General features: G+C 44.4%; 1 protein-coding gene and 1 long non-coding RNA gene across 5 annotated transcripts; one reads left to right on the forward strand and one right to left on the reverse strand.

The window, feature by feature from the left end:
* The first annotated feature begins 4973 nt into the window (after window positions 1–4973).
* On the forward strand, window positions 4974–31549 carry LOC128114785 (uncharacterized). Of its 2 annotated transcripts, XR_008219905.1 has the most exons (4): window positions 4974–5086; window positions 6755–6882; window positions 30089–30359; window positions 31052–31549. It is a non-coding gene; the product is annotated as an uncharacterized LOC128114785 (long non-coding RNA). The 2 variants fall into 2 exon arrangements; XR_008219904.1 differs by having other exon boundaries at window positions 30089–31549.
* Window positions 9780–79453, reverse strand: Il1r1 (interleukin 1 receptor type 1). Of its 3 annotated transcripts, none has more exons than XM_052745013.1 (12): window positions 79312–79453; window positions 37118–37193; window positions 31558–31621; window positions 24922–25156; window positions 24622–24811; window positions 23423–23591; window positions 20535–20600; window positions 18022–18133; window positions 17081–17232; window positions 15768–15911; window positions 13589–13756; window positions 9780–13099 (listed from the first exon to the last, which is right to left on the reverse strand). In XM_052745013.1, the coding sequence occupies exons 3-12, from the start codon at window positions 31613–31615 to the stop codon at window positions 12693–12695; spliced, it is 1701 nt and encodes a 566-aa protein (XP_052600973.1). In that variant the 5' UTR covers window positions 31616–31621; window positions 37118–37193; window positions 79312–79453; the 3' UTR covers window positions 9780–12692. The 3 variants fall into 3 exon arrangements, with proteins under 3 accessions (XP_052600973.1, XP_052600972.1, XP_052600974.1); XM_052745012.1 differs by lacking the exon at window positions 79312–79453 and adding an exon at window positions 46963–47225; XM_052745014.1 differs by lacking the exons at window positions 37118–37193; window positions 79312–79453 and adding an exon at window positions 46963–47225.
* Between the last annotated feature and the right edge of the window lie 64726 nt (window positions 79454–144179).

Consider the following 144179-nt stretch of genomic DNA (forward strand, 5'->3'; position numbering starts at 1 on the left):
GCTACAGGTTCGGCCAGTATGGAATTTAAATAAACAGAAAACTCAAATGTGGAAGAAACCGGTACGGGGAGGCCAGATTTGATCAGTATAAAACGAACGCCAGTCATGTAAGCAATTAACACAGAACTGATTAAAGTTTTAAAAATGAAAATGAGAAACTGTAACATGTTTGCCTGCAGAATCTCCCAGAACAGCAGGTAGGAAGGAAATGAATGCGTGCTTGCAGAGGTCCAAAGAACAACTTTAGCTTTGTTTATGACCGCCAGAAGAAAGTCTGCTTTGGGAGAACTTTCTGAATTCAGTCTCTTCCCTTGTACGCTCTGCTCTTCATTTTCATGTCTTTCCAGTTAAGTGTGTGCCGTGCAGTTGTTAAGGGCAACGTAATTCCAAGCAAGTCGTGTCATGTAAGCAGCGAACGAGGAAGGAATCTTCTCTGGGCTTCCTGTAACTATCCTCCATGCCCAAACTCTCTTCTTAAATTAGGTGCTTATTCTCTCTTCCTCCCCACTGTGTGTGTGTGTGTGTGTGTGTGTGTGTGTGTGTGTGTGTGAGAGAGAGAGAGAGAAAAGAGAGAGAGAGAGAGAGAGAGAGAGAGAGAGAGAGAGAGAGAGAGAGAGAGAGAGAGAATTCCTTAAGCAATATAAGGTATTCTTATTTGGCTTCCTTAGTCATTGTATAAAATTGTCTACATTGCATGCCTATATAATCTACTTCTTCATAGATAGAAGCATTATAGTTGTGGGATTTAAACATTCGAGGTGTCGTCCTTCTTCATACAGGCATGCTGTTACATAGCATACAATTGTATGAGCGTGTGCAACCTGCACATCCCTCTCCTTCGGCCGTTGTGGTTGTTCCAACTTTCCATTTTGCTACTCATCGTAAAGAGTGTTGCTGTGTCAGCCTGGCAATGTCCTCTTGCATGTTTGAGAGCAGTTCCCAGATTACTAAACGAGTGTGTCTTCATCGGCATTGGCAGACCTCTAAATTGTTTCCATGGTAGCATCCTCCAGAGAAGGATTCCATTGCCCGGTGTTCTTGCCAAACATTAAACGCATTCCCAATGTGCCCGATGACACAAACAGGGCTTAGAGAGACGGACCCTTCCAAAGCGTGCAGTCATTGTTTTCTGGCAAATCCAGTTCTAAAGGATCGTCAACAGGTAAGAAGCACATAAGATAGCAATTCCATTGAGAAGACAGGAAAGGTGTCACAGTCACAGCCTCGCTCCTGAGCAGTGGCCTGGAGCCCAGCAGGGACACAGCTGGGAGAAGGGCTCTCCTTTTCTTTTTTAAGGTTTGTTTTTATTATTTTTAATCGTGCAGGTGAGTGCAGGTAATCATGGGTCCAGAAGAGGATGCCGGATCCCTTGGGGTTGGGATTACAGGGGGTAGTAAGCTACCTGATAGAGGTTCTGGGAACCAAACTGGTCTTCTGCGGCAGCTGAGCTGTCTCCCCTGCCTGGGAGAGCTCTCCTGGAGAATGGAAAATCAGGGCAGAGTTTGGAGAATTCCAACAAAACTGAAATGAATGCGATGTGGTCACCCCAGCAAAGAAGGGGAGAGTTAGGTAAACAAAGGAGTGGAAGGAGATGGGGGCAAGATCACATGGGGCCAGAGAAGAGCAGTAGAATGGCTGAGTTTACTATAGGTAAAATTAAAAGATGTTAGAATACTTACATCAGGAAAGTGTAATCTCAAACTCATTGTTTCAATGTTATCTTTACCACTGAAGACCACCAAAAGAGACCACTAAGTGGACTCCGTGGGTCTTAAAAACAAAGAGCACTTGAAGTTGGGAAGGAATGGTATGGTGTGGGGTAGGGGACAATCTGAGGAAGGAAAGAGGTAGACATCATATTCAAAACCAGGTAAAGTCGGTATATGCTACTGAACATCAGGATAGTGTGTTTGTTCCCTTGGGACACTGGTGGTGGGGGTTGGGACCTCGACCAGCAGGTCGTTCTTCAGTAACAAGGTCCTGAGAGAGAGGACCAGGAGATCAGAAGTTAAAGCGGATAGAAGATAAGAAAGTTTGGCATTAGGAAGTCTTGTACAAGCTACGCCTTATGCCACACAAGCTTATTAAAAAGTGCAGCATCTTATATACTTTTCCAGGGGAGAAATGGGGTGGTCAGAAGGAGCTACCATACACTGGGACGAGGTCAGCAGGAAGCTAATCAAACAATGTTGCACAAGGGGAACTCGGGGTATCTCAAGAACATTACAGACCAAGCTCACAGTGGCCTTGAGACTGATAAGCAATAGCCCCATACAGTGGGAGGAGTTGGGTTCTCAGGATCTGAAGCCACAGCTCCCCCAGGGCACTGGCTCCAGGCCACTTGGTTAATATCAACCAAGTAGATTCCTGGCTTAGAGAAGGAGCTATGTTCTTTCCCCATGCATCAGGGCCTCCAGGAAAGCCTCGGTTGATCAGTCAGACAAACTATCAACAGATGCCCAAGGAAGATGCTCCCTTATTGGGGTCTTTTTTTGACCTATATGCTTGTGACATTGGTTTGCTCACTTACAGAGTGCGTTTTCCAAACCTGCATCCCGATAAATCAAGAAAATCCCTTGGGAAAAACTCTTAGGAGGTAGGGTTACAAGGCCCCAGTCAGGTGGCCCCTAAACAGTCTATGAAATAGGTGACGTGGCTGGGGTTTACCCATGACAGTGGAGATTATTATCTGGAGACACAGTTTGGGTCTGTACCCATGTCTCAGCTGTCTAACTTATATGAAATTTAGAGAGCAGCAAACCACACAACGGAGTAGAACCTAAAGCCTGGACATCTGTTGGGTAGAGTGGCAAATACCTGATTCTAGATGGGGCACTGCCTGGTATAATAACCAGCACCATAGAGCTTAATGGATTCTGTGTTACCTTTACACTCATGCCCATGCAGGCACACATTCACAAAGTTCTTCAGCTTGTGCTTGAAGGAATCCACTGCCTCCAAGACATCCCACTCCAAAGTAGAGTCCTGTAAGCAAATCACTTCCCCCTGCAGAAAAAGGAAGCCTGACTGTGCGGCTTTCAGTTGGGAACTCTTGTTCGGTACTCTAGGTCTGTAGAAAGAGGAACCTAGTTTGTCTGAGAGCTGTGTATCTAACTTTGCTGTGATTCCTCGATGACCCTCCTTTCCAGAACAAGAAACCAAAGTCAGAGGTGCTGACAAGTCTTCAGAACCCTCACCTTTAGCTGATGGCTCCTGGTCCTTCAAGCCTGGACAGCAGGGAGCCATCTTTCCTAGCACTTTGCAGGTGAGGCTCATAGTCACAGGACCCACAAGCTGATGGCATATTTTGGTTCCACCCAGCACTACTATTAACACCCCAGATCCTTTCTTACTCTGGCTGTTCCTGGGCCGTGTTTTCAAACCAGCTGTGACATATTTCCATATCAAAAATGAAAGGGCTCATATCTATCCCGCATCAATGCCATCTGGAGAAAGTGGGTGGTTAGAGTACCTGCCTCCTGTCTCAGCATGATTGCTCACTGATGAGGGCTGGCGTGAACTGGGAGCAAAGGCTGTCCCAAAGGCCAGGTACTTCTAAATACAGTTTTTAGACACATTAATACTTAAGAAATACTCATTTCAAAGGATATTGATTTTGACCACCAAATTTGCAATGATGTCCAGATGAATACTTAATTCCACTGCTGCCTTGCATGTGAAAGTGTTGTGCAAAGTCTCTGGGGAGTGTTGTCAGCCAAGAACCTGAAATACCCATGTCCTGTGCAGTCACGCCAAGTAAATCACCAGGGAGGGGACCAAAGTTATTTTCGGAAGGATGTTTTGTCATTTAGGCTGTGTATATTTAAAAGCGGGGAAGGGAGGGAATCTAGATAGCCAACAAAAACAGAAAAGCCATTCATTCGGCAGCCCTTAATAACAACTTAGAGAGCATTCTTCAAATATATTAGCATGAACAAAGATTTGGGCTAAGTTTTTGTATGTATGTGAATGTGGATGTGTGGGTATGTATAGGGGTGGTGTGTGTGTGTGTGTGTGTGTGTGTGTGTGTGTGTGTGTGTGTGTGCAGGTGTGCAAATGACATGGCACACATTTAGAAGTCAGAGGATAACTTTTAGTCCTTGACTTTCAACCTTTCATTTTTAACTTTATTTTATTTAGTTAGTTACTTAATTATTCTTATCTTCGTCATCTCTGGTGGACTGGAGACAGGTGGGGATGAGAAGAGAAGGGATCGGAGTCAGGGGAGGGATGGAGGAAGAGAGCACTGGGAGAGACAACTGGAAATGGGGCAGCAGACACTTGGGGGATGAAGTAGAAACCTAGTGCAATGGAAACTCCCTGGAATCTACGAGGGTGACCCTAGAGCAAATTTCTAGTAATGGGGGACACAGAGCCTGAATGAACTGGCCATCTTCTGTAACCAGGCAAGGCTTCCACTTGAAGACTGGGATACCAACCCAGCCACAAAGCCTTCTACCTACAATTTGTCCTGCCTGCAAGATGTGCTGGAGTCAAGGTGGCGCAGAACTTATGAGAGTGGCCAAACAATGATCTAACTTGAGAGGGAGTCTACACCTGATACTGCCTGGATGGCCAGCAACCAGATGCTGAATAGCCCAGAGAGCTAGGGTAGAAACAAACATGACTTGCCAAAAAAAGAAAAAAAGTCAATGACATGATTCCTAATGATATTCTGCTAAACTCATAACTCATAGATTGGAGCCTAGCATAATTGTCATCAGAGAGGCTTCATCTAGCAACTGATGGGAGCATATGCAAAGACCCACAGTTAAACATTAGGCTGAGCTCAGGAAATCCCGTGGAAGAGGGATAGGAAGAATTGTAGGAGACAGAGGGGTCAAGGACACCAGGAGAACAAGGCCCACAGAATAATCAGGGCTCATAGGAGCTCACAGAAACTGAACTGACAATCGGGGAGCCTATATGGGTCTGACCTAGATCCTCTGCATATATGTTATAGTTGTCCAGCTTGAAGTTCCTGTGGGACTCCTAACAGTGGGAATGGAAGCTGTCTCTGTCTCTTTTGCCTGCTCTGGGGACCCTTTTCCTCCTACTGGGTCTCTTCGTCCAGCCTTGATGTGAGGTATGTGCCTAATCTTATTGCAACTTGCTATGCCATATTTGGTTGATATCCCTGGGAGGCTGGCTCATCTCTGAAGGGAAAAGGAGGAGAAGTGCATCTGGGGGAGAAGGGAGGTTTCCAGGAAGGGGCTGAGAGGAGAGGAGGGAAAGGAAACTGGTCAGGATGTAATAATGAGAGAAGGAAAAACAAATGAATTACCATGGCCACTGCCTTGTGGCTTTTCCCTCTCAGCTTTTGATGTCTTGGTTGGGAAAGAAGAGAGTGCATGCTAGACAAGCATTCTAGGATGGAGCCTTCTCCTTCCACTCACAATAATGCCACCTAATTTCTCTATGCCTATAATGAGCACTTAACCAATAACCTCTGAGAAAACTTACTTCAAAGGTTACAGTCAAAATAAGTAAGTGAAGAATATAAGATATTTTATCATGCAGAGATGGGTAAGGGGAGCCCACTGCTCACTTTGGCACTGGGCAGGTGTTAAATATTGTTAAAGCGCCATTGAAATACATTAAAAATTGCTGTTGGTGTTAATGCTGGATTCCTTAAGATCTTATTGTAAGCATTGTAAGCACTCCTGGTGAGTTTCCTGTAGATGAGCAATGATACTTAGGAAGAGGCGATCTGACGACCTAATTTGCTACAGCTAATCTTGCTGCTCTGGTTGCCTTCAGGAAATGGACTGTCAGTCATATAGCCAGCCTGACTATACTTGGGACAACACTGGCCATTTTGAACTCTCCGTGGATGCCTTGAGAAGGCAAGCACCCCAAGATCTCCACTGAGTGTGCTGGCTCCTGAAGGTGTAGCCTCAGCCAGGCAGTTTCAAATCACTGTACTAGATTTATTGCTACTTTGGACCTTAGTGAACGCCAAAGGCTGTTGCATCCTCTTCCACCCAGACCAGAGAGGGAGCACATGCCCTGGTGGCCTAGTAGAAGGATTGCCGTGGCATGTGTATATCATGTGATATCAATGTCTGTAGAACCCTTCATTTGCATGTGATGTGCTGAGATGGCTACAAACCCCCTCGTCTATCTACCTAAGCATTCTGTTCAGACTCACTTGGTGTATTGGCTGAGACACCGTCCTAACTCCCTTCGGTTGTAATACTCACTCAGTGAAAGAGTTCTCCTGCATGGTCTCTTCCTGCCAACTTTAAGAAGGGGCTGAGCTGGTTGCCTGAAGAAAAAACGCAGAGACAGCTGAGCAGTAAGCAAGTTGAGCACTGAAAGGGACAGGGCAGCCAGCTGCCTGACAGAAAGAGGCCAAGCTGTAGAAGAGGAAAGGTGTCTGGCTGTCTAACTGCTGAAGAAGAGGAGAAAGATGACATTTCCTGTAATTTTCCCCTTCCGTAAAACTTGTTTGGGCACATGCACATGAGTGCAAACACACACACACACACACACACACACCCCTATTCATTTCCTGTGACTTCATTTTTCTTTAGAGCTGAGTAGGATTGTTTTTTTTTAAAATATGAACTACATATTTATTATCCATCCATCTGTTGATGGACAACTAGGTTGTTCCATTTCCTTGCTATAGTGAATACAGCAGCAATAAACACTGGGTTGTAAATACCTCTGTGGAAGGTTATGAAGTCCTCTGGGCCAGGAATGAAATAGCTGGTTCCTATAGAAAGAGTTCTATTTTTTTAAATTTTAGGAACCTCCAAACTGATTTCCATAATGACTGTATCAACTCGCATTCCCGCCAGCGGTGAATAAGATTCTCCTTCAGGTTCTTTCCAACGTGTGTTGCCAGATTTGTTGATGACGGCTGTTCTGACTGAGGTGAGATCCTATCTCAAAGTAGTTTTTCATTTGCCTTTTCCTGATGACTGGATGTTGAGCACTTAAAGAAATATTTACTGCCCATTTTGTGTTTCCTTTTTGGAAATCTATCTATTCAATTAGTAGCCATTTTGTTTCCTTGGCATTTGGTTTTTGCAATTCATTTTAGAGTCTGGAGATTAGCCCATGGATCTAATTGCAAGGGAAATTCGAGGCTTCCGAAGCAACCAAGCAGAACAGGGAATTCTGTTTAACTATCAAAAGTGTTCAAGAGTTCGAGGCCAGCCTGGTCTCCAAAGCGAGTTCCAGGAAAGGCGCAAAGCTACACAGAGAAACCCTGTCTCGAAAAACCAAAAAAAAAAAAAAAAGTGTTCAAGAGAAACAGCCACTGTCCACAGCCCTCAAGGTAAACAGGGTGCTGCATCTGACTCAGGCTCAGCCAACAAGTAAGTAAGATGGCTGGAAGTTTAAAAAAAAAAAAAAAAGGGTAGTGGGGGAGAGCAGGAGCCAGGCAGAAATAAGAAACAAGCACAGAACAAAAGCAGAGGTTGAGTCCCAAGTGAGTTGGAAACAGGCCATCCCTGTCATCAGCGAAGTCTGAGGGGTCCTTCTCAAGATGTACGAGTGACAGAAAACCGATAAGCCCCCAAACACGTCCTCGACCAGGAAACAAAACCCAAATAATACTCACAACCACTTCTAGGTAAAAGGTCCTTAAAAAGGTTGAGTAAACATGGCTCCCAGCAGGCTGAGCTCAGAGCGGAGTCAACAGGATCCTTCCTGCCCAGAGTCTAGTAATTCAGGCCCAACTGGTCTAACAGCTTCCCAACTCAGAGAGACAGTTAGTGTTTCACCTTCAGATTTAAGATGAATCAATGTACAGGAATTAGACGCTTCAATCTGCCAAGCTTTCCTCAGCAGACCCCCTGAGCAGCCTGGAGAAAGACTAGTGCTCACTTTAAATAGCGTCATCCATTTCCTGTAATGTTTTCCTCCTCTAAAACTTACTTGGGCACATATGCAAATGCCCACCTCGCTCCTACACGCAGAGAGGCCTTAATTCTGTTTATAAAATGATATAATTATGTCCCCAAGTCCCTCATCCCCATCTTGCATGCTGTTTCTTTGTTTATGATTTCCTCTCCCGCGTGATCTTGTTGCTGTAGTGGTTCATTTCTGCATTTTATTTTAGTGAACGTGAAAACCCTTTTCAATGTACCATTCACTAGGTGCTAAAACTAAGAAGGTATATTTGGAGATTCTGTCCCAGAGACTGGATGGAGGTGCTCCATGTGTGACCTAGGTACATATGGATTCTGGACGGAGGTGCTCACGTGACCTAGACGCATATGAAGTCTTACCACAGAGAGCAAAGCTGAGGTTCAAGGCAGCTGGTGCTCTGCTCTCATTCAGAATTATGCCTGGTCAGGAATTCATAACTCAGGTCTTTTTAAGCAGGTGGCACTTTTATGGAGAAATAATTCCAGAGACCTCTACCTCCAAGAGAAGCTAGTTTAAGACAAGCAGGGAATGTTATTTTATGGAGAGGGGCTACAATGACTTATTTATAGTTTTAGATCTGACCTAACACATTGCTAAAACAAATATTGTCAAAGAACAGAAGTACGCTGGAACATGGGTTTCGTTTGATGAGAAATTTAGAGAAGGCAAGTTTTCTAGATACCAGACTGCAAACTTTTGTGTTCCTACATTTTAATTTTTTTATTGAGTGGTGTACTCAACGAAACTACAATCTCTGATCATTGAAGTCAAGCAGCTTTACTGCATTTGATTTAGTTCATAGATGTTTGCATGAAGCATGAGGGTAAAGGGGCAATAATAACAATAGTGGTAACAGTAACAGGATATAAGATTTATATATGTTTACTGACCAATTTAGTGCTGTGTTGAGGATCAAACTCCCACATGCTAGACAACTGGTCTACCACTGAGCAACAGCCTAGACCTTAATCCAATCCACAAACAAAGGAACAGATGGGGCTACATAAGGGAAATCAGGGATTATGGGACTGTTTGACCAGTGACCTCAGACCCTGTCTTAGAGTTATCATTGTTATGATAAACACAGTGACCAAAGCCACCTTGGAAGGGAAGGGTTTATTTGGTTTACCTTCCACATCACTGTTCATCATTAAAGAAATCAGGACAAGAACTCAAACAGATCAAGAACCTGAAGGCAGGAGCTGATGCAAAGGCCATGGAGGGTTGTTGTTTACTGGCTTGCTCCTCATGGTTTGCTCAGTCTGCTTTCTTATAGCACCCAGGACCACCAGCCCAGGGGTAGATACATCCACAATGGGCTGAGCCCTTCTCCATTAATCACTAATTAAGAAAATGCTTTACAGGGTTGCCTACAGCCTGATGTTATGGATGCATTTTTTCAAATGAGGCTTCCTCCTTGCCTATGACTCTAGCTTGTGTCAAGTCGACATAAAACTAAGCAGCACAGACCTCTACTCCCACTACCCAAGAAGAACACTCTGCAAAAGGCATAGTCCTTTATATCAGGCCTTGGAACATGTGTAAGCTGAAGAATGGACAGATAGGTTTTCAATGATACTCAATAGAATGTAGCCAGAAGTTTTCCTGTGTCCTGCCTGGCCTGTGGTCAGGACAAATCACTCTCACCCGCCAGTCCTACAGCTGCTCAGACCCAAATAAACATACAGAAGCTTATATTATTTACAAATGATATGGCCTAATGGCTCAGGCTTCTCACCAGCTAGCTGTTATATCTTAAATTAACCCATTTCTATAAATCTATAATTTGCCACATGGCTTTTGGCTTACCAGTACTTTACATCTTGCTTCTCCTGGTGGCAGCTAGCAGCATCTCCTCTGTTCTCCATTCTCCTTCCTCCTCTCTAGCTAGAAAGTCCCACCTAACCTTATTCTGCCTCACCATTGGCCAAACAGCTTTATTTATCAACCAATCAGAACAACACATATTCACAGCATACAGAAAGATATCCACAGCATTAGAGGGTTTAACAATTTATTGGAAAACAAGTCGAGTCTATTGATTCATAATACACACTATACATAAATTTGGGGGTTTGTGATACATAATATTTAGCATCTGCTGTAGAATTATAAAACCGAGGTTTTTTTTAATAAAAAACACCCTTCATTATCGATCAGTATAAATATAATTTATAAAAAAAGTCATTAAAATGGCTCAATATTTTTTCTATCATTATAAGTAAAATTCAAAAGGCAGGAGAGAGAAAAATATACATTCTGCTAAACCAGTTTTAAACACTGGTAATTAAATACATCGTTGCATGTGCAAACTTCTGCGACACTTGCTTGGTCTTTTAAAAACACCATCAGAAAGCACAGTGAAATCCGAGTCATGGGGAAAGCATGAAAGATAGCTTAAGCCAGATACTTCTGGGGAGGAGGGGGCTAAGTCAAAGGAAGCCCCCACTGCTGGATGTGAAGTTTCATCCTCTTCACCCTCCCCAGGGGACCAGGAATGACACCACCTTCCTGTTCAGGGTCTTTCTTGGCACAGGTTTATCCCTTGCCTCTGCCCCCCACCCCACCCCCAGTTCTTGGTGTCACACTATTTGTGGTTCTCTGCTGTTGCTCGCTCATACTTTCTGGCCAAGTTTCCCATTAGCTCTCATTCACTCATACTATACACGTATGCCAATGCATTTTCTGGATGACAGGCAAAAAAATTTATCGGCAAAATTAAACTTTTAAAGAAAGCATCATGGGTTAGGCGCAGACTTCTGGTTGCCACCTGGGACAGCCTTGCTTTCTCTGACTCAGCAATCCAGTGACCCATCCACTCAGTGCTCGCAGGTTGGATCCAGGAGAAAAGAGGTCGAAAGTGAGAGTCAGAATCTCAAAGTGTGTGTTTTTCTCTACCTCTATGTAGGTGAGCAGATGCCTTTTAAATAATGTTTGTGCTCACCCATAGCAGATGTTCAAAACATGAAAAACAGAAGGGTACCCATATTCATACAACCCTTAAAACCGTAGGTTTCTTCTTGGCATGTGAACCTGGCTTTGCAATCTTCCACAACTATTAGGATTATTCTGAAGACAGTCATCAAGTTAAAAACAAACAAACAGAAAACTTCTGTACCACAAAAACCAATTGGCTTTCATTTGCAGTTAGAGAAGAAACGTTGACCTTCAGGGGGAAAGTATTGGGAAATAAAAACATCATGCTGAAAATTCTAAAGTTAGTTTTTATAAATTCCGTCACTGAAAAGAACTGTGTTTGTTCCTTCAGTAAAAACATTCCTGGACTCAACTGCTTCCTATAAAACACTCACATCTTCTCCCATGAAGATTGAGGTAAGGGTAAGCAGACAGTGATGGACCTGAAATCAAAAAGTTGGAGCACAGGGACAGAAGCCAGAAAGTTCAAGTTCAAGGTCTAGTTACAGTAGAGTTAAAAGAGTAATTCTGTAAATAGGTCAGTTTCTCTGACCTATGTATAAAATTAGAATAACTGCAAAATTTATCCAAGAACATTTTAAAATAAAGGTCTTGGCAAATCTATATCACATGTTCACATTGCAGAAAGCAATAAAGGACGGAGACACCCCCACTAGCTCTCCGTGCTGGCAAAGAAACCACCTTCTAAAGTGACCACGGGCAGGCGGCATGGTTGGCATGACAGACGGGCTTGGCAGCTTGAGTGGCCAAGATTTAGAGTAAGGAGAGATCAGGAGCTTGAGGATTCTAGCATTGAAATCAACTTGGAACTTTAGCAAATTCCTTGTCAGGTGAAGAAAATGAAGAGTGGATCCTAGTCACAGGAAGTGGGGAGCAAGGCAAAGACGGAAGGTGTGCTGAGAGCCAGCCGACATAAAGGCTCCACAGGCTGCTCTGTGGTCACACAGCAGGAAGGTGACCAGCAGGCTGACGGGAGAGGCCTGGGACAGGGAACAAGACAGGGAGGACTGCTGTGCAGACTTCAGCTTCTGCACATGAAGAGCCTGCAGACGTGCTGTAGCACCAGGGCGTGAGGTAAGAGCAGTCTCATGCATAAGGGTGAATCCTCGGGCTATGCTTATGGCAGAGTGGAGGGAGGCGGCACTGCAGAGCTACAGGTCCAGAGAAGCAATAAGTAAAATGCACAAGAATAAGGACGAGGCAACAGTCCTTCCAGAGCGGACGTGTGAACAGAAGAAACTTGTGGGTGGCTTCCTTCTACCGTTAACTTTAAAAACCCACTCTCTTTTGCAAGAAAGATAAGGTGGCTGCAGTGGAGGGAACCCTAGAGAATCCTTCTTCATTGAAATGACAGTTTTCGAGGTCTATAAAATAAAGTTTAGTCTTTGAAAACTAAGTTTGGTGGTCAAAGGGTCTGGAAAGTACAAGGAAGTTATGCCTTCTACTGTGGGGTGTCAGTAAACCTCACCTGCATTGAGGCTTAGGAGAGCCACTTCTTTGCCAATGACCCCCAAAGTGTCCTCAGACAGCCACAATCCCACTGTAAGGCTGCAGAGAATTGATTAAACCACCCACAGATGTGGCCATTTCCTGAAATCCTCCCAGTTCACTGCCTCAACAGCGAGTAAGCCTCCAGAGCCGCATCCCTGAGCATCCATTGCCCTGGGGCTTCCCAAACTCTCGATCCGAACTGTCCTAGCCCACTATTGTCACCAAGTCCTATTCCCTTAACATTCTGATTCCAGGTGACCCAGGGATAAGGGACTATGGAGGTGCATGTTCATGACAGTACACATAACTGGGAGGCGCAGCCCAGCTGCAGCATCCTATGACAGAAGGCATCCCAAAGTTCTTGGTCCACGTCTGTCATGCTAGCCGAGAGGTAAGTGAGTCTCTGCCTGCATTTTCTCCTTGGTGTCCAGGCCTAGTAAATGGTGTCTGGACATCGGAGACTGACGTTGGGCCGGCATGTGGTATCTCACGTTCTTCCAGAACCTGGTCTTTGCAGACTGTGGCCTCGCCTTAAAGTCCCCTGACCAGCGAATAGCTCCTTGTTTCCGCTTAATGAATTGAATAGATTCCGGCATTTTCTCATAGTCTTGGATGTTCTCCAACTCAAGCAGGACAATTTTAATTCCTTCCCGGGTGAGAGCATTGTAGAGTGCTATTTGCTCTTCAGATGAGTGACCCAGCCAGCTGAAGTCACCCATATATCTCATTAAAATGATAATCAGCCTCCTGCTTTTCTTTACATTTTCATTAGTAACCTCGATGGTATCTGCAAGACACAGAGCACAATGTGGTCAGTCAAGCTGCCACCTAGACATTCTTTCCTGAACTCAACACTCGGAACGTTCTTTGCAATCTCTGTTCTAAGGCTCCTGTTACTTTCCCCCGGCCTTACTTGAGGTCCAAAGACATTTTCATTTTACAGACCAGCTTAAGAACCAGCCCACAAGAGATGGACTTTGCTCTTGGAGCTCAGAAAATCCTCAGTCAAAACTTTTAAAACATCTTGCTAAATCATTTGATCTATAATACTCCTGGCTTAGTAAAACAGTTGCAGGGTAACTATTACCTATAACTAACTGTCATTAAATTTTCCAAAAGGATAAAAATCAATTAGACATTGACCCAACAAACTAAGAGAAAAATGTAACATTATACACCATTGAAGAAATTCTTTAAAGTCTTCAAATATGTCTGATGGTACCAACCCTCTAGAACTGGAGCTCAGCAGCTAACTTCACAAGAAGCATTTCCATACCTTCACCAGCATAGTCGTCCCTTCCACAAATGAACAGCTTATATCCAAACTGTCCCTCCAAGACCTCAGGCAACAGTTTAAACACAAAAGTATCTAAGTTTGAGGAGGATCCTTCTCCGAAAGTCTTGGGATAGAGAATATAGGCATCATAGGCCTTTCCGTCGGAAGCTAAAGCGAAAATGAGATGTATTTAGAACCATGCGGGGGTGGGGGGGGGGGGGAGTGGGAGATCTGATAAAGTCAACACTACAAACATTTGATTGAGCTTGATATACTCACCTGGCTGAAAGAACAATACCTTACATCTAATGCCACTTTAAAATTCAATGTGGTAGCAACTTGTAATTTTTGTTCCTATACTCCTAACATTTTAAAGAGTGGTATGCCTTCTCACACATTTTTATGTGCGCATTTGATTTTTCCCTCAGATATTTAAATAGTGTCCAGATTAATTGTTCTTATCAACTGGACACAAGCTAATCAACTGAGAAGATGGAGCCTCAGCTGAGAACACTTAGTAGGCTAGTTTGTGGGCATGCCTGGAAGGCATTTTCTTGATTGATGACTGATGTGGGAGGGCCCAGCCCACTGTAGGTGGTGCCACCCCTGGGCAGGTGGTCCTGAACGGTATAAGAGAGCAGGCTGAGCAAACCTTGGAGAGCAAGCCAGTAAGCAGCACTCCTCCCTGGTCTCTCCCTCCCTTCAGTTCCTGCCTCCACGGTCCTGCTTGAATTCCTGCCCTGGCTTCCTGACTATAAGGTGTAAGGTCAAATACACCCTTTCCTCACCAAGTTGTTTTTGGTGATGGCATTTTCTCACAGTAACAGAAACCCTAACTAAGACCAATAGTCACAAAGCCTGAAATCAGACTATAACCCTTGACTACTAAAAAAAACTATCGTATCACTCTTTTGAATATATAAAATATAATCTACATAATAGACTATTTTCTATACACTGACATTAACTTTAAAAGCAATTTACTCCTCATGAGTTTCACACATGTGCAGAGTGTATTTTGATCGTATCTACCACTCACTGATCCTCTTCAACTCCTCCTAGATCCCCCCTCTGAGCATTTCCCCTTCTTAACTTCAGGTCCTTTACTCATATCCCACTGAACCTGATTAGTGCTTTTTGTACTGGCATCAGCATAGAGCCGTCTTCCGAGCATGAGACGCCTACCAGGGGCCATAACATCACAGAAAACTGACTGTCCCCAGCAGCTAGCAGCTACAAATCGCTCCTCAGCTATGGGTGGGGTGGAATGGATGGGGTAGGGTGGGGTGAGGTGAGATCCTCATCCCCCATGCTGAGATGCTGATTGGCTGGATCTTGTGCAGGCAGCCACAGCTTCTTTTCTAACATTAGCAACTTGCAAACTGCTCCTATTGCCTTTGAACATGCACATTTGACTTTACCTACAGAATATTGTTAGTTACACTTGAAAGCTTTTTACTTTTCTGCAACAAAAATTGCATGTTGAGATTTTTTTTAACATCCGCATCAGTTTTCATTAATATACATTAACTTTAAAAAAATTATGAGTTTCATTGGGACATTTCCACCGATGTGCATAGGGTACCCAGATCACACTTACCCTCATGACCCTTTCTTTACTCCCCTCCCTCACAGCACCATCTAAAATTCTTGTGTCTTATGTGCTTTCTATTTATTGTGTTTTACAACAAAATGGTCCTCACACAGCATTTAATGCTACCCTATATACTTTCAATATGACCATACCTTTATCACCCTTTCCTTACCCAATTCTCTAAACATCTCAAGCCTACATTCTACTTTCTGTATTCCTTCTGTATGATGCTGTGATATTAAAGAGAAAGAGGGACTCTTCCTAGAGTGTGGAAATTTCTTTCTTTCATTTGAATGTGGATCATGGATCCATAGGGCACATGCAGCACAGAACATGTCCTAACAGTGGATTCTGGGTAACTAATTTACAGACAGATGTTCTAAACACCTGTATATCATGCCAATATGGAAGCTAGGGTGGTAACTTAGAAATGGATGACATCAAGGCTTATCAGTTATGAAACTAAATAAGAATAAATGTTCTTCTTGTCTAAGCCAATATTATCATTAAAAGCCTTCAGTAAAAATACTATGAATCATCTTTGAACTGTCTAGAGGAAACATTTAATGGAATATAAAAGTATACCTTTTGAGGGGAGGAAATCAGAGCAAGAATCCCTGTACCAAAGCACAATGTCAACCTTGAAGATTTTATAGATGAAAACACACCATACAATTGTAGCTGTTAAGATGACAAAGGTCCCAATGATGTAATTCTTGAAATCAGGGACTACAAAAAAAAAAAAAGAGGAGAAAATTATTAGAGCCAAGGAGAATGAAAACTCCAGTCCCATGGCAATTTTAATATATTTACTGCAAAGAAAGCTTATTTGGGAACCACTGTGCACCCAGATTCATGTCTCTTCATTCCCTGTCATTATATCAATGGACACTAACGAGCTGGGCAATGTAGCTTAAGTCCATAGAAAACGAAGGTGCATTCCTTTACATTTCCACCTAAAGCATAATGTACACTCCTAGAAAACCTGTTGGGGACCAGACAGAGTTCACTGTAGCACAACAGAAGAAGTCAAAGTCACCCAAAGCCTGAGTGACTCCCTGAGGGAGGGGAGTCTGTCAGGAAAAAACTAAAAAGGAAGTGATGTTTCCCATTTCCACAGTCTTTTGGTCCCTCCTCATAATTCACCCAAAGAAGAGGAGTGTGGGGGAAAGGGAGGAGAGAAGCAGCAGGTAAAGAGGAAGGAGGGTGGAGCAGAACCCAGAAGAGGAAAGACAAAGAAAGTGCCTCCTTTTTGCTGTCAAGACATGGGTAGCATCCAGAAACTATCTAAATACTCAACGGCTTTATCTGTTTTATTTATTGAAATTATGTTTGTACACATGCCCTGATTCTTAAGCCCTGTTTTAAATACTATGGAGTATTTAAACAATATTCACAATTATTTTCAGCACTGGTTTTTGACGATACCAGTTCTTGAAAAACCAATGGCTTCAGACATGCTTCTTATAAACAGGACATTTAGGCTTTCCCTGTATAGCCATCTTGTTTGGTTATGTGCTTTAAAATATTCATGAAGTCATGAATCCAAAGCAAATACTGGTAGTTACTGGTCCTGGGGAAAGAATAATTTGTAAAAGAAATGGTTGGCATGATTATGGACCTTTTACTAAAAAAAAAAAAAACTAAGAAGAGTTCCTTCCTGTGCCCGGAATACACGATGCCTCCAGAGCGACACCCAAACAGAGGCAGGGAGGTAGGCTGAGACCAGGCAATGGGGTGGGAAAGTTTCCTAACAGAAGAGAGAATTCAGGCCAAGAAGCAAAAACGATAAGAAGTTGCAGCTGAAGAGGGACAAGGAATGTTCCAGGTGAAGGAAATTACATGGGAATCCACCAGGCTATGCAATATGTTAGGTTAAGTAAACGTTCGTTACTTACCTGGATATATTAATTTGACATGTGCTGACTCTAGAATATTTGTGTTCTTGACAAAACAGATAAATGGATACCGATAAAAACGACTTTGGACTACTGAAATATTAAGTGTTGTAATGAGCGTATACTTTCTTTTGGATGACGGATGTTTCATGCTGTTCGAGAGAGAGAGAGAGAGAGAGAGAGAGAGAGAGAGAGAGAGAGAAATTAGAGTAGGTAAGATGCATCAATAAGGAACAATACCTACGGGCCCAGTTTATTGCTTTATTTGTAACATAAATTATAGCTCAAATAATCACCTCCGCCCAATCATGTGCAAATAGTCTATTGACAAGATAAATGTGAAATTGTATAACCTCAAAGTCAGGAACACCCAGTAGCAAAGAATCAGGTTAAAATTATGAGCTTGTGAGGAAAAAAATACACACACACACACACACACACACACACACACACACACACACACACACACACATACACACAGCCTTACATATTCTGGCCTCCATGGGTATACAGAATTGGGACAGATGACCAAGGGCATGGCACAGAAGGGGCGGGGAGGAGGAGTTAATAGAAACCCTGGAGATCTTTATCCAACCCATCACAATGGAGGTGAAGTGACAAATTCTTGATTCCTTCCATGTGTCTTTCCAAAGGACTTAACACACAGGAAGAGCACCTCATTGCAATGCTGTAGCAGCACAAATCGGAATGTAAGATAAGGGCTTTTAGCTGGTGTGGAATTTGTCCAGTGATATGTATTTTTAACAACAACAACAACAAAATACTGGTCCTCACAAAGTCATCTAGATTACTTAGCAAAGTTCAGAGTGGGCAGCATAGGGCTAGGAATAGTCAACCACCAGCTAGCTTGCAGTATTAGATTCAAAAACTAGAACAGGTGTGGCACAGAATTTAAAACTGAAATTGACTGGCAAACTCACGGATGGAAGTCTTCAGCTAGGACTGGATCATCAATTTCTGATCCATTCCACTTCCAGTAGACAAGATCCGATAACTGGCCTGTGACATTGCAGATGAGTTGTATCATGGATCCTGAAAGGTAGTGTATTTTTAGTCCAAAGACCAATTGGCCTTTATTACTATATTTATCTATAGTAATATATCTATATTTATATCTATATTTATAAATGGCTATTGAATAAACATTTTAAAGTATAGAAAAGTAAAATGAAAGAGGAAAATTTCCCTAATCCTCATCACCCAGAGAACACCATTGTTTGTTACTTTATATCTCTCCTCCATCTTGGTCTTTCTCTTCACACATCAGCAATAAGGTGGATGGGATTTTACTGTCTATTACTTCATCATTGTGTGGCCTGGGAACTTCAGCCTCTGTGATCAGTCCTCATGTGGATCTGAGACTACTTAGTATTTCATAACTACAAACTAACAATATTGTTATTGCTGGACAGAATTTCTGAAGTTGCATTATTATGATTAGTATTTAAGGAATGTTCTGCTTATATCCCTGTTTTCATATATCTCCAAGTATTACCTGGAATGAAAACCTGGGGGTAGAATGTCCTTACAGTGTTGAGACTGAAACCCACAGACTTGTTGCATCGCCGGTCCTCCCACGAAGATAAGAGTTTCAAAGCCAAACTCCAATCAAGTGAGGCTGCACCAGACCACTCACCCTCCAGCAGCATATGCAGCCATTATTTCACACAAACCCCCAGTACATAAGGGATAATCACTAAGCATTGTTCACTGAGAGAAGAAAAATCAAACTCAGTTTTCACTTGATCTATTTTTCATCCATGAGTGGCTCCAGAGCAGGGCTTAGAGTACCCTAGATGTATACTTCATCACAGCCCAGCCCACCTACATTTTCTTCTTTAGATTTCTTTATTTTGCATACATTCATGTTTTGTCTGCTTATATATCTGTGTGCCTGTGTGCCTGGTGCTCACAGAGGCCAGAAGAGGGTATTGGATCCCCTGGAACTAGAGATCATTGTGAGCCACCATGCTGGGAACTGAACCCAGGTCCTCTGGAAGAGTAACCAGCACTCTTAACCACTGAGCCATCTCTGCAGCACCCTACACTTCTTGGAATATTGTTGAATTAACACATTTTTCGTACCTTAGTATTCACCAGACCTCACTGCTCCTCACATGTAGGATCCATTAATTAGCCTCTTTCTCAGAATAAGCTCACAGGAGTCTAGCTGTTCTTCATTAATCAAAGACACTCACTCTTCACAGACACAAAAACTTCCCAGAAAACTTTCCAGGCTAGCTGTCTTTATTTTTGTTCATGAAAATTCTTTGACATAGATCTTTTGTTTTTTCATGATCAAAATTTGTAAGAAGTACTTCTTCTTATATCTATATTCACTTTTTTCTAAAAACCCTCTCTACTACCAACCAAATCAGGACAGAATCGAGGTCCATATCTGGGGTATTTGCTGTGTTCATTTCCTTTTGACACTATCTAGGAGGTAGTGCTCGATCTTCTGGGCTACCTTGAATAAAATGTTTTAATCCAAGTAGTTGATTTTAATTCCAGACCATTGGTTGATGTGAAGTTTCTTCTCTAATTTATGTTACCATTACCATAGGATAAGTTCTCATTTATTTTTTACTTCAGTAAAAATAAGTATGTATACTTATACTCATCCTCCTTCCCAGTTTTGGGGTGTGTGTGTGTGAGAGAGAGGGTGGGGGGCGGGATGGAGCAGATGTATCTATGTATGCATGTTGTGTGTACCTGTGTATATACGTGTTTGTGCATGTCAGGGTGCAGGTGTGTGTCCACCCAGCATCCAGCGACAGGTCTGTACCTGTCGCTGCCTCCCCAGCACCGGGATTACAAATGTGCATGACCACACCCAGCTCTTTACATGGATGCTGCACACCGACCTCAGGCCCTCTCAGGCTCTTTACTGACTGAGTCATCCCCATCGTCTTTTTGTTTTTGTTTTTGTAAGACAGAACCCATCTGTAGTCGAGGCTAACCTCAAGCTCACCATCCTTCCGCACACACCACCACACCTAGCTGAACATGGCTCGCTCCCCAGGAGGAGTGAAAAGATTGGTTCTATACATGACAGGAAGGGGTATTCAGTACTGGAGTGATCAAGATGGATCTTTATTCTTGATATTTTAAAAAATTGACTAATTTGGAAAATTATTTTTTAACTATCGCCTGTGGCTACTGTTTGCAGAGATAGTCAGACTCCACTGGAAAGCAAGGTAGGAAAATTGGATATGGCTAGATTTTTGACAAAAGAGGCAAAAACTTAAAAAATAAATTTAAGAAATGAATTCAAAACATTTTAAAAAATCATTTAAATATATGATTCGTGCCACTGTCCCTCGATAGGTGTACACGGTAGGTGGTTTATGCTGTGTGTGTTGTGAGGGTCGTGTTATCTTCATCTTGAATTCAGAATAATGGTTTCACCACACCCTGCCTGAAGCCCGCTTACCTGGGTCTGCCTCCATGGTCTCATTCCGTGGGCTCACTATCACAGGCCTGTCGCTCTTGCTCTCACCTGCAAGGAGAAAATCAACCCACAGAGCTCTTCAGCCTTTCACCAGACAGAATCCCGAGGGGTGCCAGCACTCAGCCAACACTGAACTCGATCTGGCCAGGCAGATCAAGTACAGCAGGAGACAGAGGGGACAGAAGAGGAACAGAGCCTCCAGAAACCGGCAAGGTTGGACCACACACACCATACATACAGGTGGACCATACAGGTGTCCTCCTGTCTCCACACACATGCATACACAGGTACACCTGCACTCTTACATACATGTAAATACACAACACACACACACACACACACACACACACACACACACACACACACACACACACACGCATGCACGCACGCACGCACGCACATGCGCGCACTCAAAAAGAGAAGGAGAAATAAGTATAATTACATACATCTCTACTAAGAGAGTACACACATGAATAAGAAATGTCCTATGTGGACAGGACCCTGGGAGTTGAAAGGCTCCCCTCTCCCTGCCAAGCAGGAAAGGCAGTAGCTGGCCCAAAAGCACCTCCTTGAGCGGAGGGGCCAGTGCTGGACCTGATGTGCTGGGTTACTGAGGTACCAAGTCAACAGCTACTGGCGCGTGACAAGCAACTTGGCATAATTTATTTAAATAGAAAAATTTCAAAAAGCCTCTAAGAATGCATCTCTTGCTTCCCTACACGATCGGTTCCCTGCGCTGATCTGTGGCTGAGAAGGAAGAATTAGAAACAGGCTGGAATGCCAGTAATCCTCCATCAGCACGTAAACAAAGAAAGCACGGGAAGACAGGAGGTTGGATTTCCTATAGATAGGGCAGTACATGTTCAATAAAGTTAGACATAGCTGATGTTTGTAGGGCCAAGAAAGGGATAAATTTTTATTCAATGAAATTAGTCTTTGAAAAAGAAATGACTCTAACATTGGGAAAATACAGCTATATGTATGTTTGGTCCTATTCTGGGTTTGCCTGGGATAGTTGCGACTGTGTCTCAGCATAATTACTCAAAGCTGATCCTCCTCCCTCCTCCCCACCAAAAAAAAAAAAAAAGTCCTGGTTAGGTTAACTTCTTATTACTGAAAGCTACCATTTACAGAAAGGCCAAGTAGTCTGCCCATTCCCAGGTAACCTGTGAAAGTGCAATAGTTTTTAATATGACATACGGATACGACAAGATTGGAAGCCCTGGAAACATTAAGAGCAGTCATTATGCACCTGTTTCGTAGCAAGGCAGGCCTGCTTTACATCAGGCACATGACCACAAGCTGAGCCTACCTTATCTCTCTCTAATCTCCTTAAAGCCTTACAGGCCACACTATCTTCTTATAGAAGAGGAAACATTCTCAGAGATCAAGAGATTGACCTAACAAAAAAGTGCGTTCTGGACACCTAACATCTCCAAACTCACGGGGATCTACCCCCTTCACGCCAGTGACTGTTCTGCTGTACTTCCGGGTTTGTCTCTTGCAGAACTGGGAGTTGAACCTAAAGCTTCACACACGCTATGCAAACGCCCCACCACTGAGCTTTTCCCCCAATGTCCGTGACTCCTGTTGAGTCAGACTCCCCCAGGGCAGGCTCTCAAGTGGTCACATATACCTGTTAAGGGGAGTCCTAGAGCTCTCAGGAGGAACTATCTTCTATGATGTCTAAGACTTGTCCCAGACCCCTCAGAAAGCATAACTCATAACATGTTGGCCTTGCTAGCACTGCATCTGAAGCAGGAATGAAGGATATTCATGCAATGTTTACTAACAAAAATGAACTTAAAACCATAGGATGCTGTGTCAGAGTTTGAAGATAAAATGTCCCCCACGGGCTCATGTGTCTGAAAACTTGGTCTCCAGCTGGTACTGATATTCGGGAAGGTTCCAGAAGATGAGGCAAATCTGGAGAAAGGACATCACTGGGAGTGGGTCTTAAGGTTTTTATAGCCTGACCCACTTATGGTTCTCAAATTTGTAACTCAAATTGCTAAGTGGTCTTTTTAAATAACAATAATAATAAAAAACAAAACCTGGAGACAGATGTTGGGGTAAAATGCTGAAAGATCAGAGAGACAAAGGAACAAGCCACAGCTACTTCTCACCTCACCAACTCCACAAATCCTGACTGAATATCTCTGAGTCCTCAGCCGAAAGAGATCCAGCCGAAAAGGCTTCAGCAGAAAAGGGCTCTAGTTCCTGTCTCCTCACACCTTATACATCTTTCTCCGCCCAGACATATTACTTCCTTCCTAGTGCTAGGATTAAAGCCATGTGATTCCTAAGTACTGGGATTAAAGGTGTATGCCACCACTACCTGGCTCTGTTTCTCTCCAAGACTGAGTCAATCTCATGTAGTCCAGGATGGCTTTGAACTCACAGAGATCCAAATGGATCCCTGCTTCCCGAGTGCTAGGATGAAAGGTGTGTGCCACCACTACCTGGCATCTATGTTTAATCTAGTGGCTTGTTCTGTTCTCTGATTTTCAGGCAAATTTTATTAGGATACACAATCTCTCTCTCTCTCTCTCTCTCTCTCTCTCTCTCTCTCTCTCTCTCTCTCTCTCCTCCCAGTGTGCACACGAAATATCATTCTGCTTCCTAACTGCTGGGCTAGCCTCACGCTCCAGGTACCATGCCTTCCCCACCATGACCAGCCTGTATTCTCCACAGAACTGCAAGCCAAAACAAACCCTTTCTTCCCTAACTTGGTTTTTGTGACTAATCAGTCTTGTGAGTCACTGGCTGGTTCTTCTATTTAGTTCCTTTGTGAACAATGAAGTAATACCAAAATGAAGGTCTTGAGGCTGTCCCACATGCAAACTCCCGGGGTCAGAGCTACAACTCACCTATTGTGACAAACTGTATCACTCGGGTGACTGGATATTGCTTCCCCAGGTATGTGTAGGACACATAGCAAGTATAGTTCCCTCCATGCTCTTCAGTCACATTCTTCACCATCAGTTTATTTTTGCTTCCAATGAAGTTTATGTTGTCAAGAAGCAGTGGTTCACAATTCTAGACAAGAAGACAGAAACAGAAGCATTGGAAAAGTCGGTAACTCACTATGTAACCAGAACAGGAGCCCCAGTTTTTCACCTCAGCAAATTCCTAAATGAAAAAAATGACTGTTGGGGTTTTTTAGGGGGGCAGGGGGGAGCGGGGAGGCAGGGAAGAAGGATAATTGCATTTCAAAATCTCAAGCCCAGAGGTTTATGCCATAAAGACGAGTGAGGACAAATTGATTTCACAGAAGACACAACTGAAGCAATAATGTTGACATTTGTCAACACCATGATCCATTCCTGTGCTGATATTATTTATTTTGTGTTCTTTAATTTCTAAAAGATGATGTTCCTGTAAATGTTCCACCAGACCACCTAAACTGAAGGCACCAAAATATGCTGTGTCCCACCCTAATATTTAAATAGCTACAGACACAATCATGTTATGTGTGAAGCACTGAACTCCTCATTAGGCTTCTAGGATTTATTTTTGCTTTATCTTTAATTATGAGTATGTGTATGTGCCATTATGGGTTTGTGCACATGAGAGCAGGTGCCCATGTAAGCCAGAAGGGGGCGTCAGAGTCCCTGGAGCTGTAGTTACAGGCAATTGGGAACCTTCTTTGTGGATGCTGAGACACAAACTCCAGTCCTCTGCAAGAGCAATTTGCTCTCTTAATCACTGAGCCATCCCTGTAGCCCCAGCACATAAATGTTTTTAATAAAACACAAAATAATATCTGCTATAAAAAGCTATCTCTTAAATGGCTTAAATATCTAACCCATCTTCTCAAACATGTTTGATTTCTATTACTTTCCCTGAAACTATGTCTTACTAAGTTAAGTAGAGACAACCGTAAGATTTTACAGAAGTTGTAAGAATCAACAAACACAGGCTTCACTTTTTTCCTTTTTGTTCTCTTTGGAGTTGCACCACTACAGAACAAACTGTAAACAAACTGCCAAAGATTTTTGTGGATGTATTTTACTGTTCGATCCAGAAAACTGTGTAAAAGTAAAGTACCATACTTAAAACGAATTACCTTATACCACTGAACTTTGGGCAACTCATTCTTTTCATCTTTAAAAAAATCCAAGTAAGGGCACACAAGACTTCCATCCCCTGCAATGTGGAGACGCTGGGGGAAGGTAGCTTGTGTGTTATAACACAGGCCAGGCTCATTCTCCAAAACCTCCACATTTATTTTAGTTTTGAGGCAGTGAGTTGAGTTTCTAAAATAAAATAAAATATGGAAATTAATCATTAGTAAAGTGATTTTTCTGTCCTTAACTATCATAGAAGCTTTGGACATATGTCTGTGATGAATTGATTCCTTCCTTACCTTACTATACAATAGTAATGTCCCGAGTCCTCAATCTTGGCAGGAACAAACCAAAGCCGTTCATTTCGCTGATGAATCCTGGAGTCCTGGTCCACTGATATGGGTGTCTTGCCGTCATTTTTATACCAGATTATGGTGCCATGCTTTTCATTCGGAGTAAGAGGACAATCACGAATATCAATTTCATTTACAGATGAAAATAAAATGATCTGATTTGGATATTCTTTACATTCATCTTTAAAAGAGAGAAAGGGGGAGTCATTTCCATAAGAAAAACTTCCAGTGTTTCTAAAAGTAATGTCAGCATTTGAACTCATTGGTTAGCTACAGTTTATGGCTGTGTGGTTAAGAGCGAAGTCTTCAGGGTTTGAACTCTTTACACTCAGTTCCAGCCCTGCCACATGTCCCCTGGTGGACTGTACTCTGGGCAGGTTACTTACCCCCTCTTACTTTCCACTTATTCATCTAAAGGTGGGAATAATGGAGGAGAGACATTCACTTCTGAACAGTGGAGAATAGTAAAGACTGAAAATACCCTCCCACTTGACCAGCTAACACATGGACAAGCATAGGAAATAACACTGTTCAAGGCATGACATAATACTATCTCCTATTTACTCAAGATGCTGGAAGAGACATAAGACAGGGAACAGAGACATAAGACAACAAAGAAAAAACTTCTAGTAATAAAAACAGGCACTGTCAAGTTGAAAATATACTGGAGAAAGAATTAAGAAAACCTGAAGACACAACATTAGAAAGCATCCAAGATTAAGCAAAGGGAGAGGGGAAAGGTGAGCAAGCAGGGCATCAGATAGCTTAGGGCAACTGGAAAACGTCTAATATGAATTGCTTCATGAGTGGAGAACACAGAAAACATACTTGAAATACAGGCTGAAATTTCTTAAGATTTGATAAAATGATTCTGGGCCCCAAAGACACAATGAACTCTAAAAAGAAAAAAAAGGAAAGATGGCTGGAAAGATGGCTTAGAGGTTAAGAGCACTGGTTGTTCTTACAGAGGTCCTAAGTTCAATTTCTAGCAACCACATGGTGGCTCACAACCATCTCTAATGGGATCTGATGCCCTCTTCTGGCCTGCAGATGTACATGCAGCTAGAGCACTCATATACATAAAATACATAAATAAATAAATGTTTGAACTAGGTGGTAGTGATACATGCCTTTAATCCCAGCATTCAGGAAGCAGAGGCAGGTGGATCTGAGTTCGAGGCCAGCCTGGTCTACAGAGTGAGTTCCAGGACAGTCAAGGCTACACAGGGAAACCTTGTCTGTCCCAAAACAAACAACAAAAAAGATGAAGAAAATCACACTACCTGCCAAGTAATCGGATTAACACCAATGACCAAAAGAAAATCTTACATAGCCAGAGAGCCTTTTTTTAAAAAGTTACAGCTATTACAATAAAAACAAAAGGGTTACAACCTTCCTTCTAGAGAAGAAAAATAGTATCCACCTGCAATTCCAGTAAAATATCTTTTAAAGTTACAGAAAAGGTTTGAAAAGCTCTAAAAAGCAATCATCAGAAGACCTGTACTCTCAAGAAATAGTCAAAGACGTCCTTCACAAAGAAGAAAATAATATCAAATAAAAATGCTATGGTAAATACTTTATTCCTATGTGAAACTGTATAGTTTCAGGTGCTTAACACATGAGCTTATGGGGTAAATTTAATCTTCAAACATTCAAGCCCCAGCCCTCAAAGGATCACGACTGGTTACAATGAAAACTGCTTTTAGCCCATCTCTAAGAATCCACAAGAATTAAAGAACTCTTTAGAGTTCAAACACTGCTCAGAACTCGGTTCCATCTCTTACTTACAAGCACCTGCACAATCACAGAGTTACATCACTCACCATGGGCTCGGCCCTCACACATCAAGTACTAACTAGGAAGGTGTACCACAGGCTAAGCTTCACCCTCTGACCTCTTGTGGCTGCATCCAGGGCTTTCAACTTGTTACAACCTTCCTTTGTGGAAGATTGTTTAAATGAGTTTATGCTTTCGTTACCTTGAGACTACTATGTAAAATATTTAATTTCTTTTCAAAGGCACCAATATCTTAAGAAACCACATCTTCTTAGCTTCAACTTTACTCTGGCTTTTCTGACCAAATGGCAAGGTTTTAACTCTTACTCTGCTCTGAGATCTTGAATCTCCCTACAAACCTGACTAAACACAGCCAGGAGTAACCACACTATAGTCTGAATGCTGGGCTGTTTTGAAATTAACCACTATAATTAATTAAGTCAATCACCTTTAAACTCAGCGCATACATAGTTTGCAGACACAGACATTAGACAAGTTCTTTGTTAGAAGGTGGTATAAATGGCCTCTGAATCAACTGAGTACATTCTTACTGTCCACAGTCCTACTGGCATTCTGTTCAGAGCTACCACTAAAACCATGCATGAAGTTCTGATTACAAAATCCCAGAGTGTCCTAACTGACCTGTCTGTAAATTATTCATTCATAAAAGCAGGAAAAGGACTAGATTTTTTTTTCTAAATCAAAGGCTTCTAACATACAGAGAAGCATTCATTAGAAAGAGGAGGAAGGCTGGGCGGTGGTGGTGCACACCTTTAATCCCAGCACTTGGGAGGCAGAGGCAGGCAGATCTCCATGAGTTCGAGGCCAGCCTGGGGTACAGAGTGAGTTCCAGGAAAGGCACAAAGCTACATAGAGAAACGCTGTCTCAAAAAGCAAAAGAAAAAGAAAGAAGGAGGAGGAGGAGGAGGAGGAGGAGGAAGAGGAGGAGGAGGAGGAGGAGGAGGAGGAGGAGGAGGAGGAGGAGGAGGGAAGGAACAGAAGACGGAGGAAGAATCAGAAAGTTGCTGATAAAAATGGAGCAGCATGCTTTATCGCTTCACGAATTAGCTACCACCCCTCTCCCCTCAGATCCCTAATATGAAAACTAGGACCTGTGCATACATAGTAGCTCTGAAACCCGGAAGCCTTGCAAGAGCAGAGCAGATCTGGAGTCTCAAATGTCTCAGGTCATTGACCTGACCCAGAGATCCTCAACAAGAGTCCTATCCCTGGGGCATTTGGTGAACAGAATCGGTGTCGACTATTTAATAAGGCAGCAACTATTTAATAAAAGCTACAACATAGGCTAGAACACAAGAGCCATAGCCTAAAGGGAGATGGGAATGCTCTGGCATTTTCCTGCAGAATGAGAAGCATACATATGTATGCATAGCTGCCCAACAGGTCCAGAAAAGGTTTCAGACTCACACCTGAATAACTCTGGGGTCATACACAGGCAGGAAGTGAAGGCTAAGGTGAGCTGTAAACACCCTATGCTGTCCCGCAGCAAAGGGTAGAGAATATATAGACCACAGATCATCCAATCATTAGCCAATCACTGAATTTAATGACTTCAGGGGCCATACAATACAGACTTTTTTTTACAAGGCTGGTTCAGAAAATCCATCAAACAAATGAACACAAACAGCAACTATTTTTAAAAATGTAAAAACTGGTAACAATGGACTGGAACAATAGCTCACTGGTGAAGAGAACTTACTGTCCTATCAGAGAGCCAGAGTTCAGATCCCAGCACCAGCACCAGACATCATAAATGCCTGTGACTCCAGCTCCAAGGGATCCAGCATTCCCTTATGGACTCCATGGGCATCTGTGCATGTGTACACACACACACACACACACACACACACACACACACACACACACACAGAGGGAGGCAGAAAGAATTAATCTCTTTTTAAAAAAAAACTCAGTCATAACAACAAGCTATAGGTACATATAACAGAGACATGTGAATTCCAGAATTATACATTACGCTATCAAAAATGTCCAATTTCCAAAAAAGAAATGGGAAAGTAGGGTCCATTCACAGGGTGAACAAAGCTTCCAATGGAAAATGTTTCAGGGGAGTTGGGGTGTAATATTTAGTCTACAAAGACTCCCAATATCTTTAAAATTATATACAACACTACTGAAAACCCACTTCTAAAATATAAAAAAGAACTATATGACAGCAATGTCTTACCAAGGAGAGTATTAATTAAGAAGAGGAAGAGGAGAGGGAGGAGGAGGAGGGGGAGGAGGAAGAAGAGGAGGGGAGCGGAGGAGGAGGAGGAAAGGAAAGGGGAGGAAGAAGGAGGAGGAGAAGAAGAGGAGGAGGAGGAGGAGGAGGAGGAGGAGGAGGAGGAGGAGGAGGAGGAAGAAGAAGAAGAAGAAGAAGAAGAAGAAGAAGAAGAAGAAGAAGAAGAAGAAGAAGAAGAAGAAGAAGAAGAAGAAGAAGAAGAAGAAGCAACCATGAAGAGAACTAACTGGAATTCCGTGGTGGAAAAATCCCCTAAGATGAAGAAGAAGACTGTTTCACTACAAAGGGCTGAACAATGCATGTGCATCGACAGCAAAAGAAACTTGCAAAGGACATTAAATCAACTGAGTGTCTTTTGTGGCTCCTAGAGCAAACTGACATGTACATAATGGGAATCCCAGGATGAAAGGAAGGGTCGGTAAAAATACATGAAGAAATAATGTCTCCCCCCCAAAAACCCACATTAATCTACACAGCCAATGAGCTTAAAAAACTACCACAAGAATAAAGTAAAAGACACATCTACCTAGGTACTTCAGAGTCTAATCATAGAAAGGAAGGGAACCTTGGATGCAGTAAGAAACGGCTATCTTGTTACGCTCAGGAGTTCTTCATTAAGTGTAATTGTTTCTCAGAACCCACCAGGGCCAGGAGGAAGTGAGATGACATTTCAAAATGAAGGAGAAATGAAGACATTTACAGATAAACTAAAGACTAGGACAATTCATCAAAAACATGACTCCTCTATTAAAATGTTTTAATTAAAAAAAAAACACTTCAGAGAGGGTCATTCAGGTTGAGATAGCCTAACCTAGACAGCAACTCACATCCACACCAAGAAATAAGGAATGCCAGTAAAGCAAACAAATCAGAAATCAACACTCTGGTTTCCTAATTGTGCAAATAGGTAATTTAAATAGATTTGTTTTTAAGCACACAAGTAGTTTTTGGCTTGTCACTTCTCTCTTTTTTCATCATTGGTTGCAAAATTACATAAAATGACGAGTATAAAGCCACTTTGCTAGAGCAGCATAATTCCTAACTACATTCTAATTCATTTGCGTATACTGACAGGTACGTGTCTCTGCCACACCCCTTATCAAAGAAGCCTCTTTACAGCAAACGGAGACCATCACAGAAAAATCACAACAATGTAGAGATCCATGGATTGTGATGAGGAGCCCAGCCCCAAAAGACACATCTACACCACAGCTTCTGCATCTATATGGCACGGGGAGGAAGAGTGGGCGAAAAGATTCTAAGAGCCAGCACACCAGGAAGCCTGCTATGAAACTGTCTCCCCTAGAAATGGCTGCATAAACCAGAACAATGGCAACATCAGTGGGTATATTAACTTGGACGGAGAACATTTCCCGGGGTCCTATCCCTATCCCTAGACCTATAGCTAACTAATGACTGCCGTGAGGAGGGGGATTTGGCCTCACCCAAGGCTGAGCCCCATTATTGGTTATCCAATGCAGAGTGATTATCCCTGAAACGACACATGCACAAACTTTTAAGTTGCAGCATTTAATAACTCACAGATACCATCTCACTGGGCACATCTGCCCTGGACATGTTCCTACTATAGTCTCTTATCCTGAAACATTTTCTCTACTTCACTCTCCAAATTTCTGGGCAGACTTTTACTAGTTCTCTGACCACTGAAAGCTTGACCGCTAATCACCCTCGAGGAAGCCAGGCCTCCGTTCTTGATACTATCATTCCTTACCACACTCAGTGACCTCATTTGGTCTCTCTGCTCTCACACTAGCTGCTGTTAACCTTTGGGCCTTTGCACATGCTGCCAATGACACTTTCCTCCCTTAGCCTGGAATCTACATAGCTTCTTTTCTTCCCTACTTTAGGGTCTACTCAAAATCAACCTTTCAATTGAGATATTTTTGTGGCCAGATACAGTATGGAAAACTTCTGTTTATTCCCATCTGCCAAATATTCCTTGTTTTCCTAGTGTTTCTGACTACTTTATCTACACTACTACATGACTTATGCAATGTGTCCTGTCTCTCCCAATAGGGATGTCACCTGTAAGCAGCTGCTTCTCTACGGATTAGTCACTGCTACCGTTTTAGCATCTACCAACCGACACATTGTAAAGGCAGGAAATGAAGAAGAGAAACAGAATTTGAAGGAACTGGAAGAAAATACAAATAAGTAGCTATGGGTCCGTGGATAGTGCTTGACACCTATTCCAGGATAAGCAGGCCTTACACAGTCCCGTGAGCACTGAGGTGATAGGAGGCCTGGACTAGACCGGGAGCCCTACACGGGACCTCTTATTCCAAATCTAGAGACAAGACCCTGGGCTCTTAACCTCACTGGCCTCAGTTTCCCCAAATACCAGGCATAGAGAGGTGAAGATGCAGAAAAGGACATTCATATGGACAGTTCTGGGGCCAGGAGAGTCCACGTCCTAGCTGTAACTGCAAACGGAAAAGAAAATGACTCTGCTAGATGACCAGTCATGTGTTCTCCCTCAGCTCTGCCTGCAGATGACAGAGTAGAGGAAACATCGGACTCACCGGTCTCCAGTGAAAGTAGAGGGACAATGGAGCAAAGGAGCCCAAGTAGCACTCTCATATTCTCCTGGAGAAACAGAAGAAGGGAAGGAAGACAGAGCGTTAGTGACCTAGCAAATCTCTAGGTTTCCTGACCCTCACCTGTCCTCACCCATAACCCCCCAGGTCACATGGAAGAGCCTTCCCCACCATTCCAAGTTATGTTAGGCTTCTAGTTAGAAAGTCAGGGTGTGTGTGTGACAGAATTGGGGACAAGTTAAGATTTAAAGCATTTCCAACATCTTTCCCCAAAGACATTTCTAGTCTTATATTCTGCTTGAATCCCCTTAGAACACATTTTACAATCAACATAGTCTATGGCCAGATCTCTCCACCCATGGGCGCTACATCTACAGATCCAACCAACTGCCATGCTAAATAATTTGGAAGACTGTACTTCTGTGCTCAAGATGCATGGCTTTTAGGACAGTCCCTAGGACACAGAAGAACAACTGTGGCCATGACACTGACATTTCATTAGCTATTGTAACTAACCCAAGGACGATAAAAGTACATAGGCAGATGTGGAGGGGGTTTGAGCACCTACATACTTCAATATCTACAGCAGTTGTGGAGCCAATCTCCCTTGGGGACAGATGTAAGTGGACTCACTAAACCCAAGGTAACCATCTCTACCTTTGTACATCCGTCTCTACCCAGAGGTATTTCCCACACCCAAGTCACGCCTTCCTTGAAAAACCCAATATTCAATTGCCTGTACAACATAATACACATGGAGATGTGCCCCAAAATGACTAAAATAAATCATATCAATATATTAAAGCTGCGTTTATTCTTGTGGTTTGGGTGGATTTCCCCTTCGCTGGGGATTTTTATTCTTTCCAGAAGATCTATGATGAACATGTGTGAATCTTTTCACAAAGGAAATAAAAACACCATTGCTTCTATATATCTGAAGGCCTCACCAGCATGTCCTTAGAGGGTGGTTAGCATTGGGGCTCCATATTAAATGGAGGTCCTGATGACTTACTCTCCTCTTAAAATTCTTATCTTTATGTATTCGTTTTATGAAGTGTTGAGTTTCATGACATTTTTGTCAAGTGTGTCATGTACATTGACCCTATGTAGCCTTCATTACCCCCACCTGGCTCCTTCCCACTCTATCTTCCCTCTAACCCTACCCCCCTTCTCCTGTCATGCCATATATGGGTCTTTGCTAGGGTCCACATATGGAATAAAACACATTTGCATTTGCCTTTCTTTCTAATAATATGATCTTCTCCTGTTCCATCCATTTTTCTGCAGATGATTATAACTTGGTTCTTTTTCATGACTGAATAATGTTCTTTTGTGTATATGTACCACATGTGTGTCACCCATGTTGATAGATACCTTGGCTATTTTAATTACATGGGCCTTAGGCTATCTATATGGCAGTGAATGTCACCAGATTAACTACCTGCCTAACCTTCTTCAGGACATGCCCAGCACCTCATCCACAAAACAAAGTCCTTAAAACAATATCAGATTAATGCAAAGAAGAACACCAGACTCACAGTTTGCCTAAACCTCTCAAGTCCCAAATGAGGTAAACTTGCATATCGTCTCCTTTCTCTACTTATTTCATTCTCCTGAACAGGTGCCTCATGATGATGTTCAGTTAAGACATGAGACTTCACCTCATGTCTCCAGCAAGCTTTTATACAAATCCACTCAGGGGCCCCTGAGAACCCCAATCCCAATAATACAGCAAGTAAGTATTCTTGCCCCACCAAATTGCCCTCCCCTGGGACTCCCCATCTAGTTAAGAGCCACACAGGGCTCCAGATCTACTAAGCATGCACTTAAAAGAGACCTGGGCTTCCATCCTGAAGCAGCTACCCCAGGACTCTCTCCCTAGAGGTAACAGTTGGTGTTCTATATCACGGACATCCCCCTCCTCCAGTTTATAAAAAACTCCTGTAATGCTGCTCTCACTCAAGCCCCTGCTTGGACTCATTGCAACACCAGGCTCCTTATTTGTCTCTCTGCCTGTGGATTTCTATATGCCAATCAAATCAACTACTCAACACCTTCCCTAGGCTCCCAGTGCATGTAGAAGAATCCTGCTCCCTTGCCAAGCATAGGGCTGCTCTGTTCTGGGCTCTCTTAGCTCTACTGAATGTCCCTCCCTCCCCCAGCTCACTCCACAGCAGTCTTCACCATGTGCTCCAGTCTCTTAGATTTGTACTTAACTGTTTCCTCTACCCTTTCATTCACTGGCTCCTAGTCCATCAGAGCTCAGCAGCCTAGGACTAGAGGCCTCCCAGAGCTCCTGCCTGGCTTCATTCTCTGGGCCTTCCCAGCAACGTATGTCTGCTATGCCCTAAGCATAATCTTCCACTTAACCCAGGATGGAAAGTAGCATGTAACACTGTGCTTGAAACCCAGAAGTCCTTAATAAAGCCTCAAGGAATGAAGGAGAAAAAAATGAGCAAAATAAACAGCTGAATCCTCAGTGCAATTCTGGGCAATGTCCAGAGCAGACTATGAAACTCACTGCTGGGAAAAAAACAAAACAAAACAACACAATAACATCAACATCAACAATATAAAATTGCCTTTCATTTTATGAGACACTAAATGTGTCTATATTTTTACCTGTAGCTGTAAGTGTGAAACCTAAAGTCCTTTAACTAAGATAACACTCCTGGAAACTAAATGTCTGAAGGACTTGAAGATTAGCTGGAAAATGTTCTACTCGAGAAATTGCATTAGAAAGTATACAAATGTTACAACACACTTTTGAAATGAAGATTGATGGAGGACAGGTTTTATCTGAACCTTTAAGACACACCCATTCAGTTCTTGTGGCTGTAACTCCAGCATCAGGATGTTGATTCTTAAGCCTGGCTTAAGCCTTGTTGGGAGCTACCCTAAAGTAGTAAGACTGCATTCCTTACATATCCTGTAACTCTGATCCCTCACCATAAAAATCGGTCATCGACCACAATGTAGGTTAATAGTACTATTGCTGTATTTACTCTAAACGAGATTCAGATTATGAAATATGATAGGAGGTTTGGAAGCTTGTGTCCCGGCTTCTTACCTCCTTCTGTGAGCATATGGCAGTGTGTATCAAGTCTTAGAAAAGACTCCTCAGTATGCTCCTCAGTATCAAGTCCTGGCTATTCACTCAGTCATCTTAGTATCAACAAGGGTGTTTTTAAATAAATCACATGGATGCTGCTGGTTGCCAGTTCACTCAGGTACAAGATCGGGCTTGTTTGTTTATTAGGCAGAAGAAGGAAAATATGCCAGGCTGCCCTTTTACAGTGTATGGCTCTCAAGCTGGAATTCTAGGTTAACTATTTCAAGTCCATGGCCAATGACCTAAGACCAGTTTCTAACCTCGTGGTTGACTAAGTGGTGGAGGGGCAGGGAGACAAGTTTTCCATCTACCCCTACCCTGCTCTAGGGAAAAAATAAAAACCAAAGCAGGATGTGAGGAAACCCTTTGCAGGGTTTTTGAGTCCTTATCTGGCAACAGGACCTGGGGGTTAAGGTTCCACACCAAGCAGGGTGGGGTATTAAATGAGTGAGGAGATCAGAAGGGGGTGGGGGCTGAAAAACACACCCTTGAGATGACACCCACTGCACTCCCAAGAAAAACCAACCAATGCTAGGTATGGTGGCACACACCTGTAATCCCACCACTGGGCAAGCGAGGCAGGGGAGTCATGAGATTGAGGTCAACCTGAATGACACAGAGCAACTGCACCTCTAAAACAAATGGGCGAAACAAAAGGCCAAACAAGCAAACAGATGCCACCCAAAATCAGCACCAATCCCTTATGCCCATCAGCAATAATGTTAAGACCCAAGGTAGAGACGACCTAGGCTAGACATTTCAGGACCAGCAGTTAAAAGACTGTCCAAGTGTGGACATGGGCTTCAATATACTTGGAGATTTTAACCACTGTGTGGAAAATAAGCTGGAGACAAGAGGAAAGATGTGGAGAACAGACCTCTTGGAGGCCCAGATGAGCAGCAGGAGGGGATGGGCAGGGAAGAGAGACTGAGGGTAGCTGAAGGTCAGATTCTCTTGAGGGTTGGGATGCTGGATAAGCTCAGCTTCTGTGCCTCAGTTCCTCTATGTGACAACTGGAGCTGAGAATGGTATCTGTCACTGAGTGCTGTGATGATGGTGAAATGAGTTGCCACACGGAAACCATGTGTAGCAAAGTCCCCACCACCACCACTGCCGTTATCACCACCACCCACACTGTGATGACAGGTTTGGATAGAAGATTTTCAGCTTCCATTCGTGTCTTTTTCTACCCACTGCCCTGCTCAGCGGCTGTATATTGAAGCCCATGTCCACACTTGGTTCTGGGCAAAGAAACAGGAATAATGACCCAGGGACCAGCTCATGGAGTTTGGTGGCTCCAGGGGAAGTGAGTGAATCCATATTCATTCTGCCGGGTCACATGCCTGCAGGATGAGACCCGCCCCACACACAAGGGTGACAGGAGACAGGGCCCTAGCTGGCCTGTGGGAGTGAAGAAGGGTATTAAGAAATGCCTTCATTATGGAATATAAGCCGAAGACAGGTGTCACAAACTATCTGGAAGGGGGGGTGCTGAGTGTCTACAACAGGGGGGGTGCACTGAGGGGCTGGATTTTAACTTGCACATGGCAGAAAGTCACTTAAAGATTTTACACAATGGAGTGGGGGATGGCTACATTTTGACTTTCTATGAAGATTTTAACCACTGTGTGGAAAATAAGCTGGAGACAAGAGGGAAGATGTAGAGAACAGACCTCTCAGAGGCCCAGATGAGCAGCAGGAGGGGATGGGCAGGGAAGAGACTGAGGGAAGCTGAAGGTCAGATTTTCTTGAGGGTTGGGTAGGCAAGGTAGATGAGCTGGGTTGAGACACAGACTGCTCTGACATGACCCGAGTAAGCTTCCGGTACCAACACTGGCCCTGGTCTCCTCAGGAGGAGGTCAGGAGTGTTCTTTCCAACAGAGATGAGGAATTTGAAGGTGGGGTGAAAGAGGCTCCGAATGTTCTGAGAGGGCTCTGGCCCCCAAACTGGGAACTCACTTCAATCAGATGGCCTGAGGAAGAAGGTCAGCAATGACCTGCCATGGGACAGCAGGGCCCTAGGGCCACAAACTCCCTCAAAAATCTGACAGCACCTCCCTCTCTCCCTCCTCCCCTTCCCTCCCCTCCCCAGCCTCTAGGGTCTACTGCCTTGCTCTTCTTCTCTGCCATCAACCCTTTGAACTTCCTTCCACATATGCGTGAGATCACATGGTCCTTGTCTTATTCCGCCAAACACTGTGTCCTCCGGGCCCATCCACATTACCTCACTGTGTCCAAATTCTGTGCCTCCATAAAAAAACAAAACCAATAACTAATTTGATAAAAACCCACTGTCCCCCAGTAAAAATGTGACAGCAAATATCTTTGCACACAGGGGAAACTGTCCCAAGACTGCCTGTGCAGCTGAGGTTAGAAGGCTTTGATTGCTTATGAAAAATGACTAAGGAACCCTGCGGTGACCCAGCCTCTTACCTCGAAGAAGGCTGCTTCCTATGTGAGTGGTCCTACTTCTCAGGAGGGAGAGAGCATCTTTAAGGGGCGTGTCTACCTGGGGAAGAAGAGCATAGGTATATTGAATGGACAGGTGGAAAGGGCCCCAGAGCCACCAGCACCCCAAGATGAGTCTAAAGGTCTTATATATTCACAAAAAGTCAAAAAGTCTATGTCCCATGGTCCTTTAGGACAGAATACCTTTAGGGAAACAGTCAAAGGAGTCAGGAATATGGAACTTGACTCACAAAGGGTCAAATGCATGTACTGTGCTGTGCATTCTGCCAGTCAGAGGGACTCAGAAATGGATGAAATCCCTCTGGGGACGGCTGGCTCAGTACTGGTGGAAAACAGAGCTAAGGACTTGCCACATGCCTGAAGAAAAAACATGGAAAGTTCCCCGTTAAAAGCAGGCACATTAGCTTTTAAAAACATATATTTTTTTCCTTAAACCAAACACATTCATATGCCTGCCCCCCATATTACAGAATTTAAAATAATTCCCCAAGAGCTGTTTGTGATTGCCTTTCTGGTATTCACCACTCATTATTCATTTCTGCAGTTTCCTCTCGTATTTTGGAGTCTATTTTTTTTTCATGTCTGAGTCATTTCCTTATGCCTATAAAAAGCTAGTGGGACCTTTCAATGTCCACCACTGACACAGACCGACCAAATCGATGCTAAACATTTGCGTAGACTAAATACACTAAATCCCAAACTATGAGTCATGCCTTGGGAGATAGAACACAGCAGCACATTGAGTTGTCAGAAGCACAGTGGTGCATTATCATGGGTCCTATTACAGCACAAAATCAAAGAGAACATTCCAGATCTTCCTGTTCTTATCCAGAGGACTATGCCCCCCTAATCCCCAGGAGCCTCAAAAATAACTACAGCTGATGGGAACCACAGAGAAAGTATCACAGGGTGGCTCATACAAGGGGGAAGGCTAACAATTGGGTAAATCTAGGGACCTTCTGCAAAGACAGCTCCCCATTCACTCCAACCTGCTCCCCTTCCCACCTTCCTATTTACACCTGAACCTCTAAGTGCCTTCATACTCTTCCCACTTCTTCCCCATGACTGAAACACCAGCACTTCAATCAAGATATCACTATTCCTGGGAAACATTGCCCAAGCCAACAGCTCTCCTTATTTCTTCAGACAAAGGACCTTTGATCTCTAGCTCACATCGCCTGGCTCACCCCCACCTGCCTTCACTCCGGGGATGATGTCTACCTGCCTGTCCTTCACAGCTGGTATCTTGGTTGCTGGGCCTGAGTACCTGTGCCATTCTGCCCCTGGATGCATCTCTTCAATTCTCCTTAGCAGCAGCTGAATTAAGACAGCTCTGAACTGATTCTGATCAGAAACTGTCCTTGGGCCCTCCCAGATACCCCGTTTCCACAGCCAGGAACAAGTTACACAGCATCTCCATGGCACAACACACAGGTGCCTCGGACAGCTGAGGCAACTCAGCTAGCACCCCAATGATTAGTCCTCTCCACTTGAGATGGGAGAAAGCAGAACAGGACAGACCATCCCCCCCATATTCCTGTGAGCAAGGCCCCATCCTTCACAGCTTACATATGCCAAGTGTGTGATAAATACTAGCAGAAGAGAGGAAGGAGGGAGGGAAGGAATCCCTGACCTGCCATCTTTGAAGTCTACATGAGCAGGCTGTTACAGAGCCAGTCCACCTCTTACTCAGTCTCTTCCACAAGCACCCACTTTTCTTTCCCTGCATCTACTATGCTGGGAGGCATCACGAGGCCGCCAGCAGATGTAGCCACCTGGCCTTCTAACCTAAACAAACTATTATTTACAGATTATCCAGGTTCCAGTATTCCGTTACAGCAACAGATGCAGCCTACCATAATACTAGACTCAGACCAAGAAGCATAAATGTGAACTAAATTATGAAAAACAGAAAATAAGTACAAGAATCAATATGACCATCACTGATTCCCAACCGAAGCCCCTTCCCAAGAAGGGTAGTGGCTGTGACAAGAGCTGTGAAGGATGGATGAGCTGGCAGAGGGGGAGTCTGCTGTCCCTCATCCCAGGCGTCAGAAGGGAAAGGGGTTGTGCCTTTCTCTCACTCTGCAAGATCTACCTTGTCCAATGCAGGCCCAAGGAAGGTGACAGCTGTGGGCCCCAGCATTTCCCTCAAGGCAAGTCCAGGCCTGAAGAGGGTATTTTTCTTGCATGTGGCCATACTGAATCTATTAGATGCTTTCTTATGAATGAGGAATTTCCCACGAACTTGAAGTCTCCTCCTCTTCCTGAGAAATTCCCCACACTGTGAATCCTGCCTTCCAGGACAGAACCTAGGCACAGGCTCTGTCAGATGCACTGAGGACACACATTGTGTGGGTCCACCACAGAGGAAACTGCTAACTGCTACTGGAGGAAGCTTGTCCTGGGACTTGGACTCGGTGTGCCAGAACAGGCTGTGCTGGCCCTAGAGCGGGATCTTCCCAGAGCAGGACCAACAGTAGCCCATACTGTAATCTGGTTATTCTCAACCTCTCTTTCTAGCCAGCTCTTTCCACATATGAGGGGCTCTGAGCATATGCACAAGTTGACACCCTAGTCTATACACGCAGGTACATTCCCTTCTATACAGTCTTTCCCCGGGGCCCCCAAGGCAGGAATATTGGGAGTGGAGTCCCCCAAGGTCACTCAGAACAGCCTTTGGCAGCCATGGAATTGGAGTCCAGATAGTTGGGGAAAGAATCCCAGGGCACCTGAGGACCTGAAGCATGATCAAGAAGCAAGTGCTGACGGTCAAGTCTCTAGAGGGCCTCTCCTTTTGACCTTATAGACTCTTCATTATGACAAGGGACGTGGCTCATGAGTTGCAGAGCAGATCTGCACAAGTCACTGGACTTCAGGGGATTCTAGGGGCAATTCTAAGGAAGCCAAACCTCAATAGAAACCCAGGAGTGGAAGTACAAAGCAAGAATAAGTTCTTGCTTCTTCTACAGGCCTGGTGGAGCCAACTTCCAAATCTGAAATTTACAAAGGAAATCCTAGCCATTTTAGTCTCTGTCTCTCTCGCTCTCTCTCTGTCTCTCTCTGTCCTGTTTTTTTTTTTGTTTTTGTTTTTTGTTTTGCTTTTTGTTTGATTTACTGCTATGACCCCAAGCCACTTGAAATGAACAGCAAATTATTTGGCTCGTAGTCCTGGAGTCTGGGAGCATGGAGCTAGCATCTGTGCTGGGCTGTCCATGGCAGAATGTGGAAAGCAGAATGTAGAAGAGCAAGAAAGGGCAAGAGTGAGCAAGCCAGGGAGGGCTGAACTCACTTTTATAACAACCCACTCCTGCACTAATGAACTCACTTCCCCTATACTGGCATTAATCCATTCTTGAGAACAGGGCCTTCAAGACCTAATTGTTTCCTGTGAGTCTTGCCTAACACAGCTGCCCTGGAGAGTACATTTCACACCTGTGAACTCTGGTGACCACACTCAAACCACAGCACACACATTCCACATTTCTGGCCTCATCCCTACATGTCTACCGTTCCGAACAATGCCTCTTAGAGCTACAGCATCTGTAACACATTTGTAACCTCTCACACCAGACATACAAATATATGTGTAGATTTAATACATGGAGAAATATTTAGAGAATTCAGCTCCCACTAACTTAGTCATAATTGAAAAAAAGCAGGAGTTTAAGCATGTTCCCCAGCTTGTGAAGCATCATTGCCTATGTGTTTACTAAAAATCGGTGAAGATGGGTTTTGGTATTGAACTAAGTCCACAATGATGATGCTCCCCCTGGTGCCCCTTTGTTATAAGCATTCAACCAGATTCTTAACAGTTGCCAAACTTAACCAAAAAGTCAGTGTGATAAAGAAGGCTAAAAGGAACGTACAAAGCCACAAAACTACACAGCCATAGAAACTACTTTACAATCCTATACTTACTCACAGGAGCCCTTGATTCTGAAACCAGAATGGGCACATTTCCAAGAAAATCTACAGCCATCCAAGGGACCTGACTCTATCTCCCAGTGCGGTCATCAGCTTTACCCAAGGAGATGATTTTTATACTGAAACAGAGGTGGCTGTGTATTGAGAAGAAAGGAAAGAAGCCTCCAAGATCTCTCAAGGAAAAATCAGGAGGCATCAGAGAAACATCCCATAAAGTAAGCTACTTTGTAGTATTGGGTTTGATTTCTCCAGGTCAGTCTTTGTGTTGAACGTCCAAGTGGTGTTCTCTAAAGTAAATGTCCCTTATCATCTCTGAATTCCCAGTCATGAGACATGGAAATATCAAGGCCCACAAGCTCGAACCCTCTAGACAACATTGGGTACCTCGAACTAACTTCTAAAAAAATCCATCTATTTAGGAGTGCCCAGACTCAGGCTGAGAAAGGAGAGGGTGGGAATGATTCCAGAGGCACCTGGGGACCTCTGTGGTCTGCACTAAGTGGTTTCCATTCTATAAAAATTAGTAACAGACAAAGTCACAGCCAGACACTCTGACCTTGGGAACCATTGGAACCACTGGAGAAATAACTTTACAAAACTACAAGCCAACAAAGCCTCACATACAAGAAGGGACCAAAGAGACTCACTTCCTGGGAACCCCAATGAACATCAAGACCTGCAATTTTCAATCAGAGTACATTGGTTTGGCTTATTTACCCACCCACACAACGAGGGGAAGGGATTATCTTTTTAATCACAGAGGACGCATAAGGATGAAGATAAGGTAAAAAAATTGCCCAACAGGTTTCATGTGCTATGATGAAATGTCAATACTCAGCTGTGCAAGGCTCAAAGCTACAAGACGGCCCGTTACAACTAAGGCACCTGGGTTTAGGGACAAAAGGGGAAAGTGAGGCAGAGACACAGCCACTGTCACAAGAAACTACAATCAAGACTAGGCCAGTGGGGGTGAGACCAGCTCCGACTCTTAGCTGAGGATCTGCAGAGAGCCAAATGATGCAGCACTCTCCCTTAGAATTTTCATTGTTTTCTCTTATATACTGTTTTACTGAGGTAACATATAGAGCAGACATGGATGCCTTAGGTGCTCTGTTCCACAAGCTGGAACAACTCTAGATACCAGGAAGACATCCTGTATTTTCAATTTTCATCAACCCCCAAAGTCCTTTGTGCTCCTCAGTGGTCACCCCCATGTGCATGATGCCCATTATTCTGATTTCTATTGTTGCCTTTACATATACTCCCTACAGTTTATGCTAAATGCATCCTGGACAGCTAGCTTCTGTGCTATTACTACTACAGTTTATCTACTAGTACATGGGTTATGTCAGCCCCCCCCCACCCTCACAAGTGCTCTAATCACCACTACCTAGTCATACAGAGAAGGCAGTGAGTGGTTCTCAACATGGTGGGCAGGGCCCCTGGGAGAGCATTCCAGAAACTATGCTGAAGAGAAACACAGGGAACGAGTGAAGTCCTGAGTGAGTGTACGGGGTCGACAGTGGCACAGCTAGGTCAAGGATCCCAATGTCTTAGATCCACAGGAAAACAAAGCCTACCTCAGGCTAAGAAAATAGCAAAGTCTTCCCTCCTGTGTCCAAGTGTGAATGTTGACAATGTGTGTGGAAAATATCCATCATAGATTTCTCCCCTCTGGATGTTTACAGCATGAAGACCGCTCCCCCTTTAGAGACTGATCCTACTAAGACCAGTGGAACATGCTTATATTAACCTTTCCTCCTTGTTTATCCATATACAATAAACCCTTCCTCCATGTCCAGCTGTATACAATCACTCCACCTCTCGGTTCAACTATATATAAACACTCTGAGCGTCCGAAGGAATGGGGCTTCTCCATCATCAGAGAGCTCAGCCCATCCAATCCCAGCTTTTCCGTATGTATGTCTATCCTTTCCTCATTCCCCACCCAGTCAGGTCAAGTCCCTGGAGACATGCAGGATGTGGCAGGGGACACTTTGGGTGACTATCTAGAATCTGGACCAGTTCAAGGCAGTCCAGTTCATGAAGACTTGATCCCTGTCCTTCATGACCACCAGGCCATCCCCAGACACAGCAACAGAAAATGTATCTGGTGTTTTGAGCTTAACCCCGACTCCATCCCACATCTATAGAAAATGCAGAGTAGGAACAATTTCCATACACACTGAAAGGCTTAGGAATGCTTGTAACTGCTGTAATAACTAAGACGACTCACCTCTTACTACACTGAGACCTTGACCAAGAGTCAAGAACCTGTTAAAGGTATTCATGTGGCCACCAGCTCACCTGTTCCCCTGAAGACTTGAGTTTACCCCCACACTATTCTGTGGTCAACATATATAAAGTGCTGCCTAGCTTTATGCTAATGTTGTGGATTATTATTTTAAGATGCGTTATGTTTGTTTATGCTGTGGAACATTTGTTTTAATGCTGCAAAGATGTGTTGCATTCTTTTATGTTGCATTTGTTTAACTCTGTGAAGCTGTGCTACTTTGCCTATCTAAAACACCTGATTGGTCTAAGAAAGAGCTGAACGGCCAATAGCAAGGCAAGAGAAAGGATAGGCAAGGCTGGTAGGCAGAGAGAATAAACAGGAGGAGAAATTTGGGAGGAGATCAAGGAGTGAGAGGAGGAGGACTCCAGTGGTCAGTCATGCAGCTACACAGCAAGCCCTGAGTAAAGAAAGGTATATAGGATAAAGATAAAAGCCCAGAGGCAAAGGCAGCTGGGATAGTTTAAGTTAAGAAAAGCTAGCTAGAAATAAGCCAAGCTAAGGCTGTGCATTTATAAGTGATAATAAGTCTCCCTGTGTATTTATTTGGGAGCTGGTGGGTCCCCAAAGAGTCAAAAGAGTACAAACTACCAACTACACCCCAAGCATAGGCAGCCTGAAATACATAAGTTTAAAACGAACTGCTTTTTTTTTCTTTCTTTCCATTTAGACATTATATTACTGTTTTTAAAAATTGTGGTCCACTAAATTGTATTTTATCATCTTGGAGTTGCAAACAGATTATTTAAAAATATTTGCACACAGAAGTGTCGGATAGCTGGTGAGGTAAGAAGCCCTGACTGAAAGTGGCAGCCCCTCACTTTTCACTGCACCCCCACTAGGAGTCATTGCTGGACTTTCAGGTGACCTGAGCTGAGGTGGCCCGATGTGCAGAGCTGGGTTCTCCAGACCCTTTTTGTTAGCTCAGCGCCAAGCTGCACTACAGTTACCAACCTGCACTTGTAGAACGGGGAACTTCAGGAGGCTTAAGCCTTGCTCTTCCTAGCCCTTTAATGAAAACCAGATGAAGGATTCAACCCCACTTTACACCAAGAATCCTTTTTTTCCCCCAAATACTTCACATTTATCTTGAAGACACTGACAGCTGCGGCTTCCCTGGTCATTTGAACCATTTCTAGTCAGTGTGGACTCCATGTTTGCTTCCCTCTCATTCTATTTTAATTAACGACATCGTATAAATCCTTTCCCAAACAGATGAGATAGAAAAATGTCTCAATTGGACACACACAAGGAGGAGACAGCTCAGAATCCAAAGGTAGTGACCAGGGACTTGGAAAATTTTCAGGGACTTTCAACACCTGGTGACAGGTCTCTTTGGCAGGGCCCCTCTGCCCACTCTCCGGTACTAGGTGTGGCTAGGAATCTGCTGGCACTTGCGGAGGCCAGAGCAGGCAAGGAGAGGGGGGTGAAGTTGCCAACGCTGCAGATCCTTCTCCTGTACCCCTAACCACTTCACAACCACACAGAGAGAGAAACGCCAGCCAAGCGCCAGCTTTTAATGACACCTGGGTAGCACTGTGGGGCAGGTAATGGCCAATGAGTCAGGGCTCCTGACAACTTCTCTCCTTTGAAGTGGCAAGTTCATTATAGACCCATCCTACAGCACAAGACTCTGAGGACCTATGCTCTTCCCTACGCCATACCCTCTGCCACGGCTGTCTCACTGCCATGGTCCAGCTTTAGCCAGCTTGTTAACAAGAAGTTCCCTCTATGGAATCTCTGTGCAGGCGAACAGACACTCCCTGTTCACACCTCCCATCTGCAGGTTCCCAATCTACCCTGGTTCTCTTGCTTGGCTGGCTCATGAGTCTATCTGAGCACCCCTGCTATTCCTTAGAGCACCACTGAGCTGTGTGTTCGACCACTGTCTCCACACCCCCTCTATTGGCAATGCTCGCTGTGTCCTACAGGCTACCCAGACCCACACTCTTTGCAAAGTGGCAAATTTCAAAGTACTATCTTGGGGGGGGGGGGAGCCTTCCAATATTTGCTAACTTGCCAAGAGGGCCCACGTATGTGAGAAGACAGGGATTTTTCATTTATCTCCATCCCTTTCCCTAGTACTTCCCCCCAGTGCCTGGCACAGTAGTAGCATTCAATAGATACCTGTTTGATAAATGAGTAAAGCTAATAGTAAGCAGTGTCTCGCCAGGGTAGAGGATTTGCCAGAAGAGCTTATGTGCCTCGGGAGCATAAAGAGTACTTTCACGCCTCATTACAACATGGGGGTTCAGCAGAGTCTGTGAGAAAGGGGAAGTTTGGTCCTTCCTCGCCAAAGCTGTATGAGAATTGAGAGCAAATGTCCTTTATTGAACTGCACACTGGCCACCCAACAGTGAGCCTCTACTGGCAAGTACTTACTGGGCACCAGAATGGCTGTCAGCCCAGACTGAAAATAAGTCAGACCCCATCTCCATGGACATCATGTTTCCACCTAGCTCAGGAGTTAGTTTAGGATGTGGAGGTGTAATATTAAATAAAATATAACGTGCAGGATGTTAAGAATTTAGAAGGGCTCAAAGAAGAGAAAGATACCAGCAGCTGCTTGGAAAGTGGGAGGAGAGGTGGGATTTGTCCCCAGCACCAGGCTGACTCCCCGTAGCTCACAGCCGTGGGGTTCCATGCGGTATATCTACCTCCGGAGGATTGGCATTAAGCCAGGGTGACTCAGGCACCAGTTCCAATGACAGATGGACTTCAGCTCCTTTTTATCGTGGCTGGAGTAGCCCAATTGATTAGATTCTGTTGTCTCAGGTCCTAGGATGTCCCTCAGAGCCCCAATTATGGGATGTCTCCATCTGGTGAACATCCCCAACAGTGCAAAGAGCGAGCCCTGGTAGGAAGGGGAGTCTCCCTGCCTCCCCTGACAGTCTTTCTCACTTCCCTCCCTCCCCAAAACTTTAGACGCAGGGGGTGTGAAGCCCAGAGGGTGCCAGTCCTCAAACAAAACAGCCTCCATCTAAGCTGCCATAAAACAAAGTGATCCTGGCATCTCACCCACAGAACTGCTGCGAGGATAAAGGGCAGTAAGAATAAGGGGCCCTATAAACTGGCAGACTCTGGGCATGTTTGTAAACAGTGTGTCTACATTCCCCAGGATCAACCTGTCTGGTGAGAGGATTCATCCCACCAGATGGATTAAGGAATTCACCTCTTGCCTTGTTAAAAATCTCTCTCCCGAGCCCTAACTTATAAGGGGGTTTGTTTAGTTAGTTACAAGTTAATTACACTTGGCCAGATCTCAAGGCCTGGGAGCAGTTTACACAGGGAGACTCATGTACCTAGAACAAACCTGAAGAAAGCTGGGCGAGTTCCCCCAAATTATTTAAATGACCTTTAGTCTTGCATGTGTGCCCACAACAGAGAGAGAGAGAGAGAGAGAGAGAGAGAGAGAGAGAGAGAGAGAGAGAGAGAGAGAGAGAGAGAGAGACTGCCATCACCTTTCTCCTTCATCACAGAGAACGCAGACACGCTGGCTACTGAGTAACTTAAGAAGGACATTTACCAGGGTCAAGGCAGCAGCATGGCCTGGCCACCCCATCTCCCCAACTCTCCAGTTTTCTCCTACCTGGGCTTGCCCGGGTGCCCCAGTGGGGGTGCGCAGAGATCTAGCAGCTCCGAGCCAAACCCGCCCAGACCGGGAGCCACCGGAGCCCTGGGAGCCGCGCGAGGGGTGCTCCGGTGCCGGCACTCAAGGGTCACATTCCTGCCGCTCGCGGGGCAGGCGAGCCCCTCTCGGTCAGCGCCGCGCGCTCCCAGGCGGTTCCCGGCGAGGGGAACGAGCTGTGTCCGCCCGAGGGAGCAGCACGCTGTTCCCACTCCCAGCCCGGCCCGCGGGGGCGTGCAGCGGGCGGAGACTGCCGGCCCTATTAAGCCGCGGGCGCGAGCCAGCTGGCCTGGTGCCCACGCCCCGCCCTGGGAGCCGGAGAGGTTGGACAGTCGTGTCCCTGCCAGGCATCTCAAAGTCTGGACACCCCAGCCAGGCGTCCCAGAATCTCTGCATCCCCTTCACCCCCGCATGCCCACCCCCGGGTATTCCATCCCGGGGTCTCTGCATCCCTGCAAAGCATTTCAGGGTCTTTGTATTCCTGACCGGCATCCTAGCGTCCTTGCATCCCTGCCAGGTGTCCCGAGTCCGGGGAAGAATGGCTGGGGAACCCAAACCGCTTGGCTCCTCTGAGCAGCCTCGGTGTTCCCACCAAAATTAGCTGGAACAACTCACCTCTACACAGCAACCAACCTGGGCCACCTAAATGAGATCTGAGCTAGTGACCCTCCAGGTATCAGATCCCGAGGCCAACAGGTCTGTGCCCAGCGCAACTTCTGGAGCCTGGCGCTAGATGCCTCCAACTGGCTTTGGGAATTTGTCACTAGGTTTGTGATACCACGATTTCCTCTTTGGTTGTAAAGGCGCGCAGCAGCATCTTGTGGCGGGGTAGAGACTAAATGAGCCCTGGCCCAGATGAAACACTGCATAGGCTTTATACTTTGCTGCATTACTGCTCTATGCCAGGCTGAACAACCCTTTCCCTTGTCCTATCAGAACCCAGTTAATTCTAGGACTTAACTATGCAAAGGAAAATTCATGCTCAGGGGAAAAAAAATCAAGAATAGCCAAGGTTATAGGGCTGGGTGCTTCTTTCCCGGTCATATGGCGATCCTGCAATACCACTGCAAATAAACAATGACTGCTTGCTCCTTCTAGAGCACATGGCCATTTCCTGCAGGTCATGGATTCCCTGCCATAGTCCCATAAGCACCTTCGGAAATTCAAGGTTGAAGTCACCTGGGGGCAATTCTGAACTAGAAGAAAACAAAGGAATGACCGTCCACGGCAGCTTGTCGTAGATGTTGCCTGGGGTCTAGCAGGGCAGAGGTTTCTCACTTATCTGTTTCTGGAGGTTTGAACTGCTCCTTTTTCTCAGAGAAGCAGTTTTAAGTCTGGCAGTGACGTGGTACTATGCAAATTCATTAACTGTCCCCTAGGTCAGTGGTCCACAGAGGTGGTTCTCACAGCCTTGACTACAATCATAACAAGATCTGACCCCTCTCGGGACCAGAAATGTCATGTTGTAATTACTGAGGGCTACCCGGTATCTGTATTTTTTACAACTTCCCTGTGACTCCCCTGCTCAGCTCGCATCATGATGCAGGCAGACCAAGTCTTCCACCTCATGGCTGTTTCAACAGAGGTGTACTGCAGTAGTTTCTTTTTTAAAACTACATATTAACTATGCAGAGTAATTATAGGCTAAATGTAACAACTCACGCATACATAAGAGTTTAATCATACCCACCCTGATATCTTATAGTCTCTCTTCTATGGCCATGTTCTTTATTTCTCTTTAATATCTCATTTATAACAGGAAACATGATATTTATCTTTTTTTTAAGTCTAGTTTGTATTGCTTAACACTATTATCAACAATTCTATGCACTTTCCTAAAAAGATCTGATTTAATCCTGGCTACATTTAATTCTTTATATCTGAATAACATTTAGTTTTATGTATATGTGCTTTCTTTACCCATTTATTTATTGAAAGGCTCCCGGGCTGATTCACGATTCTATTGCGGTGAATAGCTCAGCCTCAAAGATGGGTATGCCAGTGTGTGCATGCTGACTTACACTCTGTAAGGGACATAACCAGAAGGGTTGAGGATGATCACATGACAGTCCTTTAATAAGTGGTGGTTTAATGAATGCTAAACAGGTGGATCAAACTGGAAATTGTTGACCCAAGCTGTCACTTGGTGGCAGAGCACTTGCCTAGCACGTGCCAGGCCCTGGGTTTTATCCTGACTGTCACAAACAAAATAAACTAATATATGAATCATTGATATGGAAGCTTTGTGTTGGTAAACATAAACTTGCCTGGGCATTTATGTACTGAAAGATCCCAAAGCAATTTACAAGTAGCAAAATTGATTTGTGCAATGATGTAGAGATAAAATTTGTAATTTATTTGCACTTGAGCCTCACTATGTTGTCTAGGGTGACCTTAAAGTCCTGAGTGGACTTGAAGTCACATGATCTACCTACATGATCCAAGTAGCAGGTCATGCACCATAGGATTTCTTCTTTTTACATATGGACCCATTACCCCTACATGTCCTGGAGACACACAGGCATCTACATGCAGGCAGGGCTCTAGAATGTGCATTCCAAGTGACAGGATTTACAGATCCCCCTCCTCACCTTATGACCTGGAAGGTTTTACCCAGGACCTTGGTGCCGCCTCCTCCCTCAGACATGTTGGGAGTCAGTCTCCCTCTGACTCCCTTTCCTTCAGCTCCCTTTCTCCAGACAACTTATGTGTGGCCGCTTTACTCAGCTCCTCAACTGGAATCTGGGTAAGCACAGACAGCCACCTCCATGTCACTCCGCTCAGTTCTCGGCACCACACAAATGTTCTGAGCATGTTCACACGTTTCCACATAAGACACACCACTAACTCTGCTGTTGTACACTGTTGACAGGCCTAGGCTCCGTCAGTGTCATAACGGAGTCTGGTGTCCGTCCTGGCCTGAGCCAAAGAGTGCATTCTATTACACTGCCGTGCTCACCAAAACATCCAGGAGTCTCCAGACCTTCCTAAGGGACCAGGAATAAAGAGCCAAAAAAGGGAAAGAAAAAAAAGTTATACAAAATGATGCTGGAAGGAAATTATGGGCTTGGCTACAGTTTGTAAAACCACAGGATGACTTGTGGGTCGAAAACCCTCGCTGGAGATCAAGCAACCTTCAATTCAATCTCCTTCACCTTCACTACCCCCAGTGACTTCCAGTTAGAACAAGACGAGGGGAAGAATCATGAAGAGTGTGTTGTTACTGGCAAGGATCCTGGGTCTTGACTCAGTAAACACGAAACAGCTCTGAAGCAGTAATTTTTTTTTCCCTGTCGCCAGAAAGAATGAGAATGCATAAGAAACATCTAGAGAAACGCATTTATGCATTTAGAGACAATTGTGTTTTGACAGGCAGGGCCTCTGTGACTCTTAACTCGCTACACCTATTTTTGCTATTTGTGGAACTTCCAGGAACCTCTCACAGAACCACAGCACAGACTTGAAACCACTGTCCCAGATGGACTTCCTTGTACAGCCGAGTTTTTCTGCTCCCGTCACACATTTTCCATCTACCGACATCCAAACAGGCACTTGTAAACCTCTGTCTTGTCACTGAAACATCTCAGTTTTAAGCAGTTCAGTGTTTTCCCCCAATTCATTTCTCTAAGCAGTTTTTCACGGGCTTCTGAGATTGTCTTTCTAGTCAACATACTGTGATTTTATTTTTATTTTTATTTCTTTATTTTTTGCAGTCCTTTATCAAGCAGAAGGCCACAGGATAACTGGGGGTGGAAGGTGATGTAAACGGATAGCCCACATCAGGGCAATGAGCCATTTCTTCTTAACTTCCTTCATAAGGAGAGGGGAAAAGGACAGATGTGACAAGCCAATTATTTGCTTCATTGCAGTTTAATCTTGCTCAATGAAGGCAAATAGCTGACAGAGGCTTTGTGCCTGGATTATGTCACATATTAACAGAGACGCATGGCCTTGTGCTGATGCACCGAACAGAACCAGATTAGTGGAGGGCGCTCTCCTATCTCTGCTTCCCTTCACCCTCTCCTCCCCTCCCCCGTCTCAACATGTGTCCCTTTCAGGATTGCTCAAATCTGAGAAACTCTCAACACCAGCAACTGAAATTTTGTGGACCAGTAGGCTGTTTCCCATGATTCTCCCTGTTGCCCAAGAAACGCCTGTTGAAACTCATGGACTCAGTCATATGCCATACAACAAGAGCATGACCCCCAGATTCTCTTTTATTTCCTTCTTATGTTTTTATATCGTGTGTGGGTATATATGTCCCTGTGTGCATCCATGGGGAGGGATAGTTTCTGTACGTGTGTACGCACGCGTGTTAAGGTCAGAGGACAACCTTGAGCATCATTCCTCAGGCTCTGCCCATCTGTCTTTGCCTCCCCAGTGTGCTCCCCCGTACATGGTATTTCTAACTTGGGTTCTGAAGATTGAATTTGGTCCTTGTGCTTGCAAGACAGACAGACACTGTACTGACTGAGCATCTCCCCAGGCTCTAAACTTACTGTAAAATTGAGATTCCAAATGGCCCTACCATCGTTGTTCTCTGCAAGTGTCTATAAACAGTCGCTAAGTTATGTCTATGTTCCTTTCTGTATAAGCACCTGTCAAGCCCACACGTCCATGTTGGGAGTCTTTCAATCTGTTGGTCTCTTCTAAATATAACTGAAATGTAATTTCTCTATGGGGGGGGGGTCTTCCTTTAATATGATCATTGTAGTCAATTAAAGACAATCAATACTCTTTAACCTTGAGGAGCCACATTGCATTGCTCCCCACCGAGTGTATACACGCTGTTTACTTACCTTCCCTTGAATCTGGGCTGGCTTTAGTGATTTGCTCAACCAATAGAAGGAAGGAGGTGGAAATGACTTCGGAGGCCAATCAAATAAGCTTATTTAACTGGTGTTTAAGAGAAGATATGGCCTGGTATGGTGGCAAACCTCTGCCCCATGGAGGTACCCTCTGTGTTCCTGTGCAGTCTGAGGCAGGAGGATCGGGAGGTCGGCTGAGGCTACGTAATAAGTTGCTCATCAGCCTTCTTGCTTGTTGTTGGTTTAAATTTTATTTATGTATGTGAGTTTTTTTTGAGGTATGAGTGCTCTGTCTGCATATATGCCTGCATGCCAGAAAAGGGCACCAGATTCCATTTTAGATGGTTGTGACCCACCGCGTGGTTGCTGGGAATTGAACTCAGGATCCCTGGAAGAGAAGAGCAGCCAGGACCCTTCACCACCGAGTCATCTCTCCAGTCCCACATCAGCCTTCTTGAGCCGCACGGCAAAGCCAAATGGAAGGGAGGGAAAGAGGGAAGGAAGAGTATTAGAGAGGAAGGAGAGAGGAGGTGGAGGGAGAGGAGAGGGAGAGAATGAGAGGAAGGAAGAGAAAGAAGAAGGGAAATGAAGAAGGAAGTGGAGAGAAGGAGAAGGGGGAAGGAAAAGAGGAAGTGAAGAGGAAGGGTGGGGAAGGAAAAGGGAAAAGAAACAAGATGTATTCCTTTTCTTTCTTCCCTGTTTATGGAACTGGCACCTGGAAGGCCCAGCAAATGACAGTGATTTGTGGTTGACCTAGAAACAGACTCCTAGAAAGGACCTAAGAAGATGCCAACGAGGACACTGTCAGGTACCCTGTGGGCTTAGGGGGACAGGCTGTCTGCCAGTGCTACCACCGTACAGACAGAACTCATACATTTTGTCAGATTTATACTTAACGTTTCATATTGCTGACGTTCTTGTAGAAGATGTTATTTTGTATATTGCTTCCTGAATGTTCCACTGCTAATGCATAGGCACACAGCTGATTTTTGCATATTGATCTGTAACCTGCAAAACTAACTGCATTAGTTGCATTAACTCTGTGTGTGTGTGTGTGTGTGTGTGTGTGTGTGTGTGTGTGTGTGTGTGTGTGTGCGCGCGCCCCAAGGATTCTCTATCTGGAAACCTATGTTGTCTGTAGATAGTTTTATTTCTCTATCTGGAAATCTATGTTGTCTGTAGATAGTTTTCTTTCCAAGAGGTGCACCCTATATTTCACTTTCTTTACTTTTTCTTTATGCCCCAGCTAAATCCTTTAGTACAATGCGGAGCAGGAGTGAGGAAGCAGGCATCCTTGTCTCACTGGTCTTAGGGGAAAGTTTCCTTTGAGTCGGATGCTAGCATGGGTCTTCTTTACATACACTTTCATCAGGCTGATGAATATGCAGGGTATTTTCATCAGGGATAAAAATTGGATTTTGATAACCCCTTCTCTGGCATCTATTTTTGAGTTTTGTTATTATGACGAATTGCAAACATCAGTTTTCCAGTGCTGAGCCAGTCTTGCCTTGTGAATATAATTAGTCATTATAGATTTACCTTTGTAGAGAGGGCTGGATTTTACTTATTAATATTCTGTTTAAAATTTGTATGTCTTCAAGGAATACTGGTTGATAATGTTTCTGTATTATAGTCTCCAGTTTTGATGTACGGAAAATGGCCTTGGGGAGTTGGGAAGACTTCACAAATTGAAAATGATTGATTCTTCTTCCGTTTTCTAGTAGAGTTCAAGTAAAATTGATACTATGTCTTCCTTAAGGGCCTGGTAGAGCTGTCTGGGACTGCAGTTAGTTTTCTGTGTGGGATGGGCCGGTATAGAGACATGTTACACCTTAGAGTTCTCTGCTTATCTCTTAGAGCACATACAATACAGTTATAATAAACTTCAATGCTCTTATACTCTACTTCTTACACTTGTATTAATCCTTGACTGTTTCTTGTAGATTTTTCCCTCTGATTTGCGTATCTGGTAATTCTTAGGTGGACACCAGACATCATGGATGTTTACTTTCTGGATTCTGAGTCCTTTTGCCTTCAGGATACGGTTGAGTCCTTGAATATTGTTTGTTTCTTTGGGGTCTTGCTTTAAGTCATTAGGTAGGAATATAACAAGCAGCATTTGGTCTAAGAGAGTTTCCCCACTGCTTGTCACTTCTGAGTCCTCTATAAAATGCCTTTGGATCCAGACATTTTATAGGCACCGAGTGGCAATAATGGTTGTCTCTGGGCTTGTGTACTGTTTTATCAAGTGTTTTAGAGTGGTTCTTCCCCTGGATGGGGGAGCTTTCTCATGCAGGTGTAAGTCAATGCCCTGCTGAGTTCCTACAGAGGACTCTGATGGTCTCTAAAATGCCTGTTCTCTGCATCTGGTCCTTCCCATTTGCCACCATGGCCTTCTAAGCTCAATCTCATCGATTCAGAAGTTTGCTGAGCTCTGACTGAGTTTCTTCCCCTGTACTATGACCTGGAAACTCATGCTGGTAAACAGAAACAATCAAGGGCTCAGCCATTTGTTTCTCGACTCCTAGGGTGGTAGGCCTTCACCACTGACATCTGGTATCTGAAAACCCTGGCTTCACGTACTCTCTCTTGTTGTTTGGCTGTTTCTGGTGAGAAAGTTGATCCAGGCTCTCTTACTCAATCCTGACTGGAAGCAGAAACATGCCAACAACTTCTGAAGTTCATCAGTGAAACGGACTGGAATTCTTCACTCATGGCAAAGTATTTTTTTCTTTCCATTTAAGTTGAAAAAAGTACTTGAACTCTTGATAAAACATAAACCATAATGCAGAATTGATCGATGCTGGCCAAGGCCGAGATTTTTGAGGAAGGAAGTTAACTGTGAATGCCACACACAAACATCCTGGCTACTGTTGGATCCAAAAGGCAGAGAGACGAGTTGTAAGGCTCCAGCCGGGGAGGAAAATCCCCCAAGATTGCCAGTGGAGATGGAAAAGAAAGAAAGGCGCTAAGGAAACATAATCAGAAGAAGAGAGAAGAGGAAGGAGAGAGAGAGGGAGGGAAGAGACTCCAATACACTCTTTTGATCTGGCAAATCCAAGAATTTTGAAGGGCGAATCATTAACAATTGCCATTTGGAAGCAGGCAACAAAGGGAGAAGCTGAGAGGGGATTCTGAGATGATTATAAAAATCATTAAATGTTGGAACATGATATGAAGTCAATCCATGTGTCCCACGACAGAGGAACAGATAAAGAAAATGAACATAATGTGTGTGCATATTTATACACAATGAGATCCTCTTCGGTCATAGAAAGAAGGAAGTCCTGTCATTACAGCATTGTGCACAGAACTAGAGGGCAATATTAAGTGAAAAACAACAGGTACAGAAAAATACCGCAAGTTCTCACGCAGATATGAATACTTGATTACCTATTAGTAGAGAGCGGAATGGGGAGGGAAGGATGGGGAGGAAGAGTGGTGCAGAAAGGATGTTCAATGGGTATAAGAAAACAGGTAGGAAGAATAAGCTCTAACAATCTATAGCATGTGGAGGTGACTATGATTGATGATAGCTAATTCTACAATTCAAAAGAGCTAGCCAAGAGGATTGTGAATATTTCTAAAAGAAATGATGAAAGCCTGAGGTAAGAGATATATTACATTCTTACCTCTAAGTATGTACAATTATCATGTGTTAACTAAAAATAAATTTTACATTAGTAAAGAGAAGAGGATATTCTATTCTAGTGATTCTCAAAAGGTCCCAAGAGCCTCTCAGAGGGTCCTTAAGGTCACAAGTATTTTCATAGCAGTTCAAAGAAGTCTTTTACATACATGCTCTCTCATGGCATTCAGTAGAATTCCCCACAAGCTATATGGTATATAGCTCAAAGATCAAATATAGATGCAAATTTTAAAATTTTGCTGTGTTAAGCTAACCATAGAAGAATTTTCCAGAACAAGGTATATATTGTAAAGCAATGCTGCTAGTCTTATTTCCAATTTGTTTTAAATACACAATTATTTCATAAGAGATATCATGTTACTTATATTAACAATCAAAAGGTGTATTGGTGTTTTCAATGATCCACAAAATTTACTTTTAAAATTGCATAGTTTTAGTGTCTAATATAGTAAAGCTAAGAAGAATTAACCATGCAGACAGAAGGTTTTTAGCATTGCCAATAATTTTAAGAGTGTAAAGTGCCTCCGACAAAAATCTGATAACTTCTCTGAATAAAGCAGCCTATGAGACCACTGGGTAGGTCTGGGAGGAATTTCTGAGGGAAAGGACAAAGGGCAAAGAGATCAGGAGGGAATCTCCCTGGGAATCAACTCCCCACTTGTTCCTCTGGCTTTGAAGTGATATCTTAAAGGACACCATCCTTGATAAGCCTTGCCCATAGGGACATAGTGTAACCATCACTGAGGTTTTACTGTCATTTGGTAGAAAAATTTCCATGCTCAATTCCCTCCTAGAAGGTGTGAGGAATCACTACATCATCTGCAGTTTACTTGACCATGGCTTTTGTTACTTTGCTCACTACTGTGACCAAACATCTCACAGAAGCAATTGGGGGGGTACGGAGGGGGGGGAGGCATTGGTGGGGAGACATGATTTATCTCAGATCACAGTTTCAAAGAAAATAGTCCACCATGGTGAAAAAGGCACAGTGACTGATGTGGCTTGGTTTATGATGCCAGAAGCTTGCAATGGGGCTTCCTAATATGGTGCTGACCAGGGGGCAGAACACTCATGCCCCATCCAGAAGCAGATGTCACCTTTAAGGTCTAGCCTGAGTGACTCTCTTCCAGAAGATAGGCTGCAGTCCCAAAGGTTCCCCCAACCTCCAAATGTCCAGATTCGTGAGCCTATGGGGAAATTTTCATGTTCAAACCATAACAGCTTTCTTAAGTATCCATCTGGCCTGTGTTCAGTAATCAATCATATATGTAGGAAGGGAATGTTTAAGAACCAAGCACATGTGTCTGACCACAAGTGAAGCACTATAACAGGACAGCATCATGATTGTCCATGTTTTATCAAGAGCAACTGATGTCCCAAATGGGAGCAGGAGCTTATCCAAGGATTACCTAGTGAATGGACTCATGGAATGAGACTTCAACTCACTGTCTGAAGCTGACATTCTCTCCCATCCACACTGCTGGATGTTACTGTTCTACTGTTGACCACTGCACAGTAGAAATGCCTTAAAATTCAAGAGAGCTAGAGGATTACTTTCTAGACCCAGAGAAAACGTAGCATGATGGTTACTGGCATAGACAAAGGAACCTGACAGCCTGAGATAGTACCCCACTCACATCCCAGCTCTACCAGGACTAGCCGTGGTCAGGGTTCAAGTCACTTAATGTCTCTTGGGTCTCAGCGATAGGTGGTAAAGTCATATGGCAATCATGGGTACATAATGGCATTTCGGTCACTGGTGGACCATGTGTACAAAGATGGTCCCACGAGATTGTAGGACCTAGTGACATCACAGCCATCACAACAGCATAACTCCATGTTGTTCACACAATGACAAAAATTCTCTGAGGACACTCTTCTCAGAACATATCTCCATCACTAAGAAATGAACAAGTGTAGTTATAAGTTTCAATGCATTACTGGGTTGATGTGAGGACTAAGAAAGTTAACACGTGAGAGAATTCACATTGTCGGGTGCACACCAGGTGACAGAGATGATTGTGATCTGCCTTACACAATCTTATCTGCCTACTTACACTTCTCAGAGACTTACTGAGAAGCTTGCAGAATCTTAGTGTGCCTGAAAGGGTTTTACTGAACAATACTATGCAAATAAAGTAACTATTGCTGGGACTTTCTTAGGTATGAACTCAGAGTGTGATTTCTTTTGGGAACAGGGAGTTTTTTAGTGGGGAAAAAAAGTGGCTAGTATTGCTTGCTGGAAGGCTACAAGCTCGTCACCACAGCTGATAAATTCCTCATTCCCCAAACATCAGCCCAAACCACATTTGAAAAGCAGGGCATTGGGACATAAACACTCCAGTATAAAATAAACAAATCTGATAGGTATATCTAATTCCACCTCTGTGAGTTAAGAGCCATGAACTTGGTCAGTAACATGAGGAAGTAATAGGAACTGAAATCTGAATGCTCTTGGAGGTTAATAAAAGATTAAAAAGCAAAGGGTAGCCTACAACAAAAGATTTCACAACATTCTTTACGTAAACTTAGACATTTAGTTATTACTGGGCCAAAGTGGTTCTCTTGCGCTCTGGTTTTTCATTGTTAAAGACTTTTAGCTGAACTTGAATCATTTCCTGTCTTAACAAGTGCAATATGTCTTTCTTGTTCCTCCTACATTGTTAATGTCCAAATCACTACTGCTGAAGAAATCCCCCTTGATTGTTGCCAAATACATATCCCAAAATATTAGATGTCTGTTGTTGTTGAAAGTTGCACATATGTATGAACATGAACATGAGTGTGCACAGACACAGCCCTACATTAGTGAAGTCCCTATTAATGTTTACTAGCACATGCAACCACTTAACTTGACCTAGCTAACTAACTCCTTTCCCCACTAGAATAGAAGTCCCATGAGGGTAGAGTTTGGGTCTTTTCATCCATTGTTGTATTAGTACTATATTAAATAAAACCTGAAAGCATATTACATACTGGATGACTGCATGGATGGATTGCTTCATTCTGTCCATTAAAATACCCTGTGCCTGGTTTCAGTGTTTTTCAATGCCAGTGATTTTTAATGTTTTCTTTTCTCTGTCCCAATTCTTCTCTACGACCACTTACAGTTCTTCCGCCATTTTTATTTCCTCTCACTGTGTGTGTTTGTGAACACGCAAGTGTTAATGTTAGGCTTCTCACCTGACCTGGATCCTTTGGAAGTAGGTAGGAGCAAACTTAGTCAAGAGCTCTTCAGAGTTTCGAGAAATTGAACAAGGTGCTTCTTATGCTTGACTAAGAGGGCCCCTGAGCAGGACAGTGTGCAGAAGAGGAAGAAATATGCCAAAGTCTAGATTGTCGATCAATGTCTAGGATTGATACTAGAACAGACCTCCTGAGGTGTACAGCTTCTAAGAGCAACCACATCAATGCCAGTATAGCTTCTAAGTACAGCTTCTAAGAACAATTGCATCCATGCATGGCTACATGCAGCCTAGCAGGAGAGCCTCTGTCTGTACACTGAGAATGGCCCCTTCAAACTCTAGAAAAAGGTATTTCAGCATAAGTGGGGCACCTGGGAGATGGCATTACAGACCCTTGCAAGTTTTGTTCATCTTTCTTTGGAAGAACAGATAACTAGCACTTCCCCATGAGGTCTTACTTTTTTTTTTTTTTTTTTGATTTCTGTGAGCCCTACTTCCCAAGCCATAGGAGGAATTAACCCAACCACATCAGCTGACATCTCAATAGCAAGAGCCACAGTGGGGCTGGGAAGGCCTGGTATTTTGTGCTCCCGTCTCTATTCCCCTTCTTATCCTTTTCTGTTCATGCCACAGCAGATGTTCCCACTGACGAGGGTGACATCACCCTGAAAAAAATCCTCAACAGTGCCCATGACCCATGGTAGAAAATTTTCTCTTCCCTCCCTTAGAAACTCAAGAAACAATCATAGAATTAGCAAGGTTATCATGGGCAGTACCCAAGGAGGAAGGGGACATTGTGTGTGTGTGTGTGTGTGTGTGTGTGTGTGTGTGTGTGTGTGTGTGCCAAAACAAATCCTTGCTCAGAATAATTCCCGGTGCAGAAATTTTGAAGGAAGATATGATTTTCCCACTAACACATTGTGTCATGGAGAAGACAGACCACGGCAAGTAATTTGGGAGTTCTAGATGGATGTGGGGGCTAAGAAGAGCCTCCATGAGTGTCTCCCAGTTGCCAGCTTTGAGGACCATGAAGGAGTCTTTTCCCAGATTGGGGAACAGTGTGGTGGCATCTGAGCATTTATTTGGGGCCATTTTTCTTTCCCTCTTACCCTTTTCAATCCCTTCCTCTTCTTCTCTTGCTCTCTCATGTTCCCGTCACCTACTACAAAGTCCTTCAAGACTCATTTTTTGTTTTCTGTCAAGAAAGAACTATATAGGACAGCTTTCCATATGTTCTTAAGATTTCATTAACAGCATTTTAAACTGCCATGTTATTTTTTATTTGTAGAGCATTATATTGATGTCATTCAGAATTATTCCCCTTAGCCCTTTCATCTACTGATCTATTAATAAAGTTTGTTATAAATGTTAATTTGTATTAATATTTTGATTTACCCAAATGTTTTAAGCATGGGACTCTAGGAATTTTTTTTTTTTTGACAAACTGAGCATTTACAAGACAACTCAGTTTGCTTGTGGAAGTACATATGTCATACCACTTCTATAACAAATACAAACACAGCTTCGTGTGCACTTGAACCTGAACAGAACAGAAGGTGTCATTCAGTTCTGAAGCCCATCACTGAGCTTAAGTCCGCAGTAAGTCAATAGTCTAAACAAAAGTATCATGAGCTATAGCATGTACAGTAGGAAAAGAGGACTGCTCTCTTGTACTGAGAACATATCTAGTTTAAAAAGCAGCCTAACTTTAAAATTGTAGAGATTAAAGTGAAGTCCTAAATAGGTTAAAAGGAGGCACTGAAATATGTGAGTCTTTGCTGAAAGACAAACCGCATGCTTTGTGGGATGGCGGTTACATTTGGGTCGGCATGCTTGTGGCATGTGAGTGCAGAGCCCGAGGCTGATAGCGGGTCTTTCCTTGATCACTCTCCATCCTTACCTGTTGAGACAGGGTCTCTCAGTGAATCTGAAGCTCATCAATTCAATTAGGCTGACGGATCCATCAGATTCAGGGATCCTTCTGGTTACAACTCTCCCTCCCCCTCCCCCACCAAGGCTAGGATTACTGTCATGGACGGCCATGCCCAAATTTTAAAGTCGATCCTGGAGATCTGAGCTCAGGCCCTCCTGCTGGCAAGTCAGGCACTTTATTGACTGACCCATACCACTAACCCCCCACCTCCCCAAGTATGCTTTTAAGCACCCCAAATTGGCCTTTTACACCTCAACAGTCATGGAAGAAGACTAGACTAATAAAGCAGGTCAGGAGGCCTGCCTCCCACTCAGCTATCCGGGAGGGTCCCTCCCAAGTCTGACAGGAAGGACTTACAGATGGAGAGATAGAAAAAGAAGGCAAGAGCTCAGATCTCAAAGTAGGTCTCCACCTTCAGCGACGATTCTGCCTCTCCCAGAGGAGCCTGAGAGAATCCACCCCTCAGAGAAGAGGACTCCGTGAGTCCTGCTACAGCAGGCTTGCAACAGCAGCCACACAGCTGAGAGAGCTGCCTTCAGCAAGAAGGGAGACGCCGCCGAAGCTTCTGGGCCAAGGATAGGGACTGAAGCTGCTGAGCAAACCACAAGAGACCTGGAGAAAGATCAGGAGACTAGAGGCCAACGCTTCGGAAGGCCCAGGATTAGCTCGAGACCCAAACTCCTAATGACACCAGGTGTGCCAGATCATACACCCAATGGGAGAAAAACCTGGCTTTTTGATCACTGTGGACCAAGTAGGATGTAGGATGTAACACCTCACTAAAGCCAACTGCACAATCCCTGCAAGACTAGATGGATACTTAACAAGAGAGCATCAAGATGGGTAACCCTGGGAGGCTGTTGGTCAAGACGTACCAAGATTTTGAGAACACTTGCATTTGGCTAAAACCCTTGGCTTGAGGTAAGACACTCTGGAACTCATTTATTCTTCTCTTTAAACAAGATATTTTCATTTTTATTCAACATTTTTATTGTGTGCATGGCCCATATCCAGCAGTGTTTCTCGTATTTGATGTGTGTTTGGAAATGACTCAAACAAAACCCCCACTTTCTGCAAGGTGTGGGCAAACAATAGACAGCCAATAGGATGAAGGAGGAATGACACAGTGAGTGGGGAAGTGTATGTGAAAGAAAGTAAGAGGGTGCCTGAGGAAGTGCAAGCGTGGGAGCATGTATCTAGTCGCACAAGGGAATTCCTCACCTCTATTGCACACCATTGCTGCCTCCCTCCATGTGATGCCAAAGGCTGAACAAATAAACACAAAGTAGGTCTTCAAGAAACTGAGAATGTACACCATGGGCCTCCTATGGGCTGAATGATGTCCTTTCTTCCATCCAACAAGTATTGGACACCAAGCATATAGTCAAATATGTCCATTCCAGGCACTCTTACAACATACACTATATACACAACACATGCATCACACACTATACACACTCACAAAACATATACCGCACACACAACATGCAGACTACAAGCAACACACACAATATATGCAACACACGCTACACACACTCACAAAACATATACCACTGACAACATACAGAGCGCACACAATACATACAACATACACTATACACGGTCACCAAGCATATACTATAGATTCAACATATGGGATGCACACAACCTATACTTCACACTGCATACATTCATAAGATATAGAATATACACTGCACACAATTCCACTGCATACAGCATAGTCATTTACACAACAGATTCCTATAACGTAAGCAAAACACATAGAACACTTACATCATACACTCAAAAGGCATACAGCCGACATACATACAGAACACAATATTCTCATTGGAGTACAAGCAATATACACAGGACACATGCTTTGAAAACAACATACAATAGACACTTTCACAATACACACAAGAAATAGACATACCACATGTACATTAACACAATGCATAAAAAGTACACACCATAAATGTAACACCCACACACTTAAACTTATTCATACAATGCATATCTCAAAGCCTATATATGAAAATACTTTCACTTTAAACACCACTGATGTGGCCAGATGAGTGCAGAAATTATTTGGTTAAATGCACAGGGCAGTAAATGAGAGATCTGATACCCGGAGGAGGCTTTGGGGTTGAGCTGTTCACAGGGGCCACCACAGAGCTCCCACACAGAGTGATGAGCACAAAGATGATTTATAGAAAGTAGCATGGTGATTAGGGCTGGCCAGTGGGAGATGTGAATCAAAGGGCACACACTTGGCAACTGTATTATTCCTTTTCTTAGGGCTGTGACAAAATGCCCACTAGAAGCAAATTAAGGAACTGCATGTGGGCACAATGGTTCCTGAGAGAGTTCGGCTTGTTATGATGGGAAATGCATAGCCATGATGGAAGACAAGGAGAACAGGCCCAGAAGCCAGGGTTACACCTGTATGTTGCCTTGTGAAATTGGGCTATTTGCTATGGAAACCAAACTGCTGTTTCTTTGTTCTGCCAAAATGAAAGACCACAATCTGTGAGGTCATAAACTTCAAAGGCAAGCCTTTAATGACCTACTTCAACCAGCCAGGCCTTCTGAAGGCTGCCCTGCCCACAAACTAGCTCTGTAAGTGCGGAGGACATAGCTCGCTGGGTAAAGCATTTGCCAGGCAAGTAGAAGTGAGTGTCTGGGTTCAAATCCCCAGCACTCGTGTGAAATCCAGGTATGGAGTCACATGTCTGTAAACCCAGTGTTGCGGGTGTGTGTGTGTGTGTGTGTGTGTGTGTGTGTGTGTGTGTGTGTGGATGGATGTGGAGACAGGTTAAAAAAAAAGTGTTAGTCAATGCTCTAGGTTAAGTGAAAGACCATGTCTCAAAAACTAAAGCATAGATCTACCCAACATCCACCTCTGGTTTCTAAACGTGAATGGGTGAAAACATTCACTCCCACATATGTGCACACATATATGCACCACACACGTGCAGCACACACACACTAAATATTAAAAAATGATAATTAGAAAACTATCCCCACAAACTGGAGCCTTAAAGCATGAGGTTATGAGTGGCGGTCCAGATTTAAGTCACAAGAGACATTGCTTTGTACATTTGTTGATCATAAATGTTCTGTCCACAGAATAAAAATGATAGCTCATATAAGGTGATATGACAAATGGCTGGATTTTCTGAACTCATTTCACAGTAAATAAATTCATCAGGTCCTCACAATATATACCTTAAAAAGATGGCAGCTTTTATTTGCCAATCATTATAGCAGGGATATTAAAAGACATAAAATCTATGTATTCAACCAAATGCTAACAGCCTGCTCCTCATGTAATTTCCGTGAAGTCTCAAACAAAATCCCTGGCACCAGGCTCACCACATATTTCCCAATGAATGTGAAATCTCTCTGAGACTGTCACTGAGTCTCGATCTAGAAGTTAATCTCATGTACTTAAGTTTAAAACAATAACCTACAGATTTTTGACAGACCAGAAGCAGTGTGATTTGGTTTTCATGGTGAATAGCCAGGCTTCAACAGGCAGCACAGAATATTTTTAAAGGAAAAACCCTCAACAGACAAAGGAGTGTTTGGGAAGTGTTGTAGGAGCTTACATTTTAACTGTGTTTAAATTCTCCAAAGAAAGGTGTTGCCTATAATAATGTTAGCATGAAAATTTTATCCTTATTCTCCCTTAAATACTTAAATTGCTACTTGCAGAGTTGGCTCTATGTTATTTTGATAAAGCTAAATGCATTTGTAAAAGAAAGTCTTTTTCTTTTTTTTTTAAGCACTTGCCCTTCTGTCTGTCAGCACAGGTCTGTGACCAGATGCACGGAGATGTTTATCCCCCTGTAAGGAATTCGCTGACTCTAGCTGGGTATTCTACAGTTCAGTTCAACTCTGACACTGACAAATGTTAGTGAAGGCTCCGCAAACAGGGCTTGGTCACCAAAGACAGCCTCTGATGCTGCAAATGCCGATTGCCAGGGCTAGAGTGTTACCCTCCTCTGCCGAGTCAAGGTCCCTACAACTTCGCACGGCCTATAACTAGCTAGGACAGCTTCAGATCATAGGAAACCTGTTCAGCCATTTCTCATACAATAATGACAAAGGACACAGATGTGCAGCCGGGTGATGAGAGATGCAGAAGGCGAGGTATGTGAGAAGGGGCTTCCAGATTCCATGCCAGGCAGGCTTCCCGTGACATGTTCAACACCCACAAACTTTCCCAGCTCCTAGTCCGTGAATATTCATAGAATCTTCACCACTTGGGGATGATCAAGCAATCAGTTTCCCCTCACCGAAGATGGGGAATCGGCTGAATGTTCTGAGCTTCTCATCCTGGCTTGAGCTTCCTGCTGCCCAACCCCCTACCTTTAAGTAGCATGAGGATGTCTGCTTATGTCTCCTAAAATAAAGAAACTTCTTTAGGCCAGGAAAGTCTAAGGCACTGGAATTTCCACTGGGTGCTATGAACAGGGAGAAACTGGGTTACCTTGTATTTATGGGTGCATATGGAGAGACGTAGAGGAATTTTTTGCTGGAAAGGATATGCATGTTCTATGGCACCAGAGGTCTGATTTTGATGGAAAACTCCAGGAGGTAAGCACTCTGGTACTTTTCCAAGGTCTTAATAAAAAGATTGACTCTTGAAACAAGCGCTTTCTTGGAACATGGAACTGAGCAAATGTTTTCTGCCCAGCAATTTCCACACTCAAAGATCATTTCAGAGAAATCCGTATAACCCTTCTCTAAGGGGACTTCCCAGGCTTGGAATACATCTACATTCATCCAATAAACCAATAAGCAGGGAACATGCAGGAAAATGGCTAGGCCTTTTTGAATTATAAGTAACTAAAGTCCAATGTTGGCAACAGTTTAACAATCCAGGGAATCCAAAGAAATTAAACAGCGATGTTTGCATCTATTTATATTATGTGATGTCCACAAAACAGCCAAGTACTAAATGCCCCGGGTAAGGATCCCTTCAGTCGCCTGGCAGTTTGGATGGAGGAGCCTAAGGAGATGGCCAGTACTGCCCAAACATGCCTTCTCAGTCTTAACCCTATTTCCTCATCGGACCACAGGGATAACAATGCCTACCCTAGGTGAAGGCAAAAATATAGTGCTGACTGCGGTAGCTGTCACATCGTAAATGCTTTGCTCCGGTTATTATTCGGTTACCCCAAAGACTGGCAGAGCAGGTGCTATGATTTTAGGTGCACTCTCAATAGGAAAGAAGTGATTGTTTATCCAGAATTGGACACAAGAGCTTAATGGGGAAAAAAAAGTAGCTAACAGAGACTGGGGAGGCTCAATTGGTAAAGTACTTGCCATACAAACACAAGGTCCTAAGTTCCATCCCTAGCACCCATAGGGGGAAAAAAAGACACGGTGGTGGGAATCCCCAGACCTGGGGAAGAGTAGTCAGCTAGAAGCCCATTGGCCCACTAGCCTAGCTCAAGGAGTAGTTATGAGACAGTATTGCCCAATTTTGAAACCAACTCTTTAAAACTGCAGCCTCTCAAGAGGAGAAGACAGACAGATAGATCCCCAAGACCTTTCAATGCATCGTTTCCTGACGCAGTTGGCTTTCTACCATTCACTGTGTGGTGAAACACCACCTTCTTAACACGATTTCTTTTTATTCCTCATTCATATAAGAACCTTTCAAAGGCAGCCAAATGCATGTCACGAGGGAATTATGAATTGACAGCAGAGCATGAGGAAGTGGCATCGAGAAACGATCAGCATGCAAATTTTGCATGGCAAAATGTCATAAGTGCCAGGGCTAAGTCAGGGGGACTAACATGATTTCACCCCTTCCACCAATGAGAAACAGAAAACCCAGCCAGGAGAGAGTCCAGAACCATCTCTCTTTTTTTTTTCCTTTGTATACTTTAACACTTTTAACACAATGTGAGGCGTTGACTAACCAGACCTAGCTAGAGAGAGAGACCTCAGCTACAGGGAAATGAGTCTCTCTCTTTCTCTGCTCCCCTCTGCCACGAAAGCACTTTCTTATTAAAATTCTCATAATATATACTGGTAAACATTCAAAAGCAAAAAACCAAATATTCTCTGTTCATGCCCAAATCTGGCTGACTCTTACACTTTTTTCTTGTATTTGGAGGATCAAATAGTCATTGCCATATTTCCCAAAGAGTCAGCATGGCCCAGCACTGCACAGTCCTTGTGCCACTAACCACCCAACCTCCAATATCACTTTTGCCTTCTGCCCTGGGGCTTCGCTGCCATTGCTAGCCACACCAAGATGATCTCAGAGCAAAAGAAAGGCCCTCCTCCGCGTTTTAGGAGTGGGGTTAAGAGCAGATGAGCTTCTTAGGAGTAGGGTTAAGAGCAGATGAAGCATCAGAAGCTGGAGCAGAGGAGACATGAAAAGGTGAATGGGGCTGCCCAGCACTAGGAGAAGCCAGACCACCCACCTACCTAGTCAATGCAAAGCTGAGCCTTTTCCGCTCCCTTGAGCTCCCCTCCCCCACCTCTGCGCACATGCACGTGAAGGTCCAACAAGAACCCTGGACGCTGCCATTCATTTCTTCACCTTGCTTGTGAAAGGGATTTCTTGTTGCTCCTGGCCGCATAGTCCACGCTAGCTGGCCTGTGAGCTTCCAGGGAGTCTCCCATCTTGCTGTAGGGCATTGGGATTACAGAATTGCACTACTGTGTCTGGCTTTACGGGAGTTCTGGGGATCCAAACTCAAGTCCTTACACTGGCATGGCAAGTGTATTACCCACTGAGCCTTCCCTCAGACCTGGCCCTTTGGTTTGGAACAAGTCTCTTTCCTTGTCCTTGAGGTGTCTATGGTTAGTAAGTGTCCTTGTGATCTCCCCGGCATCCAGCTTTTTGTCTTGCCCTTGCAATTTCCTCTTAGAATACCCTCCTCCTCCTCCTCCTCCTCCTCCTCCTCCTCCTCCTCCTCCTCCTCCTCCTCTTTCCTCCCAATTCTCTTCTATCTTCTCACCACTCCTCCACCATCCCAGATGCCCTATCACAAACTCCCCAAGTGCATTTTAGGACACGCCCAAACTTCATCCTCTGAAACAAAGCGGGGTTCACCACCCCCACCCCTACCCTGCTTGTGGCACTTTGCAAGCCTACTTTGTTCAATCTGCCTTCTCTTCTCTTCCCTGCTGCTCCCTGAAGACACTTAAAGGTATTTTCTATCTCTAGCTGATGATGATAGCTAAGCAAAGCAGATGTTTAAATGTTTGTCAAATGAATGCAAGTAACCCTGTTTACACTCCCAATGCTCACAGTTCCCAAGGAAGTACAGAGCACATTCAGCAGGCACGAGCTTTCCAGAACTTGCAGAGCCAAGGTTTTCTGAGAAATGGACTTAAATATCCCAGCAGGCAGTATTTGGCAATCCCTCTAGACACGCTTGATCTAGCCTGCTCCTTGTTTACTTGGGTAATTGACTGGCTTAATAAGGGCCAACTGCCCGGATCAGCGATTCCCAACCCATATTATGCAGTGATGGGTCCATAGTATCACCACAGAGAGTCCTGAAAGCCCAGGCTACACTCAGGCCCGTCATCGAACCCCTGGGGGGTGGGGGTGAGATCCAGACATCAGGGTTTTCAAGGCTCCCCCCCCCCCCCCCCCGTTGATTTCCATGCACAGCCAGGACCCACAACAGCTGCTGATGACAGAGAGTGAGTGAGTGCCTGAATTTGATTCCAGCTGTTTTCCATCCATTGCTGCAGACTGAGCAGAGTTCAGGTTGTCCCGAGAACAATTGAGTGTGAATTCCCACCCTAAAAGAAGCGCCTCATCCACCCCATTTCCCACCATGGTTATACACGCTCCTGTGTGAGCCTAGTTTCTGTACGCTAGGGCACAACCTAGTTTCTGTATCTAGGGCACATGACCTTGCCAAATTGTTAAAAAGCATCACCTTGGGGAAGTAAGCGTAGACTTCCGATGGTAGACTGAAAAAATTCTCGGTGTGAGGCTGATGATCCCACAGAGGCAGTGAGAGGCGCTGCCTGTGATTCCCCTCCCGCCTTTGTCCCTATGAGTCAGCTCAGGAACTAATACAGAAAAGTGCTTAAACCTTGAGGGAAATTGATTCAAACAGGTAGTTATAGCAGGTTCACATGAGTTGTTTTGTTTTTTTTTAAGCCAAACAAGTTTCAATATGTATCTTGTCACTGCTGAGTACAGAGCAGAATCATAGATTTTTTTTTCCTCCTTGGGGAAAAAATCCTGAGAACTTCTGAACTCTATGCTTTTAGAGACTCGTTAAGAGAGAGACTGATGGTGAGACCAGATTTCCCCCCACCCACTTCTAGCAGAACCTGTTTAGCTATTCCGTGGAAATTGCTAGTGGGTTCCCATGATGCTTGGGTGTGTACTTTATTGTTAAATGTTTCATTTGTATTGGTTTAGAAATAAACTGTTATCAAACTTCTCAGAGGCTTTCTGCTGATCCTTCCTGGGACTAAAAAAAAAAAAAATAAGACTTTTACATGATATATATTTTTAAGAGCTTGCTTATTTACAGGTGCGAGTGGGGGTACTGTCCCGCAAGGCTGATAGAAGGAAGCCTGAATCCACTCCATGTTAGCAAGCTGAAAAATGCATGGCCCAGATGCTGACTGTTCATCTGTAGTCAGATTCGCGGTGGCTCAGCTCACAATTTACACCTCACGATGCTATGAGAGTGAGGCTCTTTCACAGACACTGTTCTTTGTGTTGTGAATTTGGATCTTTTCCTGGGCTGCTGATTTGCAGTATTGTACTTCACTAATGTTGGACAGTGGCAGCAAGATTCCCAGTCAGCCAAGCAACGATGTTTGGCAAGGTTGGTGGATTGTGTGCACTGTCCAGTAACAGTTCCAATTCACCTTCAGTGTCTTAAGGCGTAACCCCATTATAAATTTAAAAGCTTCAATACCTCTTTAAAAAAAAAGTTCATAGGGACTCGGCAGTTAAAGTACCTGCTATGCTTACAGAAGTCCAGATTTAGTTCCCAGCACCCACGTGGTGGTGACTCACAACTCTCTGTAACTATGAAAGGATTCAACACCCTCTCGTCACTTCCAGGAGCACATATATTCATGCAGACACTCAAGCATACTCATAAGACAAAAATATATAAAATCTTTTTCAAAGACACATTCATAAACTACTGTTTTCCTTCCTTGAGTCACTTTATCTTGTCAGCAATGATGTAGGAAGAGGTTTGAGAGCCCAAAAGACCAGTGTTCAAATCCAAAGCCTTCTGTTGATTTGCTGCAGCCCAAGAAACATGACTCCTACCCCTCAATCCCAGTTTCCTTAGGAAAAATTTGAAAATGACAAAACCCATGGGAGAAATGTAAGCAATGCCTTAAAGGCTCCCAGATGTCACATGGAGGAGATGGGTGTCTGCTAACTCTTTGTTCAGAAACTCCCTGGTGAAGTGGTCCCTAGGCAATGAGGCTGACCACTCATCCTTCTCCAGAACAGCTAGAGAGGTCAAGAGGCCAGCAAATAAAACTGTAAGCCAGAAAGCATCTAAGAGTAGTTGACTCATGATTTCCAGTCAAGTTCTAGAATTATAGAAGCAACATCAACCTCTGGGGGCATAATTATGGCTCTGGGATGTGTTGGCTTTGTGGCTATGTTCTTGGAAGCAATGTCTGATCAGCCCCGCTGCTGACCTCAGACAAGAGTAACCAATCTTAGTGCCAAGGGGTTCAGTGTGTCTACATAAAAGACATGTTCAAATCCAACAACACCCCCTGCCCCCCCCAATGGCAAATGAGCCAGGCACCCACAAAGGACGTAAATGTGCTGTCACGGCCCTAGAACAATGCTACTGCTTATTCTTGGGCTGCTTCTGGCAGTGTTCAGACAAACACAGACAGAAATCCCTGCTAAGATTTTTTTTTATTTAAGTCTGTTCACACCATCTTTATCAACTGATCAGGCATAACATCTCAGTTTGTTGTGGCCGCTATAACAAGTGACCCTGGGCAGAGTGGTTTAAACAACACATAAATATTTCCCACAGTTCTGAAGGCTGTAAGTGCAAGGTTCAGGTACCTGCAGATCCACTGTCTGGTGACAGCTTGCATCCCGGTTGCCAGCGTCTGGCTTCTTGTGTATACACACACGGCCAAAGGAAAGCTGGGCAGCTTCTAATTAGCTTCTGTGCTAATCAAATGTATGAGGGCCCTACCCTCAGAACTTAAGTATCGCCAGGAGTGCCTGCCTTCTAATAGCATCACACTGGGATCCAAGGCTAAAGAAGCATTATGCACAGGTATAGGGAAACCAAATGCCCCAAATCTCTAAATCCTAAAGTGTGTGTTTCAATTATAATTTCTACAGATACATGTCAAGGTTTATAGTTTCCTGGACTCTTGTTTGGTGAATAATTGGCTTTTCATAGCCATAGCTTCCATCTTCATGTGTTCAGACAACCACAGGTGGGAAATACCAGAAGAAGAAGAAGAAGAAGAAGAAGAAGAAGAAGAAGAAGAAGAAGAAGAAGAAGAAGAAGAAGAAGAAGAAGAAGAAGAAGAAGAAGAAGAAGAAGAAGGAGAAGAAGGAGGAGAAGAAGAAGGAGAAGAAGAAGGAGGAGGAGGAGGAGGAGGAGGAGGAGGAGGAGGAGGAGAAGAAGAATAGTCTGTGCTGACCATGCACAGATGTTTTATCATGTTAGTATTCTGCAAACAGTCTAGTACAATAACGTACATATCACACTTACATTGTACAGATATTATGTGACATAGAAATGGTGTAAAGAATACAGAGGACTGTATGGAGATAAAATACCATTTTGTATAACAGGTTGATCATCCTTGAACTTTGGTGCCAACTAAAGACTCAGGAACCAGTCCCCTGCAGGCAACCAGAGGCGACTGCACTCCCCTTACCTCTTACCTCGGCGCTGTTGGTGACACCCTGCAGCCTCTGTTGAGTCTGCCTGGAGCAGCCCTGTCTGGGTCATGCGTGTGGAATTTACTATGGAGTCACTTCTCAGAAATAACCCTTGTCCTCCTCCCTGGACCAGAAGGAAAACCTGCTAGAATGCTAGCTGACCTGACAGCTATCCCACTTCCAGCCCAGGTATGCCTGGGTCCACAGAAACCTGCTCCATCACCGCATCCCCAGGGCCACATTTACTGAAAGCTGTATCTCAAACACCCCCACTCCCCATGCACGTACACATCAATTCTACGCTTCTCTGGCCACAAATGATCGCCTAGGACAGTTTAGCCTTCGAGATGGGGCTGGGTGTCTGATCAAAACCAGGTTCTCTCTTTCCTCTTTCTCTTTCATAACATGAGACATCTCTGGGCTTAGAGCCACTCGGAATGTAAGCTATGGTCCAGCCCACACCCAACTAGCCCAGTAGACTCATAAGCACATCAGCCCCTGGTCATGGTCCAGAGGGAAAGATGACTTGTATCTCTATGGTCAGCAGGACTTCCTAGAAATTTTGTTCAGCTCTGAAGAACAGACAGCTGTTAGGTTCATGGTTTGTCAAAATCAGGAAGTCTCGGTCTCAAGGTTTGTCCACGCAGTGGTGCTGAGAAGCCCCTGATTCTAACCTCTACAGGTGGCTATAATCCCACCTACAGCTGTAGAAAAAGATCGAAAAGACCCCACCTACAGCCATCCCCAGGCCTTGGGATGCTGAGGACACCACAGCACCAAGCAGAACCCCAGTGAGATTTAGCAGCCACACTCACTACGTCTAAGTTTTTCTCTGGTACCCCCAAGGTTGCTGGCCTCCTCACTGCCCACTCTCTGTGTTCATTTTGATAGTCAGCAGCCGATTCTGTCTCAGGGCGGACTGAAACCTGCTCCCAATTTCCTTTCCTTGTGTGTTTCCCCGTCACCCCCACTTCTTCTCCCACCTGTAGAAGCCGGCACAGTGCTTAGCACTGTGGAATCTGGAACTGGGAATTCACCCAGCGAGTCACTTCTCAGAAATAACCCTGTCCCCTTCCCAGGACCAGAAGGCACAGCTGCACAATGACCATCTGTCCAACGGTGAGTCGGTTTAGTAACAGATGAGAATGCTTTTTGTTAAGTGGCGTTGCTTCTAGGAAACGTAAAATGCATTTTAGCAAAAAACGCCCCGGTGGCCATTTCAGACAACGCTATTATCATTTGTCTCATGCTGAGGTCGGGGCTTGGGTCCTTCACCCAGTGTCACCCTGATCATGATCTCTTGAGGCAAAAACAACAGGAGCTGGTGCAGAGGGTCCACCCCTCCCCAATATCACCAGGGGGAGCAGGTGCAGTCCCCAAGGTTCAAGTGTGGAGGCTCCACTTCCATCTTCCTACCCCACAACCTAAGTCTTCCTGAAGTTCCCAACAAAGTCCAAACTCCTACCTCCGCCCCCAGGGTCCACCATGATCTGCCCTCAGTCTTTGTACCCAGCTCGTCTGGTAGCCTTCCCTCAGTCCCCTTACCACCATGGAGAGCTATTTCTGATCCTCAAATAGACATTACTTGATTGTTGCATTTGAGACAGGATCTCCTATCATTATGTAGTCCACACTGACATCAGATGTGTGATCTTTCTGCCTCAACCTTCGGAGTGCTAGAATGTGGGTGTGTGCTTGATCCTTCAAACATAACTTTCATGATGTTGTACCCCTTCTCTATGCTCTATCTCATACCTGATGGCCCATCCTTTCCCCCAAAGAAGTCTCAATTATTAGACTAAGGTAGATCTCGGCCATTAGTTGTCTAAACAGACCTTTAGTCTTTCATAGTACTTACCACATGATTCTCTAGTTCACACATCTGCCCAGTAGTGGTCAGATCCCCTTCATATTGGTGTCCATGGCTACCCACACAACAAGCCCTCAAAAACTAATTGCTAAGTGAATAGAAGTAATGATCAATAATTATTTACAGTCAAGAGAACAGATGTCCAACTTCACTCATATTTTGGGACAGTATAAAACACACTGGATCTTTGAAGAAGTTAATAAAACACACTGAACTCACCTTTTTTCATTTCAATAAACACTAGCTTAATGGACTTGGGAGATGAGTCAGTGAATAAAGCACTTGCTATGTAAGCATGAGGACATGGCTTCAAATGCCCCAGGGTCACATAAAGACTAGGCTTAGCAGCTTATACCTGTAACCCCAGCGCTGAAGAGGCAGAGACAGGTGAATCCTGGGGACGTGCTGGCAAGTCTAGCCAAAACAGCAAACTCCGGGTAGAATGAAAGACCCTGTCTCAAAAAACGAGATGACGAGCAATGGAGAAAGTCACCTGACAACAACATCTGACCTCTACACACGCATGTAAGAGCGAGCATGCACACACACACACACACACACACACACACACACACATGCTCACTCGGGAAGCAGAGTGTACATAGGGAAATGCCCTCTCGGGGTGTTTTCGATGGGATTGCTATGGATGAGGAGTGGATGGAAAATGTGTATGTCTGAGTCACATTTGGCCCACAGGTACGTGTGCTTGAACTTCAGGAAAATTACAGGGCAAGTTGTTTTTCATTGTAATACTGATGAGCACAGCAAAAGACTACAAGAAACTCCAGTGACCTCCAGGAAGTAAAAATGCAGCTCGTTAGACACAGAGGCGGGACGGGGTACAGAATGGTGTGCCCTGTAAGTGAGGAAGAAGGGGGCCCCAATCCAACAGCCCTCAGGAGAACACTGTCATGACAGACCAGAGAGAGAAGAGACTGCAGAAACCAGGGAAAGGAAAGGGGCACTTTGCTAAGCAGGCTCTTAAACTGCAGAAGTAGGTAAACTACGTGTCACCTATTTAAATAAATCAGTGGCCTACAAAATATTCTTCCAATCCAGATGACCCCTGAAGTTACATTTATGGAGGAGATGTATAAAGACCAATGAAGCCTCTGCTGTTAGTACTTAAGTATCCTCCTTTTAAATTACAAGATTTAGGACTGGGAATGTAGCTTGCGGATGGATACAGATGCTTAGGCTTAGTTAGAATGCGGAAGGTCCTGCATCCAATCCATAGTACTGCCAGTAAGTTATTTAAATTCAGAATTCCAACAGTTCATAGGAACGTGTAACCAAAAGTAAACAGAAATCCACTGTAGTTGTATTCATACCCGTTTTGTAAATGTGTCAACTAAGCAGAGGGAAGACAGAGAAATTGCTCATGAGAAACTACAATTGGCCTCCATTCCTAAGCCTGCACCTCATCCTAACCTTCTCAGGGACAGTCTCTGAGCTTCCTTGGAGATGGCTTGGAGGCTTTGCAGATGGAAAGTAGAAAATAGTCCCCGCCTATTTTTTTTTTTTTTTTTGGTTTTTCGAGACAGGGTTTCTCTGTGTAGCTTTGCGCCTTTCCTGGAACTCGCTTTGGAGACCAGGCTGGCCTCGAACTCACAGAGATCCGCCTGGCTCTGCCTCCCGAGTGCTGGGATTAAAGGCGTGCGCCACCACCGCCCAGCTGTCCCCGCCTATTTTAAGCACCTATCATTTTATGTTGACAAAATAAACTGTATACCAACCAGGGAGAATATGGTCAGAAAATTCAACCAGGTGATATTTTGCACTGGCCCCTGTAGATTCAGAGAAATTAAGGATGAGCTCTGCTTCACCTCCAAGAGAGGGCCAACTTGCCTGAGATGACTGCCTCACCACCTCCAAAGACAGCAGAATTATGACCTCAGGACTTGTGATAGAAGAACCATGAACATGAGCACTCAGCTGTCTAGGGCCCAGTGGTACATGGGCTTAAAGCTAAGTGCCTATGATGGAGATTAATGGGCTATTTATTGACGTGCTGAGTCTTGGCTTGCTCATCTGTCCCCAAAGCAGGAAAGTAATGAGTATCCTTTATCTGAGTTGGGACAAAAGTATCTTAGATTGTGGGATTTTTTTTTTCTCTTCACATCTTGGAATATTTTCATGAACACGAAGAGATATCTTGAGGATGAGATCTAAGGGTAAACACAAGATCCACTTGTTTCTCCTGCCTCTCCTACACACTATCTGATAAAATGTTTTGAGTAATCTCATACATGAGGCAGAGATTTGTGAGTGAAATTTTCCACTTGTGACATCGTGTAACTGTGGCTCAAAAAGTTTCAGCTTTGGAATCTTTGGTGAAGCTTAAATTCATGAAAAATCTATGGAATAATATGTACAAAAAAAAACCCAAACAAACAAAAAAAACCCAACAGTTGTTCTTCCTTGGGGATGATATATTAAGACGTAAACACATACCCAAGTCAACCACATGGACTTCAGCAGCCCGGAACCACATGTCATGACTTTTTCCCTAAGTCCCCTGGGCTCGAGTCAGACCGTCTGCACCAAGAATCCTACCTCCACACCAACTTCTCATGAGATTTCACTCAAGTCACTTTTCTATGCTTCAGTTTCCTAATCTTCAAAACAAGCTAGCAACAATGATTCCTTCCTATGTGGATGTAAAAGGGACCAAGACTGGGTCTCAGGTCTACTGCTTTGACCAGCAGTAGCTCTCATCCCTCAAATGTCCACATTTGTTAGGTCCTGATCGGCACAGGCCAACACTGGGCTGGGGATAGAGTCAACCCCTCTGTCCTTCTCCCCCTCAAATCATGCTCTTGTCAAGTCCATGTTTCCATGCACTCGCTTGCTTAGAAACACTCATTAAGAACTTCACAGACATACTCTATAGAAGAAAACCAACCAATCTGTGGATGATTTTTTTTTAAGTCTCTGAGTCTCTCTTTTGGACTATTCCATTTCTATTTCTAAGAGTTGGATAACAATGTTTCTGTCCCCCTTACATTGGCTTCTTCTAGATTGGTTTGTTGAAAGCCCACTAGAGGTTCAAACTCCCATCCAGGCAAGCCCTGGAGAGAGAAACTGGCTCTCTCAGGCCACTGGAGACCAAAACAAAATATACAAATGATGACAATGCCTGTGAGGGGGGATGGCACGGTGTCCTAAATGCAGATGGATGAAGAAATGACAAGTTGGAGACTATTTTTATCTACAGTATTACCCGTGCTGTTGGAACACAGCAAACACTGCTGCTGAATCTGAGTCAACCTTAAAGACAAGATAAAAATCATAAAGATGAGGTTTTTCCCCCCAGGTAAAAGTCAGAGCAAAAGCAGCTAGCCTCACCCCTCAGCACATTTTCAAAGGAGGTCATAGACCTCTGAAACTGGGTTGGCAGAAGTTACGGTAAAAGGTCACTACTTTGGTGTTCAATAACCCAAAAAAAAAAAAAAAAAAATTAGCTGAACCCAAAGGACAAAGAAGAAGCCAGTTTCCCGAAAGGTTTTCCCAAAGTCAATCAACACAGTGCAAATGCCCTTTTCCAACTGTTCAGGCTAGTACAATTTGATTTTTAAAAGTAAATAATAAAATCAGTGCTAGTAAGAATGTTGCCCAATTGTATTCACACATTGGGGATGGGGACTTCCTAGAGCATATTAATTAGGCAGTGGGTTCCATCTCTAGGGACTTATCCCAAAGCAATATTCGCGAGGAGATGCAAAGATTCAACTGTAATGATGTCCATTTCCACAGTGCTAACCATAGAAAAGAAAAAAAAAGTCTCATCTACCAATAAGATTTAATAAGATTTGCAACATATTTTAAAACCTTGTGGGGTGCATCATGTGTCCAGTGACCCATGGGGGCATGTGTGGAGACCAGGGGTTGACTTCTGGTGTCTTCCTCAGTCATTTCTCTACCTTTTTTTTTTTTTCACCAATTCTGAGACAGGGTCTCTCACTGAACCTGGAGTTCTTCAGCTGGCTAGACTGGCTGGCCTATGAGCTTCCAGGATCTGCCTTTCTCTGTTCCCCTGGTGCTGGAGTCATTAACACCCACCTACGTACCCAGCTTTCACGCGGGTGCTGGATAACAAAACTCAACTCCTCATCCCTGCACAGTGAGCTATCACTACCCATGGGCCATCTCCCCAGTCCCTAGAGCGCCAATAAAAAGAAATTCACGTCTATAAAAATTTGCTCACACCATGTTGCTGGAAGATAAATTTGAGTAATAACACATATGTAGTAGGAGTTAATTTCTTCAAAATGCAAATATATTCAGAAAGCAAGATATTCACTAGTGTTACAGGTTAAGACTCCCATGCTTGGGATCAGAATGGTTTGAATTTCAGAATTTTTTTGATTTGGAAATATTTACATAGTTTTCAGCCATTGAGTCTTCATAATCCACAACTCTGAAGTCTCTGAATCCAGACTGAGACATTCAGACCAGATTTTTCAAAGTATGCACAATGGCTCCCCCACATGTCTCTCTTGCAGGAATCTGTTGTTATTGTTTATCTTCTATTATCTATACGTACTTATCTCTGTAACAATGAACAAATACTGTCTCTGTCAATTTTTAAAAGGCGTCTTCTAGAAATGGCTGTCAAGTTTTTCTTCTAATTAAACTGTCAGGCTTATGCCAATAAGGTTCGTGGGCCCAAAGTTTTTAACAAGTGTTATGTGTATATGTTGTTGAGAATGACTTTATGAATCTTTTAAAGATGAATTACCCTATTAGAAGGAGTATGTTAATCTCAGAAAGTATTCCCTGACCTTCTGGATTATTCTCATTTCATCCCTTCCCAACAGGTCATCTTGTTTATAATAAAGATAGAGGGTTGGCCTGAACACACAACCCACAGAGGGCCAGTTGCCTCTTGGATAAATGCTGGGACTCACCACACACTTATGCTTTGGTCCTTGCCTGTCTGCACCTTTGGGAGAATTCCTCCCCACATTCTAGCAACCCAAAAGCTCATCAACACAGCACAAAGCTAGTGTTGTGTGTAAAATAATTTGGGATCTGTGAATTGAATTAAACTGAAGACAGTAAACTTATTCTGTTCCCTCTCCCCCTTTATTTTCTTATTTCCTGTTTTTATTCTTCCTGGCTCTGTCCCATTTCGGTTGTGGTTGCTATTGTTGTTACCAAAAATACAGGTGGTGGGAACTGTAAAGGTTAAGGTGTCCAGTAAGAAGCCAGGGCTATGTTAGTTCTCCTCATTGAGAGTGCATACACAATCTTCTCTATGGCTATATACAAAGGTTCCAAACAGAGAGCTACATAGTGAGACTCTGTCTCCAAAACAAAACAAAAAAGAAGACTTGCACGTGACTTTAAGGCTGTTGTTTTAAACCTTTTTGAAGGAAGTGTGTGCAAGTGTTGACTGTCGACTGCATGATGACTTCAAACGCAACCAGCAGCTCCGGGTGATAGCTACGCAGGACCCTCAGCAAACTCTCTGGTGAGAGAGCGCCTCTCTAAACTGCAGTCATGGATGTGAAGTGATACCTCAGTTCTAACGTCCACAGAAATGTTTTAAATGGACCCCACAAAATGCCCTTCACCATGTAACCCTCACCACCGATGCAAAGTCATGACTATGATAGCTTATAAGTAGCAAACCGTAAGTGATGTGAGCTAGCAAGTAGCATGCTTAAAAGGAATGTACATATAAACCCTAAAAGTACTTATAAAGTACAGCTTCTGTATATTTTCATAGTGAATCCCCCACATAATGAAACTTAGATCTGACTATGCTCACACAAGCATCTTTACATTAAGTGTGCCCACAGAGATGCAGAATATCAGGAAACTCTGCATCTTGTTTCAGTGAGCAGCATGCTGTCTTTACTCTGTTACCATTTGTCCCTCCCAATTAACTCATCGGTGTGTAAGGAAACATCTCTACACACCCCAGAAAGAAGGAAAAATACAGAGACAGAAAATCCTAAAGTACAGTGAGCCATCTTACCATCAGTGTTGTTCATAGTTTGGGGTCCTGGGAACTCTGACGACCATCCAGCAGCCTCTCTCCCTGGGATGAAGTCTGCTGGCCTGATGTTAGCTGTTCAAAACAAAACTGCCTTCTGCAGTCAGCTCTGGACGGTGTTACTTTTTTCTTCCCTTCCAAAAGAGCATTGGACTGGGGCTGGGGGGGGGGGGGGGGGTTTACCCAGGAGTGACAGTTCACGTCTTGTCAGATGACCCAGAGAAAGTGGGTTCCTGATGACGCCTATGTCAGAGCCTCTTGGGGCTCTGATCCTGAAGTGACACATCTGTGGAACTATGAACAGGAAACCCAGAGCTGGGCGGTCCGCCAGAATCATTCAGCAAACGTGCCCAACCCTTACGAAATGTTAGTACCCTGACGGTACACGAGTCTCCCACGTTTCAAGGCAGGCTTTCTCTCCTTGCCTAAGCTCACATTAAATCTAGCTGAGGCCACTGCCTATACCCAGCCTGGAATTGCCGTTCTGCTCTGCCTTCTTCAGAGACAGAGCCTGGCCTGAGATCTCATCCCATACCTCCCCACCCCACCCCACCCCACACACTCTGCCATCAGAGCAATGTCCACTGAGACAGCTCCTCAGGCAATGTTAGGAGACTTCATTCAGTTCTACAGAGAGATGGGACCCAGAGCCCTACCCCTGCCAGCCTGGCGCGTCCTGGTGGGGGAGGTGCGACAGGGCTTCCTCACTTACTGCCCCTCCAGGGCCCTGCACTCCAGAGAATGTTGTCAGCGTCCCAAGAGTCTGGCCTGTCACCATGCTGGCCTCGACTCTACCAGCATAGGAAACAAGTCAGCTAACCACCTAGTCCAGGACTGAAAACCCCTGTCAACTGGCCTTGATGGGCATTCCTGGTCACTGTCATTACCCTTTCCAAGATATCTACGTGCAACTCAGAATGACTGTCGCACTGGGACAAGAAGACAGTGGCTGAACCTTTGTTCTTAATGTGCGCTCGATCCTCTTTTCGGCCACTTTCCTTCCATGAAAACCCACACAGAATGTCTCTCCTCCTCTTTTTCCATCTCTTCAACTTCCACTATTTTCCACTCTTCCCTCATGAACAACCCTTTTGGGCACTCTGTTTAGACTTTGCTCCTCTCTGCAAGAGCTGGCAGAGATCTGGGTCAGGCTTTCTTCTGGGAAACGTAAGTTTTTAGACCCATTTTGAAGATAAAGAAAGCAGGCTAATATAAGTACCTTTCATAACATACAAGTGCCTTTCCCAAGATGCCTTCGCAAGGCAGAGGTGGAGCCCCATCTGCCGTGGCTCTTCGAGTCTTAACTGTGATCTAGACGAATGGCTTGGGAACAGGGTTTGTCCAGTCAGGAATTGTGCGGTTTCCTAACAGTCTGCCTCGCCCTTCTGGGTGCCCTTTCCTGGAAGGCCTGGTGCTAAGCAGCCACCAGGCAGCTCTGATGAACTGGTCATTAATGAAAGCAAGTGATCCAATTTAGGCACAGACAGGAAGGACTGCAGCGCTCGCTGAGTGGCTGCTGAGAGATGGGAGGGCTGGGTAATCTTGGGGTGTGGTCTTGGGACAATTTCAAGGTTCCCGACAATGGGGAGACAGGTCTAAGCCACATGGGGAATCAGTCCACTGATGCTGAGACCCAGACTTGCGAGACAGCCACAAGGGACCTAACTCTCCATCCTTGCTCCAGTGTGGGGTGGCTTTGGGAAGGACCCACGGGTCCCAAAGCCGGGTTCAACCACAGGTCTGAAGAAAGGAGGCCCCAGGACAGACTCACAGCAGCCAAGCTCATCCTTCTGCCTGGTGTTAGCCTTCAGGGCTAGTCTAGCCAAGGGAGATAGAGTCTAACTCTGGGCAATAAGGAAAAGCTGGCCCTGAAGAGGGCCACTATTGGCGGCTTTTTTTTTTTTTTTTTGAGAATGTCATGTATGCTTACAATGCATTTTGGTAAAATCCAGCTCCTATTTCCTCTCCTCCAACTCATCCTTATCCCCCCTCCCACAACTACCAGTTTCCTTCCTTTGGCAAGCCTTCCTAAGACAAGGACAGAGCTAATCTTCTGGATGGCGCGCACACTCAAGGGAGGACCTTCCAGGGAAGGACAGAGGAAGTGCTCCTCACTGATCCAACCCCGATTATCTCTGAACTTTTAGGAGACAGTGCATCTTCATTATTTTCAGCTGGACCAGGTGAATCAGGATTTCGGGGATCTGAGCCCCAACTGTCCTGACACCCACAGCAGAGAGCAGTGACAGAGGTAGGGCACGAGGGAGCACACCGTGGAGACGGAGCCCTCCCTGCATTTCCTCTACACGAGCAGCCTGGAGGTTCCTCTCACTGGCTCCTTCCTGACCTCCACTCCTCCCTCCCCCACCCTTCCCTCTCCTCCAGTCCTTTCCTTCCCATTCTTCCTTATCCTCCCACATCCTTTCACTTCCGCTCCCCCCTCCTCTCTCATTTCCTCCTTCTACTTCCTCCCCCTCTTCCCTCTCCTCCTATTTCTCTTCCTATTTTTCCCCCTCTTTTGATTTTCTTCATATGAAGATACCAAGCAGGTAGAGTGGACCAGAAACGATCAGACAAAGGAGAAGCTGGGGAGGGTGGGGAGGGTGCTTTCATCCAGATGCCTGCCGGTGTGCTCACAGCCAAGCTAAAACACTCAGAAATGCAGTGTCTTCTGAGAGCCGCTGACTTAGAGGATGAGTACAGACTCATTCCAGAGATGCTTCTGGCTTCCTAGGGTGGGCAAAGCAGAGATGTGGGAGGTAGGGGGGCACAGAAAGGAGGGAAAGGAGGAGGAGGAGGAGGAGAAAAGGAAGAAGAAGAGGAGGAGGAGAAGGAGGAGGAGGAAGAGGAAAGGAGGAAGAGGAAGAAGAAGGAGGAGGAGGAAGAGGAAGAGGAAGAGGAAGAAGAAGAAGAAGAAGAAGAAGAAGAAGAAGAAGAAGAAGAAGAAGAAGAAGAAGAAGAAAAAGAAAAAGAAAAAGAAGAAACGCAGTGAGTGGCAGGACACTAAGCCACCATCCAAGGCACTAAGCATTCTCCCAAGTAAGAGACTGTTGCCCACACTTCTCCATCTAACCAGTTTAGCTTGTTCTTCTTGAACAGCAGAAAGGAGAGGTTCCATTTAAAGGCTGTTTCTGGTCATCGTTTTTACTGTAGTTTCCTCTCCCACCCTCAACAAGGAGTGACCTATTCGGGATATAGACAGCTAGTTCGCCAATAGGAAACCCACACATATGCTCCTGCCTGGGCTTTCTCAGCGGCCTAGTCACCCACAGAGTTTAGAGGAAACAAATAGTCATAGATGACAACAAAAATTCAACACCAGAAGCAACTGGCAAATTTCCTGGACTCCAGGTTTCTTTCTGAGTGTGTGGGTACATGACACTCAGAGCCGATTCTAAAGAATTTAGTATTCAAGGTGTCAGACGATGTGGTGATAGCACAGTGTCACTGGCAAATATGTCCTTGGAAGAACTCTAAATTATCATTCATGTATTGGTACATTAAAGGTCATCAATAACCCCCATATTTCCCTGGAAAAATGAGCAACTGAGAATTGGTGTGCATTTATGAATATGTTTGTTGAAACTAAAATCCATGTATTTCCTACATGAGAAAGGAGAATAAAGAAGCATGGACAGCGGGATGTGCATTATGACACATGAACGAGTGTGTACACATACATGCAAGTCTGTTGCCAGGAGTCTATCCTTGGACCTATGGGTCATTAAGAAAGAATAGTAGGCCTCTCTTTCTCTGCATCTGGAAATCCTGTGTTTAAATTAGCTGATCTCTGCAATGCCTTCCAGTGACACATTCTGTTAGTTTAAGCTTTGTCCTCTTACACGGAGGCAGCTGCCATGCCATGTCCTTTGCATCCTTTGTGGTCAGACTGGGGGAGTCAGGCTTGATTGCTTGCCGGCAGACTTTACTTTTATTCCAGACAATGGCACAAACAATTCAGACCATCCTGTGCCTCCCGCAACTGACTAGACCTCTGAGCGGAATGTGTCCTTGATCCTCCATGCCTGCAGAAAATAACTTTCACATCCACTGCTAAGTTTCAGGGATTTTTCAAGCCCAGATGAAGAAGCAGGGACATGTTCAAGGAAATTATTACTGGGATTGTCTTCTGGCACTTAGTGAAGCCAGACTCCTGAGAGAAATCACGAATTGACTAAGAACCAGTCAAGTAGGATGAAGCCGATTCAACCTTTTGTTTCATGAGGTTTTCTAGTGGAGATTAGACAGAATTAGTGAAATGAAACTTCTCGAAAACAACTGGCGAAGATCTGTCTTGTGAGTAAGATGTACAATGTGGTTAGTAGCGATGGATACAAAAGATGCCCACAATTGGGTCACCTGGAAGAACGGGTTCTAGCAACAGGCTCCAAGTCTTACAATCAGTCTCTTCCTGACTCCTCTGTATGCAGCAGACAATCTCCTCCCAGGAAGGAAGCAGCCAGGCAGTGCATAGACATGCTCAGGGTACCCTTCAGCCAAGCAATGCATAGACATGCTCAAGGTACCCTTCAGTTGTCCAGAGACAAAGGACACAGAAAGAGAGATTAAGTGAGAAGAGGCATTTTTCTCCAAGAGCAAATTCAAAGTGCCATGGTTTTGATGCAATTGTCTCTGAAGATGCATGCATTTGATCCATTGTTCCCTGGGGAAGCAATGTTAAGAAGTGACAGGATGTTTAAGAGGTGGAACTTAGTGCAAGGTAGTTGAGTCATCATCCTCAAAATGGAGTGATACTTCTAGTTCCTAGGGAAGAGTTATTAGGAAAGAGCAAATCTGGCTCCTCCCATTCCATTTCCTTTCTCATCATGTGATCTCTTCCTCACACATGTGCAGCCACCATGATATCATCGGTCATGTGATGCAGTCAAGGGCCCATCAACAGAGTGGGAACCATGTTATTTGAACTGTAAGCCTCCAAAGCATGACTTCTTTTCTCTCCAAGTACCCAACCTCAGGCATTCTGTCACAGCAACAGAAAACGGATTTATGCAGAGTTACAAGGTTGAACTTCAATTTAAAGTGAAAGTATTATAAAATAACATTGTCTGAAGAAACCAAGTGGTATGCAGGTAGGTCTCGGTAGAGTTCTTGAGGCTGTGAATGAAGAAGGGGAAGTTTCTCAAAGCCAAAGCAGAAGAGAGGTGGTAGTCATCATCAAGGCTGTCTCCCAGAGCAGTGCTTTTTAAATACCCTCCCATCTCCCATCAGAGGAAACATTGTCAAGGGCTGCTCACAGCCAGAGAAGACCAGCAGGGCCATCCTACCTGCCAGAAGCCTACTAGAACTGTCTTCTGTGTACCCGAAGTCATCAAACGGAGGCAAAAGCCAGCTCTCTGTAGGTAGTAAGGGAAATGGGCCCTTGGTAAAACTGCAAATTGTTGTAGGGGAATTCATTCTGGGGTTAAAAGGCAGATTAATGATTAAAATGGCAAATCCCAAAATACTGAAGGCGATAACAAAGAAGACATATGGCTGAATATGAGGTAACCAAGCTAAATAGATAATAGGAAAGACAGGGCTCTGGGCCAGTGACAGAGATCAGCTGTCTCCTTCCCCCAATCCTTTGAAGAACACACATAAGACACTACTGTTCTTCCATATGCTCTGGTGTAATGTAGCTAGGTACATGAGACTAAGAGAAAATAGATACAAAGAAAACCTAGCCCCATTTCAGGCTATCCTGTAGGCAAAGAGTTAATGAAGAAGACTGGGGGCTACTTCTTGGTAACTATAAAGAAGAAGGAGTTTTGTGTATAATTAGCAGCACTTGAGACACCTTCAAGGTCACAGGTAGCAACACCAACCAGTGACCAATGGCTCCCAATAAAGGTCAATAGCTGAAAGTGATGAACACAGAGATGGATGGAGAGGGCTTCAGCCACCCCTAACTGGTGCATTATGGACAGACCACATGATCATCTCCTGGGTTCAGCCACAGAAGCATGCATAGAGCATGTGGACCTTTATTGATCGACCCATGACATCCCAGAAAGCTAAGCAATCTTAAAGCAATTATTCCAACGTGGGTCCAGTGTTTTGACTCGGCCCTGTAAAATGCCACAGACAAAGAAGCTCCATGTTTTTTCCTCTCTTGGGAACACTTCCTACTCTCAGGAGTTTCTCTCTTCCTTCATTTCTTACTTTTTGTTAATACATCTTAATAAAGCATTACTTAGCTGCACCTTCACTAGAATGAGAGCGTGAACTCAGGGGCTGCCTCGGGTTGACCTTTGATGGACATGGAGCTTCTGACATGTCCGGTGCCTAAGTCAAGCACAATTGAGGGAAGAAGAGTCCCAGCAAACTCAAAACAGTCCACATGATGGACCTCAGCAATGGAACCAAACAGCATGCTAGAGCGTTTAGGAAACCAGCGAAGCAGGCATCTGTTAACTGTGCAGACCTCAGCAATGTGATGGGCCAAACCTTCCTGTCCTGGAAGGACCCAAACAAACACCATAAGTTTCTGTTATCTCCTTCGGGCCCTCTGATTTGGGCAAATTTGGGGGGGGGGGTTCTTTTATTTTGTTTTCCTTACATGACCAGTCAAAGTGCTGGAGAGGGCATATTCACACCACGTGACTTGAAGTAAGAAACTGAAGTCAGCAGGGAGAAATCTTAAACAAGAATCTGGATCTATAGACTTTGCCTCCTTTTCTCCCTTTCTTCTTGGTGCCTAGATCTACATTTCTGTGAACTTTGGATGGCATCTTCAGTTCTGACAGCGGATAAGGAATTTACTGTTTGTAATACTGAAAGATAATCTACTATGGTATTCATTGTGTTTAATCACCAAATATGAGTCACAGACCAATAAACGGGTCTGAATTGCTTGCTCCTAAATGTTATGGGAAACTGCATTCTTCCCAGCTGTTCTCTGGCAGGACTTAAATGGTGTCACTAGATTTTTAAAGTGATTCAAAAGTACAGAGTTTAAGATTATCTTTATTATAAAAGGTAGAACCATGATACTTAAGATATGGAGAAATAAGGTAAAGAGATTTAAAAGTCATTCAAGATCTTGTCACCCAATCCCCTATAATCTTAATTAGTGATTTGGAATGCATTTTCTTCTGTTCTCGAGAGTATTTCTGTTGCATGACTTTTACTAGGGAGACATGGGCAATATGTATTTACTCCAAATAGAGCACTGGCTGCAGACCAAAGAATGATGCTATCAAATCTTGCTTAATGGTCCTGTGAGCTTCCTGGGGTAACTCACGGGAGTAAGAATGAGGGGCTCCTTTCAGGAGCATGGATGACTCAAGGCAGCACTGAAGAGCCCAGCCTAGAATGAGTGACAGCCCACAGAAGCTGCATCCCTGGAGCTCCCTGCTCAACTGGCTAGTAACCATGTCAGGGGTAGGAGAATCTCCTCTCCCACTAATTGTTACTGCTGGTATAACCCCCGGGGAACGGCTTCATGAATCCTTAGACAGCTTCACACGTGTATGTGAGGAATTTTAATCATTCTCACCCCCTGATACTCTGGCTCATTCCACTTTCTTCTCCCAGTGAAACCTTTCTGCTTCCCCACAAGAGAACATTTTCACATCTTTTTTTATGTGTGATCCACTGAGTTTAGTTAGAGGTTGCCGGTGTGAGAATGGGTGGGAAGTTACTGTTTATTTGTTTTGTTTTTTGAAAGGTTTACTTATTCATTTGAAGTTTTTTTTTTCATTTTACATACCGCCCACTATTCCCCTTACCTCCCCTTCACCCAATACCCCCCACCTCCCCCATCCCACCCCCATTCACTCCTCATAGAGGGTAAGGTCTCCCTTGGATAGTCAACACAGGCTGCCATACCAAGTTGGGCCAGGCCCAAGCCCCCTTGGGTAAGAGGCTTTTCTGACTTATCACTGGGTGTAACACTGAAGAAAGACACATTTTCTCCACTCAACACAAACTGTCAGTGGTGCGTCAAGGAAGGTTCGAGCCTTATAAGCCCTTTCCCCCTCCTATGACGAAATGCTGACAGGCCCAATCTTGTGCAAGTGACCACAGCTGCAGTGAGTCCATGCATGCAATGGTGGTGTCGTGTCTAGAAGACATTTTCTTTTCAGCACTTCTCCCTAACCTCAGGCTCTTACATTCTATCTTCCCTCTCCTCCAAGATGGTCACTGAACCTTGCAGAGGTAGGGGTGGTATACATGTTCTATTTAGGGTTCTGGGTTCCATAATCACAGCCACAGATTCTTGACCAAGTTTACAAAAAAGAAAAAAGAAGCCGTAAATTCAACCAGAAAGCAACTGGCTACCCCTATAACGTTCATGCCACTGTTGTCTAATGGGCACACATCTTGTCAGGCTGGTCATTACTGTAGCTCACAAGGTTCATGGCTGGGAAAGACTTACTATACACTCTTGGACCAGTATAGTAAGTGATCATGGGATATGGAGAACTCAAGCTGTAATTGACTTGGATGCTTTCTTCCTGCAGGCTAGCTTTCATAGTGCTGGAAGGTGCTATGCGAGTTCCCGGCGTGTGAGGAATCATAAATACCTTAATGCAGTCTACACTGGCAGAAGCCATGAATATCCTAATTCACTTTCTGTTGGTGTGATAAACACCATCACAAAAAGCGACCTGGGAAGAAAGCGGTGATTTATCTTACAGTTTACAGTCCCCTAAGGGGAGTCAGGGCAGGAACCTGCAGGCAGAAACTGAAGCAGAGACCACAGAGAGATACTGCTTACTGGCTGGCTCCCGTGACTTGCACAGCCTGCTTTCTCATACAACCCAGGACCACCTGCCCAGGATTGGCACCACCGAAGGTGGCCTGAGCCCTCCCACATCAATCATTAATCACGAAAATGCTCAGTGGACTTGCCTCATTCAATTTATCGGAAGGGAACGTCTACAAACTGGAAAAACCAGATCCTCACAAACTCTACAGTGAGTGCAGAACCTGAACTCAAAACCTGCAAGTTTAGCTCAAAAGTTGCAAGTTTAACTCAGAAGCTGTAGATTTTATTTCATTTTAATCTTCCCCCACCTTCCCCTTCTCCTGCACCCCCCCCACCTTCCCCCATCCCACTCCCCATCCACTCCTCCAGAGAGGGTAAGGCCTCCCTTGGGGAGTCAACGAAGTCTGGCGTACTAAGTTGAGTCAGGACCAAGTCCCTCCCCACTGTGTCAAGGCTGAGCAACGGCACCACATCCGAGGGAATGCATTCCAAAAAACCATTTCATGCACCTGGGATAAGTCCTGATCCCTATGCCAGGGGCTCCCCCAAACAGATTTAGCCACATAACTGTCACCCATATTCAGAGGGTCTACTTCAGTCCCATGCATGTTCCCCAGCTGACAGGCCAGAATCTCCAATCAGCTTGGGTTAGCTGTTTCTGTGGTTTTTCCCATCATGACCTTGACCTCACTTGCTCCTGTGATCCCTCCTCCCTCTCTTCAACAGAGGTCTAGGAACTCAGCCCAGAACTTAGTTGTGGTTCACTACATCTGCTCCTATCAGTTACTGGATGTAAGTTCTATGATGACAATTAGGGTAGTCACTAATCTAATTACAGGGGAAGGTAAGTTCAGGCACCCTCTCCATTATAAACTTTCTTTCACTTTAATCTTGATATTATTTTTTATCTGTGTGTGTATGTGAGTGTGCACACATATGGCGGCCGGAAGAGAGCATCAGGTTCCCTATAGAGCTAGATTATAGGTGGTTGTGACACCCACCCTGGGCCCTGGGAACTGAACTTAGATCTTTTGCAAAAGCAACAAGCACTCTTAAGTACTGAGGCATCTCTCAGCCCTGGCAGCTGCACATTTTAAAAGGCCTGACTTATCAAGATAATGGCTGACCATTGGTCTTTAATAATGGCTGGCCACAGCCCTTGCTGGCCTCCCTTCCTCTTTCGTCCTCTTCTTGAAACTTCGGGTGAGTTTTTCTCCCACTGGCGGCTTTCCCTGAGGCTCTGCTCTCCTACCTTATCTCTCCCCAGCCCAAGTCCCTAGACCCACTCAGTTCAGCCAAGCTGAAGCCTTTCAGCTCAGTCTCTAGTGCTCATACAGTCACGAGCCACTTGGACTCATATATTGGGTGCAAAAGTACCCAGCCAAGGAGGCCAGGCTGGCAGACACTTTTGAGTCCCCTTCCTTGCCATAGGGAGCTGCTTCTCCACCCAGTAAAATCTGCTTTCCCTTCTACTATCATAGCTCATCATTCTTCAAGATTGTGAGACAAGGAACTGGGGAACCACTATCACTTTCCCTTGATGCCTGATTTTCCCCTGGCTTCCTGCCACTCACCACCATTCCTACGGAGCCCATGACAAACCCTGGCTCAAACTGAGGGGAGGGGAGAGAACAAACAATGTGGCTGGCATCCATTGAGCATTGGTATGTGGGGGTAGGAATAGAGTGTAGACATAACCTCCTTTCTGTCCTGCTACAGCCGTGGGTGGGTTCACACCAAAGCCGCAGAGAAAAATGAGGTCATGGGCACTGCATTGGACCATGTGAATGGGGCTGCTCTTGCTGCCATTTTGAAGGACGGGCACCTGGTCTCATGGTTCTAGCCTTCTGCTTTTCTGGTGCAAAAGGAGGCAGCACAGAAGCTGGCAGAGACTTTCAAAGTAGTGTTCACTGTTGGTGACCATTCGGTATCTAAGGACTTCGGCTCAGCAACACAAAGAGGGATATGGTTCCTTGCTTGGTCTCCATTGACACCACCCTAGTATGAGGTAAGGGGGACAATATCTCCTACATGAGATACTCTTTCCCTCCCTGGGCTTCCGTGTGGTGCCCATGTAGCCAGTTCCTTCTCCATGCCCCCAGCTCTTCCATGGGCTCCTACCTCACCAGCAGAGACTACCAAAGCCTGACTGGAATGATGACAAGGGACTTTCTTTCGGCTCCACACACCTCTTAGAGCTGAAAAGGGAATGGACTCCACGGAGCCAGAAACATAAGGCTGTGGGGGCAATGGAAGTAACTACAGGTGATTTCCCACAAACACATTAGTTGGTGTGTGCAGATGGGGTCACACCACAGCTTTAGTCGCTGACAACTCCCTATGAGATGGGATGTAGTGATGTCAATCAACATCCCTCAGCTGGCCTACTTCAGCTCACAGCATTGGTATTTCACTTCTCACCTGTTCCTTCTGACTTGGGGGCCCTCAATGAGCTGTGAGTGGGAACCTCTTTCCTCACCTCCCTTGGCCTTGCTAGTGTTTGTTTCTGAGCAGTGGTGCTTCTGTCTCCTGTCTCCTCTCTCACACTTTAGTGGAGACAGTTCCTCAGCAGGAGGGAACAGAGCATCTGTACCCAGAGTTTGTGTGCCAGCTGCTCCCCTGAACAGTCAGGTGTCCTCATTTGAGAAATTTAATGGCAACAGGGAGTTTGCTTCTCCCTGGACAGCAAACCTTTCCTTGCCCTCATGTCTAATCTGTGGTCATGCTTCAGTTTGTGACCTCAGGGTCGGTCTGGCATAACCCGCCAGACGTTTGGGTCCAGTGGTGCTGTGGGTGGTACCAGACTGAAAACAGGTTTCACTTTCACAGACATGGGGCCCTCTACTCTAGGGGGATTCCCCAGCATAGGGCACTGCCTCTGTTCTATTGGGGAATGAATGAAAGGTCCATTGCCCATTGGGAATGCCTTCAGACAGTGCACTAGTCAACCCACAGTGGGTCACACACTGTCCATCATGGCCAACTTGCCTTTGGGAAGTAGTCTCAAAATGTGCTCTAATTTTGGCCTAGTTGGGAAAGTGTTTGCCTTGCAAGCATAAAGATCTCAGTTCGATCTTCAAAAGCCACATGAAAAAGGCAGGTGTTTGAGGTTGGAGAGATGGCTCAGTGATTAAGAGCACTGGTAACTCTTGCAGCGGAGCAGGGTTTGGTTCTCAGTATCCATGTGGCAGCTCAAAACCATCACTCCAATTCCAGGGGATCTGACATCCTTTCTGGTCTCCCCAGGCACTGCATGCTCATGTAGACAAGACATCCAACCCATAAAATAAAATTTAATAAATCTTGAAGAAGAAAAAAAAAGGGAGATATGGTGGCATACATTTATAATCCTAGTGAGAGGCACAGACTGGCAGACCCCCAAGGCTCACTACCCAGCCAGCCCAGCCAACTTTACAAGCTTCAGACCAATGAGAGACCCATCTCAAAAAGACAAATAATAATAATAACAATAAACTGAAAAATATGGATAGTTTCTGAAGAATAACACATACACACATACACACACACACACACACACACACACACACACACACACACACACGAATGCAAAGGGGGCTTTCTCTAAATTTAATCCCTAAACCCTCAAAAAAAACCCAATATATTTTCTTTTACAATACTGACCCTTACATAATCCCAAACCAGAACAGCTTGTTTTTGTTGTTGCTGTTAGTGGTGGTGTTTGTTTTCTGTTGACACTTTGAGTAAAGGATATTATAAAAGGAAGAGTAACCATTTGCTCCCTCCTCCAGCTCCTCTAGAAAACACATGTCCTTGTTACCCAAGCTACAGTTAAAGATTAGCACATAAAGACCTTGAACTCTTTGTGCCTTTTCTCCCTGGATATCTAAAATCTTCACAAGTCTTCTCATTTGGGCCATTTCTCAATCTCAGTCGATAACTTAGACTCATAAGACCAAGAAAGATAATTTGGAAAAGAACCTTAAAAAAAAAATCAAAGCAACCATAAAGTTCACCTAAGACCGACAGCAAATAAAACCCTGTAGTTTAACATGTAATCAAACCATCTTAGCTTGTTACATTATATCAGAACAAATTAGATTCAATTCTTTTGCTAGATAGGACCAGTAAGTAAGTATAAAGGAAAGTAAGAAATCTTTTTTCTCTCTCTCTTTTTTTGTTTTATGTTTCTTTGCTTCGTTTTGTTTGTTGCTGCTGCTGGTGGTGGTGGTGGTCGCGGTGGTGGTGGTGGTGGTGGTGGTGGTGGTGGTGGTGGTGGTGGTGTGGTGGTGGTGGTGGATTTGTTTGTTTGTTTGCATAAGAAAAACTTTTACTCGGTAAAGTAAGGTTTTGTTATAAGATAAAATTATTAGATTTGAAACAAAAACAAAACAAAATTCTGAGGCACATAACAGAAGATCCCAGTAAGTCACAGGGAGTTTGCAAAAGGTAAATCTCAAAGTAGGTATGTGTATAACGATTATGTTGTTAGAATTCCAAAGGTCAAAATTCAGAACACTGTTATGAAACTAAAGTGCAGTCCTATGCTTAAAACAATAAAGTTAACTTATCATAATGCTGAGAATAAGCCACTACAAAGCCTAGCCCTAAAGGGAACGTCTTCAGCAACCACCCCCAATCCATACACCAAGGCTCCAGGAACATTATGCAAGAGGAGACAGGAAGAATGTAAGATGAGGAGGAGCTCAGTGACAGTACAAGACCCACACAAGAGAGAGCCGGCATAAATGCTAGCATAGGAGGAAGGTGCTCTCTCCATAGGTGGGAGGTGCTCTCTCCATAGGTGGGAGGTGCTCTCTCCATAGGTGGGAGGTGCTCTCTCCATAGGTGGGAGGTGCTCTCTCCATAGGTGGGAGGTGCTCTCTCCATAGGTGGGAGGTGCTCTCTCCATAGGTGGGAGGTGCTCTCTCCATAGGTGGGAGATGCTCTCTCCATAGGTGGGAGGTACTCTCTAGCACCCACCCCTTACTGAGGAGCTATTGGCAGTTAATAGATTCTGGGAGAGAGACAATTATCCTTCTCTGAGGATATGGCCATTGGTATGTTTGCCCATGTGCTAGTGAATGGCCTCACATCCATGGACAACACTAACTGAACTTACTGAGAGAGAGATGGAAGGGAAAGTCTAGGTGGTAAACATGAGTATATTTCACTGCAAACGTGTTTGAATTCTCAAAGAACCAAAACTTGTAATGAAAAAAGTAAAATAAAACAATGAGGTTCTCTTAAGACACTGATCTGTTCCTAGTAACATTTATAAGAACTGGCTTTAGAACAACAGAGTTTATGTGCTATCAAAATAATTACTAAAGTTTTCTGCTAAGGCTTTCAATTGTTAAGGCACCTGAGTCATAGCAACATCAGGATTTATTTCAAAAATATTTTTTTTAACCAAAGGCCTGTCTGGATATTACACATTTTCTGTATGTCCATCAACCAAAGCTCAGAAACATAAGACAAAGAAGTTAAATGGCTAAAAACACAGATAATATTTTGGCCCTTTCTCTCCAGGATCAGGAAATGATGAATCTCCTCTCCTCTTGGCAAAGAGGCCTTGGAGCCCCCAGAGACTGGGCTTTGATACATCCTACAAAACAGACAATCATTAGAAGGGGAAATGACCCATGTGCTTTGAATGGGAACCACATAGTTAGCCAGAAACTGACTTATCCCCGTGGATGGGACAGCTAGTAGAGATAAAAATTTAAAACACCAAGGAGTTCCTCCTAGATTCTTAAGTATGATACCCAATGAGTCTCAAGCAGACTGAAAAAAAGGAGGGGGTGTTTTTCCATTTCCATTATCTCAAACACCCAACAAGAAAGATAATTAGAAATATCACAAAACTAAATCCTATCCATGCCTGAGCAGGATTCCCATCCTGCTTTGTTCATCTGGGGACCTGGTGCTCCAAAAGACCAACAGAGAAAGTCATTCACACAACCTGCTTTAGCCAGTTTGCAATGGACCTTATATGGTCTTATTAAATTCTCCAATGGTAACAGTTCAGCTGTGTGATAGTTTGAAGGTAATTAGCCCTCATAAGCTCATAGGGAGTAGCGTTATTAGGAGGTATGGCCTTATTGGAGGAAGTGTATCACTGTGGGGGCAGGCTTTGAAGTTTCTTCTGCTCAGGATACTGCTCAGTGTCTCAGTTGACTTCCTGTTGTCTGCAAGATATAGGACTCTCAGCTATTTCTTCAGCACCATATCTGCCTGCATGCCACCATGCTCCCCGCCATGATGATAATGGACTAAATCTCAAGCAAGCCCCCAGTTAAATGTTTTCCTTTATAAGAGTTGCTGTAATCATGGTATCTCTTCACAGCAACAGAAACCCTAACTAAGACAGGGTGCATGCTATAAAACCTTTCCAGAAAGAACACAAGGTGGGATACAAGAAAACCCAAAGGTCAACTTCAGATAAGTAAATCTGGGACCTGTGATCCATAGCCCATGATTTTAGAATGATCCAAATGGTAGATGTCTTGATAACACTTATGTCCATCCCTACCCATGCCTCATCAGCTAATCTTTTCTTAAGGGTTAAAATAATCTTTTCAAGATGTTCTAGTCTTTTATCAAAACTAATTCATCGAGCTCTGAGAAAATAAAAATCTGATTCTCTATTTAATGTCTCTTCCATTGTTACTAGAAAAAAATCTCCATCACAGTAAGTCTATTTCATTCATCCCCAGGCTCAGTCTGCATTGCTTGTACATTACCCTACTCTTTTTGTTTGTTTGTTTGTTTGTTTTTCGAGACAGGGTTTCTCTGTGTAGCTTTGCGACTTTCCTGGATCTCGCTCTGTAGACCAGGCTGGCCTCGAACTCACAAAGATCCGCCTGCCTCTGCCTCCCGAGTGCTGGGATTAAAGGCGTGCGCCACCACCGCCCGGCTCATTACCCTACTCTTTAAACACAACTTTTAACTTCTGTGACAATTCACAGGACCCAAAGGACCCCAAGTGCATCACTGGGCAGCTGATGCACACCTATTATCTCTCTCTTATCTTGACTCTCTCCTACCTCAGAGGGACTTCCAGGAAAAAGAAGACCCAAATTCTCTACTTCACTGGCACAGTAGGCTCTCACCTTCCTGAGTGGGTAGAACTTCATGCTAGGCAGGCCTGCCAATCTGTTCTTCCCAGTCATTGTTTGAATAGACAGGTCAACTCTTATCCCTGTAGTAAAATGTATGCAAACCAATCTTGGTCCCTTCCTCCTTCAATGGCTGATGGACTTTGTTTCTTCCCAAATCCAATAGATTAAGCTTCCAAATGTTATGTGAAAAGACATTGGTCTATCTCTCCCATGCCAGATGCTGAGATATCACATCTTATATTGGATCAAACTGGACCAAACTTCTGCAGGATCTTCTAGTAAAAAATACCAACTGTTATATATGTCAATGGGATACCAGAGATCCTGTCTTGATTTTTGAATTCTGCTCTATGATTGTGGCCTTTGCTTTCTTAACCTCCTGAATAATTGATATCTTCCAGATTACAGGCCATTGTGTGCCTCAGGGATATCCACAATTATCAGAATTTGTATCCATCTCTTGCCATCAAGAACCTCTCAATTTCCAAATGGTGTCAATCTAGCTTTGGTCTCTCGTGATAGTACCACTTCTCCTCTCCAAAAACTCCTCCAGAGCCTTGTAGGCCTTATAATCCTATGACCCCATGGTGGATCATCAATGCCAACTAGGAGCCCTTTGGTGCCTCTACTCAGCTCTGAGCACCTTCAGAGACAGGCCTTTGTCGCCTGTCAATGCCATGATTTTGCTGAGCTGTCGGGGGTAAATAGGAAGACAGAAGGCTGAAACAAAAAGCCAGATCTCCACACTTTGATAACCAGGCCAAGAACATTGGTCCCTTGTGACCAACAATGTCTTAATTAGCTGTGTGGAGCCTGACTCCTAGTGACTCACTGATGGCTTATGGGCATAGCCTGTCTGGAGCTGAATAATTTACGAATTTAATCTAACAAGATAATGAATTGCCCACATATCTATCCGGATCCCATACAAATGGTCCATGAGATAAGACCAAATCACTTTCCCCTCAACAGTTATGAAGGACTTCCACCCTCTCAGAAGAATGACCCCTCCACTCTGTAACTATGTACACCATATTAAACTTTTCTCCAGCTCCATGGCAACTCATCTCATCTACCTTTTCCCAGGCCAATGACTATCTGCCTTTCTGTCACTCTTGGATAATTTGCATTTTCTAGAATTTTATACAAAAGAAATTGTACATATATATCCTCTGAATATGCTTATATATGTATGTTTCTAGCTACATCATATTCACATGATAAATGAAATGGTGGCAGAAGTTTGTGTGTGTGAGAGAGATTGTATGTGTATATTTGTGTGACTATGTGTGTGTTTGTGTATAAGAGTGTGTATGCGCCTGTGTTTGTGTGTTTGTGGTTGTGTGTGAGTATGTATATAATATGTATATACAGTTATATATGTGATATATATGTGAGTGTGTAACTACATATATATGAAGAGATGTTTGTGTGATTTTGTGTATATATGCAAGTATACATTATGTACACCTCTATCTACCAGAGAGTTATAATGTAAAACCAGATCCTGGGTTGATGAAGACTCAGCAGGCATCTAGAACTCTCCAGCATTCTTGATGAGCACACATATCCATAAAACCATTCTGAGGGATGAATAATGAAGAATATAGTTACAGCCTACAGCTTACTAATTTCACTCCTGATTATGATCAATGTAAGAGTGTAACAGAGCCTATCACAAAGGACAACCAAGAACATTGACAGCTGTTCTACATTTAATAAATTCAAACTGGAAAACACTCCAGTAGCCCTCAGCAATATAGTGTATGCATAAAAATACTCACAGAATTTTACCTCATGAAATTCATTGAGTTTTTCATGATGACTCCAAATTTCTCTATATACTGGACTTCATTTAGAAGGATGGTTTCATTCATGTAGTACATGAGACTGGTTAGTATATGTAGGGCAGTACAATCACACCTGCTTTGAGAGCACTTTCTTAACTAGGTTATATTGCCAGTTCTTAACTGTTGACCCTTAACATCAGATTGCACTGTAAACTGTATTTTATTCCATTATGATTGTGTCAAGCAAGCAAATAGGCTGGCTCCTGTGAAGATGTCCCATCATGCTACTCAAGGAATCACACAGTCATTATTTACTATACTTCTGGTTATAAAACAAGTGTCTCCTTCTCTAGAACTACTGGGAACCAAAGAGGGATGCACTACTCCATCAATGGACCAGGTTCTACCAAACTGGGTTTTGTTTTAGTGAGCTCTGATCTTCATAACGCCTTCCTCGCTCATGCCTCCTGTCACAGATGCAATATCTGAATCTTGATGTAAAGGAACTGAGATTCAGAGTCTCTGAGGCCTCAGCCATGGCCACAGAGCTAAGCAGCAGAACAAAACCAAAAACTAGTAAGTATTCCACCCAAGTGCACAGTAATCCTTCCCTTTTTATGAGGCATCCATAGCCATTGCAATCTTTTTTTAAATAATTACCAACTACAGTCTTAGGTACTAGAGGAAAAGACCTTAATGCATCATCAGCCATGTTGAGATCAGTTGAACTACTCTGACCTTTCACAACTTGTCAAAACAGTGTGACCTCAGTGGAGAAGCCCGTATCAACTTGTGTCAAGACCCTTCAGAGCTCAGTCTTCACCATTCAGAACTTTCAGCTCTTTCACTAGAAGGAACTAAGAGGATTTTACACAAGGGGTTGAGATGACTGCACCTGAACTGGGCCAGCCCTTTGGAAAACCAACCAACCATAAAGGCGGAGACAACCAACCCAGCGGAGTCAGGGGAGACTGTATCCTAGACACTGCTCATGTAAGTCATTAGTGCATGATGTCTAGCCTCCATTTTCTTTCTGAATACTCACAGAAAGTGTCTTCTGAACTGTGGAAATGAGTCAGTGCATTAAAACTTACTTTCCTGAGACAGCAGCAGAGCTCCTCAGAGTCCAGCTTCTCAGAGCCATGATGTCCTCAGGAAGCCAGTCAGTGGGCCACACTAGGTACAGAGTGTCCCTTCTGGAGGATCCCCGAGATGCTGTGTCACAGTCCTGCCCTCCTACAAGGCCCCCTTCTAACTCCCCTGACCAGGAATCCTGACGCTTCTGGTAGAATTCAGTTGACTCAGAAAGCTGGCTGGGGCCCAAACCCAGTTGCGAAGGCAGTTCCTGGGAGGAAGTTACTCTTCAAACACTGAGCTCAAGTTTCATAACTTTGGTTGGTAATTAGAAAACATTGGGAAACTCAACTGCAGTCTCCAGCCAGCCATTCTTATGCTATGCTATAGTCTCTCAGGCTGATCAAGCAGCTGTCTACAACATCTGCCTGTGCTCAAAATCTTCTGTGCAGACAGCCCTGCTGATGGCATGCCCACTGGAAGCATTAACGCAAGAGAAATGGCATAGCCTATGTTCATGGGAATGATAGAGCTTGCCACCGAGAGTTCTTTTTAGTAGAGCCAACTGGATGGAAACAGCAAGAAAAAACAATGTTTCTGCACTGTGGTTTGGATACTAATTGTGTTGAAGAGGTCGTTATTCAGAAGCTTCATCCTTGCTGTAAGTGTTGGAACGTTTAAAAAGTACAGCCTGTTGAGAGGTGACGAAGTCATCCGAAGCATTGCCTTTGAAAGGAATTGCAGACACTGGTCAGTTCTCATGAGGATTGTTACAAAACGTCAACACAGGCCCCTTCTTACTCTCCAGCTTCCTAATTCACCATTTGATTCTTCTCATACAGGCTTTCAGAACGATCCCATCTGTCATCACGTGATGCAGCCGGAGTGAGTCCTCGACTAAAACCATCACCACACTGTTTAGGTTGTCAGTCTCCAAAGCTGTGAGCAAAATAAACCTTTTCTTCTCAAGTTTCCATAAAACAGATAAAATGACCCAACTCTCCTCCAAGGGTCTTTACCTAAGAATAAAAGTGTCAATATTAGAGGTAGGCCTCTGTTGTAAGCATCCTTTTTAATGTTTGTTTTTATTTAAATAAAATAAGGTTTGGGGAGCTAGAGCAATTTAACTCCCTAATTGAGAGCCGATACACCCTTCTTGGCATCTTGGCTAACACGAGCAGCAAAGGATGAGCCGAAAAGTCAGGCAGGCTGCCTTCCTGGAAGCTAGACTGCTTTGAACAAGGCAAACACTTGGAAGAGGTTGCACCACAACTCCAGCTGCTTGCATCTGAAGGACAGCCCTGGCACCAAAAGGCACTATTCTAGCCATAGCGATTTCACACAGGCAGTGCTGGACGTTCTACCATCACAAGCCTTGGTAAACTCAAGCAGTCATTTTTATCCAGGGCCAAAGTGGAATGCTTCCCCAGGTTGTTCAGCTGGTCTTAAGTCCAATTAGAGAGTAGCCAGGGGAGAGGATGCATGCCACTACTTCACCCTTAGAGTCCCATGATGGTCATTGATGTGGTTCATAGGCATCACAGCTGGGTGAGGGCTGTTGGTCAACTCCCTCCTTGGAACCTTGCACAGTGTCTTGTAGCACCATGAAAGCGAGTCCTCAGGAAGGCGGCATTCAGGTAAGTTCCAGCTCAGGGACCTCTGGATCCTGTTCCTGAAGTGCATGCTCTCTTCCACATCTCGGGGAGTAACCAAGGGCAACAACAAGAATAGGCTGTTTGTTTGGGGGTTCTCTTGGACAGCCCTGACCAGCAACTTAAAGGAGGGCTTTTCATGTCTGGTATTGGAGTTGTTAGTGGTCTTTGTCTCTTAGATGGAGCATCGTCAGCCCAAATTTAAACTATATATGTACATTTAAACACAGATGTACATGCATTATGTTTTTAGATAGTTAATAATATGATTGCGTGTTACTTTTGTAGACATCCTCATTTTATTTTACCCTCCTTCTTCTTTTGTGTTTACCTCCTTCCCCCATCCCTAAAGAGCCTCCCATTTCCACTTGGACTCTGCTATTCCTCTCTACTCTCAAAATAACAAAAAGTGTATGATGGGGAATATTTGTAGAAGAAAAATGCACAGCAGCCATGGCACAAACAAAAGGATGGAAGAAATGAAAGTTATTAGTGATGAAACATTGCTCTACCAAACACACCATAGGGCATTTTCACTTGAAATGCTATTGCAATAGGTTTTTCAAATCACAGAATTTTTCAATCATTTCATTGGGACAAGTGAGTTAGTAAATACTATCATACATGGGTGATCGATTGATATTGTTAAAGCCAATAGCTGTGTGTTTTATATTTATATTTATATTAGTTATAATTTTGTGCATCTCTTCCCCCAGGGAATAAGTTCCTAAGATTAGTGGATATTTCCCAAACACACTGTTTTACTCTTACCCGTCAGGTGACATGCACAGGGCTTGTACATAAAAAGGTTGTTGTGGCTGGTCGGATGACCTCTCAAGATACTACAGAGGCCATCCCCTAAATCTTGGCTCTCATTCAGCCAGATGAACACATCTTTACTAAATCTCTGTTAATCAATTTGCTCAAGGAAACATGCATTCAACAAATGTGTAGAACATGCATGTTGTGATTGCCGTCTGTGTTAGACTCGACCTTGAACACAAGCCTCCACTATGGCTCCTTCATTCTCTCATAAAAGACAAGCCCTATTACTTCCAGGAAAATGGTAGTTGACTTTAAACTAATGGTGCTTTTCAGTGGATAGGCAGTGTTGGTTTTCATCTCTTCTCTTTGAACTCAGAGTTATTGTCCAAGATCTTTGCCATTTTAAGAGTATGGTGACTCCCCTTCTTTAGAAAGGCAAGAACATGCAAGTTAGTTTATTTAACAGGAAATGTTTTATGTGTTTGCCATTCAAGAACAGAGTCCTGCAGGGCTCGGAGTCTTAAGCAATTTCATTAAGGGGATAGTAAAAATTGGAATTAAAGTGTAGCAATAGCAGTGCAGGTACATCCTGAGCTCCTGTGAAAGTAATTTCCCCTTTTAACTGTCCTCGGTGTCCTCTCAGCTCTTATCAGGTTAGTGGGGCAGAAGATGGAAGCCAGGAAGGAACAAAGAGACCAGCATTCCCTGTTTCCTTTCATCTGGTCAGTACCATGGCTACTTCTTCCTAACTCTTGTCGGAGCCACACCTTGCCTCATGGATGTCTTGGCACCCAAGAAAGGTTGTTTATTTATTTGCATCTTTAAATTTTTTATTACACTTACGTATTTGTGTAAGGTGGGGTGTCCAATGCACAGAGGGCAACTTGCTGGAGTCTGTTCTCTCCCCCCACCATGTGAGTCCTTGGGATTGAACTTGGATCATCAAACCTGGATACAAGCACCTTTATGAGCTGAATCATCTCACCCAGCAGCGCTATTTTTCTGCTTCATATCAACCCTGCCCTCCAGTAGAGCATGAAGTGCATGTCTCACCATTCTGTGTCCATGACCCTATGGGGGTGTCCTGAACACTCATGTAATATCTGTGAAATGAGTAAGAACAGAGTCTCACACACTCTAGCAGATCTACTGCATCTGGATGGGGCTGAGAGTTGGCCTCTTATTGACTGTGGCAGGTAGCTTATCTTAGGGCACTTACAATTGAGAAACACTTCATCTAGCACCTGAAACCACAAACACTGAGAGAAATCACCATGGTGTTTCAGACACAATAAGAAGGAAAAATTCCATACATATCAAGGAGCTATTTATAGTGCGATCCTCTCATTTCACTCAAGCTCCAGGATGACCAAGAAAGGTCTTTGGTCAGTGAGCAGTGAATACCTCCTCCAAGCTGCTCTTGAAAACTGTAACCAGCATATGCTGGGTCGGATTACAAGCTCTGATCTTATCCCAACAGGTAAAACAATGATGCCTGCCCCCCACCCCAACACACACACACACACACACACACACACACACACACACACACACACACACACCCATCCCCTCCTCCAAAAGGGCAAGTTCTCCCATGGGGAGTCAGCAAAGCCTGGTACATTCAGTTGAGGCTGGACCAAGCCCCTCCCCGCTGCATCAAGGGTAAGCAAGGAGTCAGACCATAGGCAATGGGCTCTAGAAAGTCAGCTCATGCACCAAGCATAGATCCTGATCCCACTGCCAGAGGTCCCTCAAAAAGACTAAACTACACAACTGTCTCCCAAATACAGAGGGCCTATCTGGTCCAATGCAGATTCCACAGCTGTCAGTCTAAAGTTCATGAGTTCCTACGAGCTTGGTTCAGCTGTCTCTGTAGATTTCCCCATCATGACCTTGACCCACCTTGCTTATATAATCTGTCTTCCCTTTCTTCGACTACACTCCCGGAGCTTGACTTGGTGCTTGGCTGTGGATCTCTGCATCTGCTTCCATCAGTTACTGGATGAAGGTTCTATGATGACAGTCAGGGTATTAACCAATCTGATAGATGTTTTTTATAACCCTTGATAAGAGGATAACTTAGCATAATAAGAAGGCAGTAAAGGAAAACATGATTTTGATAACCCAAAAGTAAAAATCTTTGTACACGAAAGATGAGTTGGGTATAACAAAAGTTTCATGGGATGGAGAAATGGCTCAGAGGTTAAGAGAACTGGCTGCTCTTCCAGAGGTCCTAAGTTCAATTCCCAGCAACTACATGGTGGCTTGCAGCCATTCATAAAGGGATCTGATGCCCTCTTCTGGCATGCAGGCATACATTGCAGACAGAGCATTCATATACATAAAATACATTTAAAAATTGAGGTTTGGAAAACTTAGAGGAAATATTTGCAACAGGAATTACCAACATAGAATCAATGTTTACTATACGTTAACAATCTCCACAAAACAAATGCAGCAAAGGATACAGATGTGCTATCCATAAGAGATAATATGAAACTATTGAGATGAAATATATCTTCAGTATTACCAATACTCAATGAAATGTAAGTTAAAATATAGGAAGTACTGAAATTTGTCAGGGACTAAAAATGTTCTAATATACAGGTAAGTGAAGTGTAAAAGATTCAAACGCCAGGTCGTGGTGGCACACTTCTTTAGTCCCAGCACTGAGGAGGCAGAGGCAGGCAGATCTCTGTGAGTTCGAGGCCAGCCTGGTCTACAGAGCGAGATCCAGGACAGGCACCAAAACTACATGGAGAAACCCTGTCTCGAAAAACCAAAAAATAAAATAAAATAAATTTCTATAGGTCACACTCCACAAAACTAGTGGCCCACTTCTTCCAACTACATTCCACCTCTGAATTTCAATCATCTTCCTTCAAATTGTGAATCTGTCACTGGAATAACCCACTGAGTCTGATCAGAATCCTTCTGATCCAATCACCTCTCAGTGCTTGTATCCATCAGCTAGGGACCAAATCCTCAACCCCTGAGCCTTTCGGGGTGAAACTTTATACACAACATACATGCATAATAAGGCATGTCAGCTCTGGAATGGTGAAGCACTCTTGACAATATCCATTAAAAGTGATCAGAACAGCAGCTATTAATAACACAGGCGTAAATGATTGATTTGTCATATGAGATCAGTTCACAAAACATTAGGCTCACTTAGCTTTCAGTCCTTAGAGAACATGTGTTTTCCTTTATAAAATTATTAAAAACAAGTAAGAGCCGTGTCTCAGCTATACACTCTCTGTAAGCCACGTTTCACAGCTGAGAATCCACCTGGAAAAATAAATGGCACGATGCCTCTGTGTGGTCCCAGGGAGAAGCAAACACCAGAGAGTCAGCGTCAGAGAAAGCCTCAGCCATGGCGCTTCCGGTCGTCATTTTACTTTCTTAGAGCAAAGGGGCCTCCTGATGTTTCTTTAAGCTTGGGGTTCCCAGGTCTCTTCCTGTGGAATTACATTTCTTCAAATGCTACAAGCCACAGCAGTCCCCAGCTCTGGGTCATCAGATCCTCAAACTGGGAAGATGTTAAGGATTCACCAACTCAGGGAAGGCAGGAAGCTCAGCTCCAGTCTCGCGCTTCCCGGGAAAGGACCCTTGGGAGTGCAGCAGCCTGCCTTCTGCTTTCTCACAATTAGCCAAGGTAAGTGATTTGGAATTTCTCCTAACTAGTGCCACACCTCATTTTTCAGGATGGGGGCACTTGGACTACTGTGATTCATGTTTGGGAGTGGGGCTTTTGTTAGTCTGTGGTTTTCGTTGGAGGCATCATCAGCCCAAGTGGCTTAACTTTCTTTAAGATGTATACACATATATCTTATACGTCATACGTATAATTTTAGGTGAACATAGAATAATTTGATTTTTGAGTCTTTATCAAACAACCTTGGTGTGACTTGTCCCTTGTCCCTCTTTCTCCTTCTGTGTTAACGCCCTCCCTCCCTGCCAGTTGAAGCGCTCTCCACATATTTCCATTTCTCACTTCACAGCACCTGTATCCTACTATTCCCCTCTCTGACTCCCCCTCCCCTACCTACGGCCCCTGTGCTGGCTAGTGTTGTGTCAACTTGACACAAGCTAAAGCCATCTGAGAGGAGGGAACCTCAGTTTTGAAAATGCCTCCATAAGGTCTGGCTGTAGGCAAGCCTATGGAGCATTTTTTTAAAATCAGTGATTGATGTGAGAGGGCCCACCACACTGTGGGTGGTGCCATCCCTGGGCTGGTGGTCCTAGGTTCTATAAGAAAGCAGGGTGAGCAAGACCTCGGGAGGAGCAAGCCAGTAAGCAGTTTCTCTCCATGGCCTCTGCATCTATTCCTGCCTCCAGGTTTCTTCCCTGTTTGAATTCCTGTCCTGACTTCCTTCAGTATGAACAGTGATGCAGAAGTGTGAGCCAAGTAAACCCTTTCCTCCCCAACTTGCTTTTGGTGATGTTGTTTCCTCAGAATCCCTTTATAGTTTCCTAGTTTCTAATGCTACCCCATGTTGTATACTCTCATCTGAAGATCTGGAGCTAGGAACCACAGATGAGAACATGTGGTGTTTGTCTTTCTGGCTCCAGATGACCTCACTCAATATAATCTTTCCAAGGTCCATCCATTTATCTGCTAATTGGTTTCCCTTCTGTTTAGATCAGAATTATCAAGGCAGCCCTTGATTACCGCTCTACAGTTGTGGGTAGGCATCTACAACTGAAGACACTGCACCCTTAGGACACAGGACTTGGAAGAGTCAAGCTGAATCTGACCTGAAAGCCTCGCTCCTGTGGTCTAGCTTCCATGGTTACAAAAAATACTATGCAAGTTAACAAGGAAGGAGAGTAATTAAATAGTCCCACCCAGCTGCAATACCTGTAACCCACAGCAATTACCAGCACGGAAGGAGATCCATAAAGGTGCGATAAGAGGCATTCACATGTCGGTGGCAACCAATAGCCACCTGTCTAATTGGACTTGAGGTCCTTTCTACAGGAGGGAAGCTATGCCTGGTACTAGAAACTTAGCCAGCTTCCCTGTGATGTCACGGATCTTAGAGAAGAATCTACTACTACCACTTTGATAGGCCAGCATAATTCCTTACTACATTCTAAATCGTGTCCTTATGTGTAACTACCACCCCTCATCAAAGAAGCCTCTCTTTATAATAAATGAAGGCCATTAAAAAAAAAACCACAACTGGACACATTGCAGAGATAACAGATTTGATACATCTACATCACAGCACTAGCATCTATGACCCAGAGAACATCGAGGAAGAAGGGACGGAAAGATTGTAAGAGCCAGGATACCAGGAGTCTGTTGTGAAACAGTCTCTCCTTGAAATGGCTATATAAACAAGACGGGAACAATGGCAACGTAAATAACATGATAAAGTGGAAGGGGAAATTTTCATGGGGTCCCGACCCTCAACAAAGAACTACAGACAACTAATGACTGCTGGGAGAAGGATAATTAGCCTCTCTGGGGATTAGCCTCCTTTTGGTGGTCCAATGCAGAGCGATCATCCCTGAAACCGTATACATACCACCAATAAAAACAGACTAAGAAAATTTTATATGTATGTGTACATATGTACACGTACACATACACACACACACACACACACACACACACACAAACACACACACACACACACACGAATAATAAAGAAAAAGAGGCTATCAACTTGAGAAAGGGAGGCATGGCAGGATCTCAAAGGAGGATGACTGGGAGGGGTTAGAGGGAGGAAATAGAGTAGGAAAAGTGATGACATTCTATTGTGTAGCAGTACTTTCTCACTGGGACTGCCAGCCCGCAAACAATAGCATGGAGACTTATTATTAATTATGAAATCTTGACCTTTAGTTTAGGCATGTTTTCAGCTAGCTCTTGTAACTTAATTAACCCATATTTTTTTCATCTATGTTCTGGCATGTGGCCCTTTACCTTTCTTCAGTATAGCATATCTGACTTGCTCTAAGTCTGCTGGCGACATAGATTCCTCCCTCCCAGTTTCTGTCTCTGCCCAGAAGTCCCGCCTATCCTCTCCTGCTATTTTCCATACAGCTCCTTATTAAACCAATCAGAAGGTGCCTTAGGCAAAGGCACATCTTTACAGTGTATACAAATATTGGCACAATACTACTGTAATTAAAAATATATTTTTAGAAAAGATACAAGTGAAGAGGGACCAGTGGTTGATGTGGGATGTCTTTCTGTACACTGTGAATAAGTGTTGCTCCCATTGATTAACAAATAAAGCTGCTTTGGCTTATGGCAAAGTAGGATAAGAGCCAGGTGGGAAATCCAAGCAGAGATACAGGAAGAAGAAGGACAGAGTCAGGGGCAGACGCCATCCAGCCTCCCAAGGAGCAAGATGCCAACAGACCACTAATGCCATGGCCATGTGGCAAAATATAGATTAATAGAAATGGGTTAATTTAAGTTGTAAGAGCTAGTTAGTAATAAGCCTGAGCTACTGACCAAACATTTATAATCAATATAAGCCTCTAAATGAATATTTTATAAGTGGCTGTAGTACCAGGCAGGATGCAGAAAAGCCTCCAGCTGCAAGTGTTTGATGCCTTGGGCCTAATTCTCAAGAGGCTCTGGTTGATGCTACTCTCCCGGGGCACAGAGGAGAGGAACAAGCCAGCCAGAGCTGCATTATCCTGGAAGCCAGCAAGTATACTCTGGCTTTTTACCCCACTTCTGGGCTGCTTTCCATCTCCTCCCATGACTCTGTTGCAATTTTCAATAGTGAATGTTATACACACAGATACACGCACACACACGCGCATGCACACACACACACACACACACACACACACACACACACACACATACACGCACATACTTTGGATGTTTTTAAACATCTTCATTAAATTGTCAGTTATGGTTCTTTATCAGCTCTAAGGGAAATGTTAGGAAGCTGTATAGCTTCTTAAGAGTCATATATCTTTGTAAGCATTGTCATCTCCTCCCACCCACAGAATGTTGGTGCCATGACCCCTATGACAGAATGTCCAAATCTTCAGAAACTCAAGTCTTCAAGCTACTCTCATAGAACTGGCACACTCACCCCCTACACTTCAGGTCATCTTTGAGTCACTCAGAATACCTCCCACACTCTCAATGCTACAAGGACAGCTATAATAAACTGTTAGAGCATAGTGGCCAGCATCTGTGCATGTCCAGCATGGGTGCAACATTTAAAAGGTATTTCCCATCTGTGTCTGGTTGAGTCCATGGCTGAGGTACCCACAGACACACAGGGACAACAGAGCCCTATTGCTAGGCATACAAGGATACCACAGAGACTTAGGGAAGGCTCAGACTCCTCAAAGGCTTTTCAGTTAAGGATGTAATGTCATCGTGTTGTTTTAAAGCGTTATTAAGTACAAAAGAAATGAATGCTTGTAGTATGCATCCTCAGCAGTTAGGTGCGAAAGGGCAAATGCTTGTCCTTGTTTGCTTGAAGAATGTTATTTTTCTCATTTTATTAGTGCTTTGAGAGTTTTGTACTGCATATTCTAACCATATTCACCCATTCCCCCCCCCCTTCTGTACCCACCCAATGCTATGTCCTCTTTTTTTTAAAAAAAATTGCATCAAGTATATAATTTGTGCCGCTCATATACTCTTGGGTGTGTGGTCCTTTCCGTGTGTCGCTTTTTAAGGCGGGGATGCAGTTGTTAAACCCGGAAGAGTGAGAGCAGGATCCTAACACCCCCACTGGAGCATGACTGATCTACCAAGATCTGATTACCACACCCTTAAAGAAAACCAAGTCCCTGTTCCCCAGCAGCTATTGACTGCCAGTTGCGACTCTGAAGAATGAGAAATGAGAACGACCCTTTGCTTGGGGTTCTAACAAAATAACTTGTCTCTGTTGGCCTCAGTTTCTTCTCTGTGACTAAAAACAATCCTGCCTACTCCACTGGGGTAGAGACTGGATGAAATGCTTTGTCAGCAGAAGACAAGGGGAGTGGAGGGTTGGGTAGCTTTGGCATGCAGCTGGGCTACCGGAAAGCCCTCCGGTTTCTGAGGTAAATGACATAAGCTCCTCAGCCACTTTCCTCTAGTCGTATCTACCTTGGAACACACATCCTCCCCTGTGGTTTGACTGCCCACTCGGTGGCCTGTGTATCAGGCTGGGACAGCTTCATGCTTTGATTTATTCCAGGCTCCTGGTCTAAAAGACTTTCTAGCTCCTGACCCCTCTTAAAAAAAAACCTCACCCTTCCTTTAAAGTCAGCCTCCTGTCTCACCTCTCTAAAGAGGTGGCTAGAGTTCCTCCCTCCCCCCTCCCCATCACCCCCCATCCCCCCCACCCCCCACTCCCCCACCCCCCCCATCCCTGTGTCTCCTGGTCCTGCCATCTCCCACCACCTCCCCAAAGATGACAGGCGACATTCCTTACATACTTCCCTTAGGAGGGAAGGGACAGCACTGTGTCAAAAGTCAGTTTAGCCACCATTGATTTTTCAAAACTCAAATCTTAAAAGCCTTGACTTTGAACTGGCTATCTGAAACATAATGGTTTGGTTTATTTTTGTTTTTGTTTGTTGGAATACATCCCTATATATCAAGGGTCAAACATCTGGAAGTCAAGAGCATAGAGCTTCTACAAAGTTTTATTTCAAAGAAGTACACATCAGAACTATGGTAGTTTAAATGCAATCGGCCCCCATAAACTCATAGGGAGTGGCACTATTGGAAGGTGTGGCCTTGTTGAAGGGGGTGTGGCCTTGTTGAAGGAAGTGTGTCACTGTGGGGGTGGGCTTTGAGGTCTCTTTTCCTTAAGCTTCTCAGTGTCACAACACTTCCTGTTGCCTTCTGGTCAAAATGTAACCAGTCTGTCTGCACCATGCGGGCACCCATGCTTCCTGCCATGATGATAACGGACTAAACCTCTGAAACTGTAAGCAAGCCACCCCAATTAAATATTCCCTTTATAAGAGTTTCTGTTGTCATGGTGTCTCTTCACAGCAATAGAAACCCTAGGACAGAACTAGCATGTAATCCAAGTACCACGGGAGGATGTCTGGGTTTGAGACTGCAGCAGAAGGATAGATGGGGAATGTGTGCCTCCAATTTCATAACGTCATCCAAGAGACTGTAAACCTCTTATTGAAGGCCCTCTTTCACAATGGAGATTGTGGACAGATGAGGAATGCCTGAGGACATGGACCGACAGGATTCAAATAACCAAGCAAGCTATAGGGACCTCTGAAAAGTTTCTGGAATCCTCCTATAGAACCAGTCTCTACACACACACACACACACACACACACACACACACACACACACACACCGCCCTCCAGACCAGGGACAATGTGGGACACCTGGGAATTAACAACACAATGCCCAGGGCCTGCGTTAACAGCCATCACTTGGTAGCTACTGTCTTGGCAATATTAATGAACAGGAGTAAAAGATGGGAAAGAGGGAGGGAGAAAGGAGTGGGAGAAGGGAAGAAAGGAGAGATGGAGGGAGAGGATATTGAGTTAGCTTAAATCCCTGACTGAGCATATATAAGACTGAAAGGACCTGAGTTTTCTTGAACTGGTGTGCTGGATAGTTTTAACTGTCAGTTTGGTAGGGCCTTGAATCACCTGAGAAGAGAATTTCATCTGAGGACTTGTCTGGGTAAGGCTGGTCCATAGATATATGCCTGTGGGGGGTTGTCTTGATTGTTGATATAGGGAGATGTTAATCCAGTGTGAACAGAACTGTTCCCTAGTTTGGCATCCTGGACTGTGTGAGAGTAGAGAGAACTAGCTGCGTGCAAAACAAACTAACACCCACACATTTATTCTTCCTCTGCCCTTGACTGTGGATGCGCGGATTTATGCTCCTGCCCGAGTTCGCCATAGTAATGGACTCAGCTGAAGCCGGACACCAAATAAACCTATTTTTTCCCCCAAAGTTGCTTTTTGTCATGGTGCTTCATTACAGCAACAGAATGAAGCTAGAACAACTAGAATGGAAGGCTTGATGGCTTTTTTTTCCCCCTACCATTAGCAGAAGGCAGAATCCACAGCATCAGTTATAGAAAAATCAAGTACCATTTTGGAAACTGGATGTCACCCTGCTTCTTCAGACTGGACCTCAAATCTTCTGGCTGACCATTAGTGTGGTACCATGTCACACTAAAGGTCCTACAAGCTGAGAGTTCCTCAGTTCCCAGAGCAGGATGGTGGGCCACTCTACCTGCTACTTGGGTAGCATCTTTCCACATAGCCCACTTTGATTTTAAGTGGAGTGAGGACAAGGGACTTATGACATTCAGACTGGGTCCATTCAATCAGGAAAAGTGAACACGGAGCCACTACACTGAATTCTAATGACTGAGCATTAGAATCTAACCCCCCCAAAAATTGAAATACAGTAGAATAAGACAGAGTGAAAACTAGTGCCACAAGAGATCTCTGTGCACCTACTAGAATGACTAAATTGAGATCGACAATCATAAATGTTGTCAGGAGCATGAGAGAACTGACTGTAATACACATACACTGCTGGTAGGAATGTACATGTATGCACTCACCTGGGGGAGCATGTCGGCACTTTCAGAAAATCTAAATACATACCTACTCTTGGACTCAACAATTCCATTATTAAGAATTTACTCCAGAGAAACCCTGTCTCGAAAAACCAAAAAAAAAAAAGAAGAATTTACTCAAGAAATAAATGTGTGAGCATCAGAGATTGTCCTGCATAGTAGACAAAGTAGCCAGAAACTAGAAAGGATCTAGCTTCAGGTGAGCCAACAATGGCGCCACTATGCAGTGGAGTTGTCAAAAGATTGGATGACCTCCTGTGCACATTACACACAGAGAACCTTAAAATGTTATACTGAGTGGAGGAAATCAGAGCAGTGGTCACAGGGCTGGGAGAAGAAGAATGGTCCAGGGGACTGTTGGAAATCACCTCTATCTTGCCCTGCTAATTGTTACAGGAATAAATACAGACATCAGAGTTCATCAAGATGCATACTTTAAATAGGCACATTTTCTTCTTCCTAACCTAGATTAGAAAAGAAGCTGATTTTCAAAACACCACAGCAAGGTAACTTATGGTATAATAAACACTGTAACAAATAAGCACAGGGTGAGCCCAACAAGTGGATGAAGTCTTCCCTCCGGGGCTGGGACTGCCAAGTCAGAAGGAACTGAATAGATGGAGAAGTGAAGGGATTGTGAGCCAGCCAGGCTGCCAGAAGGTGGGACAGATGCTGAAGGAAGAAGTGGACTGTGAGGTCCAGGGATAGCATGAAAGGAGGGTAGGGTGGAAACCGCACAAAAACCGAGAATCAAGAGGTTGAGTTGGGAGAGATTGGGAAAAGCCTTCCAGTGGACTCTGTCTCTAGCCTCTGTTGCCCAACTGTGACATCCAGATCCTCTGCAAGTGCAGCTAGGCAGTATGACACAGGTAATACATTACTAATTAGGACTTGATGGAGGTGACCCAAGTGTGGGTGCTGCAGAGTAACAAAGGGTCAGGGACATGATATCAGCATTGAGTTGTTATCTCTATCCTCCCCCAAAGAGAGTCTGTCTGGAGAAATGTTTTGCATCCAGGTCTGGGAGAGAACAGCAGCAGGGCAACTCCAGAAGCAAGAAAACAAGTTAGTAGGTAAGGTCAAGGGAAAGAAGGAACATGTCATATAGCAGTTTCCTTCCAGAATGAAACACTCCATCCTGCCAGCAAGCTCCTTGAGAAGGAAGGTGGACAACACAAAATAGCTTCCAGAAGTCCCTGAAATTGACCAGCTTTACCAAGTCCCTCCCTCCCAGAGTAAGCAATAAAGATGGCTGATACTGACTCTCAGACAAGCCAAGCTGTAAAGAGTCTGAGGTGAGACCAGCTGCCTGGAAGAAGCAGAAACTGGCTGATCTGTCTGGCAGAGGCTTGGTCCCGCTGAGTCACGGGGAAAGAACACTCTCCAACCTGGTGATGTCCGAAGGCTATGCAGTTGTTCCAGATTGCATTGTGAGCTGTCCCCGATGCTGTGGTCATGCAGCTGTTCTTAAGTCATTTCTGCCCATGTAAGGAACCCCTCACCAATATTCCTGTAAGTAACTCCATAAAACACATTGGTTTACCAAGTTGGACATTAGTGACGTCCATACTTTGGTCTGTCATGGACTTCCTATCTAGGTGACTAGATGAGTGTGCGTGCTATCTTCCCAGGAAGAGTCTTGTCACACAACAGAATGACAGAGCTGGAAGTTAAGGCCATGGGAACAGTAAGGTCACATGCAACAGAATGTTGGACTCAACCAGGAATCGTTGACTTATTGAGCAGCCAAAAAACTCATGACAAAATCAAGTGGACAGAAGGTATGGGGGAGCAGGGTCATGCTCAGCCATGCTACCAAAGCACGGCCTCCAGGTCTCCCTGTGGCCCATGTGCACTATTTCAAGACTCCTGGAAACTCTTCCAGATGGCCCCTCTTCACTTCCTCCTCTCTACACCTTGAGTCAGAGGCCAAGTGAGGGAGCTTTCCACAGGGCCAGGAGGCCTCTCTCTGACCTGAGACCATCACCTTTTCCCTGCACATGTGTGGTTGGCCACAAATGACCCTCCAGTCTACACTGTTTAGATCTAACCCAACATCTCTCAAACAATCCTCAGTGATGGGCAGTGGGTCCCAACAATTAAAAAACAAGCAATTCTGCAGGATACTAAAGCATGTGGCTCTTGTTTCAGGGTGTGTGTGAACAAACCCTGCCACACTGGGATGACACAATCACATCCTCCCAGCTCAAGTTTACTGGAACTCAGATCAATGTCCAAGCAGTCACATTGCTGTTTCCCATCAGTGGGAGACAGCCCTACCTCTTGGAACAGAGAACTGATGGAATACCAGGGTATGAACCATATTCAACCTGGTCAACACATTTGCAACAAAATTAAGTAGTTTCTGAGTACAATAATACAAGCACCAGCAGAAACCCACTGCTTTCAGCCAGTGGCATCTAGGAAAATCTGGCCCCTTGCTGCAGGTGTGTGTGGTAGAAGGGAATACACTAGGAAGAATATTCTGAAAGGAGATGACTTGGGGATGGGGGAGCTAGGAAGTTAAGAGCTATCCATAGCTCTCAGTGCCAAGCCTGCAAATACCTTTGGCAAGTGGTTCCAAACTGGTCATGAGTCACAGTGTGTTCTGGCTTCTGAGAAGGCAGTAGCTCCCAGTCCCCTTGACTCAGCCTTATCCTCTGTGGAGCAACACTCACCTTACAGCACCCCAGGGATAGCGGACCCCGAGGAAGTTGTCCCAGTCAGAGCCTCTTACCAAGCCATACACCACTGGGGAGGACTTGGCTTCCTGCAGAGGAGGCTTCCTACTGGAACGGAGACCAGAGAGTCTTGGGAGTGCAGGGCCACAGTTTGGTTGTGTCCCCACCCACCCCAGTCAGACACCTTTGAGCCAGGAGAGGCTGCCATCCCTTGTGGGGTGGGGGTGGGGGCAGAGTCTCTGCTGTGGCAGTAACAGAAATGGGACGTGAATCAAGAAGAGAAAGGGGAACTTCAACCTTCCTGGGTTAACAGTTCAGGTTTATCTAATGGAAAATAATAGCCATCAGGAAGAGAAAGGGAAAGAAGATTCCCCAGCCACTTAGGGCCTGCCAATTTATCATGCAATTAACTTTTTAAAACATGCATCAGCTGTGTTTCCTGGACTGGCTGTCTTCTCCATAGCCCATAGCATCTCTGGGCAGTGGGGAGGTGGAATCTACAGAGCAAGACTTCGGACCCAGGTCTGAGCATCCTCTTCACTGGGACCTTGGCCAAGCTATCCAGCCTTTTTGTACCTGTTTCCTATGTGTAAAGGGGGTGATAAATGGAGTCTGATCATGAGGGCTTCCTCTGAGAAGCACTGGTTGAATAGTACATTGACATATACATACTATTTGCAGGCATAATTGTAAGTGTCTAGTTAGGCGTCCATTGCTGTAATAAAACACCATGGCCAAAAGCAATTTAGTGAGGAAAGGATTTATCTCAGCTTACAACTCTCAGGTCACAGGGTACCGTTGAAGGAGTCAGGGCAGGAACCTGGAGGCAGGAACTGAAGCAGAGACCATGGAGGAGTGCTGCTTACTGACTTGCTCCTCGTGGCTTTCTCAGCCTGCTTTCTTATAGCATCCAGAGCCCTGGGCCCCAGGGAGGACATAACGTTCAGTGGTTGGGTTCTCCCGCACCAATCATCAATCAAGAAAGCACTTCACGGGCTTGCCTAGCCCACAGGCTAATCTGATGGGGACATTTTCTCCATTAAGATTCCCTCTTCCTCGATATGTCTAGGTGCGTGTCAAATTGACAAAAACTGCCCAGCACAGTAAGCAGTTAGGCTAAAGAGATGAATGCAGGTTCCCGGCGTACTGATGGAGAAAAACCAGAGCAGGAGCTTTCGAGGAATTACAAGGGACAAAGCTTGAAGGTGGCATGCACACTGCGAGCGCTTGCACTACCTGGAGAATAACCCCGAGGTGTCTGGGACTCGACGGAGGTGGGACAGGGACAACTTCAATTAATCAAGGCAAGCCAAGTGCTGAACACCATTTCTAGGACACAGCCACAGAGTGTTGGGGTGCACACCCAGCCACAACTGGAAGCAAAAGATCATTCCTCCTGCAACTCAGCTTGGACAAATGCCAGCCCCAACAGAGGCCCTGGGGCCCAAGAGATAAAGTTGTTGGAGACAGTGTTGGAAGGGCTTCAGAGAGAGTTCAAAATGCTCCTGCGGAGGACTTGGGCACCTGGACCAAACTGAACATCAATGCTGCAAACCCAGTGGCATGTGGCTCATCCCAGCAATCTTCAGCCAGCAGCCACACGGCGTGCCAGCCACCAGCTAGCCTGAATGTCTGTCCTCCTGCCAGGGGCTTTAAGTGACTTGTCGCATTTCCCTCTCCCAGTAGTAGCGGCATCCGCCTCTGCAGATTCAACTGACCACAGATCAAAAAATATAAGGTAATAGTTGAGACAGGATAGCACGTTCTTGTAACTCTAGCACTTGGCAGAGGCAGGAGCATTATGAGTTTAAGGCTAAACGGGACTACATAGACCATGTCTCAAAAAATTACAAAGGAAAATATTAATCTGTTGTTGGTGGTTGTTTTTTATTCTTTTAGGGGCCCGCCACCCAGCTCCCAAATAAATTCACACGCAGAGGCTTATTCTTAATTATCAATGCTTGGCCTTCGCTTAGCTCAGTTTCTAGCCAGCTTTCCTCATCTTAAATTATTCCAACTACCTTTTATCTCTGGGCTTTTCCTTTTCTCTAGCTTCTGTAAATCTTACTCTTACTCTGTGGCTTGCTGTGTAGCTGGGTGGCTGGCCCCTGGGGTCCTCCTCCTCCTCTAGCTACTAGGTCTTAGCTCTCCAATCCCAGTTTTCTCCTTCTCTGTATGCTCTCTGCCAGCCAGCCCTGCCTAATCTTCCTCCTGCCTTGCTATTGGCCTGTTTTTTTTTTTTTTTTTATTAAACCATAAGGTGTTTTACACAGGCACAGTAACACAGCTTCACAGAGTTAAACAAATGCAACATAAACAAAAGTAACACACCTTAAAATATTGTACTACAATCTGTACTAAATATGTATAGCCTTTTGTTCTTTTATTACTTCCTAAACATTACCTTGTGGTACCTATTTATATTATGCTAGGAATTATAAGTGATATAATGGTAATTTTAAAAAGACAAGAGGATGTATGCGGAGTATATTCAAATGCTTTTTTTCCTCTAAGGAACTTGATCATTCATGAATTATGGGCATTTGGGTGGGTCCAACCGCCAATATATAAGGAGGGGTGGATGACTGACTATACTTCTATTATCCCCATCCATAGAAAAAGAATTGGAACCTCAAGACTTTACATCAATCTTCTAGATTGGACAGTAAAACTAACATGCTAGCCACATTCTTGCCCCGACCATAAATTAACTGTTACTAAAAGACATGCCAATTTGTAGGAAAGATTAAATGTCATCAGGAGCCCTGCCTAGGAATGCGTGTGCCCGATGGTGCCATAACGGCACAAGTGTTTTGGAAGTAACCAACTACTTTCTGATTGCCTCTAAGGCCCACTCCACGAGGTGGAACCCATCCCTGACACTATTAAAGGTATCAAGAACTTGTGGATAAATAGGCCCCAGGCCTTAGCGGAGTGATCTGTTCAGTGATCATAGTATTAAAATGACTCCAAAGGTCTTATTGATATAATAACAGACAAGTGCATGTCTCAATCCTCATCCAAGGAGCTTCTTCCTTCAATAGAAGGCAGAGTCCTTCAACTAACTGGTCACCCCGCAGAGAACAAGAGACTGGCAAGTGGCCAGGCTTAAGTGGAATGCACAAATCACACACACACCTCTGCAGGGCTCAGGGCTCTTCAGAAAAGAGGGTCAGACAGATTCTAAGAGCCAGAGGCTGATAACTTCAAGGAAACCGTGTTTTCCAGACACAGCAAGGCAGTTACAAGGACAAATGCACAGCAATTGTGACAGTATGCACAAGTTCTATGCAAGCTCCAGGCAAACAGAAATCCCAGCATGAAGCTGGGAAGGTGAGAATGAAATCCCCTCCCCGAAGTTGAAGAGCTGCTGGCATTTGACAGCTTCTTGGGAAGGGAAATGATGTTTTCTTTAATGATGTGACCCCTGGGAGGTCAACCACTCTTCAGAGCAGGCCCCATTGCCTAGTTTTGGGGGAGTAATGGAACTTGATGGGGAGGGAAGAATAGTCAAAGTTGGGTGGGTAGGGAGGTGAGCGAGGGTGGGCATGGGAGGAAGTGGGGAAGAAGGGTGAATATGATCAAAATACATCATGTTAAATTCTCAAAGAATTTATGAATTTTTTTTTTCTAAAGCAATGTGCAAAGTTGGCACGCGTTTCCAAAGCCTGGTGTTAAGCCTCCGATTCCTGGAAACTGCAGGGAGCAGCACATTCCTAAATGGTGCATCTCAGTGAGCTGAGACTGCTCAGGGGTGAGTCATGGGGAGGAAGGGAGCAGCCGCTGGAAGTCGCAGCTCTGATAACAGTGATTTGCTCTGTAAGCCCACAAGGTGAAATCTACAGGGAAGTCTCCATTTCCAGAGGGAAGCTTGCCAGCTACAAAGGAATGGCCGCACAGGAAAGGCTCCCGGCCAGAGTGTTCTCACGCAAAGCCTTAATAATGAAGAGATCTTGGCAGAAATCCTAGTGAGCTCATGAGGCAGGAGAGGTCCCAGCACTGCCTGGTGGCTTCGGAATGAGAATGTCTCCTGCAGTGGCTGAAGACCAAAAGCCATATCTACTTCCAGGGTCAAAAATGAAGTCTATCATTGACTGTCTTTTCCCAAGTTGAAAATTCTCTCTCTGTTACTTATTAACTAGGAAACCTCAGGTAAATCTCATAATCTTTCGGGACTGCAATAAATAATCGCTAATAATATCATTGTTATTGAAAAGTGACTGCCTCCTTATGGGATAATTTATGCCTATCCTGTTATGGTACAGCACCAGGGAAGACAGACTCTGTCTATAGAGACCAATGGTAAATCTGCTAGATATGGTGAATCAAGAAGTATATTATGTTTGCAATGTATTTCTAATATGCTGTATGATATATGTGTGTGTGTATATATATATATGATGTTCAGTTGGCCTTATTCATCCAAATTCTTCATCTGCAGATTCATCAATATCATATTTTAAAATATTAGGAAGAGGGCCATGGAATGTGACTCAGTGTCAAGCACTAGCTTAGCATCTCCAAGGCCTTGGGTTCAAGTCCCAAACCAAGAAGATTGAAGGAAAGACTGCATCTGTACAACATCCCTACAGAGAATTTTTTCTTCTCATTTTCTAAACAGCACAGGTATTTATGCAGCATTTGTTAGGATTCTGCCACTCCTCCAGCTGCATGATCGCACATGCGCAGTTCAGTAGCTAAGCAAGAGGTCTTACGTTTTACGTCATCCATGCGATTACGTAATGCACGCTGCGTGATCACGTAATCTGCGCATGCGTGGCATACCCCCTTAAACTCACATGCTCATGTGCAGGGAAATCCTTAAAAAGCCGGACACAGACTCCTCCCCTCTTTTCTGCTTCCCCCCCCCCCCCCCCCCCCCCCCCCCCCCCCCGTACGTGTATTCCACAGGCCTGGTCACTCTCTTCTGGATCCCCTGCCCTCCCCCCCACCTCCTAGTAAACCTCTGATACTGGGTTTTGTCATGCCCTGTGATGGTAACAGCGCCGTATTTAAAACCAACAGCATTATATCATTATACATAATATGAAGATTCTAGAGATGTTTGAAAATATGTATGGGAAGATAATATATACATAGGTCCTATACAATTAGTGCACCATTGTGCCTATGGGCTTTGAACATGTGCAGATTTGGGTACTGAGAGAGAGGTCCTGGGACAAACACCATGGATTTGGAGAGTTGAACGTATATATATATATATATGTGTGTGTGTGTGTGTGTGTGTGTGTATATATATATATATAGAGAGAGAGAGAGAGAGAGAGATAGCAAAGGTCCCTTTATTACAAGAAAAAACACTCCAGCCCCCCTGCCGCATCTGCTTAAGTAGGCCTCCCGGTCCATCTCCCTTTGGACAGCTGACTGGAAATAAGGCTGCAAAGTCACCACTTTCCAGACTGACACTCTGAAGCTGGCGGCTGCACCAGAGAGTATCGCTCAGGAGCCTCAGACAGGAGCAAGACAATCCCTCTGGCAAGAGAATCAAGTGTTGGGTGCTGAATGGGCATTGCTAAAATGTCTTTCCTTGGGAGGACATAAACACCATCGAGCTTCTCCTCCTAAGGTCCCAATAAACCAAAGTTTGTTTATGGAACTCATAAGTGTATCGGGCTTTCTTACAGGGCAATGGGTGAAGGGTTAATGGACAGGAGCATGTGTGGCTGTAACACAGCCATGCTGGAAGGTCTCTACCCAGCATGGAGGAGGACTCAATCATAGCTGTGTAGATGGAGTAACCTCCCATCATTCTTCCCCATCCATATCCTCTAGTCCTTCGCAGACCCCCACGGCCTCATGCAATTAGTGAAGAATTGCATACAACTGCTTGAGGAGGTGGTCTGGATATTTAGGTGAGGGTCTGTGACCCTCCACACCCTTCCTTCCAAGAGGGAATGTCAACAGTCAACAGGCCAGCTGTGATGATCTTCGGAATGTAAGCCCAGTAGAACTCCTGAAGATGGTGGCAGTTTGGCTCAGAGTATAGTCCTATACAACAGTAGGGAACAGGAATTTGGGGTTGTGGCTCACAATGCTCAGCTTAAGCCCTGGAGCCACGTAAACATGGTGAACAGATGGTGGTTAGGTTATCTGACAGGGTCCCTGCAAGTGTCACAGCAGGCAGAGAAATGAACTGCAAAAAGGTGAGAATGAAAACTCATTTCAGATTGACTTAGTCAACCTGGATCAAACTTCGAGGAGTCTAATGCCAGGTGGTTTATTGCCAGCATATTTAAACACAATAGAATTTGGGGGAAATTTTCCAGGCAACGATCATTCCAATTCCAGGTGCACGATAAAAGAGTAAAGTGTGACTAAATAGAAACTCCTTTGCAAAGTACATGTGACCTTGAAGGAGGGCTCTATAGCTAAAAAGCCTAGAATCTAATGTGGGCTTTGACCGAGATAGCATAGAGGTCAGCAGGCCATAAAATTCATGTAACATCTCCCCTAAGAATGGGTTCTTTTAACTGGAACTGAAAATAAAGATCTAGGGAGGGAGAGTCTGGGATAAACATTTGGGGGTTGAGGGGTAAGGTCTGCCTCTACAGACACTGAAAAGTCACCTGGTCATTAGCAATATCCATTCCCAGCCTTCTGGATGGAAAACAGGTATTTCCTCCTTTCAGGAAACAACCCTGCATGCTTAACATTCCTGGTTTCCCCAGTGATCTGTGGACACAAAAACCTTCTTGCCCCCCATGGCTAGCCCCTCCCCCAATCTCTACTTACTAACTCTCAATGTAGCATGAGTGGCATGAATGTGACCCGGATTCAGCAAGCAGAGTGACAGAGAGCAGTCCCCTGTGCATCCTGGAGCAAAGCTCATGAATGCCTTGCAAGAAGAGCACCAGAGCAGGGCACCGCCAACATTTGTTAAAAATTAAACAAGTGCACCCACAGGGCTCTTCTGTGCTACTTCCAGCCATTAATCTTGGTACTCAAGACTTCTCACTTCTTCCTCCAGGGTCTAGCCTGGTGAGTCTCCCTGACCTACCCATTCAAGCCTTGTATGCAAGCCACCAAATCTGGCCTAGGTCCTACATTCAGTGTCCTGGTTGAGTCTGGCCACCCAAGTCTGTGCTGCAGCCAGTCTCTAGGTTTCTATCAGGACTGGTGAAACCTGAAACCATCCACAGGTCCCTTTGCACGGCTTGCAGACACCTCACTTGGTACCCAGACTTCCCATATCTTCTCCAGGGTCTAGCTTGGTAAGCCACCCTGTTTTAGTTAGGGTTTCTATTGCTGTGAGGAAACACCATCACCAAAAGCAAGTTGAGGGTGAAAGGGTTTATTTGGCTTGTGCTTTCACATTGTACTCCATCACTGAGGGAAGTCAGGACAGGGACTCGAACAGGACAGGAACCCGGGGGCAGGAGCTGCTGCAGAGGCCATGGAGGGGTGCTGCTTAGTGGCTTGCTCCTCCTGACTTGATCAGCATGCTTTCTTAGAGAACCCAGGACCACCAGTTCAGGGATGGCACCATCCATAATGGGCTGAGCCCTCCCCCATCAAACACTAATTAAGACAATCCTCCACAGGCCTGCCTACAGCCCAGATCTTATGAAGGCATTTTCTTAATTGAGGTTCCCTCTTTTCAGATGACTTTAGCTTTTGTCAAGTTGACATAAAACCAGCCAGCACACTCATTGATACATTCACCCTTTCTACTGAAGCTGCTTAATCTAGTCTGGTTCCCACATATGACACCCTTGCCTAGTCTTTTCCCTTTTCTTCACTGCAAAGGAGCTCTAAGCTTTGTCTAGGACTATCTCTACCTATCCCCCCACCCACAGGACCCTCCCGTGTCATATGCAACCCTTCAACTGAGCCAGATCTACCTCCACACCCCAGACTTGGACTAAGAAACATATCCTATATACCTGTTGCTAGAGTTTTCCTGCCTGGCCCACAGTCAGGACAAATTTCTCTCACCTGCCAGTCCCACAGCCACTCAAACCCGACCAAGTAAACATGGAGACTTATATTGGTTACAAACTGTGTGGCCGTGGCAGGCTTCTTAATAACTGTTCTTACAGCTTAAATTAATCCATTTCCATTAATCTATACCTTGCCACGTGGCTCGTGGCTTACCGGCATCTTCACATGCTGTGTGTCATCATGGCGGCTGGCAGTGTCTCTCTGACTCAGCCTTTCACTTCCCAGCTTTATTCTCCTCCTTGTCCCGCCTACACTTCCTGCCTAGCCAATGGCCAATCAGTGTTTTATTTATTGACCAATCAGCAACACACTTGCCATACAGAACATCCCACAGCATATACCAGTCCAACTCCCTCTGTCTACCTGACTTTATTCCACCCAAGCCATTTCTAACCTTTAGGCCCAACCCGCCTGCACGTCCTCTCTTCTGCCCCAAACTACTCTGTCCCTAACAAAAGAAGGCAACATGCCCATATCTTATTGCAAAAATAGCAACAATATAAAAGATTAAGCCAGCATCTTCTTTCCAGAACCCACCAGTCCTGTAGAAATGCTTGCCAATGAGAATTACCTAGATGAAACCCAGGAGACAGAATTTAAAAGAACAATCATAAACTTCATCAAAGAGCTTAACGAGTTTAAAGGCAGCCTTTAATCCCAGCACTCAGGAGGCAGAGGCAGGAGGATCTCTATGAGTTCAAGGCCAGCCTGGGCTACAGAGTGAGTTCCAGGCAGGGCTCCAAAGCTACACAGAGAAACCCTGTCTCAAAACAAAACAAACAAACAAACAAAAAAAAGACAAAGACACAAAGAAACGGCTTGATGAAATTAAGGAGAGAGAATTTAAGGAGACTAAATGCCCGAGTGATACCCAAGAAAACGCAAACACAAAGCTGATAGAAATGACAAGACAATCCAAGACTTGAGAGAGGAGTTCAATGAGGAGATAGAAACACTGAAGAAGACTCGAGATGAAATGAAGATGGAATAAGAAAACCCAGTAACCGAGCTAGAGACCTCAAAGGAAAGCCTTACACATAGGATGAATCCAGAGGCAGATGGAATGTTAGGAGCCTGAAGCTAAAGAAGAGAATCTCTATCAAACAAGCAAATGTGAAAAAAATTAACACAGAGAACAGAAGCACACAGGAAGTGTGCAACACTATGAAAAAAACCAAACCTTTGAAGTATAGACACAAATGAGAGAAAATACCAAGTCAACACCATAGACCAGGTCTTCAACAAGAAAACTTCCCCAAACTAAGGAAAGGCACACCCAAACAAAAACAAGAAATACACAGAACACCAAATAGACTAGACCAGAAGAGAAAATCCCCACAGCACATTATAGTTAAAATGTTAAGTATGCATAAAAAAGGAAGTGTACTGAAAGCTGCAAGAAAAAAAAATCACAAGTCACATATAAAAGAAAACCCATCAGAATAACAGCTGATTTCTCAATGGAAACTTTGAAATCAGAAAGCACCTGGAGCAATGCATTCCAAATCCTAAAAGACTATGATGGCCAGGCTAGACTAATATACCCAGCAAAACTATCTGCCATACTTTAAGGAGAAAGTAAAACTTTCCACAATATCAACAGACTAAAAAAAAAAAAAAAAAATTATACCCAGCAAACCTGTTGTTGTTTTTTTCTCTTTAGGGAAGGTCCACCACCCAGCTCCTAAATAAATCACACACAGAGTCTTATTCTTAATTATGAATGCCTGGCTTTAGCTTGGCTTAGTTTCTAGCCAGATTTTTTTTCCTTAACTTCAACCATCCCATCTACTTTTTGCCTCTGGACTTTTCCCATTCTCTTACTTTTGTAAATCTTGACTCTTACTCTATGGCTGGCTGTGTAGCTAGATGGCTGGCCCCTGGGGTCCTCCTCCCTCTCTGGCTCCTAGCTCTTTCCAATCCCTCTTCCCAGATTTCTCCTATTTTATACTCTCTGCCTGCTAGCCCTGCCTATCCTTTCTCTGCCTTGCCATTGACCATTCAACTCTTTATTAGACCATTAGGTGTTTTACACAGGCAAAGTAACACAGCTTCACAGAGTTAAACAAATGCAACATGAACAAAAGTAACACACCTTACAACAATACTCTTCTATACAAACCAAATCTAAAGAAAATATAGGAAGCAGTATTTTAGGCTAAAAAGAGGAATGAGTATAGAAGACAGACTATGGAAAGAAATAAAAAATAATTATTATTGTAACAGAAAATACCACTGAGAACACGAACAACAACACCCAAATTCAACAACATAATGACCACAATTAACACACACATTCCAATAATAGCTTTAAATATCAATGGCCTCCATTCTCCCATCAAAAGATATGTTAAAAATAAATCTATCATATGACCCAGTTGTGCCACTCCTTGACATATGCCAAAGGAACTGACATCCTATTCCATGGATACTTACACAGCTATGTTCGTTGCTGCTCTACTTACAATAGTTAGGAAACTGAAACACCCTGAATGTCCTTCAACCAGTGAATGACTAATGAAAATGTGGTGCATATGCACAATGAGATGTAAAATCATGAACTCCTCAAGTAAATGGATAAAACTGGAAAATACATTGAGTGAGGGAACGCAGACCCAGAGGCCACTAGCTCTGAATCTTCAGAGGTGAGTGCATATCCTGCAGGAACTGCAGGAAGTGAAAAGGGACCATTGCCAGGGTAGGGAGGTTAGTGGCCAACAGAGAGGAGAAGAGCAGAGTACAAGTGAGAAGTGAGGGTATGTTGAGGTGTCTCCAAAGAGCCTCTGCCACTGACTTCACCTGAAGTATAGCTGTGTTTTCTTTCTTCTTTCTTTCTTTCTTTCTTTTATGTTTTGAAGGAACAGAGAAATTTCTTCTGACCAAATTCTAGATGATTAGACAACCAAAATTATTTTTGTCCAAATTACTTTCTACCTGGAAAAACACAAGGGGTCAATGAGGTAGCCACACCTCAGCGTGTCCACTCCACATGCTGTCCCTTTATGTCACTCTCACGCAGCTGGGTGGGCCCAGTTTTTCAACACCACATTCCACTTACTGTTTTTCATCATCTTCTGTCACAGGCATTTTTATATCCCTTATGTCGTTTTATTCTATCAGTGATCAAAATTATAATGATTTCATCAAGTCATTCATTGACCTTACCTTTCATGAATTCTAGAATTAGGCAACACTGTGATACATAAAATAGAATGAGTGTTCCAACAATTCATTCATGGTTTCATACACAGAGAAATGCAGAAGGAAGCAGAAATGAAGAAGCAAGTTGGTCATTGCACATGACTTCCCTTTTGCAGGGACGGAGGAACAGCAATAGTTGGCTAGCATCAGCTCACTCCCAGTCACTCTTAGTGATGAGCAAAGGACATGAAGACTAGAGCAGAGCTATTTCATTACCATGCTCTATTTGTGAAGTTCGCTTGTGTTCATTCATTTCTTCTCATTGTTGGAAATTCTGACCACCACTTAGACTTGGTTCTGTGAAACTGACCTAGAGCATAGGTGACTCCATTTTGATTTTTCATAACTGATTTGTTGAGCCGGTGTAGGAGCCTAATCTAACATGATAGCTTCCTATAGGTTTTATTTTAAATCTCCACAGTAAGTTAAGTACAACATGGTACAGTAATCCCATTTTATAAAAGAGTCAAATGACACTCTGAGACTAAAGAGTGACTCCAGTCACATAGCTATTAAAAGGAAGTTCCAATGTTGTAACTCATGTTTTCCAGGCTTTCCCACACTCTTATGCAGCCTCACGATTAAGGCTTGGGCTTGCACCCAGATTATTCTCTGCTCAGTGTTGTCTCAGCTAAAAGACCATTACCTCTGATGAGAAAGCCACCATCAAGAGCACCTCCAAGCTTCTCTAGTATTTCCTGTTAGCTGTGATGTACCGGAAGGAGTCTCCCCCAGTAAGGAAACAGAATAAATCCCCTGTGCTATCCCAAGATCTGTGTGTGCTTTGGTGGCTGCAGGATAGAAACAGCCTAGAAAGTCTCACAAATGCTTCCAGTCATTTCCCACAGACTCCTGACCTATTTTGAGTGTTTGTAATTTGTCTGGGTAACATTGCTACCATGGGCAGCCTCCATCATCCTCTGATGCTGGTGGAGAGGCTGGCTTAAGGGAGGATCTGTCTGTTCTGTGGTGTTCTTTCCCTCAGTGCTCCAAGTTGACATGACCCCAATGCTCTAATGGGTGAAAACAACCCACCATCTGACTTGCAGGCCAGAAGCTGGAGGCTTGGTAAAGCAAGTTTGGCGTCACAGACTGAATACGATCAGAAAGAGATCCAAAGCCTGAAATTAAACCTCAGAGGCTTGGGTGTGCAGACCTGAATACCTCCCCAGGCCCAAGATAGGCTCTGATGAGGGCCCCTCTCAGATATGAGAGGATCCCAATGTCCCCAGCCTCACTCCCAGCTGGCATTCAACACCAAGGAGAGGGAACCCACCCAAAGGATGTAAACACAACAGATTCAGAATTTTGAAATGTAGCCTTGTAGGAGATCCTCTTACGAGAAGCAGTAGGGCAGCCACCTGCAGTTAGAAGCCAGAACCCCATGACCACACCACTGTCCTTAGCCCACCTGTTTATAGGTTGGCACTGACTTAAAGCCAGGAGCCAGTTCCCGCCAAACTTCCAGTAAATGCTTCAGGGAGGGGACGAGGCCGCCTTGTAGTCACAAAGAACAGAACTTCAAAGGCCTTTTTGGAAGGGGAAAACTGATAATGCACATTTGAAGGGAGGTCAATGTCACTTGAAAAAAGGTCAAAGGACATTTGAAAACACAGGAGAGACTGTTTGTTCCTAAGCGGACAGGGGTGTGTTGGCCTGGAAGATCTGAAGAAAGATACTGACCTGTGTTGAGGGGAGAAAAGGTGTCAGATCTTAATTTTAGGGGAGGTCTAAACTTCAGGGTGTATGAGGGAGAATTCTGTTGATAACAGAGTCCTGGATTCCTAAAGACCTAAGGAAAAATCCCAAACTGAATCTGGATGTAAAGGCATCCAAGACTGTAAAAATCAAGAACTCACAGTCTTAGAGTCAAGCTAGTGTGAGCCCTTTAGTGATTCAGAGTACTCCTCAGTCTCCCCACCAGAGACTGCCCACCACCCAAAGGGAGATAACGTGTATAGAATCATTGTAAGACTTTCAATATTCAAGGCATCAGATTATTTATTTTCCTCCCAATCGTCTTTTTTTTTGTCTTCAAAATGTCACAGAAAGGTAAATTTCACCTAACAGCATTCAAGAATTCTCTGTACAATCCTAAGAAAGTGAGGGTGACTTGTTTCAGTGTTGAGGGGATTTCTTTAGCAGAATGACAGCCCCATGCCAATCCCCTCTTTTCTAAAGAGGAAAAGCAAGCACCTACCTCAGAGTTTGTGTGGAAAAAACCTTCACCAGAAGGCACGGTATCAAGTGTGTCAATGGATGCTAAGGGCAGCAGGTCCGAAGTCCACGGAGACACCTGCAAGGGCTTCGGGATCTCTCAAGGATGAGTTTGAAGCTTCTCATTCCAATCTAGTTTTCTACTTTGGATTCTTTTCCATAGTGGCAAACACCTAAACATTCCTCTTTGTAACGCCTTCCAGAAAGTCAAGCATGGGAGAGACAAGAGTAATCCCAATGACTACTCCCTGCAGAGTGGCCATCAGGACTAAACCAGAACATCCTTCTGGCTATTAACAAACAGTGAGAAGGCTGTGACACCGAGACAAACCCACACTGTTGGAACTGTTGAATGAAAGAGGACATGCCACCCCAGCCTTGTCAATCTGATGTGAACATCTCCTTGGCTTTCAGGACTAGTCCAGAGAGGAACACAGGATGTGGGCTGGGTTCCTTTAGCCAGACATAGGGAGAGTTTTCTGTTCTTCTGTGGGTTGCTATGAAAATATTACCTGAGCAGCCATGATCAATGTGCCTATCATTTGAAGAGAACCTGCCAGAAAGACACTCAGATGTGACCTCCTAATGACCCTGAACCTAGACATGCCTGAGTTCTGTTCTACTTATGAATCTCCCACTCCAGCTGAAGTAAGTTGTCACTAAAATAAAAATGTCACTAATATAGATACCCAGTTATGAGGGATGGAGTTGTGTGTAAAAATTTACAGTTTTATTCCTCTGCATAGTCTGACTCTGAAAAAAAGTACAAAAAAATGATCTAAATGAAAACCATATGAAATAGAAATTTTGAAATATTACTTTTCTAAATCTGTTAATAAGAAAAGTTACCTGCTTTATGGATCTAAATCTGAAGTCCATCCTTGACAGAACAATCAAACCAGAGGCTTTACAAAGTTTTTTTTTTTCTGGGTTAAATATTATCCAAAGGAAACATCCCCAAAGGAGAGAATGCTCAGTCCAGCACAGCACCTTCAGCGCAAGGAGAGACCAGTTGTGCTGTGGTATTGAGAAACCACAAAAGAAGCTGAAGGCCAGTATTCTCTGGTAATTCTCATCGCTGCTGCTTACTCTCTGGTATGTGGTGCTCGAAAAGTGACTTGGGGCCCCGGCCCCTGAGCCCTGGCCTAGATTCCCAAGCCATTTTCAACTTAATTTGAAGCAGCAAGAAGGAGCCAAGGCTGTGGGGTGCTGGCTGCAGGACAGCACTGTGAGCCAGATGTGGGGTAATAATAGCCCCATCCTACAGAGAAAGACCCAGAGCTGCAGCGGACTTCCGTGCCCGCAGTCAAAGCTCCTCAGTGAAGGAGATGGAGTGACAGCTCTTCACTCAGTATTCTGTCTGATTTCCTGGAACTGTCACTGAGAGGGTGTAGGAGAGCCATGCAGCAGGCAGCAGGCCTATGTTTTCTGATCTCTGCACTCTTAGAATAGACTCAATCCTGAGACTCACCCTACACTGAGATTCTATTGTCATGTGCTTTGGGCTTTGTAAGGACCGCTTAGGAGAACTCTCATTTCACAAAACAAAACTGGAGGCCTGGAGAGTGAAGGTGATGTGTCTGAGGTCACAAAGGTACTATCTGGTGGCAGAGCTCAGACTGGGGGGGGGGGGATGCCCCTACTTTTCCCCCCAGGGTACTCCTGAGCAGGGAAAAGTGAGAAATATTTAGATAGAAATAGAAAGAAGAGATACAGATAGGAACACAGGATAGGCTTGGGAGGGCCTGGGTCAAAACCCACCAGCCCCTCCTGTCTCTGCTAAAGGGCTTTTACAGGAAAGCCAAGGGTGGGACAAAAGACCTCCCCCAGCACAGCCAAGTGCAGACCCTTCCAAACACCTGGTACCCCCCACACATGGTCAATCCATCCCCTTATGCAGCCCTGCTGCGTAAAGCAAGCTCAGATCTCACCAGGAAACCTCTGTGGACCCCAACAAGACTAGACCTGACCTCGCCCTGCAGAGCAAGTTGCCTCTGAACTTTCTAATCTTTCCAGCTCCTTCTCTCAGCCTGACATCCGCATGTGGGGTGCTGCAGGTGGCAGCCGTATGGATTCAATGGCAGCAGGCAAGACAGGGCTTTGCCTCACCCTGGCTTCCCCAAATTTTTAGACACTCATGGTAAATGTAACATCCAGATTCTCCTGGCAACACCAGAGATCAGAGAGGTTTGCGCATGCCTGGCAAGCGCCCCACCACTGAGCTGCACCCCCGGCCTTCTGTTCCTGTTTGTTTCACAAGTTGGTTTAAAGTTTTTTGGTAAATAATGCTATATAGATCATTTCTACAGCTGAGCTTAAGTTGCCATTTTATTTATGTTTGCACATAAATAAGAATATCTATGTTACGTATACATGTGTAAACACATGTACACACATATACATGCACAGACTCTTTGAAGGGAAAAGGCAAAAAAAGATCATATCATATCGTAGGAAATAATAGCTTGATCCTGTCCTTTTCTGCAGCCGGTTCTAACCCCCCCTCCTCCCGTTAAACCCTGCTCACATCCCTTTCCCTGACTCATACTGAAGACATGGTAATCTTCCCTCCGTGTGATTGTTTGTGATGGTTTACATATAGTGAATCCCTCAAAACTTTGAAACCTGGTTCCCAGGGTGGTGGTATTGGTTGATATGGAAACTGTAGAAGGCAGAGCCTGGTGAGAAGTCTTTTAAGGACTAACTGGTTCTCCTTGGTTGGTCTCAAGGTCTCAACCTTTGCTATAGAAACCCAAGCCTGACTCTGTCTGGCTCTCTGTCTTCTCAGCTGGGATGCAATCCCTCATCCCCATGTCTTCCCACCATTTCCTCCCAACATGGAGTAACAAGGCTGTGGTGGAAGCCCCTGCCAGGGCCTGAGCCATGCATGTTATTTGGACTGTCAGCTTCTAAAACTGTTAACTAAATAGACCTCTTTTCTTTACAAGATTAGCCTGCCTCTGGCATTTTGTTGCGATGATGAAAAACTGAGACTGTCCTGGATGTCTCTAGAGAAACGGCAATGGTGCTGTCTCATAGAGAGTGAACACAGACCAGCTAAGCTTGAAAATTCCCTTCCAGGATTTCCACCCACTAGCAGAAACTTTTGAGTAACTATGGCTTATAATTTGAGCGGGGGCAGGGGCGGGGAGGGGAGGCTGAATAAGAAGAGAAACCAAGAACGCCTCAAGGTTTCACGAGAAAAATTAAAGAAGTCGGAATTGGAGAAAGAACACAACTGGCCGACAATAATTTGTGCCTGCTGTGGTCTGGGTGTTATATGCCACCCATAGGCTCGTGCGTTTGAACACTTGGTCCCCAGGTGGTGGTCCTGTTTTGGAAGGTCATAGAACCTTTGAGAGGTCTACCTTGACTGGAGCGAGTGAGGTGTTGAGGAAGCCCCACTTCCTGTCTATCCTTTACTTCCTGGTCGCACATGCAGTGTGACCATGTGACCTGCTGCGTGTTCCTGTGGTCATATCTTCCCACCATGGTGGACATGTGAGCCAAAAAGAAGCCCTCCCCTCTTTACAGTGCTTCTGTCACGTACTGCCACAGTAAAAGAGTAACTAATACAGTTCCCATAGGAAGGGCGGTAAAGTGCAAGAAGTGACTGGCCTTACTTAGCATCAATGAGAAACGAAACTCTGATCTCCGTGGGATGTAGGTTCTTATTTACAGTCTGCTGAAGCAGATGGAGAAGACAGAACAATCCTGAAGGTCTGAGCTATATATTGAGATCTCTCTACCTAAAGGTCCAAGGATCTTTCCTCATCCGGCTCCTCAAAATTCTCCAGAAGAGTCTCACTGAGCCCTCCATCAAACCAGCTGTTTCTCCACTGAAGAGGTTAGGCAAGTCTGGAGGTGCCTCTCAGAATGGTGTTTGCATATGTGTCTGGCCAGAGTAGGTCGCCAAAAGACCTGGTCTTCTTGTCCCCGTCACAATCTACAGATGAGAGTTTGAGTATGCAACCGCCCCTGAGGCCAAACCAGGTGCTCTGAGTTGCAGACTAGAGTGTTGAGGGAGGCTTGTGGTTGGTTGTTCAAGACCTCAAGATGGAGCTAGAGAGATGGATCAGCAGTTAAGAGCATCAGCTGCTCTTATAGAGGACCTAAGCTCCAATCCAGCGCTCACACAGCGGCTCACAACCATAGGTAACTCCAATCCTGGGGGATCTGATAGCCTTTTCTGGCCTCTGCATGTGGTACACAGACATGCATGCAAGCAAGACATCCATCCATAAACATAAGTAAAAATGAAATAGAAGGCCTCACACTCCAGAGCAGTTAACAGTGAACCTTGTGATGACCCATATTAATAAGAACATTAATCCCTCTCTCTTGTCACCTCTGTATTAAATAGTTTATTTACTCTCCCTTTCAGATGCCTAGAACATTTCTTTTCATTTTTTTCTGAATAATAATTGTTCTGGAGAAGTAACAGTACAATGATAGACACAAGGAGCAAGCCTTAAAAACTGCCTCCTTTTGTAGACAGAAAAGCAGAGTAAAGTCATGAACACTGAAGTTTCTATCCAGTTCAAAGTGGTGGGGGGAGTAATGTGTGGCTTCGTATGTCCATGTTGCTGCTGCATGCACAGACGGACACGCAAATTATCACTTCACCAAATCATCTCTTGTCAGTCAGAGACTACACAGTTGGCCTGTCAATCACAGCAGCTTCATAAAACCCGTGTCATAGCAGACTCATTTGAAAAATTAGTAAACACCCCCCCCCCCCCCCGCAAGAGTTGACAGCACTGATAAGAAGACATTAAAGGCAATGGCCCTGGAGTCACCTGTCCTCGCCCTTGCTTTAGTGGCTTCACTGGCAGCTTGCTCTGAATGGATTCACTGGAATGCGCAGCCACCACCCCTGACCTCTATAAATCTTGCCCTCCTCACTCAGTGCCACTTCCAACCAGAGAACAGCCACTTTTGCATTGCCACTTGGTTCCCTGTCCCCAATTCTGTGTGGAGCTTTACAAAGTGGAACCTCTCCCTCTCTAGGAACCATGTGCCAGGGTGAGAATTGATGCTTGGCACTCAGCTCTAAATGCTGCCTAATGAGCATCCTAGGGAGTGCGTGGCTCTAGCATTTCTCTTAATCAAGCCAATGAATGTCGCCAGAGGGCTGTCCTTCCTGAGTATTTACTTCTGCTTTATAGACTTTTCTTCATTTACTCAATGGACCATTCATATACCTGTCACCCTATCTGCTTCCAGCAGCTACTGAGTGTTTTAAAAGAGATGGTTTTAATCATCTCTGTATTGGGAAGTGGGACAAACAAGCATCAGAAGATAAATAGCTCCTTGCAGAGGCCCTGACAGTTCTTCCTCTGTGTGTTTTCAGACTCCTTCTTCCTGAGTTCTTCAAATCACAATCCTGTTATGCTGGTTGGCTATTTTTTTGTTTTACTTTCCAACTTGACACTCGCCACAGTTATCTGGGAAGAAGAAACTTCTGCTGAGAAAATGTCTCCATCACATTGGCCTACGGGAAAATCTATGAGGAAATTTTCTTGATTAATTATTAATGTGGGAGATCCCAGCTCAATGTGGGGGTGTCACTCCTGGGAAGGTGGTCCTAAGTTGTATAAAAGCAAACTAAGGGGCTGGAGAGATGGTCCAGCCATTAAAGGCTAGGCTCACAGCCAGAAATATAAGAAAACAAGCTAAGCAAGCCAGAGACCAAGCTAATAATCAATAATCCTCTGTGACTTCTTCAGGAGCTACTGATTCCAGGTTCCTGTCTTGACTTCCCTTCATGATGGACTAGACACTGGAAGATGTATATTCTTTGTTCCCTGAGGTTTTTTGGTCATAGTGTTTATTGAGGCAATAGGAAAACAAACCAGGACACCTAGGAAGCCTGGACTTTGAGCACACACAGCCACAGTAAGGACAGTGCTCCCGGTACTGACCCAGTTTGATCTGTTTCCCCCTGCTGGATGTTGACAACAACCCCTGACACATTCGATTCCTCCTAAGGGAAACAGAAAACCAGTTGAGCTTCTCCGCTTGGGTAACATGTGAATCTATCTATCCTAAAGTGTTTTCCAGAGAAGGCAAACTAGTCAGCCATCCACATTGCATCTCAGAGTGCTGGCTGCTGCCAGCTTCCAGTAAAAGGAGAGCTTCTAGTTGGTAGAAGATTGAATCATGTTCCACGTGTCCTGATCAAACAAGCTGCTAACTTCTATCAGCTGTTTTCCTGAACCTCAGCTTTTGGCTTGACTTAAAAGGCCGTATGGTTTCACTTGTCGCCACAGGAGATCTGTCACATATATCTGTTGTCTCCGGAAGTGTTGCGCTGGCTTCCCACTTTGCTTGATATCAACAGGGAATGATGTGTGACTGACCCTCTGAATGCTGCTTGTATTAGCTATGGGGAAACAGACTTTCCCAGGGCGAGAGGCATTTGGCAGCTGACTTTGCTAATGTAAGCATCTCAAATGGAAAACAGTCAAAAAGGCAAACAAGCATCTCGGGGTGTTTCAATCTTGAAAAAGTCATCCTGAGAAGCTACAAAAGATGTTTAAAAGATCTCTAACTGAAATCACTGCTGTGTAAGTCAGAAACATGACATTCAGCCAGGTTAAGTTATCTGTGACTAAGGTTACATAGAATCCCTAACAGAACAAGAGAAATCTAGTCCATTCATCTAACTGTAAAAGAAACGCATGCAGTTGATTAAAACTCAGTGAAGTGTATTACTGGTACCCAACCCAGAAACCTTGCTATTCTAGTTTCATTTAGGTTGCTCTGATAATTACCCTGACAAAGAGCTACTTAGAGAGAAAAGAGTTACAATTTCAGGTTACAGCCCACTATAGCAGGGATGTCACAGTAGCAGGAGCTTGAAGCAGCTGGTCACATGACATCCATAGTGCAGAGCAGAAAGGAAAGAAATGAATGCATACGTGTTCACTTGCTGACTTCCTTATGCTTAGCTTGAATTCTTCACTCATATAGAGTCCAAGATTCCCTGCCTAGGGAATGGTGCCACCTGCAGCGGGCTGAGCTGCTACACACCAAGATTCATGGCGACTGTTAAAGTAATACTCCGCTTAAGTTTGTCTCTGTATTTGGGTGATAAAACTTGACCCAAAACTACTCAGGTACTAAATAAGTACAGCCTAACTTGGTACATAAATAAGCTGTAAAGTAATTTAAACATATAAAATATTTTAAAAGACAGCTGAATCTCAAGTCGATCACAGCACCAGAGTCGATAACAGTTTGTCAGCCCATCAGCCCGCTCCCATATAAGGCAAATGGTGACTACAACCAAGCAATTCATTTTCCTGTCTGTTCCTTTTCTCTGGCTCTATCTATAGCTTAGACATATGGTAAAGAGAGGCATTCCAGACCCAGAATGCTTCAAAATTCTAGAACGTTTTCCTCGTTCCGGTAAACTTTACAAAACCTTAACTGGTGTCTGATTTTCTTTTGTGAGCCCCAGAGTGCTGTCACGGACGCACCTAACCGATTTTAAAAGCCCTTCCTGTAACAGACACTCATTCTATACCTCACTCAGTCTCTGGAGTAACCGTGCAAGACAGGCAGCCTCCTGTGGGGTGTAAGGGACCCATTCACTGTCAGATCCTAAGGTCTGAGCTAACATTTGAACCTGACCATCCTGGTGCTAATCAGTCACATTACCAATCACATCTAGTCTGATGCGTGCCATTCTGAAAAGCAACTGGATACTTGGAGGTGAAGAATGGCCTAAAATTGTTGCTACTTTTTTTTCAGAAAGATAAAATGAGTTTAAAATAGAGGAAACAGGTCATTGGGGCAATGACACCCTTGAGTCCTCTAGCATGCCTTTTTATAGACATACCAATTAACCACCTCCATTAAGTGTTGGTTATGGAAGTACTACCAAGAATAAGTTTAATTACTATTTTAATCAAGTCTGTGTTCCGTACTTACTCCTCCTGTCTGAATTTTTGCACCTTTTGTCAAAAAACTCCAGATCCTGATAGCTCCTTTCTAGGGACTCTGGTCACTGTCATTCTCTTTTCTTTGCTCAATTCAAATTAGTGAATGGATTCTCCATATAAATGAGATCATGTAATATTAGTCTCTTTGTTTTCTGGCTTATGTCTCATACCACAATGTCATCCATTCTGTCACAATGGCAAAACTCCTTCTTTTTAAGTAGCATTTCATCACATTCAGATACTATATTTTCTTTCTCCATTTTCCCATGAATGGGCATCTAAACTGGCTCCACATCTTGGCTCTTGTGAGGGACACGAGAGAACAGTTACTGATTTTTCTTCCTGCAGATGTATACCAGCTGTCATGAATGACTACATCATGGGTTGCTGTAATTTAATGCTATCTAGTAAAAGCAAGCCCCTGATTCCAATAAGTGCTTCCTTATTCATGAATTGCTTGTGACTAACTCAGACCCCAAGTGACATGTTGGTACCTGACAATACACCCCCCTCATTGTGAATGACTCTCATATGCTTCCTTAATGTTGAAATCCACTGGTCAGGCAGTGGTGGCGCACGCCTTTAATCCCAGCACAAGGGAGGCAGAGGCAGGTGGATCTCTGTGAGTTCAAGGCCAGCCTGGGCTACAGAGTGAGTTCCAGAACAGGCACCAAAACTACACAGAGAAACCCTGTATCAAAAAACTAAAAAAAAAAGAAGAAAAGGAAAAAGAAAATCCACTTTATTTTCTTGATCAATGTCAAACAGAGTTTGTGGGTTTGTAATATATAAATCTGATTTAAATACCTCATGATTATACATATTTACGATATGCACATCCCCAGTTCTGATTTGCCTGAGAAGAAAATCCCAGATCTTGATAAGCTACCCTTGTGTGGAAACCATCACCCCCTGCCCCAAACTCAAATTCTAATTCTACTTCAGAGGTATTTCTGTTCTAGCCTGATGACTTCAAAATGGAACCAATAGAAATGCAAACATCTAGTAAGTCTAGACAGGAAGTTTGGGAGCCAACCCAACCTCCAACATAAATGAATATTTCTCCATGGTCTACTGAGGGAGTGCACAGGGAACTCTGACCTGCAGATGACTCTCATCCCTCAGATAATGTGATGCCAAGGCGATAAGCTTTGGGGAAAGATCCAAAAATGTAATTAACAGTTGGGAGGAAATGGTAGCTACACTTCTTGGGGAGTATTTTCTGATTCTAGTTTTCCCTTAAAGTTTCTTCCAGAAAAGTCATCTGTACTATTTTTATAAGATAAAGTTCTCCACCTTACTCATTACGGTGCTGAAAACGGACCTGGAGGTCACCGTCATGGTTTCATGGCAACGTCCCTCCAACTCCACACTCTTGTTGTCTCATCAGAGTCAAGAGGCTGCAGAAGCCACTGTCAGAAACACACCCAAGTCACCATCCTGTGTTTCCAAACCCAGTTTTGGCCATATTTGGAAAGCTGCATAACCACATCTAAAAAAAGTCATGATGAGGCTGAAGGAAGTTCTCAGAAGCATGGTGAAAGATTGTGGGGTATTACCCAGAGAGGAAACACCAGAGGACAGGGCACAAGGGGAGACTATGAGAACGCTGGCCCTGAGTGAGACTCCTCGGCCTCACTTCCCTCCTGAGCCAAGAAGACCGCCGTGGGTGACAGCCAGTCCCGGAAAGACTCTTCATGGAGGCTGGTCTACAGAGCAGGGGCTCAGGAGAGTTGGGGATGGGCTGAACTGCTTCTTCTGGGTGGAACAACATGGGAAGGTGGGGACTCTTCAGCCAGAACAAGTTAAGACATTGATGACATTAACATTATCAAAAAAGACAGGGAGCAACGGAGTCTGTGACCAGTCGCCCCAAGAGGACATAGAAAAACCAACCCAAGCCCTCCTCAACCTTCACATAGCCAGCACTCGGCAGGAAGTATGGATTGTCTCCAGAACTGATCAAGGCAAGATGGAGGAGTCACAGTGGTCAGTAGCGTGAGGGCAGCAGCCAGACTTGGGACCGTTATCCACACAGCTTCTTTCTCCTTCTCTCCTACAGCCCCAGCCAACCCAGGGCTGTGTGCTATGGGAGAGAGGCTAGAAAACCAAACACATGCCGCAGATGCACTGTGACAAATAAACTAGACCTCATCCAGAGTCACACCTGAGCAGGAGGCTCTAGGACCCTGGCTTCCCCAGCCAGCGGCCGGTGCCTGCTGGATCTCAGAGCATGGATAGTTGGAAATGTGCAGACACTCTGCCCTCTAACTGAGCCCATGATCAGAGAAAAGGAACAGCCTCAAGCCCCAGAAGACTCATTAGATAAGACTTTGTGTCTTGATCAGTAAGGACGAGGAGTTTGGGAAAGTAGCTACCCTAGAAGAGTGGAAGATTGCAACTCTCCGGAGCACCAGCCTATGGGAGGAAGGGGAGGAGTTTCTCACACTTGGAGACTTTAAAAACTACTGTCTTGTACCAAATCAACACATCAGCCATTTTGCCTTTGTTTTTTGTGTGCTAGTGTCCTTTTCTGAAGAATGGCATATTAAAACACACACATACACACACACACATAATTTAAATGAGGTTATGCCACTTGCTCCCCGCAAGAGCCACATACTATCTAACAAAAATCTCAGTACCAGGCATAAAAAAAAACTCCCTTTTAAGTCCTAAAACCATAAAAACTATTGCTTTTGTTCTTCGTTACCTCCCAGAGGTGGAGCATAAGTCTCTATTACTGAAGCTACCATGCACTTTGGACACAGGACCCCGAGAATTAGAGCTGGATCTGGGTCAGACCTCCCTGAGGACTAGCTTCCATGGTACCAGAATAGTCTAAGCAGGTTTCCAAGGGAGGGAAGCAACCAGCAGTTCTACCCAGGTGTGACATCTCTAAACCACATCAATGGGCAGCACAGCAAGATGTCCTAGCAGTACCACACTGGCACTCATATCTTGGGGGTAACCACCAGCTGTCTAATTAGACCTAAGAGCGGCTCAACAGGAGGGCAGTCATGCTGGGTACTGAAAAGCTAGCCAGCTACCATAGGCTGGTGAGGTCATGAATCTAAAAGGAGAAGCTACTACTGCCAATTTACTAAAATAAGCATAATTCCTAACAGAATTTCAAATACTTAACCTTATAGTCACATCTAAGAGTAGCTCTCACCCATTACCAGAGAAGCTTCTCTTGGCAGCAGACAGAGACCGTTACAGAAAACCATGACTGGTCAACATACAAAGATCCACAGATTTTAGGGTGTCTAGCCCCAGTGGACATACAAACCTTGCATCTAAGGTTCAGAGAACATTGAGGACCTTGTTGAAGAAAGATTTTAAGAGCCAGAAGACTTGGAAACTTGTCTCCTAGAAATGACAGGGAAGGTTCATCCATGATGTCTCCACAATATGGCTACCTAAACAAGACCTGAACAGAAACAAAACCAACAGGCATGCTAATGTGGAAGAGGAAAAATCTCACAGGGCTCTATCCCTAGACCCAGATCTACAGGCAACTAAGGAATACTGAGAATGGGAGAGTTAGTCTTCCCCAGGGATGAGCCCCTAGTTGGTTATCTAATAACAAGTAGTGAGCCATGAAATCATATACACACAAGCAATACTAAGTGGACTCGGCAGGTTTCGTGTGTGTGTGTGTGTGTGTGTGTGTGTGTGTGTGTGTGTGTGTGTGTGTCTGTGTGTGTGTGTGTGTGTGTGTAACAATCACAGTTAAAGAAAAGGAGTCCATGGATTTGAGAGGAAGTGGGGCATGGGAAGGGTTGCATGGAAAAAAGCAAAGAGGGAAATGACGTAATTATATTTTAACTAATAAAATAAAAAATAAAAATCTTTTGCTTTTGTTAGCCCCAGTCTCTTGAGTGTGGCGTCACAGAGCAAGCGTCTTGTTTCTCACATTCACACGCACACAGCAGTAAGTGAAAAGGAGGGACTGAACCGTGTGACTAAGATGTTAAGATAAATGGGACAGTCTGAAAATCAGAACTGGACAGTTCTGATAAGCCAGCATGACTGAAAAGTGAAAAGTCACCAAAGTAGATCAAAGAGGCTTGTGGGAGATCCCCACCCAGATAAAGAACTCGGCACAAGAGGGTAACTAGAAATGATCCATGTCATACCTGTGCCCCCAAAGTGGTATACTACTTCACTAAATCAGGGTAACCAACGAAAGCAAAGTCCCCCCGCCCCCCGCTACAGTACATAGATGACTACCCAAAGTTGTAGCTGAGATCACAGGAAACTCAAGTGAGTGTACCTGAAAAGTGAGGGGCCATGATCTCATCTTCTCTCCCGTCTCTGTCCCTTGGACCTCTGCTTACACAGGACGTCAATGCCTCCTCTAGAGACCTTCCTCCTCCAGTCTCCATGTGAGCTCTGCCTTCTTCACTGTGAGCGGCCCCTCAAGTTTTAGTCTGTTTTCTGCTTTACCTCTTGGAAAACACAGCTATCTCCTTTCCTTACCAAGAGCTCATGGGAAGCTGCTCACAACAGGGACAGATTTGACAGCTCTGTGTGCTTGCATTTAAAAGTGGACTTTAAGAAATGCAGGCCGGGCGGTGGTGGCGCACGCCTTGAATCCCAGCACTCGGGAGGCAGAGCCAGCCGGATCTCTGTGAGTTCGAGGCCAGCCTGGGCTACCAAGTGAGTTCCAGGAAAAGGCGCAAAGCTACACAGAGAAACCCTGTCTTGAAAAACCAAAAAAAAAAAAAAAAAAAGAAAGAAAGAAATGCAGCCATGAGGCCAGCCTGGTCTACAAAGCGAGATCCAGGACAGGCACCAAAACTACCCAGAGAAACTTTGTCTCGAAAAACCAAAAAAAAAAAAAAAAAAAAAGACCACAAGAAGTGCAGCTACCAATTAAAGCTCAAAGATAAGAATGGAGTGTGTCTCCACCCACCTATGCAGGGCAGGTCATTCAGGACCCTGATCCAGGCATGGGGCTAGTTATAGAATGCATGCCTTGAGTGCATGCTGCCCTAAATGTAGTCCTCGTCCTCGGCACAGCAAAATAGAAAATGAGTAAGTAAATATAATCCAGACACAGTTTAGAGAGAAGTCTAAACCCCCGCAGTGGTTACTAAATGTATGGTCATCAGAACTTAGTCCAAACAGCTGTTTCAACCCAGCACTCGGCATAAATGCAGAGATGGTCTGTACTGTCCTAAAAAGCATGCTATGACAGGAAGTAGAGGAAACAGAAAGTGAGGCCATATTGTAAAATAACCACCATGGAGCATGGAGGCTTAACATAACAAGGGTGCTGTTAACCTCTCATTTCTCTGGGTCAGTAACTGGGCAGGTCTCAGCCTGCTTGATTCATCCATTCTGTGTAGCATCAACAGTGGTTACTTGGTGGCACTCAGCTAGAAAGGGGTGGGGTCTGGAGGACCTCTCATACAGTTGGCACCGTGAGGACAGTTGGAAGGCTGACTGAGGTGTTACCTGGCACTGGATGAAGGGTTGAGCTGGGCCTCCCTAACATGGAGCCTCTGACTGGCTGATATCTTCAGGGGCCACTTGAGACTCCAAGAACCAGTGTTGTATTGGAGGGGCCCTGGGTCCTATATCTTGTAGATTCCTGTGGACATACTATGGAACTCCTACAGAGTCACAGCTATCTCTTTTTATTGGTCAAACAAGTCATTGGGCCCAGACCAGAGTTAATGAGATTTATAGTCCACTTGGGGTGTGTGTGTGTGTGTGTGTGTGTGTGTGTGTGTGTGTGTGTGTGTGTGTGTCTGTGTGTGTGTCTGTGTGTGTGTCTGTGTCTGTGGGTGTTCTCTCACTCACTCGTTCATGCACTGAGTGCATATGGACTTGTGCATGCACCTGTGTGTCTATGTTTGTCTCTATGTGTTTCTTTGTGTTTCTGCATGTCTCTGTGTGTCCCTGTGTATGACTGTGCGTCTGCCTGTGTGTGTATGTGTGGTGCTGAGAGAATGCTCAGGGCCTGTGCATGCTAGGCAAGTGCTCTGCCACTGCCTGGTATCTCCTGGCCCTAGACCCCACTTCTTCATCGAAGAAGTAGCAAGAGATCTGTGGGTATCTTTATATCCCGGTTTTAATCACCCAGTCAATATCCTGATTACAGCCGCTAGTCTACCACAGTGTCTTACTGACCTCTCTCTCACTATTTTATGCTTGAGAGGAATACTAGCCTGGTCCATTAATCCCAGTGACATGTAACCCCCTTCTTTCAGTATTGTAGCAGAACCAGAATTTTACCAACACTTTTGTGGCTGCAAAAACTCATGACTATTTGGAAAATACCACAGCAAATGTTGAGACTGGTGTTCACATGCGTCGTATTACGTTTTTGTAATCTTATTTTAATATAGAGTGATGAGCTTTTTGGAATATGATGGTAAGAATGTGAATTCTGTAGTCACAGTTCACGGAGTCATTAACTGGCTATGGAAATTTGGACAAGAGGCTAAAGTTTCCTGACTCTCAGCTATAAAATGAATATGACGTCCATCGTAGGTGTTTCAAGGGCCCTTCACTGTTTCTTTGTCCATTTCTTTGAAAAAAATTCCAGGAGGCCCTCAATATACAATTATCCCTGAGTATGTGAGATTTGTTCAACAGCCCCTCTGCCATGGACTAGACATCAAAATCCCTAGCTGCTTGAGTGTCCTCTACAGAATGACTTATGTGCAGACAACCTACAGACATGATTCATCTCAAGATTACTGTAACACCTAGCTCCTGTGCATGTTACAATCATTTCTTTGTAGAGTTTGAAGAATAATGACAACAATAAACACTACACATGCTCAGTATATATCATAGATGGCCCTACCTACGTTTTTCTCTGTCCTTGCTTGAATCTATGATGTGGTGTGTGTGGTGATGGTCTTTGTGTCTATGAATCTATGATGACTGAGGTTTTCTGCACTGTCCAGAAAATGCCAGCAGACAAGAGCTTCACTGCCATGGTCAAGAACTGTCATCCATCACCCTTAATCATCCTCCATTCAGGCCCATTCACCTGTCTTCCTTTCTCCTGCTTCCTGAAATTGCCGCTTTCATGACCACCGGCATCCGAGTCTTTGTCTCAGGATCTGCTTTCAGGAGAACCAGAGCTAAGGGAACCTTAGCTTACAGGATTGCCTTAGCAAACCTTACAGGATTGCTCAAAGCATAAGAGAAGTCCAAATATGAAAAATAACTGGCACAGAACCTCATGCGGCAGGCAGTTATCCCAATCTGTTTATTCTCTCTCTCTCTCTCTCTCTCTCTCTCTCTCTCTCTCTCTCTCTCTCTCTCTCTCTCTCTCTTCTCTCTCTCTCTCTCTCTCTCTCTCTCTCTCTCTCTCTCTCTCTCTCTCTCTCTCTCTCTCTCTCTCTCTCTCTCTCTCTCTCTCTCTCTCCCCCCCCTCTCATACATTACATCCCGACCACAGTTTCCCTCCCTCTACTCCTCCTAAACCCCACACACACCCACTCTCCCCCAGATCCATTCCTCAATTTCCCTTTAAAAAAGAAAAAGAAAAAGGAGTACGCCTCCCAGGGATATCACTTTCAGATATCCAGGGCATTTGCCTTTCCCATACCCTGTCAGCTCTTCCCAGAAGTCCTGTGCCCTGCTCAGCCTGTCCTTTCTAATCAAAATCTTCCCCTCCTACCCTATGCAGATGTCTCACTCATCTTTGAACACCCTCTGACCTCCAGAGGACGTAAAGTCCCTGATTACACCCAATATGCACCATATTCTCCTCCCTCACATTTTCCATCTCAGGGTCATTCTGTTATTGTTGTCCTCAGGGAGACATAGGCAGAACACAGGACAGGTCCCTTCTGTGGGGCAGGGAGCCAAGGAAGAAAACTTTTATATTTGATGAATGAGTGAATGAATGAATAAGTGAATGGACAGTGAACAAGATGTTCTTTCTTCTGTGATACACGCGCTGGCCTCATCTTCTCACTTGCCTCCCTCCACCTCTGAGTCACTTCTCCCTGCTCTGCCTCCTTTCACACAGTGGTGACCTCATTTGCTGTGCTTGAGTGCGTGCGTGTGTGTGTGTGTGTGTGTGTGTGTGTGTGTGTGTGTGTGTCTGTGTGTCTGTGTCTGTGTCTGTGTTTCTTCTTTGATTTCCTGTTTCTCTCATTCTTCTCTCTTATCTTTCACTTCCCTTCTCTTCCCCTCCCTTCCCTTCTCCTGCTTCGCTCTTTCCTTCCTAACAACAGGAATTCCAGGGTGTCTGTGTCACCCCATTGCCGTCACATTCTCGAGTCCCCTGAAGTTGATGAGCTGCTCACAGGTCTGACAGCTAGCCTTGCCCAGATTCACCACTCCCCAAAATCAGGAAGCACCGGACACCCCATAACCTTCAAAATAATGGCCTCATGGGAAAAGAAGTTGCTCCAAGAGAAAGAATGTCAGCCTGGGAACCAGGCCGGGGGATCCTCAACCGAATAGTGAGAGCAGAGGGACGTACTGGGAGCCATATGGTCCATGCAGCTCCTGCTATACAGCCCCGGGGAGCTTTTCCACATTACAGTCATCTCTAGATTGTCATAACACCCAACACATATCCATGCTATGGAAATAGTCATTACAGTACATGACTTTGGGAATAATGGCAGGCTAACAAAACATAGTACCTATCCATTGTAGATGGCCCTAAATAGATTACTGATCTGTGCTTGGAAACTAAAAAACTGAGCCTGTAGATAGCAGAAAACCAATGGCCTTCAGAAAAGATGGTAGGGAGAAAAAATGAACATGAGAGACTAAAATATGACTTTCCTACCCTCCCTTGGGGGAAGTGAATCCTGAGAGAGAGTTCTAATCAGCGATACCTAAGCACAAGTCTGTTGGGAGCTGAGGGAGAGAGGGGCCTTTAGAAACAGTAAGAGTAGTGGTTCCATTTCCTCGTAACTTGTCTACAGTGTAGATACCATGACACCCCAACAGTCCCCCTGTGGCCTGGAGGAAAAGACCAAAATTGAGAGCGGCCGCAGCCCTGATGTGGTTAAGCTGCTAAGTGCTCAGGAGTGGGAGAGAAATCAGCAGGACCAACTTTTAAGTGAATCTATTCCATATTCTGTAACCTGCTGCCAAACCAATCCCCAACTGCTACAGATCTTGACCTAAAGAAGATTTCAGCTGCCATTCATGCAGCCTGGGAGAAAGAATATGCCTCCTGTGGGGCTTT

The sequence above is a fragment of the Peromyscus californicus genome, unplaced genomic scaffold, assembly GCF_007827085.1.
Source record: "Peromyscus californicus insignis strain IS unplaced genomic scaffold, ASM782708v3 Scaffold_19__1_contigs__length_69161282, whole genome shotgun sequence".
Classification (NCBI taxonomy): Eukaryota; Metazoa; Chordata; class Mammalia; order Rodentia; family Cricetidae; genus Peromyscus; species Peromyscus californicus.

What these genes read in the sequence shown, in the direction of transcription:
- Il1r1 (XM_052745013.1), bottom strand. Translation starts at nt 31,615, where the DNA reads ATGAGAGTGCTACTTGGGCTCCTTTGCTCCATTGTCCCTCTACTTTCA. An exon ending in CCAAAGTTCAGTGGTATAAG is followed by an intron (nt 23,592 to 24,621) that starts GTAATTCGTTTT and finishes CTTCTTGTCTAG; the next exon opens with AATTGTGAACCACTGCTTCT. An exon ending in TGTCAAATTAATATATCCAG is followed by an intron (nt 15,912 to 17,080) that starts GTAAGTAACGAA and finishes TTTTTTTTGTAG; the next exon opens with TCCCTGATTTCAAGAATTAC.